Here is a 144179-nt window from a genome sequence, read left to right on the forward strand (position 1 = left end):
TCTCTCTCTCTCTCTCTTTCTCTCTCTCTCTCTCTCGAACCCGGGCCCTTAAGACTACGACCTCATAGTGCTGTCCACTCGGTTGCATGGACATGTATGTATGTATGTATGTATGTATGTATGTATGTATGTATGTATGTATGTATGTATGTATGTATGTATGTATGTATGTATGTATGTATGTATGTGTGCGTGCAACTGTCTCAAACAGGTCTCATAGATAATGTATGTGGGAGAACTAGGAATGTGAGCTACCCGTGTTTGGCAACAGAAAAAATTATTGTATCAGCCAGTAAGCTGAGGCTCTGGACCAGGACGGTCACAGTTAAACACCTGGAAGGCAATAAAGCACATGCTCCATGGGAATGTTCGGTGGATTTATGCCATGGAATTACGGTTCTTAACAACAGAGACGTAGAAACGCTTTTCCCGTAACACTGGTCACTTGTTTTTCTCGTTCTGTTTATTTACATTCCGTCTATAACCAGAAAACATGGGTGTCTACCGTGGAATTTCTCAACGCTCGCCAGATTCGAATGAAATCAATACAAGCAAACCAGAATAATTCACATAAGTGGCTTCAGTGTCTGTTTAAGGCAAGGCGGAGTTAGAGGGGAATTGTTTCAATTAATCACCCAAGGAAACAGGGAAGTTTGTGTTGGAACGACGCCTCAGATTTACTCTTGATCCGCCATGACACCATTTAAGAATTTCAGGGGCCTAGGCGCCGTGACGCCTGCTTGTTAAAAAGAGAAACTGACAATTTCCTTCTTCCCAAACAAACAGCTACATTCCCGAACTAGACCATTTACAACGGTCGCTGCCACTTAGTAAACAAGTACATTTAGTTCAAAACAGGTTTCTGGAAGGAAAAAAACTATTGGATGCAAATTTGGCGCCGTATAGGGAGACGGGCGGGGCGGGTAAGCCAGTATGGTGACGGTAAGTGTTATTGTTTTCCACGCTCGCCAAGCCAAGGGCGAAGCCGTACGCGAGTCACCCATTTAGTTAGTGGCTTGACCCATCGGTGCTTAACTACCGCGTACTGTGGGCGAGTGACAAGCACATTACCAACCGCACCCTTCATGGCAAATTTGTCCGGGTTTTACAGTTTTGCGGCTTAATAAATACATTTACGAAAAAGAGCAGCATTTATTTAAAATATTTTAAAAGACCGAAAGAATTATACGATGACATATACAACATTTGTTGTATACGAGAAATAACATTGTAAGAATGAGTAGACAACAGAATGTACATAAATATACATAATTCTTGTACAAAAGAATGTACAAGAATGTAAGAACTCTTGTACGAATGTAAGAACTCTTGTACGAATGTAAGAACTCTTGTACGAATGTAAGAACTCTTGTACGTATATATAAATAAATAAATAAAAATGAACATACACTGCAAGTAAACTTTATTCCTGGCCAATGTTAAGAACTAATGTGCACTTGCTGGTTGACAAGTAAGTTATTGATGTTGTCTTAATAGATTGATTGATAAAGATTAAGCTACCGAAGAGATGGCACGGGCATGAATAGCCCGTAAGTGGTGGCCCTTTTGAGCCATTACCAGTATCAATAGATGATACTGGAGATCTGCGGAGGTGCGACTGAACCCTGCGTGACGGGAGATGTCTCCCGTTGGTCTTAATAATAAGATAATATGTTATATATCGTTGTTTATGTAATTCTAAGAAGTTTGGGTAATTCTTCTGACGAACCCAATCAGTTCCAAGTGATGAAGCTCTACAAAAGAGAACACGAATGAAAAATATATAAAAGTAAAATGGAAAAAGCTTTTTGAAGTTTAAAAAAAATGAAAGCTCCCAGGAATTTTTTAAGCTGGAATGTAACCTGTCCCTATGCATACAAAAGCCATACGAGAACAGTCGCTCCCAGAAGAAAGCGAAATCGAGTTTACGCAGAAGAAAGGTAGGAAACAACTAGATGAGTTAGGTGTGATGAAAACCATTGATCAGATGCGATCTCACGTATTAAGAAGAGGCAGAAGATGAATGCTGCACACCCCTTGCCACATTATTCAACGCTTGATTAAAACGGAGAAGAACTACAACAGGTTTGGAAAACATCTAACGTGATCACACACAGAGATCACACTACCGTGATGCATCTAATGAACAAATCCACAAGGGCCGTGACGAGGATTCGAACCTGCCTGGTTTGTGCCTCGGAGAGGCTACGGGATCCAGTAAGTTCAGTAGAACTTCGGTTTCAACCCTTTTACCCTGTCGTAGCTCAGTCGATTAAGGCAGTGTCTGGGATGCTCCCGGGCACAGGTTCGAATCCTCGTCACGGCCCTTGTGGATTTGTTCATCTAACGTGATATTCATATATAAAAAGGAGGAACGCAAGAATCAACTACAATCCAGAATGGGTTAATAATGGCTATATAGCACTCGGGGGAACTAATAGTCGGTTTCTTGGTGATCTAGTCTCCAGATCCTGTCAAACTCCTTCCCAACAGACTTGGTCAAGTCTTCACTAACATCAGATTAATACATATAATTAATTCTTAAACTATAACTGCTTCTGTCTTGCAGATCAGAACACGACTCTTTCTGTAATGAATTTATAAGGGAAGAAAATGACGTCAGTCTTGCTTTAATCAAACGTCGAGTCCTGCTGAATTCTAAACTTAATTAAACATGATATACAAAAATAAAATCACTTCGCACACTGCACTCATTACCTCTGATATCTCTTCCCACTGAGACGTACGACCTCACTGTTGCATAAGCAACAGGGCTCCATTAAGGAACATATAATCTCTTCCCACAACCGAACCATCGCCAGAGAAATCCTAGTAAACAACACAGAAATCATCGATAGATACAGCGATAGCAGGCGGCTTGACGTCTGCGAGGCACTACACATCAAGAAGTCAACACCAGCAATCAACAGCCAATTAATGCACAACTATATTCTACCCACCTCAAGACTCCGCTCCAATATAGAAGCATCAAGAAATATGGACCAATAGGCTTTCTACAATCATTTCCATTCAATACCCATTGTTTCGTGTTCTGTCTTGTGTTTAGGAATTTAATACCCTATTAATACCACCTTACCCCATCCACCTCACTCAAATGTAGATATAAACAAATCGAAGATGTGTAAGTTCTATTCAGTTGTGTATGTGTAAACTAGAGTCTTTGAAAATGTAATAAGTTTTACGAAACGCGCTCAAGTGTCGCGTCAGACTAGAAATAAAAATGAATTTTGGAGAATTGATTTTTGAATTACCACCAACAGTGAAAAGAAACGTACGAAAGATCGAGAAAATTCGTGTTAGAATTATTAATCTTACTTTTGCGGTCATATTTAATAATATATGTCTACAGGAAAGACTGCTACCAAAATATATATATATATATATATATATATATATATATATATATATATATATATATATATATATATATATATATATATATATATATATACATACATATATATATATTCGAAGATGGGCTTTCTAGACATACACCTAAAAATATTTTTACATCCACCATAACCGTATAAAATTATTGCTCCATTATGACCTACATGACCAAGTGTTACACTGACCGTTGGTGAGAGAGGCAAGTTCTCCATTTATTGTTTTATAGATGATTTAAAGGTCCCGAGGCGACCACGGGAGCCCAGCCATCATGGGGCTGTGACGAGGGGGCCCAGGTTTACTGTGTATGTATTTTTTAAATGGATGGGCGTCGTGTTTTTTTTATGGTTGTCCCTTTAAAGCAGCAGTTTGCAGCCTCGTCGTAAAATTTTTGTGTTACAATCCTCTACGCTCGTTGGGGGCTGCCCAAGAATGGATGGCTGGGCCTTCAAGCGTAGTAATGTACAATGATAGAATTATGAGAATGCTTATGTGCTTATAATGGCGTCCATGAATGTGTGATCGTCTGTTTTGTTCTGGTAACTGGTCACAAATCTGAGTGTTTTGCATTATGTTTACACACACAACGGGACACCACGAGCGTAGCTCTCATCCTGTAACTACACTTAGGTAATTACACACACACACACACTTAAGTACCCAAATAAGCCACAACGACATTAGAGAGAATTACTTCAGTACTAGTGTGAACAAATGCAAGGTACTGAAAGTGAATGGTGGAGGAAGGCTCCATATTTAACTTCAAATGTTGATATGACAGGCACCAATATGTTCTGAAACCTGTACACCAATTGATTGAATGCTGAGAGACGGGGCCAAGGAGCCGAAACTCAACCCTCGCAAGCACAACTAGGTGAGTATTAATATATGTAGATAACTTGGGTGACCCGATAAATAATGAAATGCCTAACTACCAAACACCGTTACTGGGACACGAACCCCCGTCCAGCATGACAAGTGGTGAGTTAACATCCTTTTATCCACCCCACTATAGAGGCTGAAGACCAGTTAGTGTGGCTGATTGAACCTAACTACCCCAAATACATCCGGGTCTCACTTTGCAGTTACTTTACCGTATTCCATATTTGATGCAACACCACAGCTGTATCATACAGTTAAGAAATGTATGATACAACAAGAGGTCAACCGTCCATTCTTAAACGGTTGTGAGAACTTTACTACAACGTCTTTATGACTTTATAACGCTGCAAATTGTTTTAAAGGGACAGCCATAAACACACAAGGACGAAAATAAAACGCCCCAGAAATTTTTTACTGGGAGGAATAGGCTTTTTCCGTACTTCAGCCGTGGAAGACTTTGGTTGTCTATTTTTTAACTTCCTTCAGATTCTTACAGTGCACCAGCTGTCACATATGTGTTGTCTAGTTATAGTCTTGATATTGGATGCTAACAAAATCTTGGTGGTGTTTGTTTAAAAGAAGTATATTAGAAGCCGAAGGAAAAGGTGTGTGGGATGGTTTTGGCAGCGGAGCTAATGTATTGGTCATGTGAGCTGCTGGTCGGTTGGGCTCCTCTGTCACTACTGTGTCATTTTCTACTCTCCAAATAATAAACTAAAAATAACAGTGCATTGACATTGGACTTTTTGTATTATATGTAACTTTTATAGTAGTCTACATATAAGCATTTCCACACCACCAATGACGTGTAAAAAATAGGAACCTGTATGGTAGATGCACAGTACGAACCTGTAGGCATGTACCCAGTGGGAACCTGTAGGCATGTACCCAGTGGGAACCTGTAGGCATGTACCCAGTGGGAACCTGTAGGCATGTACCCAGTGGGAACCTGTAGGCATGTACCCAGTGGGAACCTGTAGGCATGTACCCAGTGGGAACCTGTAGGCATGTACCCAGTGGGAACCTGTAGGCATGTACCCAGTGGGAACCTGTAGGCATGTACCCAGTGGGAACCTGTAGTTGTGTACACAATAGGAACCTGTAGGCATGCACACGACAGGAACCTGTAAGCATGTACAGAGTAGGTATCCGTAGACATGTACATAGTGGAAATCTGTAGGCACGTGCACAATGGGAACCTGTTGACATGAACACAGTGGGAACCTGCAAGCATGTACGTGCTCAGTGGGCAGTCGTATAAAAGTAACATCAACTACTCTTCATGAATGGTGTAGCCTACTACACAAGCTCGACACCAAGAGGAGTGAGCTTGACCTTTGAAATCATTGTCGTTAGTACACCTTTACATAATGATAATCCTATAAACCCTATAGGTTCATATGCTTTTATTTGAGGGCTTGATTTCAGTAATTAGAATGTCTCTGATTGGTAATTTAGAGTACTAATTCGTTGGAGCCACACATGTTATTTATGTAACAGTGGGTGTTAGCGAGAGCCCCTATACAAACAATGGGATACGGGGTGGGGTGGAGACATCACACCCACAACAATATAAGCAGCTATTTAAATCCTCTGAAGAGTCGGGAGGGGGAGGACAATAAACACCATGGGTGGGTAGGGAGGGATAAAAGTCAACATTTGCCACCACTTTACCCCTATACATGAGCATTATACGTGCTCATGTATCGTGATAAATGTTCATGTAATGATATACAACATATTTTGTTTTTGCTTAACCCCCTAAATTGCATACCATTTAAAAGTACTAGATCGAGGTGCGCCTGACTAAAATAGTTAAAAAATCAAATAGAGAAAAATAGCATATGGCGATTGGAGCACCAGAGGAAGTTAATTAAATTATGAATTAATTAAATTAAATTATAAAATTAAAAAAAAAATATGTGATAAGAAAGACCGCTGTGATTATGAAATGGTTAGCTTTGATGTAACTTCTTTATTCACTAAAGTTCTAAGTGATGACTTACTAAAATTTTTATTTGGTAAACAGTTAAAATATTATTTGCCCCTTCCAGTTCCTACGTTAATAGAATTGATAAAACTGTGTGTTATTAACTCTAATTCTGTTTTTAATAATGAATTATATTGTCAAAAATTGGGAATGGCTATGGGTACCCCCTCTGAATCCTGTTTTAAGCAATCTTTATGTATGGAGTTCTTTGAAATAAAGACTATTAAGTAAAATGTTGCCTCTGATGTTACATGGTTCCGATATGTTGACGGTGAGTTTTACTTATGGTCTAAGATTAAATAATCTAGCCCCATCCATTAAGTTTACAATGGAAATGGAACAGTTCAACTCTTTACCATTCTTTGATGTGCTAATTTATAAATGTGCAAATAATATCAAGTTTTCTGTATATAGAAAACCAATGAATGTTGGGTGTAATGTCCACTTTAACTCATCTCATCTCATCGAAGAGCAAATCAAGCTGTATTTTCTTGTGTGTTCCTGAGATTTCTGAAGATATATAGCCTGAGTGTATAGATATTGAAATTAGTAATATATATATATATATATATATATATATATATATATATATATATATATATATATATATATATATATATATATATATATATATATATATATATATGTTTCAATTTAACATACCTTAAGTCATTGATTGACCAACCCAGTCAAATTGCTCATAACACTTTCTTTACTTTGAAAAAGAAAGAATAATTTAATATTAAGAATCCAATAATTCAGCCATTTCATGATAATTCCAATGAAATTCCTAAATTACTAAAATAATTTAATATCAATGTAGCGTTTAGGAATCTTTATATAAAAAACACTCACTAAAAATTCTCCTGATAGTTGCAATGGATGTGTGTAAAAAAATCCATGTAAAGATTGTAGTCTGTTCTATATTGGGCAAACAGATTACCGGAGAATAAAAGAGCATAAATATACGTAGTTTAAGAACTGGTCAGGAGCCCAATGCATTATTTGTTCACTTAAGAAATTGTAATCATTCAATTGACTGGACTAATTCATGCAAAATAGTGGAGTGCAAATTAGTTACTAAAAGAAATATTATTGAATTTATAAAAAGTAATGAATTAGATAGACTTACATCTATGAAGAAGACTTACATTAGATAATATTAATGCAAGTCCAGGATTATATAAATTAGATAACTTTATAATTGGTAAGATTTGTGATAGGTATAAAATTATGTAAACAATAAGTGTATGTGTAGTACATTCCAAGAATGAGGGAATACCCAGTACTATCCACTGAATACCCGGTTAAAATCCATTGAATACTCAGTTAAAATCCATTGAGTACCCAGTTAAAATCCACTGAATACCCAGTTAAAATCGATTGAATAACCAGTTAAAATCCATTGAGTACCCAGTTAAAATCCACTGAATACCCAGTTAAAATCCACTGAATACCCAGTTAAAATCCACTGAATACCATGTTAAAATCCACTGAATACCCAGTTAAAAACCACTTAATCATTTCACCTTCATTTCACTTCCATTAATCGATATTTTAACTTATAGATCTATATCTAGTCCGGTGTAGTTGGGTATATAATCCCAAACCCTTATATTCTCTGTATTTCCTTTATAATGTGTTGAAACAAAAACATTCGGAATTTTCGTTTCATTTTCTAAGTGGATACTTAGGCACACTTATACATATATTCGGTCTTTCCTTCACCGAAGTTTCTAATTCTATGAAGGAGACGGTTTAGAACAATCCTCTTAAAAGTTTTGTAAAGACAACTATAGTAGTAAGAGAAATGGGCACGGAAGACATTCTGCTGGTTGAAAATAGGAATTAAAATATATGTTAGTCCGTGAATTGGTGACTCCATTTTCTCCGGGAGATGTGGTTTTCCCTTTATATGCAGAGCTGAGTGCTATTCAAATTCTGTGAATAGCATGTTGCTGTAATCAGCCTTGTCGCGCATGAAATCAACGAGCCTTTCTCTATATCGTTGCATCTTGTATTTAGTTCGTTTTGTGGCTAGAGAAAGACTTTTAAAGACATAGAAGCATCAGCAAGCTCATTTATTTGGTGTAAAAGATGAGGATGTGTGATCTGCTCAATTTTTTCCCAGAATTTTTTTGTTCTAGCTAGACATGTCCGGCTTATCGGGGGTGTTAGAATTGAGACCATTAGCAATATGGTTTCACAATGTTTTTGCTTATGCTCTACAGCATCCATGCAAAGGAGATCCTGAAACTTTTGCACTGTACTGCATCTATTACATTATATAGAAATGCTATACTATATTGCAATACTGTATTCCTAATAATATCCATTTTACACCTTGGAGTTTCAAATTCTCGAAAAGCAGACTTTTGAATCAGAGAAAACTACCCATCCCCGTGTTTTATGAGTATATTAGAGGGCATAGGTGTAATGGAGCAAGACTTAAACACATGAATAATGAATGAATGAAAAGGTGGCGGTGGAGCGCATGCGTGGACCGTACGTCACACCCAGCCTGACAGCCACATCGATTGGTGCGTCCTGTCCGGGGTGTCTCCCTCTCCTCTACAATATTTGCAGTTTTTAGACGGTATATACATCAATTATATGTATTCTCTCGGTATAGATAGCTGGACATAAGTGCTTAGTGGTGTGTGATAACGCAAGAAGCGTATTGTAGTTGGAAATCATAAATTGTTGCATAAGGCGTTGAGCAAGTCTTGTAATGTTTGTTTAGGTGGTGGAGGAACTTCTATACGGGTGAGTGTGTTTTCCCTGTAGGTGCCTGTGGTGGCCTTAAGAGTGGCAGGTGGTGGACGAGGGGGGGGGCATGTGCAGCTGGCACTGAATGAGGGAAAACAAGAAAGTGTAGGGGCATGACACATTCTGCGAGGTCATTGTTATTAGATGATCCTTAGGGGTAATTTCTTATTTGTGTTTTTGAGTTACTGTAATAATTCATTGTGTCCGGGGGGACAGGCAGCCAGTTTATATATACAGTATTTGTTAGGCTTATTTTGAGGTCCCCTCCAAGGGTCGAATTACTAGCCTTCCTCAGGATGCAGCCCCATAACAAGCTGACTGACTCCTGGGGTACCTATTTACTGCCAGGTGAACAGGTGCATTAGGGGATAGGAAATGCACCCAACCAATTCTGACCCGCCTGGGATTCGAACCCGGAATTCTCGATAGAGTCGAGGACGAACCCCGACTGTACTACCAGGATGCAAACTATGTTTATATACAATATGTAAGTAACTCGTGATATTTATCGCTAGAAGACGACTTGCTGCAGGAATGACTAATGTTTCTGGGATACTAACCAAACCACAACAGACCCAACCTATGCTAATACTGTACAGACTAACCTAATGATATATACAGCATAGACACACACAACTCGTGCTGTGTCGATTTGCCTATGAATAATTTAACTATCACTAATCAGACATAAGCATTTTGACACAGCTACTTATTGTCAGAACCATATAAAGTATGGTATATTAAAGTAAAGTAAGACTTAAAGATAGATTTAATTTATGTATGTTTTAAAATTGACTGGTGAACTGTTTTGGGGGTTAAAGCGATTTGTCTATGATTTAACACTACACCTACAGTATAGTGGCAGAGCTTGTCATCTCTTGCTATGTTGGTAGTTGCCTGAGCTGACTTAGCCAAGGCAAAGTTGTTAAATTTGCAAAATATATTTTGTTGGATAGAATAAGTGCCAAGTATGATTTGTTACTTAAATGCAAAAGTGTGTGTGGGTTTCAGGATCAGGAAGATACTGTAAATTATCAGAGGGAAAGAAATGGATGTTGGTGACCTGTCGTGCAATAGTTAAAAGGTCTTGGGTTTGATTCCTGCAATACAATAGAGGTGTTTGGGAAAGATTCCTTTCACCTGCATAAATTAACAAAATTGCTACCTTTGTTTATCAGAAAATAGGTACTGTACTTTGGGAGTTAGGTAACTGTTGTGGAAAGCATCCCTTGGGAAGCTAGGAGATGGCCCAGGGGGAAAGAGGGGGGCCTCGATATGTTTGAGGTTTCCTGTCCCCAACCGCGGGTAACAGTAAATTATATAATAAATAAGCATACTTGCCAAAGAGTGATAAGTACCTGTATTTTATTTGCAAAATACAACGGTATTAACTGAACAAATCCACAAGGGCCGTGACGAGGATTCGAACCTGCATCCGGGAGCATCCCAGACACTGCCTTAATCAACTGAGCTACAACAGGGTTAAAAAGAGTTGAAACCGAAGTTCTACTGAACTTACTGTATCCCGCAGCCTCTCCGAGGCACAAACCAGGGTTTTACACAACTCCCCCCTGCACTCAAGCTATGTCAATAGGCCGTTCTCCCTCTTCGCCCTTATATCATTACACACACAAATCACACTAACGTGATGCATCAAATGAACAAATCCACAAGGGCCGTGACGAGGATTTGTTCATTTGATGCATCACGTTAGTGTGATTTCTGTGTGTAACAACAGTATTAATTATGCCCTTTGTTCAAAATATTGTTTTTTCTAATCTTTACTTGTACAGTATTCTTATTGTTAGAAATATTTTCATATATAATGTACTATTTATCACTATGTATTCAGTAGCACTCAATGCTGTGAGTTTTGAAAAAGAAAATGGTTTCCTGGCTTCCTGACCTTAATGGGGACAGGAAGCCAGTGGCTTGTCAAAGGTCTCCCTATTTTTTCCTGATTTTTTTCAAATGGATTATGAACAGCAGTCTTGGCATTTATGATTTTGGCAGGTTGTGGTTCCATGAATTTATAACCCTATGGGTAAAAAGCATTCATTTTCTATTATTGTCCATTGTGACTTGTTTAGCTTGAAGCTGTTGCCCCGTGTATGCGTTACATTCGACCTTTTAAAAAAGTAATCTGGATTAATATCTTTAAACTTATTCGGTGTTTAAAGGGTTTTGATGAGATCGGCCCTGTTATGTCTGGTTTGAAGTGTTAGTCCTGTAGCGATCAGTTTTCCTAGAATGAGTGTTGACCGAGTTCTGGGATGACTTTTGTTGCTCTGTGTTGTACTGCATTAGTTAGCACAGTCACCCCAGAACTGATTGGATCTAGGTGTGATTCCTGGACAGGGAGACACATTTAGGCATGTTTCTTACATCTAATTCAGTTTGCCTAAGATGCCTCAGTTTACCTAGCAGTTAATAGGTACCTGGAACTTGGTAGATTGCGAAATCATATCCCGAGGAGTGAACAGTCATTAGTTAAGGTTACTGCGATAAGACTAACAGGTTTCTTGTCCCTGACAATGGAAAGCCAATTATTTACTTGTCATTATGTACAAAAAATATACAGTACTGTATGTTGTCAAACTGTAAAATTAATTGGGGGGGTGGTTAAAGGTAGGTTATTATGCAATTAGGGTAAACTATAGTACAGGGTTCTATATGCCTCATTGTTCTCATGTTTTATCCAAACATGAGACATACAGTCTCCGTGGCGTAGTGGTAAGATGCTTGCCTGGCGTTCCGCAAGCGCTTTATCCTGGGTTCATATCCTGGCCGGGAAGGATTTACTGGGCGCAAATCCTTAACTGTAGCCTCTGTTTAACTTGACAGTAAAATGGGTACTTGGTTGTAAAAACGATTCTTCGTGAGGGTCGTATTCCAGGGAGCATTAGATTAAGAACTTGCCGGAAATGCTACGCATACTAGTGGCTGTAGAGGAATGTAACAACTCTTGTATATATAAAAGATTAAAAAAAAAAAAAAAAAACTTGAGCCCCAAGGCTGTGTTGCCTGTTTGTGGAATATTGTGCTTTACAGCAGGTAAACAGTTATGTTGATGCTTGATAACCAGTGATGTCTCCCATGAAGGCAAGTGCTGTACCCAATGTACACAGCACCAACTCAAAGACTACCTATAGACACCCAGTGACCCAGAAGTTAGAGGCATGAGGTGTCCTGTGAACTCTGGATCGCTAAATAAAGTTGGTCTATTGGGAAAAAAATAATGAAATCTTTGAAACTCTTAAACCCAGTCTGGCAAAAAATGCAGAATGGTCTAACAGGGACATGGCAGAGTAAAAGCCAGACCTCCACCATGCTTAACAGCACACCAGAAGCCATCCAAGACCTGCCAACGTCTGCCACCTTTGGCCAAGCTGGTGTAGAATATCTCCCTCCCTGAAGAACCAACTGGAAAAAAATAAATTGGAGGAAGTAGAGTGGAAATCGATAAACTTAACTGTGGCTCCAGGTGATACTGGCACCAGGTATTGCATGTAGCGGGCCGTTAAGGAATTCCAGATGGTGGTATGAGAACCTAAAGGGTAATCATCGCCATCCGTTGTCTAGCAGTTCTCAAGCAGATGGTTCAAGAGTCCTTAAAGGGAGTATTCTGGGCAGTGTTGTTCTTACTTGGGGCAAGGAATACTGTTAGGCTTATCAAGGTCCCTCAAGACATACTACTAATGACCTTCTCCAAGATGAAACCCACAAATTGTGGTGTAACGCCTTGATAACTATTTACTGCTTGAACAGAGGCATCAGGTGAAACATTGCCTGAATGTTTGACCTACTGTGGAAATTGAACCTGAAACTGTCAATTGGGACCTGACTACACTGATTGTAGCAATAGTTGTATGTATCCTTTCTAGGGGGCAGTGTGTATACATTTTAGCTTCTAAATATTGCATCTAAATGTCAAATATAATATTGCAACATATAGTATTTTTATTTTTCTGATAAAATTTAATTTTAGTGTTTAATTTTTCAAATAAATTAGTAGGTTGAACTTAGTTTTCATGACTAATTATGAAACTTTTTCATTTCAGATTGAACTACAATACTGTACTACAGTATACGTGTTGAATTTACCTTGACGGGGGCATTAAGCCAGTCCCCCCATTATTCCCGAAGACAAAATGGGGTCCTTATTTCGGAGTGAAGAGATGGCACTTTGCCAGCTCTTCTTGCAGAGTGAATCTGCATATACTTGTGTATCAGAACTGGGTGAACTAGGACTGGTACAGTTTAGAGATGTAAGTACAGTATAAGGAGAGGGATAAATTATGTTTTTAAATACAGCACAATATTCATATTTTACATGCTTTTGAAAAAGTAAGAGACGATATTAATGGGATTGTTTGCTGTGTTAATATTGTTTGCCAGAGTGGCTCTTGCACAGTTAGTGATGCTTAATTTTAAAATACGTATCGTAGTATACTGGATACAGACATATACCCACAGTCTGATTCCTGCAGACCATAGGCCAGTGCATTAAATTTTCATAGTTCTGTATTTTAATGTATGTTTAAAAGCTTTCTTGATACTGTGTTTTTATTGGCATGAATACTACAAGATATGATTATGGTTCAGCAATACAGTACTGTGTACGGTTGCCATTTTTCAAAATTATGTATGAAGTGAGTGGATGAAAATTATAAATGCTACTGGTGAAATTAGCTTGGTGAATAATTCACTTTAAAATCACTATTTTTCATTGGCCTCGAGTCACCTATTTCATACAATTTAATTGTGAAAATTCAGTAGAATGTTGGTCAATGGGTATAGAGCTTAACAGTGTGTAGGCAAGTGAACACAGTAGTGCTCCTTTTTTAGAAATAGTAAGAGTAACATTTTCTGAAGTATTAATACATATCATAACACTTGTACAGAAGTAGTAAAATGTTCCCTCATTGCTAGATTTTGTCAATTTTTTTTTTTTTTTTTTTGGCTAGGTTTGATCTATTTTTGTGCTAGGTTTTGTAAATTTTGGAAAATAATCATACATTCATGCGGAGCATCTATATTGCATTTCGTTTAAAGGGCTCTGTGGAGGAGGTATTACTGAATTTTGTTACCAGTTTAACTGTGGTCAGTGGAGAAAATGTGGCACTCTGTGTATTCCCTCAAGGTGAAGTGTAGGGAAATAGCAAAGTTAATGCTCTGCTACTTGCTAAGATTAGTTTTAAATATTGTAAAGGAATACAGAACTTAAGCTTATCTTAAGATGCATTTTTCTTGAATTTCTAGCTGAATCCTGAGGTGAATGCCTTCCAAAGGAAGTTCGTCAATGAGGTTCGTCGTTGCGATGAGATGGAAAGAAAGTTACGGTATTTGGAACGTGAGATTCGGAAAGATGGTATTCCTGTACTGGATACCGGAGAGAACCCTGAAGCCCCTATGCCAAGAGAGATGATAGATTTGGAGGTACAGTAAACCATTGCTTCTAATTAGGCATGTTGTTTTTGCTCTTGTAAGTAAAGACAGTGTAATTGCATTTCTGGACTTGGTACCTTCTTTTTATAATTACAGTACTTTTTAAAAAGTTGTTACATGTTCAGTAAATTATTTATTATACAGTACATGTATTACATTTATTCTTGGAAATTTAATGTGTTATGTAGATTAATCTCCCATCCATTGAAAATTTGTGGCACTGTAATTTTGCTTTGACGTACTAAATGTAAATCCGTTTCCATGAACCCTTTCACTGCAATAGTTAGTAACGTTTGACAAACAAAAAGTCGCCATTCTCTTATCCAGGTGCTAAGAGAGAGTTTCCTAATGTACCACATTCTTTCGCCTTCAAAACTAGTGCCTGGACCCAGTAAATGTTGCTGATGGCACCATTAAGAGCTATAATCAAAATTAAATATGAAAATATAATTTTTTGTTGTTAATTTAGATCAAATATGAATTGAAATTAAATACACAGTAAGGGGAATTTTTTTGCAGAGTTTTTGTTGTATCTTGGGTCTAAAATACATATTTTCTTTGAGTATGTTTGTTTTAATTGATATTTTATGCATTGTAATTTTTTTTTTTTGCTACACTGATCTTTCATATGGAATAGGTTAGCAGCACTTTGCTGTGTATACCCAAGCTTGTTAATTTTTAGCTTTATATATATAAATATTAGGGCACTGGAGTGAGTTAAATGAACATGTATTCTATATAATGCACTTAAATTTAATTTTTTTATTTCTAAAAATATTTAGTATTTCTTATGGTACAGTATACTATATAGAAAAAGTACTAAAACACAACTTCTTTTTATAAATCCCTTTCACCCAACCTCTTCAAAAACTTCAACTTTTGGAAGGTTTTGTTGTTTATAATGTTCTGCCTAGAGAATATTGATGGCCTGGTGTTGCATTACAATGAGCACTATTTCCATTAAAAATTAATACATTTTTTAAACTGTACAGAAGTGCATATATATTTTTTGAATGGCACAGCTGCAAAGATCAGTCACTTTCGGCTTGAGATGATTTAAAACACGAACAAATCCACAAGGGCCGTGACGAGGATTCGAACCTGCGTCCAGGAGCATCCCAGACACTGCCTTAATCGACTGAGCTACGACAGGGTTAAAAGGGTTGAAACCGAAGTTCTACTGAACTTACTGGATCCCGTAGAGCCCTTGTGGATTTGTTCATTTGATGCATCACATTAGTGTGTTCTGTGTGTGATTTAAAACACAATAAAATGTTAATTTCTAGTGCCATATTTTAACCAAGGTAGGAATAAGGCCAAAACTGTAGTTCCGCAATGAAAGAGTTAATGATGCACAAAATCGTGATTTGGGGGGATTATGTGGCTGTAGAAAGAATCATGATCATGTATGTAGTTTAATGTGCTGTGTATTAATGATATTCAGATTGCCAGGTAAATTGTTAAAATATACAGTATTGGTGATTCCAAGATCTATTTTTAAAAATGGATATTTCCAACAGGTTAAGTTTGAGAAACTGGAAAATGAGCTGAAAGAGGTCAATAGTAATGCAGAGGCACTGAAGCGAAACTATTTGGAACTGACGGAGTTAAAGCACATCCTGAAGAAAACCCAGGTGTTCTTTGACGAGGTATGGAATTCGTTATTTACAGTAGTTAATTTGTGAGGTTTGGTATTTGTCACCACCTCCCACCACCACATCCAATACCCTGTTTCCAACTTTCATGAGGTAGTGGTATCTGCTTGGAAGAAATAGTGTAAATAGAGATAAAAAGTGCACCAGATAGATTTGCCATACCTTCCACACTACATGCTGCTGTATCATGTAGAACTAGCCCAATCACCCTCCAGCAATACATCAACAGCAGCAGCACCACCACTGCTTCATACTACCAGAAATAAAGTGCTTCTCTCGAGTTTTCATTTAAAAACTTGTCAAAGTTTTCACTTTTAACAAACTAAATTTGTTTACTCTTAATTTCCTCTGATATCTTGCATGCCCTTAGGCATGCAAGGTTTCTGTCTTCTATCTACCTTCTATCCTTTATTGGATAGAATTTCTAGGGCTATCACATTTTATCCATATTTCAAACACCACTCTTTTTCTATCACCAACTGTACTCATACCCACATTCAAAATCACGAGTCTTCGTTTGTATATGGGAAAACATTCAACTAATCTATATACTGTGTTCCTATCATTATCAGCTAGAATAGGGTCCTGGTAGTTGTTCATTCTTGATACACGATTGGGAATGCTGGGTTCAAATACTGGGCGGGACAGAAATAGCTGGGTGTGGTTTCCCTTTGCCTAATGCCCATGTTTATCTAGCAATAAATAAGTACCCAGGAGTTAGTCAGCTTGTTAATTTGCCTATGTTCTACTTCCTGCAGAGATGCTCATGTCGGCATTTAATTACAAAAGTTTCCTATTTCATATATGCTCAGTACCCTAAAGATACGTTCTGCAGTCATCTTGCGTTTCTCTAAATTGGTAAATTTTATTCAGGTTATGCCTATTGTTTATGCAGTAATATGCTTTGTTGATTTGCTGCTTAGCTGCTTAACTGCAAATATCAAACCCCATGCAGTACTGTATTAGAGTAATTTTATTTTAACCTAACTGGCTTTCTTCACCAATGGGAAATCATAGTACAAGGGAAGTCAAAGGTAGCAAAAGAGATTAGAGGGAAGAGTTAAGAGGAATTATCAAGTCTGAAGACAATTAGAACGGGCTACAAAAGCCTTTGCAGAAGCTACCAGAATAGCAGCAGTAGGGGAGGTAATTATATCACTAAAGTCAGCTTTTAAGAACAAAGCTGGTAGGAAAATCCAACAGGCAGGAAGTGGAGAGAGAATCATTTACAAGCTGCTAGAGCCAACAGGTGAGACAAGACATGATAAGACAAGGATGACTGAAGTGAGCTAGCCTGCATCCTCCAAAGTTGGGGCAAATAATGCAGTTTGGGAAGTTGATAATTTTGTAGGATTGCACAGTTCCAGGGAAAAAACTCCATGACCAATGAATGGCATCTTTAAAACCAGCACCCCAGTGAATTACATACTGATATATGCTCCTAGGCCAGGATGTGTCAAAGGAAGAAAGAAAGGAAGCAAATAAAATTAAAGAATTAAGACTAGATGGAAAAAGAAAGGGTTGAAAGTAATAAAAGGAAGCAGGAGAGCTGAGTCAGGCAGAAGAGCTCCCACAACAGTTACGAACTCTGGACAGTACACACAGCAAGATGTCCCTTGGTGACATTGGGTCATGCATATTCTTGTCAAATGTCCCGACTTCCAGGATGTGTGTGCGTCTTGCTTCCTAGATGTCCCTCGCGGTCACCTGTCCCTCAATAGTATCCTTTGTAAATCAGATGCCTTTGATGTTCGCCTTATGTGTTTTTGTTCTCGTATTGGCATCCTTAGTGATATTTGGCGCCTTTTGAATATCCTGCACTTCTGACAGTGCTACATAAACTCCCTGGAGTCATAGATGCACCTGGCTTGGTGCCTTTTGATAATTTCTTTCTTATTGACATTGGGAAATGCAGCTACAGCTTGAACACCTCCCCGCTCTCATTTGCCCAAAGTCAAATGGCACTCGCATTATCCAGTCAAGGACAGTCACCCAGTAACAGTGGTATGAGGGTTACTGCTGTACATCCACTAATACAGACAGAATTTAAAATAAGGCAATAAAGCTGCAAGAATTAATACTACAATGAGTTCAAATTAATTCTATAGCAGAGATGAATGTAACTAATGCATCAGGGAACATGATCTTCCTAAGTGGATTCTAGATAACCAGGAAAAAAAAGAATGACCATGGGGAAAGAATTGGTGGGTATGTTATACTGGAGTTTTGAGGAAATTGCAGTGGTAGACAACCCAGTGGACTGCATAATGAGAATAACAACAGTGGAGAACAGTGATTGATTGCATAATAACAACAGTGGAGCAGTGGAGAACAAAAAATTGCAGTCATAAAACCCCCCTGCCCCAAACAGTTTCGCTCTGGCCAAGGGAAGACGTCAACGTAAGCAATGAAAACTGCCTACAAATCATGTATGAGGCAGCCACTGGTCAAAGAAATGTAGGCTTAGCACCTAATGCTTGGAGATTTTAATGGTCAAAATAAGTTGGAAATGTTTACATTCTCTTTGCCTATGTTGACCTGGTAGTAAATAAGTAAAATGGAATTAATAGATTGCTGTGGGTTGCTTCCTGGAGGATGATCAGTTGTTTGCTAGGATAGAGGGACATCGACAAGTCTAAGTCTTCCTGTCTCATCTTGAAAATCCGCATAGATTGTCTGTAGTTGAAAATCCGCATAGATTGTCTGTAGTTGAAAATCTGCATAGATATATTGAGTGGTATTTGTTATATGATTGAATGTATTGCAGGCGATGAGTCACAATAGCGTGGCTAAAGTAATTTGACCAGACCACACACTAGGTGAAGGGACGACGACGTTTTGGTCCGTCCTGGACCATTCTCAATCGATTTGAGAATGGTCCAGGACGGACCGAAACGTCGTCGTCCCTTCACCTTCTAGTGTGTGGTCTGATCAATTTGAATGTATTGTTACTATATTCAGTACTGTACTCCTATTTTTATTCTTGCCTGATGCCTTCACACCCCATGAAAGTGGAAAACAGGGTATATACAGTATAATCAGTGTGTGTGTGTGTGTGTGGCAAATTATAATTCCAATTTTCTTTCAGGTAATTAATTTTACTTTGTTTCCAGAGTTTAATATTTAGAAGCTACTCTAATTTTCCTTTTTAATTAATTTCTGAAAATGTATTCATTAATAGTAATTTCAGTATATTTTGCTCTATAAATTTTGTATTGCTATAAATAGGCAATTGGCTAATGCTTTACAAAAATACTGCTGCAGTATAAATATACAGTATTGTGTATTTATGTAAATGTACTAGTGTTAATTCTATATGAACTAGTAGTGTATATAATGTACAGTAAATAATAAGGATGTATGGGTTTAATGTGTAATATATAATTGAATGAATGACAATGAATGCAGAAAGAATTGGGTAAATGTTTACCTTCCAGGTAAGGGACTACTTCCGACAGTGAGCATGTTGACCCAAGCAGCCATCATCAGGTCCAGAAAAATAGGGGTTACGTCACGGGTCAAATAGGATATTCAGACACGTCATTAAATTTTGCTAAACACACAAGCTAACTAACTTTTAATGGAATGAGCCAAAATCCCACAAGTGTGTATTTTTGTAATGCATAGTACATCTAAATTCACTTTTGATCATGTGTCGATGATGTGTAGAATGTACGTCTCAAGAATAAAGCTTTAACAAAAATTTATAATCTTGCTAATCATTTGCACAGTTTGATGCTGCTGAATTATCTTCAATGCACAGTGTTTATTACTTCAAAAATGTGTAAATCAATTATGATCACTATCAAGGGAAGGAAGCACTATAAAATACAGTCATACTGTAGATATGGTATTTTGAGTATTTAATTTTATAAAAACTAGTGTGAAAATCATACATTAATCAGAAATGAATAACAATTGAATCGCATGACGTTTGGATGAACTGGTGTGGTGATTTCACTATAGTTCTTATTTTTCATTTAATTTAGATGACACTGATGATGGATGAATTTGCATCATATATAAAGGGAATGTTGATAACTTAGATTTTATCATCATTTGCTGGCCAGCTGCACCTGTACAATTAGTTGTACCATCTTTATTGGCATTAAGCCATACAAAATATTCTATCATAGTTAGAAATATAATACAGTAAATAATTGGTTTTCTAATGCCAGGAGCAATAAATAACAGGAGATTTGTATCATATAAAGTCGTCTCCGTGGTGTAGTGGTTAAGACACTCGCCTGGCGGTTCGCGAGCGCTTTGTCCTGGATTTGTATCCTGGCTGGGGAGGATTGACTGGGTGCCAATCCTTAATTGTAGCCTCTGTTTACCCATCAGTAAAATGGGTACCTGGTTATTAAACGATTTGGCAAGTCATATTCTGGGGTATATTAGGATTAAAGACCTGCCCGTAACGTTACGTGTGCTAGTGGCTGTACAAGAATGTAACAACTCTTGTATATATAAATAAATAAATAATAAAAAATAAAGGGAGTGTTGGAGGCTGCTGTACACATGACTGTAAAATGTTATCAACTAGATGATGTGTTCCTAATTCTCTGAACTTGAGTTGGTTTCTTTAGCTATCTCACTATAAAGTTAAATATGGGGGATATAGAATGTGTTTTTGCGAGAATGACATGTAAATGTTTCATAAATAGTGTCAATGATTTTTGGCAAGTTTTTGAGGACTTAACTGGTTGGCTAAAAGAATGGTGGCCATCCTGCATTGCCCAGCCACTCTCTCTGCCTCTCCATTGTTTTTACGTAATCATCCTACTCGCACAGTTTTAACATAATTACAAAAATAGTTTTCTAATGCCAGGAGCAGTATATAATAGCACATTTGCATCGTGCTTAATAGGTGAGGAAGTGTGTGGTGGCAATCACACCTTCAGGAAAGTGAAAGATTTCAGAAACAGAATGACTATTAGCATAAGAATTGATTAAGAAAACTTGGGAAAAGTTGAAAGTTGAACAGTGCTGGTGTGAAGAGCTTCCTGAAGCTACCTCATGGGTACCAGTTGGTCTGGATAATCAGGGTTGCATCTTTGACTGCGCCAAAAAAACAAATGCGTACGGCATTTTGGCCTGTCAATAACGTATTTGTTAACTTTAATGTTTGGTTAAGGTAGGTTATTTAATAAGGTGTCTGAACATGCTATCCAGCTTTTGACTTAAGCATAGATTTTCCCTGAACCTGATGTTGTATGCTGTCTTACACATGTGCTCATTCTGTCTGAAGGACACAAATGTTTAAAACTGTTTCTACTTTATGATCTGCTTCATAAAATAGCCAGTGGTTTGTTGTATTTGTGCATGTGTATATGTATGTACGATTCTGTTTCATAATAGCCAGAACTACACTTCTAGGTCTAGTTAGCAAGGGCCATTTTGCTTAACAGTGGTTTTTTTGTATACTCTTATTTTCAAATATCTTGAAATCTATAATTCTTGAAAATTTACCTAACCTAAACTCTGGTCATCTGAATTTGTCTGGATATGGTGAAGTTTTGCTATAAAAATTATCCGTATGCAATTTTGGCTGGATAACTCAAATATTTGGTTCAACAGGCTTCGGATAACTGAGCTCATACAGTATTATACAAACACTTGTTTTTGCATCTGTTTTCTAGAGAATTCATTTGTGAACATTTTAACACCAAATTTATAGCTATATCCCAACAGATATATGGAAAACGTAAGATAATGGTAAAGAAATTTCACATCGCTAGGTGCCCCCATTAGCAGCCTGGGGCATCCAGAATGTTTACCATTAGGAACGTGCAGAGGCCGGAGGGCCAGTGTTAAAATTGATTAATGTGCAGATGAAAAAAAAGCATTGGCTATTGGGCAAAATTGTATCTTGAATAGCAAGTCTAGTAGTGTGGTTCTGGCTATTATGAATGTGTAAATGCATAATTTATATATTGTGTATATATACTGTATACAGTACCATATATTTAGATAAATATCCAGCAGTTTCAAATGAGTGAAGAACAGTTGTAATTGATTTTATATTGTCTGTTGTATGCACAGAGTAGAATTGCCAATTTGAAGCAAGAAAATGCAAAATTTAGATGTTCCTGCTCAGTTCTTTGTTTCCTTAAATATTTTTTTAATTTGTGGAGTAGCCTAAGTGGTGTGAAAACAACTGAAATTAATTTGTCTTTACAGTATTTGTTAGTGACTTAAAGTAATTTGCATTCACTTAAGTAGATTTTTATGTGGTTCTAATTTTCCATTTATTAATGTGGTGCAAACTTGTCCTGTCTTAGAATTTTATACCAAGACTTTTGTGTCAATTGTAATATATTTATGGGCGTATTTATCTTTGCAGGATGACTTTATTATAAAACCATATTTGTTTAAGGCTTTAGTGAAATGTAGATTTTAGTGTGGACAATTACATTTTTGTCATTAGCATTAAACTAGCATTGTTGATGCTCTTCAACCATGTGATGGTGATGTAGGCCTCATGCTTTACATTTACAGTGTGACTTGTGTCCAGGTATAACCATAGATGTAGTACTCGCCTAGTTGTGCTTGCAGGGGTTGAGCTCTGGCTCTTTGGTCCCGCCTCTCAACCGTCAATATGCTCTTAGTTAAGCTTGGGTGAAGTTCTCATTACTTCCCCAAAAAGATTGTATGTTTAGTAACTTTAAGAATACATTTAAAAAATGGGAATGGTGGTGCCCATAATGTTTGTGTATTGTGCAGATATATTTTGGGCACCTTTTATAATTACCCCCTTGAGCCCTTTACAATACCCCCTTGAGCCCTTTACAATACATTAGTATCGTAAAGGGTTTAAGAGAAAAGACATAATCTCTTGTACATCTAGTACAGTACTGTACATAAATTGACTAGATTAGTTCTTAGATCGCATATATTATGCCTGGGATTGTTTATATTAGACCTAAGAGAAGTTACGTTGTATTTTTTTCCTTTTTTTTTTTATGTATATAATACTGTTCCTCTACTGTAGACACAGGAAAACAATCACTAACCCTCACAGTAGTACAAAACCTGGAATTTGTATTTGGTGCCACAGTCCAAGCAGTATTTTATCCGTTTGGGCTTGCAGTTTCTGTATTTATTGTACTAAAATTTTCTTAATATTGTAGAATTATTTAAATGTGTTGGAAGATTTACTCAAGTCTTATGTAATCCAGATATTTGCCTTTCAGATTACTAATTATTTTAAAATTCTATATATATAAAGAGGAAAACCTATTTGCTGGTATGTAACTTACTTTGCATTGGCCATAAATCTCTTGTGAACAGTGGTACTTTGTTCATGAATTGACGGATCGCTTGATGGGCATGTTGAGTCACTGTGGCGTCTGAGATCATTGCAGGCTATACAGTAATACAAAGTTAAGTTTGATAAGTGTATCTACAGTATTTAACGATCTCAATATAAATGAAGATAAAAAGTATATAATTAAAGAGGCATAAAGTATTAACTAAATATTGTATATGACTAATGTGTTGGCTAATTTAATTGTAAATTGTGCGTGTATTTGTGTACCTGAATACACACTTGCATTATGTTTGTGTGTTTTGTGAAGTACAGTATAACTAAATTCACTGATTAATTTTATTAACATTAACACCAATACAAAATACAAAAAAAAATTGATACAGTTCATTGTTATAATTGTGCCTTTAACTTATAATTGAAGATAATAAGTTTAACTTCATAAATCATAATTAGTTATGCTGCCAGGTACTCTACATGTAAATTTTTGACTGGGAGCAAACTTGGTTGTCTATCGCCACCTGTAACCACTACCAAGGGTTGGGGGGGGGGGGCCTTTCTTCTTTATTGCGCTCTCCTTTGGCTACACAGAGTAGCCGAAGCCTACTTGGTGGCTTGTCCATATCATCAACCTTTGTATCGCCCCGTGAATGTATACTGCAACCTCCAAAATCTTAACCTTTATTTTGTAACCTTAACCTTTTGGTTTTGTAAATGGAAAATGAGTGTTGTGTTCATCAATACCCCCAACATTCAATTGGTCTATCTGCAAATTATGGTTTGCATTAAAACATTAATTTAATAAACCTTACTCAAGTAATTTTTTCTTCAGTGATTTAGATAAATCTTTTTGTGTATTTTAGAATATAAACAAAATTATGAATGTAAGAATATAGGTAACAGCAAAAGGCCTTGTTGGCTCATGCAAGAAAGGACACCTTTTTAATTTTCACTCGAAACAATCCAGCAATCTTAGGCTGTCTCATGACCCTAAACAGCTCGATAAAAATAGAAGTGTGTGTTAATTTTTGCCAAGTCGACAGTGTTTATCCAGTTTTGTACCTAGTGCATGTTCTGAAAGACATTTCTATATCTTTTATTACCAAATCAGTGTTTTATCTCTGTTGATAGATTTACGAACAGAGGATGAGTATACCCTCTTAAGTTATTACGCAACGTTGAAGACGGTGGTGATCAAATGTAGTGGTTAACTTAGGAGGAGGGAGAAAGCACTACTGGAATGTGAAAGTGTTGTTTTGTTTTTGTATTTTATCACAGTTTTGCTGTCCAAATATTTCACTGCTTATTGCTGCAATGAATTTTAATATATTAGTCAAGTAATAAAATACCAGTAATACAATTTTTTCTAGTTTAACGAATTACTTTAGAGTGCTGTCACTAGCTTGTTTGATTTTCAGTTGTCCTTGGAATTTAGTTCCAGAGCATCAATTACAGAAGTCGTCTAGGGGCCTTGTGCGTTCTTAGTAAAAATAGTTTAAAATTTTATTCCTTTTAAAATTAATTTTTTTCTCGGCTAAATATTAGTAAAATACATCTGAAATTTATATTGCTTTTGGGATACTATTTTTATGAATAGTGTGTGGTGCATGCCTCTATTTTGAAGACCAGGTGGTAATGTTTTAATATGCATGTGGGGTAATGTTTTTGTAGAATTTCTTATTTAATATTTATTTTAGTAATCGTGAAATTGAGATATTAGGATTCCAGTACTGTGCATGTATTTCAATGATTGATGGCCTGGTATATAATGTTTTCAAATTTGATAATTAAAACTGTGTTCATGCTAATAAGGTAAATATTATACAAGTGTGTGAATAGTTTAAAATCTACCAGTAGTTAATAACAAGTAGTTTAATTTCCTGGTTTCAAATTGTGCAAATTTGGTGAACAAAAAATGTTTCATGAATTTGTTCATTGATTTTCTGTATATTCATTAGTTTGGATTGATTAATCGTGTTAGTTGACACTTTATGCATATACAGCACTCTCACTTTTACAAAGTGCTTTTAGTTCTGAGCTGATAAGTGCTCTACATTTGAACTGACTTTAAGAAATAAAATACAGAAAAACAGAACTCGTATTGTTTTGAAGCTTGTGATTTGCAACTTGATTGTTCATGTTCCGAGAATACAATCTGCCACGAACTGTACTCAGTAATGAGTAGAGCTTGTTATATTGACTTGGCCAATGTTAATTTTGTAGTGAAATAATTCTTGCATAATTCTTGCATAAATGCAGCAAATCTTTGAGAGTATTTAAAGCATAGTTCATATTTTTGTTTCAATACATTAGTGGAATGTTATCAATTGGTTGCCTCAAACTTTTGCACATAATTTAGCATGCATGTACTGTTTGGTTAAAACATTCAGTATAACACAGTACAGTACAGTACTTTATGCCGAGCAGTGGAATTGTGCAGAGATTTTAAGTTTGAGCAAATTTTGTTTACCTTTTATGCATTATTTTTTTATTTCTGTACGTGTTACATTTAGTGTCTACTGGTTATAAATTAAAAAATATTAATATGAGCAGCAGTGCAATTTTGTCGAAATCTTGTGGCCTGTTTTCTCACTCGAGCACTGACAATCACAAACACCACCACCACAGGCTATGTATCCCCCAAACCTTCCTTACGACCAAGAAGTGTATTTTGATGATGAGCGCGTAAATCTTCTGATGGATACGACGCTTCACCAACTCAGGCATATTGGGTAACTAGTGTGCTTCTGCTTCTGATTTGTTCTTTCCTAAATTTTTCTTCTAAATCTTCTGAAATCTCTCTCTCTTTTTTTTCGCTCTCTCTCGCTTCATATGGCAGTTGACACAATTTTTGCAAAATGAGTTGCACCCTGGCTCTTGGTCGATTTTATAGTTCAGAAGTTTTTTCAGATATGATTATCTTCGTAACAAGGTAAGGACATAATGTATTGAAACTATTTGTTACAAGACCTTGCTGACACTTTGCCAAACATGTAGCCAGAAATAAATCTTGTGCAAACTATGATCATATAAACTTTAATTTGTTTTAATTTTTGCATTATTTAATTGGGTATTTTTCTTCGTTTGATACAACACACTGAGCATTCATACAAAAATGTTACCATTTTAATCTACTGTATAAAGTTTGAGTGTCAGTGCTTAGCTCATTAGCTCCAGCTCAAAAGAATGGCATGCGTGTGTTTGCAACAGTTTTGTACTGTGTGTTAAGAGTACTATGGAATATAGGTACAGTATTATACTTACCATAAATTCTAGGTAACCATTTTGCAATATAGTTGGAGAAATTAATTTAGTGATACAAAAATCTAATTGAAGTATTAAACTCTTAATGGTGTTTCCCCGTTGAGTGTGATAGTGGGAGTAGGAGAGGGGTTGTGGTACGTGTGGTTACAAGAAATCTATACACATCCATCATTTTATGTATTCAGTCATCACAGTAAAAGTTTGAGGAAGTGTGGATTGTGAGTGGAAATTGCATTTGATGTGCTAAGAGACAAGGTTGAGAGGAAACAGTTTGATGGAGAGTGACTATATTCTTGTCCTGCATATATTTTGAGAAGCACTTCCAGTACACTTGTTAACAAAAAAAAATAAAAAAAAACAACATTCTGAGAGCTTGTGTCCTTCCATGTGATGAGAGTGGGGATGTGCACTGTAAGTAAAGGTTGGTATTAACACAGTACAAGCCTGTATAGTATTGGTCAATACTATGTCACTGTCATGCCTTGCCTTATGGTGGCCTCATTGGTACAGCAATTGTGTTGAAACTAACGGAGGGAGGCAGTGCCTTTATATGTCGTTAACTTTTTTGTTTTGGATATGGTTTTTAGTCTCAATGTTTTTAATTTGAGTGCTAGTTAGCCCCTTTGTTGGCAATCTGATTCTCTGGGTTCTAGAGATAGTGCTGTTTTGTCTGGCAAGAAGACAAACCAACCGTGGTCTTCCTGACATACTGTTGTACTTCAATTGCTATTAACCAGAACTCCTATTTGGGGAGGAGAGGAACTGAGCAAAACAATATTAGAGGTTACTTAAGAGGAATTGAGTGTGCATTTAATATAAATAGCTTGTACAGTAATTTTCAATCCATTTATTTTGTTTACCGAGAAAGATAAAATACTTGTATAGTACTGTACACACTTCTGCATACCGACACTTTTAAATGTATAAAAATAAATTGTAATGGAAAAGTATAAAACTGTTAATTATTTTGGTACTTTTGGTAGACTAAATTTTTATATTTAAACTGTCATTACAAGGTTTTGCAATGAAGACTTGCCAAAATTTACACCTACTTGAGCAATTTTTTCATTCTTTGAAACCAAAATTTGCTCTCTAAACCAATGAACTCTATTTTTTTTTATATATATTTCAGAAACACGGCTAGTGCCATCACATTCAGCCAACTTCCTCACTCCTTAGCCTTGATCACATTTCTACATCAGTTTAGCCTTTTTGCCCATGGTAACAACCTCTTCTTTCTCCTACCTAGTATAACCAGAGGACTTTTCCCTAAGAAACATAATTTACACGTACTGTACACGAGGAAGGAGGAGGGGGGTTACTGTGAAAAAGGGGGTAAAGTTTGAGCAAGAGTAGGGAACAAGTGAGCATACATATGCAAATAAATTTATCAGTACAGTGTAATAAATTAAGAAAACTGGCAAATTGTTTTTTTTAGCTAAACTGCCATTATTAGCACTGTTTGGAAAAGAAGCAAGGTTTTGCAATGAAGACAATGCATTATTACATTTTGTGTTTTTAATTGCACCACGTGACTAAGAATATTTTCGTTTAAAGATGTCATGAGGTAAGTGGAGTGCTGCCTGTTTTTTCCAACCTGATTTGTACACACCCTGGACTTATTTTCCATAATTCAGAGAGCAACATTCTGTATATCACCTTAGTGGGGGTTCTCTCTGTCTGCCTCACGTATTCATTTATATTTTTATGTAGTTCCACGACAAGGGTAGAGAGAAATTTTATTTAAATAATGCATGGGCTTTTCTACATTATTATTGTTTGAGGGCACAATAAGTTCTTTTCTTTAAACATTTTGGTGGTTTGCTAAAATACATTTTCAAAAGTGACACAAATGCTGTACCATTTTATAATGAATGAAAGTTAATTGGTAATTTTTTTTTGTCTGTTTTGAAATGATGTCCAACCATAATAAAGGTTTGTCAATGTGCTTTCTCCACAAACATGAGATGCTCTCATCAAGTCAGTCAAATATCAGAACAAAAGTTTTTAAAGCCCTTAATTTAATTACTTCGTATAATAGAGGACATGATCTTTCACGTAAATCAGTAAATGGCATTTTATAAGAAGTGTGGGTGATGGAGTTATGGACATTTGGTTGATAAATCAATTTATCATACTTTACTAATGCCAGTTTCACTTGATAAAAACTCAATATGTGCACTTGAGTCATAATTTGGGGGCCTGTTTTATTGTCTAAAGTGACCAATTCATTTCAAGCACTGAGTATGTAGAATGGTGTACAGTAATTTCCTGTTGGATACATAAAAAAAAATTAAATTATTGTTCTGGAGTAAAGCGAAAGGATAAAGTATTATGTGCATGAGGTGTCATGGCTACTGAAGCAATTTGGGGATAGTGATGCATTAATGTGTTAGTGGAACAACTGAATCAGATCGGCAAATGATGCATTCATGTGTGACCTGAATAAGTGTGTGTTAATGTTGAATATGTCACCTACTACACCTACTCGCCTAGGGGAGCCGGTCGGCCGAGCGGACAGCACGCTGGACTTGATCCTGTGGTCCTGGGTTCGATCTCAGGTGCCGGCGAGAAACAATGAGCAGAGTTTCTTTCACCCTATGCCCCTGTTACCTAGCAGTAAAATAGGTACCTGGGTGTTAGTCAGCTGTCACGGGCTGCTTCCTGGGGGGTGGAGGCCTGGTCGAGGACCGGGCCGCGGGGACACTAAAAAGCCCCGAAATCATCTCGAGATAACCTCTCAAGAAGATACTATGATTGGACATCTTTTCTCGCGTGTGTACACTTTATTTTTGCGTTTACGTATCAGTGATCTAGCTCTTCAAGCTTTGCCTCAGATTTTGTGTGTTATTACCTAAGTGTAATTACCTAAGTGTAGTTACAGGATGAGAGCTACGCTCGTGGTGTCCCGTCTTCCCAGCACTCTTTGTCATATAACGCTTTGAAACTACTGACGGTCTTGGCCTCCACCACCTTCTCACTTAACTTGTTCCAACCGTCTACCACTCTATTTGCGAAGGTGAATTTTCTTATATTTCTTCGGCATCTGTGTTTAGCTAGTTTAAATCTATGGCCTCTTGTTCTTGAAGTTCCAGGTCTCAGGAAGTCTTCCCTGTCGATTTTATCAATTCCTGTTACTATTTTGTACGTAGTGATCATATCACCTCTTTTTCTTCTGTCTTCTAGTTTTGGCATATTTAATGCTTCTAACCTCTCCTCGTAGCTCTTGCCCTTCAGTTCTGGGAGCCACTTAGTAGCATGTCTTTGCACCTTTTCCAGTTTGTTGATGTGCTTCTTAAGATATGGGCACCACACAACAGCTGCATATTCTAGCTTTGGCCTAACAAAAGTCATGAACAATTTCTTTAGTATATCGCCATCCATGTATTTAAATGCAATTCTGAAGTTAGAAAGCATTGCATAGGCTCCTTGCACAATATTCTTAATGTGGTCCTCAGGTGATAGTTTTCTATCTAGAACCACTCCTAGATCTCTTTCTTTATCAGAATTCTTTAAAGATTTCTCACATAATATATAGGTTGTGTGGGGTCTATGTTCTCCTATTCCACATTCCATAACATGACATTTATTAACATTAAATTCCATTTGCCAAGTGGTGCTCCATATACTTATTTTGTCCAGGTCTTCTTGAAGGGCATGACAATCATCTAAATTTCTTATCCTTCCTATTATCTTAGCATCATCAGCAAACATGTTCATATAATTCTGTATACCAACTGGTAGATCATTTATGTACACAATAAACATCACTGGTGCAAGAACTGAACCCTGTGGTACTCCACTTGTGACATTTCTCCATTCCGATACATTGCCTCTGATTACTGCCCTCATTTTTCTATCAGTCAGAAAATTTTTCATCCATGATAGAAGCTTACCTGTCACCCCTCCAATATTTTCCAGTTTCCAGAACAACCTCTTATGTGGAACTCTGTCGAAAGCCTTTTTTAGGTCCAGATAGATGCAGTCAACCCAACCATCTCTTTCCTGTAATATCTCTGTGGCTCGATCATAGAAACTGAGTAAATTCGATACACAGGATCTTCCAGATCGAAAACCATACTGTCTGTCTGATATTATATCATTTCTCTCTAGGTGTTCTACCCATTTAGTTTTGATTAGTTTTTCCAATACTTTCACTATTACACTTGTCAATGATACAGGTCTATAATTGAGGGGGTCTTCCCTGCTGCCACTTTTGTAGATTGGAACTATGTTAGCCTGTTTCCACCCGTCTGCTATGATTCCTGTACACAGGGATGCCTGAAAGATCAGGTGAAGTGGAATGCTGAGCTCAGATGCACATTCTCTCAGAACCCATGGTGAAACGCCATCTGGGCCAGCTGCTTTGTTCTTACCGAGCTCCTTGAGCATTTTTTCCACTTCGTCTCTAGACACCTCTATGTGTTCTATGTTGTTCTCTGGAATTCTTATTGTATCTGGTTCCCTAAAGATTTCATTTTGTACAAACACACTTTGGAACTTTTCGTTTAGTGTTTCACACATTTCCTTTTCATCTTCCGTGAATCTATTTCCCATTTTCAACCTCTGAATATTATCCTTTACCTGAAATTTGTTGTTTATGAATTTATAGAATAGACCTGGTTCTGTTTTACATTTGTCCGCAATCCCTTTTTCAAAATTTCTTTCTGCCTCTCTCCTCACTGCCGTGTAGTTGTTTCTCGCATCTTTGTATCGCTGGTATGTTTGGGGGTTCGGCCTCTTCCTGTATTGATTCCATTTTTGTGTCTTTCGGTCTCTAGCCCTCTCGCAATTTCTATTGAACCAATCCTGTTTCCTAGTTCTGCATCTCTGTTTTGGTATAAATTTTTTTGTGCCTTTATCATATATTTCACAAAACTTGCCATACATCTCATTCACTTCCTTGCCTAGCATCAAGTCTGTCCAATTATACTCACTAAAAAAATTTCTAAGGTCACCATAATGTCCTCTCCTGAAGTCTGGTTTTTCAACTGCTTCAACCTCCTTATTTTCTTCCAGCTTATAACGCATTGCATACTTTATTCCCAAAAAGACATGGTCACTTTTACCCAAGGGAGGAAGGTACTGAATGTCAAATATCTCTTCCTCCTTCCTGGTAAATATCAAATCTAGCATGGAGGGAACGTCCCCTTCCCTCATCCTCGTAGCTTGTTTAACATGTTGATACAAGAATGTTTCCAGGATGAGGTCTACAAATTTACAGGTCCAAAAATCTTCTGTTTTAGCTTCATATGCTTCCCAGTCTATGGATTTCAAGTTGAAGTCACCGACTATCAACAGTCGTGATCTATCGTTATCCGCTCTCGCTATAATCTCTCTCATTATTGTTATAAGACCTTCACGTTTACTATCTAGCTCCTCCTTTGACCATGTGCTGCTTGGCGGTGGACTATATGCATTTATCATCATTAGTTTATCATCCTCATAGCAGATCTCTAGTGCTATTATGTCAACTTCTTGTGGATTGGCAGTCATTATTTCCTTCACCTTTAGGTGTTCTTTTACCAGCACAGCAACGCCACCGCCTTTCCTAATTTTTCTGTCCCGTCTCCAAATTGAGTAGCCCCTTGGGAATATGACCTCATTTAAAATTACATCTTCAAGTTTTGTCTCCGTGAGTGCAACAATGTCTGGTGTCTGCAGCTGTATTACATCACTTAACTCCAGTATCTTCGATCTCACTCCATCTATGTTGGTGTATGCAATCTTCAGGAACTTGTTCCCCCTCTCCTTATTCTTCACTCCCCCTCTCTCTATTGATTTTGTTGGTTTGCCTTTATGTACCACTTTACTGGTTTGCCTACCCCTATCACTTTGTAGAAAAAAGAATTTATTTCTTCTTCATTCCTGCTCTCATTTAAATGTTTTGCCTCGGCGAGGTTCAGTTTCAGCTTCTCTCTATCTTCTTTTGAAAGATCTCGTCTTAACGACCACCCTTTCCCATCCTCATCCCTTTGCAATTTTCTAGCATTCCTTAGTACTTCTTCCATCTGTTTGGCACCGTTTAGGGTGATCCTCTGATAGGGTGATAGGGTGATAGGGTGGTGTGTGTGTGTGTGTGTGTGTGTGTGTGTGTGTGTGTGTGTGTATTATATGAACAATGTATATACGGTGCATTAAAATTTCTTATTACAGACTGGTATTGTCTGTTTTATTGGACAGACAGAATACTTGAAGCTGTGGTTGGAGGTGGCTTCTACTTTCATTGCATTCCTCTAATTAACTACCTCACTGTGTACAAGTGTTTTCTTGCTGCTTTCTGTTTAGCTTCATTTCCAAACAACACCAATGCTTTGCTCTATTTTCCTCAATTTGACAGGCTGTCCCTTGTTCACGTTCCGTGTTCCCACAGTATTTTGTACATAGGGACTACTATCTTAGTTGTTCCTCCATAAGTGGAACAATGATTCTATAACCTGTCTTCATAATGTTGATATCTTAGAATGGGCACCCACCTTATTTATGTACCTATGAGCTTCTTCAATCTTGTGTGTGTTTCTTACTGGGTGCAATTTCCAATTCTAGAATTGTTGTGATCTAGGCTATGTAAATTGTCCTGAATAAAAGTCTAGGTTTATGTTTTTGAATGCCATTTATATGTTTAGCAGTTGTCTCCATATACTGTTGCTTATCTATTTTCATCCACTTCATGTCAGTTCTGGAATTACGTTTAAGCCCAAGTTCGCTACAAGATCCTTAGCAGTGGCCTACTAAATGCTAGAGAAGCTAACATTATCAGCCTTTGCTGATATCATCTAATTCCATTGCTTTTATTATCTTATACCTTTAGATGTGTTTTTGCTTTATGTGGCAACAGTTCTGTTCTGATGTCACACTTCCCAAAGTATCCATGCCAATTGTTTTGTGTACCTCCTGGAAGATATCGAGATTTTTGTCATTGTTGACCAGACCACACACTAGAAATTGAAGGGACGACGACGTTTCGGTCCGTCCTGGACCATTCTCAAGTCGATTGTGAATGGTCACAATCGACTTGAGAATGGTCCAGGACGGACCGAAACGTCGTCGTCCCTTCAATTTCTAGTGTGTGGTCTGGTCAACATACTTCAGCCACGTTATTGTGACTCATCGCCTGCTTTTGTCATTGTTGCTATTTTTGTGAAGACGATCCCTTTTCTATGATGGATCGCATGATCGCTTACTATTATTTTCCTCTGTTGTAATCAACAGCTTTGCCTTGTCCATGTTTTTATGACTGTCATTGTCAAATGACAAGTGTATTCATTTCTGGTTCAGTCATTTCTGGCTCTTTAAGGCTCCACTGTTAACCTCTTGTGCTTTAGTTGTCAGTACTTTTTCCACACATTTTGGTTCTGTTTTTCATCTCTGGTCTGATTTGAATATCGTATTAACTTTACATGTCTTGTTGACATCTATCCAAAGTGGAATGAACTGGTCCATGGTACTTGCACATTTCCAGGTACACAGCATGAGTTCCATTATGGCAGCCGTCTCTGTTGCACAATGGTAAAACACTTGCCCAGCGCTTTGGCCTGTTTTTGTATCCTGGCCAGGGAGGATTGACTGGGTGCCAATCCTTAACTGCAGCCTCTGTTCACGCAGCAGTGAACAGTTGTTAACGATTTGGTGGGTCATATTCCTGGGATAAATTAGGATTATGGATCTGCCCAAAATGCGATGTGTGCTAGTGGCTTTTCAAGAATGTAAGAAATGTTGTATTATCTCATTTATTTGTATCCAGGTCATTCTCCCATTGGACATTGTGATAAGTTCTTGCTGTAGATCCCTTATCTGCAGTCGTGCACATTCCTCAATCTGTTGTTTGTTTAGAACTCCTTCCATCACTGTGTTTGAAAGTATAGTAATTTAAGAAGACTAAATCACACACCAAAGGATATGATGTTTTGGTCCGTCCTGGACCATTATCAAGTCGATTGTGATATAATTTAATTGTGATGTACAGTAATTTAACATAATGCAGTCGCCACTGGTGTCTTATGAGCATCTAATATTTTATCTTCTCGATGTTTGCCACATTTTGGTTTAAAATTGGGTTTAGTGATTCTGGCAAGTCCACTCTTCTTGCTGGTTGTGTGATAGATTGCCTCAAGAAGCGATTGTTCACTGACCCAATTTTGCTTTCCTTGTGTCGTCATCCTTGTGTAGTTTATTTCCTTCTTAGTTGTTTTCCCTTGTGATTAATATAGTACTGTACTTGTGGATTTCAAGTTTTTCCCTTACTCTCATTGCAAACGGAGCTGCCTTTTATACTATACTGTGTGTTCATTCAGTTTTCCTGTATTTTGTAATATTCTTCCCTGAACTTTTGCTATTTTTTGAGTGGGTTGTAGATGACCACTATCATTATTTGTCATGAATGCTGCCATGTCTAATGTGTAGTCCTATGGGTTACCTTTGAAAGTCCAGTGTAGCTCTTACAGCAGAGCTACACTATTTTAAACAAATTCTTCCCTACTGATGGTACAGTACTTGGTACTGTATTCTTAGTAATATTGTGTTTCCTTTTAAACATCAGTTTCATTTGTTATTGTGTTAAGAGCATAAGTCTGCCACTTTTTATTGTAGTTCTTGGCAAACTTTCATACTAATTGACTTCACTGGGTGCCTTTAGTGTCATGTCAGAGGTCAGGTAAGAATGATTGAGTGGTGTATATCGTGTGTACTGTAAAGGATTAAAGTTATTGAAGTACTGTATATGAAATCTGTTGCATGCTGATGTTAGCGCTTCTAGTAGCGAGAGATTGCAGTATGTAGACTAGTCGGAAATTGTTGCCAGGAAATACTGTTAATATATGTGAACAGAAAGGGTATGGTGAAAATGGAGAGAAGGAACTTGTTTGAAGTAAATGTGAAGGGATATATTGTACTAGAGAAAGATGATCAGTTTAAATACCTGGGATGTGTGCTGAGAGGAATTTGTAAAATAGAATTAGAGCAGTGTGTGTTAAGTAAGGAAAGTTGACCAAACCACACACTGGAAAGTGAAGGGACGACGGTGTTTCGATTCGTCCTGGACCATTCTCATTGTCGATTGACAATCGACTTGAGAGTGGTCCAGGACGGATCGAAACTTCGTCGTCCCTTCACTTTCTAGTGTGGTTTGGTCAACATATTTCAGCCACGTTATTGTGACTAATCGTCTGCAAGTAAGGAAAGTGGCTGGTGTGATGAATGACTTGGTAAGAAAATGTAGGTAATAATAGATTCAGCCAGAGAACTCTGTGAATAAGTTGTATACTGATCCTTACTGTCAACTTAGCGATGATAGTGTGGTATGAATGTGAAAAGTCTGAAGTGAGAGCATTAGGTATGGTTGATCTGAGGAGGATGTAGGAGACTAGGATATGGAATGAAGATGACAGAAAATTGGGGTTTGAAAAGCTTTAACTGCAACATTGAAGATTGTAACAATATAGTTTTAGCATTGTGAACATGGGTAAAATGATAGAATGGTGAATTGAAAATGTTTGGGAATTTGAAAGGGGGGAGAGGGAGGCCTGAAAGAAGGTGGGGGTAGACATGTAGAGGGAGTGTAATCACCCAATTGCGCCAGAGTTGAGCTTTAGTTGTTTGGTCCTGCCTGTCAATTTCAAGCAACTGGTTTATAGAATAAGAACCTCATTTGGATACTTCATTTCCACCTGTTTCCTTAGTCATGTACCACCCTTTCTAAATACTGCAGTTTGGCCTTGTCTCTTACCATAAGATTTTTGCACGTGGACTGCTATGTCTTTCATGTTCTTTTTTCTTCGTGATATGAGGTTTAATTTGTTTAGTCCTTCCCTGTAACATAATGTCTTGTCTGGTCTTATTTGTCACACATGGTATTCCTAATAGGAATTCTATCTTGTATTTTTCCCTTCAGTATACAAGCCTTCAGTATACAATACCTCCCTAAGCAGGTCATTCCTGATTCCAGCAGATACTCAAGTACTTTATTAGTTCACCGTACACTGTGCACTCGTGAGTGTGAATAACACGAAATGGTAAGGGTGAGGCCTGGGTGGAAACAGTTTGAGTTCAGAGTAAATTGGGGAAGGGATACTTAATAGAATAAGAAAGTGTGTGTGATAGTGACAGGAGAAACAGAAGAAATATGAAGCTGAAATATAGGGTAAGGGGGGAAGTTGGTGTAAACATTGCATGAAGCACTCTTTTAATTAAAGTGATCAGCTTCAGTTATATAGGGTGAGTTTATTTGCCCCCTCCCCCTTTTCCTGGAGTTGTTGTTAAAGCTCTCTATAGCTGTAGACGTGCCGGTCAGCTTCATCCATGCGCGGATGTTGTGTGAGTATTATTTCTGTTGCTAAGAACATTTGCGACTTCTCCATTACAAAGGCTGCTCTAAGTTTAGTCATATTTGTGGAATGTAGAATCTTCTTTAAAGTTATTTCTTTGTACTTTTAAATGCATGGCACTTTGTCATAAATCAACACACTTGTACTATTGTCTAAATTTTGAGTAAGAATTACCTCAAAATTGGGAAAGTATAGAATGTAAAACTTTATTATGGAAAACTTAGCCATATTTGTCTAGCTTTTCCAGCAATATATTTTTTTGTTACTAGTTCAAATACAGTAGTGCATTATTGCCTTTCATAAAACATCCAAGGAGATGGAGAAGCAGCCAATAACTTGCATGCTTCACAACTATAGCACGTTTCTTCCTGCCCCCCTCTTTCTCTCTTCTATCTCTCTTGCGCGCGACCTCTATTTGCTTATGTTATCTGTAAACCTTCGTGTAAACTTCCCTTTCCTCACACAGACTCGCCATCTTTATCTGCATTGCAGGTCAAGGGTAGGATGAAGCAGAACGTGGTATAGCCAGCTCAGCTGTTAGTGGGATTTTGGATAGTGAGTTTTGGACAATTTCGTAGGTAAAAACAGGACAAGTTTGCACCCTTACTTGGATATTAAATATATACTGTATACCAGAAAAAAAGCCCATGATGCTTGTCACTTTTTATTTAGATCATGTAATTAATGACTACAATAATACAAGGTTGTTGTTTTCCCCTCAATCTTGGCTCACTCTACCCTTGTCGGAACACCTCTGGACACTAATGGGCCTTCATTTGCGGCTGGTCGTTTGACCCCCATCGAATGATCGTAATTGATTGTTCAGCGAGAGGGTAGTCTGGAGTCTGGCGGGCAAACGAGTCTTACTCAAAACTTGCTTCCTGAAGACTCTAAAGGCCCAATCCAACTTGGGTATGTATGCGTTTTACTTTTATAAATGCTGTACTGTGTGTGTGTGTGTGTGTGTAATTATTTGTTGATGCATAATCTTCAGCTTTGATGATAGGTCTACGAATCTCTAGTAATGTATCATTTGCTTGTTAGAAAGTTATGTAATAAGCATGGTTTCCTTCCTTTTGTAGTTATATACTGTATATATAATACTATTTTAATTTAATTAAGCCCACATCATTATATCCAAGTTGAGAGTATAGTTTATTACAGTATATATACCTATCAAACTATAATATTTTTATACATCTCTCTCTGTTGTCTGTCAGTCTTTGTATGTTTTTTTCAATGTTAACATAGAGTATCATTCTGCTAAGGCATTTCTTTAACATAGGATATATTTGTAGTTTTTATGCACCTTTATTAAGTACAGTACTGTATGTGTTGGCACATTTAATTTTTCTCTTCTCTGTACTGAGATATTTTTACCCATAAAAAGTGGGTAACAGATTAATAATAATTACGAAGTTTATATTAGCAGTTAACATAAGCTACAATGTGTTATGTACTTAAAATGGAATTACAGAATGTCTTAAATGGTGTGCATATGCATAGGCATTATTTATTTTATATTTTTTGTAGTGTATTGGACAGTGTTTTTAGTGTTGCTCGGTTTGTTATGTAATAAAATATCGGGTGATGGACATACTTTACAAGGCATCTTAATATCTAAATGCTCTTGAAAAATTCAGGTATACAAATGCTTCACATTGTCATTTACGAAGTATGGTTAAATTTTCATCAAAATGATTTTGGTATAGGAATAATTAAAGTGGAGAAAAATGCTTAGAATAATTAACATTCTTTTGAGGTTTAGTATGTAGTGATAACACCTGCACCGATGGCAGCAGTATTAATATAAAGTTCAAAATGGGTTTATGTTTCCTATTTATTGAGACATGCAAATTTTTGTCCTAATGTTCTGAAGGTCACATGTCACTTCTACACAGATTTGTGGCTGGAGTTATCCTTAGAGAAAGAATCCCTGCATTTGAGAGAATGCTGTGGCGTGCTTGTCGGGGAAATGTTTTTCTTCGTCAAGCTGAAATTGACGATCCTTTGGAGGATCCAGCTTCCGTAAGTAGAGCATAAATTACTAATGTTATACATCACTGTACTATACAGTATTATGAGAGAAAATTTGAGATTATTCTTGTTTAGAATTTTGGGGATTACTTTTCTGACTCCCTAAAATAAAGATCTAACCACTAACATAACAGCAAACTTAGATGTCTATGGTGACAGTAGTTATATCCAGTGGCCGCTACAAAACTGTTTTTCTATGTATGGTAGGCGACTGTATCTATTGTGTTCCCTAGGTACTCACCTAGTTGTACTCGCCTAGTTGTGTTTGCGGGGGTTGAGCTCTGGCTCTTTGGTCCCGCCTCTCAACCGTCAATCAACAGGTGTAAAGATTCCTGAGCCTATCGGGCTCTGTCATATCTACACTTGAAACTGTGTATGGAGTCAGCCTCCACCACATCACCCCCTATGGTGGCTCAGTTTCAGTGTGACCCAGCAGGAATGGTGCTGCTTTCATTTACCTGTTGGATGAAAATTACCACTTGGTAAATTACCACTATTCTTGATACAGTAATAAGAATACAGTACAGTACTGTATATATAATGCAGCTAGCACTGATATGGTTATAAATTATTTTAGCCTATCCTTTAAATCTTGTATCTTGCCACATGAATTATATTATAAACAATGATAAGATTGGTAATTCTTTATTGATATGAATTTGCGTAAAACCATAGTAAAAGTATTACAAATGGAAAGAAAATATAATACAGTATATTCAGTGAGCAGTTATGACTTCATGCGAAACGTGTGGGGCTAGGACAAACTCTGTTAACTGGTTACGAGATTATTACACTCGCCAGAACTGCATAGTGGATTGTAATGGTGAATGAAAATGTAGCTAGTTACACGCAATGTATGTACAGTATAATAACAGCAATTTTTTTTTTCATAGAATATAATATGGTGTGCATGTTAGTGACACGAATATATTTGAGCAGTCCCATGTTTCACGCACTTTATTATACAGTATATATTCTCAAATGACACTATTCAATAATATTACTGTACAGCAAAAAATCAGAGAGAAAAATTCAGATATTGAAATACGTAGAAATTTCTTCATGTCAACACCCTCCCTATGCAGACCACTACGGAGTGATGGCTCCATGAACGCTCATGAATTGTGACATCATCTGACAATTTTCTTGCTTCTTCATGGCTAAAGTAAGCCACAGTTTTTTTTCACCATGATTAGGAAATGCATTTTAACAATATTAGAAGGGACAAAAATTTGTTGGAATTGTTTTTCCTTGTGCCCCAGGGTGTCGGCTATAAACAGAGATGCAGTGCAGGGGTTAACTCTGGGCAAAACTTTTAACTTGATTTTAGGTCAAAAGAGTATCACAACATCTAATCCTTGGAAACCTTTGGTGATTGCCTTCCCAACTGTTAATGCTTAACAGCACTTTAACCCTCCTGGCCAAGCTTATTGTAGCCTTCCTAAGACTTTCTACTAGTTCAGCTTCATGTTGCCGAATTTGGTGTTGTTCCCTGGTGTACTGTTAATCACTCAATTCCTGTATGCACTGTACATGCTAATTGGATTTTGGAAAAATGTTTTATTTTACTGATGCACGTGTCAATTAAATGTGGTGTAATGATATCTTGCTTTTACAGGGAGAGCAGGTCTACAAGTCTGTGTTCATCATCTTTTTCCAAGGTGATCATCTGAAAATGCGTGTCAAGAAGATCTGTGAAGGTTTCAGAGCCACCATGTACCCATGTCCCGAGGCTCCAGCTGACAGACGTGAAATGGCCATGGGAGTCAAAACGCGTCTAGATGATCTCAATACTGTAAGTAACTTGAATAAAAATGAAATGGGTATGGAAAATTGAGTAATATAGGTAAAGATGTTAATTAGATTATCATATGGGGAAACATTCATAGCGGCACCCCCATCATTTTTTACAACTATAGGTGTCGAGAGCTCTCCATGAATTGTGATTAAAAAATTATACTAAATTTTAAACTTGTTCCACGGACAGTAGTCATTTTCTCTACCATTTAATACTTTTGACCATTGTTGGTCAACCATTTGGTCACTTAACAAATCTCGATACTCTCTCCACTCTTATTTATTTGTACTGCACATTTTTCCATAACATTTTCAGTGATAATTCTGTATACAGTACTCTCACCACAAATATGTATATTAGGTTATCCATTTGTATTTTACTAATTCTTTAATTTTGTGTATTCAGTCTGTGCCGATCTCTCATCCTTACATTAGGATAGCCTCTACCACTCCTTTATGTGACCATCTAGCTGTCTCTTCCTATATTATTTTTCCTAACCAGTGTTTTCATTACATCAGCCAATTAAACACATGTTTACTATTCTCCAAAACACCCTTTTAGTTTCATCTGCATTTAAAAGGTCATAATCCTAACATTGTACATTTGAATCGTTGCAGGTGTTGAGTCAGACGCAAGACCACCGTCATCGAGTGTTGGTGTCAGCTGCACGAAATATCAGGGCGTGGATGATGAAGGTCTGGAAGATAAAAAGCATCTATCATACACTAAATATGTTTAACTTGGATGTGATTCAAAATGGCTTGATTGCTGAATGCTGGATTCCAGTTGCTAATCTAGAAGATGTGCAGTTAGCTCTTCGGCGAGGCACGGTGAGTAGCTACTTGTGTTTAGGTTGATAATGCATTACTGGATTATATTTTTCTTAGTTTTAAATTTTTAGGTATAATCTTCAGCTTTGTATACTCTTTATATACTTTGAATAATGGTATATTCATCATTAAATATTAGTTTTTTCATATCCTCAAAGCATCTTTGTCTTAATACTGCTAACAAAGGGTTGAAGAATGAATAAATTAAATATGGTTTGATATCATTCACAATCTTTTTAAGCTTTATTGGGAACAGTTTTTCTGCATTCTTTCCTTCTACAATTTCTTAAGTCTTTTGAAGTTTTCAATTATTAGCTTCAAAATATAGATCTGTTTCTGTATACTGTATTAGTGTTCATATAAAAAATTGTCATCAATTTCTTGCTTTTTACCGTATTCCTACTTGCATATCTAGTTTGCTTGAATTGCATTTTTACCACATTTGGAAGATTGGTTCATCTCAGAATTTTAAACCAGGCAAGCTCTATATATATATATGTATATTATATTATATTATATTGTATTATAATTTTTTTTTGTTAAAGGAAAAAAGTGGAAGCTTGCCTGCAATTCTAAATAGACTCAGCACTATAGAAGCACCACCGACATTTCACCGGACCAATAAATTCACCAAAGCATTCCAGGCTCTAATTGATTCGTATGGTGTGGCTACGTACCGAGAAATAAATCCAGGTTAGTAGTGCATTTTTAAGATTCTTTTAAATACAATGTACTGTATATAGAAGGATGCAAGAAAATAGAGAAGAGCAAAATAAATTTTGGAGAATGAGGTATGCAACCTGTTCTCTTGCTTAATGAGTCATGTTTGTATGTCAGAAAAATAGACTTGATCAGGTAATGTTTTTATACAATAATTATAAATAAAATTATACAATAAAACATTGCTAGTTCAACCCCTCTCATTTTGGCTTTTATAGCATGACAACATCCTGGTTGATTTGGAGCTATTCATTCATAATGTTTTTTCGAGTTATTTGGCTGTAGCAATCTTTCCTCTAGTGAAAAACATTTCTTGGACCACCTCTGCAAATTTAAAACCCTTATTGAACAATTTCTTCCAAAATAGATTCATTGCCCATGGCCCCAAAAATTTCTGTAGATAAAGATTTTCCATTACAACTAGCCATTTGATCTTTTTCTTCAACCCAGGCCCATTGACTTCCCATGACCAAAACATTTGGCTCAGGATATTCATTGACATACTGTTGAAACTAGTTTTAATTTGTTGTGGGGTCTCAATCATTTTCAGAATATCATTTCTGACATCTCCACCAATTGACATTTAAGCATTTAAATGTAAACATAGGCTACAGTGTGTTATATTTCATCAACACTTAATGTTAACAGTACACAGCACTGAATATACAATACACTGTAGAAGGTAGCGTGTCTACTTGATCATCTGCCAAGGAACCTCATTCTTCACTTCTTTCTCAGTTCCTGGAAAGCTTGTTTTGGGGCTTATCTTTTCTTATTACATTCAGATGCAAATATTACTCTATATCTACCATTAAAATTCTTTCAAATGTTTTTTTGTCAACAAAATTCAATAAGAATTTAAAGGCTTTGTATATTTTGAGGGTGTTTACATTCTCTGCACTGTATATCCATCCTTCTGTCCACCTGCCCGCCTGTCTGTAGCAACAGTTTGTTAAACCTTTTGACCCTCAAACATCCCACCCCCATCCCTCTCCCAGGAAATGTAGATGTTTATCTCTCAGAATGTTTGGTAATATGTTTATTGTTTGTGATGTGTGTATATGTATGTATTAATACGATGTACTGAACGGGGTGAGAATAGCTTGAGCTACCTCGTCCCTTTGTGTATTTTACCTCGATAAATTTATTTCAATTTCAAATCTCTCCCCCCTTCATTTGGGTGGAGATATCAAGTGAGCTACTGTGGTAAAGGTCCTATGAAGAATTGATCTTTGTGATTGGCATTATCAGTGCATCCCTATTTATTTGTATTTCAGTGCATCCCTATTTATTTGTATTTGTGTGCTTATTGGCAGAAGTGAAAAATGGTATATTTTAGGAAGTTTTAGGCTGATACTTCCCCCATCTTGTGTAATAGGTAGACAATTACGATGGATAAAAGCAGCCAGCTTATTACCCAAATCTAATTACTTGAACTAGAATGTATGCATATTTTATGCCGAATGGACATCAGAATATTAACTGGTGGCTTACAATAGCAGGCAAAAAGCACCGAGTGAGAAGATTATGCATGTGCTCACCTTGTGACGTTTTAGCTGCTAATGTAATTTGTTTGTCCACAGCACCCTACACCATCATAACCTTCCCATTCCTGTTTGCCATTATGTTTGGTGACCTTGGACACGGGATAATTATGGCACTGTTTGGAGGCTGGATGGTCTGGCGAGAGAAACCATTGTCGGCAAAGAAGACGGACAACGAGGTAATATATAACACTTCTTCAATAGATATACATATACGTTAATACTTTTTTTTACTTTAGATTTTAGTAATATTTAAGTGCATATATTTGCACAAGTAATTGCAATTTTGCCGATTCCTAATGGTAGTGCTGTATAACCATTTTCATGGACAATTTATTTACTAATATATATCCATGTCTTATGTGGGAAGTGAGAGATAAGGCCCTTAAAATTCATCCTTCTCTATGTTGGTACCCCTTTGTCTTGCCATTTCTTGATTTTCTAATTCTTTGTTATTGCTCTAGGAGGCGGCTTCCACCATCCTCTCATTTAAATGGTTTCAATCATCTACAACTTTTTACACCTTTAATTTATTAGCTTGAATCCATCTTCTCTTGTATTTAAAGTTGCAGGTCTAACAAAAATTTCCTCCATGACAACTTTGTTGATTGTCACAAGGGAGTATTCATATCTCCTGATTTCCTTCTATCTATTAACTTTTTGTACGTTTAAAGTTTCCATCTTCTCCTCCTCATAGTTCTAGTTTTTATTTCTGAAAGCCATTTGGTACCATGTCTTCATACCTTTTTGTTGCTGCTCGTGTGCTTCTTGTGATGTGAACATGTACAGTTGCTGGCTGTGTGTTAAAGAATGCACACACACACTCAACCTTGTATAACAATATACTCACCACAGTACAGTGTTATGTAAGGGTTGACTTTACCTATATATTTTGTTAAAAATCTCTCAAGGTATTTACAGATCAGATTGTGGTGTCATTTAATAAATAAATATCTTTTAAATAACATACGTTTTTTCATAAAACTGATGGTAATTTTTTCCACTTTAACCACTGTGATGCGCCAAGTTTATTGTGACATTTCCCTGTGCGCATAAAATCAAGTGTTCACAATTTTTTTTTCTTTGTAAAATGATAAATTCCCTTCCCTGAACACATACATGTAAAACATGTAAAAAATTTTTTAAAAATTTAACTTTGGCTGTGGGGATGTCGAGAAGGGGGCGTCACGAGCTCCCTGAGGCGGTTGCTCGCGCCATTCAAGCTCGCGCCGAGTTGCCACAGATATATTTTCAATTATTTGTTCTATGTAATTTCCAATGTGGTTTTATTTTGTTTGTTTTTTATCGTGTATGATGCATTTTTGTGTGTTTTACAATATGTATATAGTAAAACGTTCATAATGTTCCATGGAACTGTGATACATATCAGTAATGTGTCCATAATAAATATTTATTGTCACAATATTACTTGTTAAAAATTCACTAAAATTACAATGTACAGTGTCACACACTATTTACACAGTAACACACACAGTATTACACAGTACTTCGGAAGTGAGTGATAATCAACGAAGTAGTCCATGGTACACACCGCATCTTTGCTCTCATTGCACCAGGTACAAATAATTTTTTCGCTTCCTGTTTCTTTTATTCTGGGTACAAATAACGCACTCATGTACACCCTTGGCTTTAGTACCTGTAGGTGGTATGTAGCCAAGCTTTGAAGCGTAAGGTAGTCTTGAAAAGATTATAGAAAAAGGTCAATTTGTAAGGTAGCCTTGAAAAGATCACTTTGTAATGTCCCTCACTGGAAGAGATTGTCAACCAGGAAGAGATTCAGTCCATCTTTGATGTCTGGAACTTCTATCAAGATGAACATTGATAAATATATTTTACACAAGAATTTTGCAATACAAATACTACGGTAAAAATAAGTAAAAAGTTTTTATTTGGACATTCTCATTATAGATCTGGAACATCTTCTTTGGAGGACGGTATATTATTCTCTTGATGGGGCTCTTCTCCATGTACACCGGACTCATCTATAATGATGTCTTCTCCAAAGCAATCAACATCTTTGGATCCTCATGGCATGGAGCTTATAAGTAAGTTTTTCTTTTAAATAAATTTTTAATTTTTTTTTATACAAGTTGAATCTAATTCGTGCCTCATAACAGCAATTGATATGATGACAATTTCATGAAATATTAGATACAGTAGTACTCCTTTTGCCCCAAATGTATTCATAATCATACTGGCATTACAGTTCCTCCTCAAAATTTCCCTACTTCCCCCTCCAGCCTAAGGGTTGTATGCAGCGCATAAATTATTCAATGTGTATTGAATCTTGCAATGAATCAATATTGTTTTTCTTGTGGATTCATAGTGTTTACATAATTATGGTAAGCTCTCACAATTGCCTCTGAATAATTAATATTTGTGGTGATTTGGGTATTTGGCATACAAGATGTCTGTATACATTGCTTATGTATAATCCATCTGCTTCCTTCAGGCTCGTGTCCGTTAGTTTCTTCACATCAGTAATTATCGTATGTTCTTTGCAGTGCTTCTACCATTCATAGCAACAAAGAGCTAACATTAGATCCTGCCAATGTTGAACAGTATGACCAATACCCTTACCCATTTGGTCTGGACCCGATGTGGCAGTTGTCTACCAACAAGATCAACTTCTACAACTCGTACAAAATGAAGATCTCGATAATATTTGGAGTTATTCACATGATGTTTGGTGTTCTCCTTAGTGTCTGGAACCACAAGTAAGTCATGTTTCAAAATGCAATGATACATTTAATACAAAAATAGCAGAGAGCTTGTTCTATGTAAATTACACTCCTACAATTCCATGTTCTCTCTTTTCCCTTCAACAGGCTTGGATATAGAGTAACTTCTGTACTGCACACAGGTTTTTAAATGTACAGTATCATGATAAATGAATTGACAAAAGAAAAGAAAATTATAATACAGTACAATGCAGTAACAATAATATATATCTTGGGCTGCCTCGGCAACCTCATAGAGAGATGCAGCTCCGAATTACAAAATTACTCAAATTTATTATTCAATCTTGTTTTTTTATCATAAGATAATCATAGGACAAATAAGTCTAACATGTTTTAGCTATTGCTCCAGTTGCCCCACAATGGTTAGACTCTACTTAAACTTTATGGTGCTGATATTGCACAGCTTGAATTGTTTACAAACCATAGCAGACGTTTGATTACATAATCCTGAAAGCCCTAAGTTTTCCTGCTTGGTCATAGCAGTTGCTCAACGTGTTTGGTGCATCACTTTCTAGCCAATGTGACTGCATAGCTCAACCACACTAAAGGTCATTGATGCCATGCAAGATTGTTAGGATTTTGAAGGAGCCAAAGAGCTGTGTGGCGAAGATGAATATATTACAAGTGGCTAATATTACCCATAATATTATGAAGCGAGCTGTTCTAAAAGCAAGGGAAACAAAACTGAGTAGTGAGCTTGCATGGTGGTCTAAAGCACCCATTCTGTACTTTGAGTTGCTAACTGGAGCATAATTGATGCCACAATATCTGGTTCTGCTGAAAATATAATGGTGGTAATCTTGTTTATAGTAGTGGGGGGTGATGATGCTAATGGTGTGCTGCATGTTGATGTTTATAGTGCAAGATCTAGCTGTGCATCTGTGGTCATGATGGAGAGAATAGTTTCATATTAAATTAAGCAAATTTGATCCTGCAAGTTACTAAATCTAATGGACATGTTGGTATGGCAAGTTTTACCGATCAAATGCTAGTGGTGCGAGTGTTGTTCAGTGTGTAAGATGTTGATAAATATTTAACAATTTCTCAGAAGTTGTACTTTTGTATGTCGGGTGCTGCAACATTAGTGTCAAAATTAGTGTCATCTTTGAACTTGAATTTGGGTTGTGTAACTCTGCAGCTCGTACAATAACTAACATCATTTCTTTGTAAGTTTCTTTGTTAAATCTGTCATTAATTTTCCTTTCTTTTTCAGGTTCTTTGGCAATTCCAGAAATATTTACTGCGAGTTCATCCCCCAGCTACTATTTCTGACCTGCCTGTTTGTGTACCTGATACTACTAGTGTTCCATAAGTGGGTGTGGTATGGTGCCGGTGGGGATGTGTCCGTCAACCCTAATTGTGCACCTTCCATCCTCATTACTTTCATAAACATGGTAAGTTGCACAGTTAAAGTATAACTTAGCTTGCAGATAATAAAGCAAGGGTGTTTTGAACCATGCTCTAAACACCCTTTGTTTGGCGTTTGAAGCATGGTTCAAAATGCTTCAAATCCACTGCAAGGTATTAGATCAAATAATCAAGTACTGTATAGAATACCACATCTGGAGGCAAGAGAATTCACAACTGAGGAACATGGGTTCGGAGAGGGTGTGTGTGTGTGTGTGTGTGTGTGTGTGTGTGTGTGTGTGTGTGAGAGAGACTCAAGTTGCATGATAATGAATATGAAGGACTCGAGCATTGAAAAATGGTTTACTTCAATTTACTGCGTGTAAGAATTAGGCATTCCCAAGTGTGGCAAACCATACTGTCTAACAAACCATGCTTAGCTCAGCTTAGCTCAGTCGATTAAGGCAGTGTCTGGGATGCTCCTGGACGCAGGTTTGAATCCTCGTCACGGCCCTTGTGGATTTGTTCATGCTGTCTAAGCTCGTTGATCTGGACTATATGGGAAGGACCCCTCACTGGATAAGCCTGACATTTGGACAAGCATAATTCTTACCCAGGAAAATCTAAAAAGAGGACCATATTTGTAATTTTTTGTACCACAACCAACATTATTTGAATTTCCACACATACACTGTAAATAAAAAATATAATTAAAGAGAAGCTTCAGCTTGCCTTGTTGTAGTTTTTCTTTTTGATACTGTAGATCTTGAAATGTGTAGTTCTTGAAAATATGCGTAACCTGACTGGTTATCTGGATTTCTGTCCGGATATGGTGAAGTTTGGCAGGAAATTATCCGAACACGATTTTGCCTAGATAACCCAAATGTTTGACTTGGCAGAATTCAGATAAGAGAGTTCATACAGTATTTCATTGAATCTACCATATTAAAAAAAAAAATAATAATGAAACATCGTATGTGAAATAGTAAGTTGACATGATACTTTATATTTTTATTTTAAGCAAAGTAAATAACGAAATAAATTGTAATGATTGTTTTTCAGGTACTGGTGAAAGGTTATCAGGAGTCCAAAGAAGGTGAAGACTGCTCACCTTACATGTATGCTGGACAGTTTGGAATCCAGAGGTTCCTGCTTGTTGTTGCAATTATATGCGTTCCTTGGATGCTGTTTGCCAAGCCACTTCTTATGCACCGAATGAACAAGCGAAGACAGCTGGTATGAAATTCCTGTACTTTATTTTGTATTTAATGTTGTGTTTGTTGTGAAGTGGCTTTTAACCCTTAAATTGCTCGCCTCAACCAGAGTTGTTCTCTTGATGAAGCGTACGACCACAAAGGTTGGTTTAGGCTCATCACAAAATTTAAAACTGCCACACATACGTGGGGCTCACATTTGCTTTCTTGGACCTTCAGTAACCGTCCTCCCCCCCACCCCCCTATTTTGAAACAAAAATCCAGAGTCCCTCACTTTCCTGCTAGGGGATTTAGTAGTAAGATGAGGACCATGTCTGGTGCACTCAGACACTATCCAGTGTTTGAATGTGCAGGGTAGCCATACTAGGAGCCTAGTATGAGCATACCTCGGCCTACCTTGAGGTGCATGGTGGGATTGCCCACCGGGGCAGCGAAAGTGTTAAGCTTGGATGAGAAAAAGTGGTTTAATATATATTAAGTTTTAACTTTTGTCACTTGGAACTGTGCCTCAAAATTGTGGATAAAATGGGCTTCACTGCTATCTGTTTCACTGTAAACCTCAGTTTATGAACGCCCCTGTTTACTAACTTTTCCGGTTATGAACTCGATTTGTTCGGAAAAATTGAATTGGGATACGAACTTTACCTTGGGATGCGAGTTTGTTGATGCGCGTATGGCCGACCTAGCGCGTGGTGGCACGGCGATCGTGCCTCGGTTTACCAGTGTCTCGCGCCCAATGACTATCCCACCTGAATTCTTCGCAAGGATTTACAGTTTCTTTTTGGATTTTTGGCTATTTGACCATAAAAGTTATTATATATATCATCATGGGTCCCAAGAAAGCCAGTGGTAAGGTTCAAGGCAAGAAAACACGTGAGAATGACCATAGAGGAAAAACAAGAGATCATTCGTTAACATGAAAATGGTACACGTGTTGAACTAGCTTGGCAGTACAACAAATCTTGAGGGGGAAGGAGGAGGGGGCGGCAGTAGAGGATGTCCCTTCCTCATTAATTAAGAAAATGTGTGCAGTATGGGAAGAACTGCAAAGTTTTGCTGAAAAGAATCACCCAGAGAAAGCTGTAGTAGGCCGTTGCATTAATCTTTTTAATGACAATGTGATGCCTCACTACAGACAAGTGTTGCAAAGAAGGGAAAAATATCTTCAATGGAACGTTTCCTTGTGAGAAAATCAAGCCGTGAGCCACAACCAGACCCTAGTGGAATGCAGGCAAAACGCGCCAGAGAGTGCACTCCAGAGAAATCTTCACTGCCTGATGTTATAATGGAAGGGGACTCCCCTCCCAAACAGTATCACCTCTCCTCCTGACCATCTTCCATACGCCAACAGGAGTCATCAGCAAGGGTAAGTAATAATGTGAACATACTTTTGTAGTGAAGATTTGGGTGAATTAGGTATAAAATTTACTTTGTAGTGAAGTTTTTGGGGAGTCAGGAACGGATTAATCCATTTCCCACTATTTCTTATGGGGAAATTCGCTTCGGTTTACGAATTCTCGAGTTACGAACCGTCTCCAGAAACGGATTAAATTCTTAAACCGAGGTACCCCTGTATTTTCCAAAAATAAGAGTACAAGTGTGGAAAAATGGGTAAACGACTAAATTGGGGAAAAGAAATAAATGATGTCGAGTGAAAGGTAGAAATACAAAACCATAGATAGGGAAACTTGAAAAAAAAAAAACTTATCCAAATGGAGGCACTTAAAGATATTCACTAATAGAATAGTGTCAATCACAAAGAGAATAGGAAGGCTCAACCTTTCTGTTCTGAAAGGCTTTATAAATGAATTATAAAAAAAATAAATAAAAAAAAAGTTGTACACCCATGCTCTAATATGAATGTGCACTATTTTCTCTATCCCCTGACTTCATTAAAAAAAAATTTTCCACATTTTATAGCTACCCAAATACTGTAAATAGTTTTCTTTCACAGGTGATGCAGGCCAATGGGGGTGAGGGTATAGTGGAGGAAGGTGGTGGGGAGGCAACAGTAGCAGTGGCACCAGAGCATGACATGGGTGAAATATGTATTCACCAAGGCATCCACACCATTGAATACGTCTTGGGCTCGGTGTCACATACTGCCTCCTATCTTCGACTCTGGGCACTGTCTTTAGCTCATGCACGTAAGTGACTCTACTGCATGTAGCTTACAAACATTTTGCCCACGCATTTATTTTGGATAAAGTGTTATAACCTCTAAGCAAAAATGTACAGTTACCAGGTAATTGTAGAGCAAATTTGTCATTATTATTCTGGACAGGTTCTTTGAATCCTCAACACTACCCTCATCGCTTGTATTTCTGTAATTTCTTAGGCTAATTTTCATATTTAAAATTTTGATCTATTTTGTAAATTTTATGTGCTAATGTCGAATCATTAATAAATCAATCAATATTACAGAATTGAGTGAAGTACTGTGGGGAATGGTGCTGCGCAGTGGACTTACAGCTGGAGGAGATGGTGTGGGTGGAGGCATACTCACGTTTGTGATCTTTGCTTTTTGGGCAACACTGACTGTTGCCATTCTTGTACTGATGGAAGGTCTCTCTGCTTTCCTTCATACTCTTCGATTGCACTGGTACGTTGCTTCTTTCATCTGAATGTCTAAATTATTCTTGGTGTGATGCCAAGCTTGATGAAGGGATGTGGTGACCCTACTGTTTCACTATATGGCACAATCACTTTTGCATTTTCTATGTATTTAGGAGGGGAGATTAGGCTGGATACCCAGCTTCATCAAAATTTCCTCCTACAGAATACAAAATTAGCCTCAATATCAATAAAGATTGTGTTAATTTCTCATTTTTTCTCCATTGTACCTCCCCATCCCTCAATAGTGGGGAATGAGGTAATAATAATGAAAGTAATGGTGATCTCTGGAGGTTATATTCTTAACTACACGAGGGATTTCTAATAGAACTTTGCCGAAGTGGGATAAAAATCAACAGATTGATGCATCATTACCAAGTCAGTGTAGCAAGTACTAGTACTGGTAATAGATTACTTGAAGCAGTAAATTAGAAGGGGCTCATCAATAACAAGATTTTAATACAAGAAATAAAAGAAATTCAGCTTTGCAATGTAAAATTAAAAGTAATTGTAGTATGTAAATGTGATTTGCTTTGAGGCTTTGTGACTGACTAAGCTACCTGTCTAGCATTGTGAACATCTTTACCAGCATTGTGTTCACTGATATCTGAACCCCAATGTACAGAGTCTTTATCACACTCTTCTGTAATACTATCATCGCTAAATAATAGCAGTTACATATATATTTTGACATTTCAAGTAATGTTGTGGTCACAAGCTAAACAGCAGTGCTGTTAGCTCATGCTGCATTTGCCAGCCTTGGTTGCTCACTCGGTACTGAGACCTTCTTACCCGGGAATGGTATCATCTTATCTTGAGGTTATCTCGATGATTTCGGGGCTTAGCGTCCCCATGGCCCGGTCCTCGACCAGACTTCCTTTTTGTTACACACCCCCAGGAAGCAGCCTCTAGCTGCTGTCTTAATTCCCAGGTACCTATTTACTGCTAGGTGAACAGGGGCATCAGAGTGAAAGAAACTCTGCCCATTTGGTTCTACCTCCACCAGGGATCTAACCAGGAACCTCAGGACTATGAATCCGAAGCGCTGTCCAATCGACTGTCAGGCCCCTGGTACTCATGGTATCCCTGGTACTTTTAAATCTTACACAGTACTTTAAAACGTAAACACTGACCCCTCGGCTTATGAATGCCCCTCTTTACGAACTTTTCACGTTACGAGCCAAATTTCTTCATAAAATCCGAATTGGGTTACGAACTTTGCCTCGGGGAAATGGTTTATTGATGCGTATAACCGACCTAGCACATGGTGGTACAGCGACCGCGCCTCAGTTTACCAGTGCCTTCCGCCTAGTGAAAGTCACGCCTGAATTCTTTGTAAAGAATTTGTGTTTCTCGGACTTTTGGGTATTTGAACATAAGTTATTATTATATATCTCGCCATGGGTCCCAAGAAAGTCAGTGGTAAGATTCAATCATTAAATTGTGGCCTGAATGTTTTAGAACTAGACTTTCAGGGGTTTGAGCCTGAACCTGAAGTGCCTATTGTTGAGGAAATTGTTATTCTGGGCTGGAAATTGGGCTTGGAGTTGGATGGTGCTGATGTGGAGGAGTTCATGGAGGAACACAGCGAAGAACTCCTAGCCCTTCACAAGGAGCAGCAACAGAAGATAGCTGAGGAGAGGTCTTCAGGGGAGGAGGAAGCCGTACAGAATGTCCCTTCCTCAACAATTAGGAAGTGGTGTAGACTGTGGGAAGATATGTAAACTTTTGTTGAAATAACTCGCCCAGAGCAAGCTGTAGTATGCCATGACATTAACCTTTTATTGATAGTGATGCCTCGCTACAGACAAGTGTTACAATGAAGGGAAAACAATCCTCTATGGATAGATTTTTAGTGAAAAAATCAAGTAATGAGCCACAAGCAGATCCTAGTTGTATGCAGGCAAAACGTGCCAGTGTGTGTACCCCAGAGAAGTCATCACTGCCTGATGTTATAATGGAAGGGGACTCCCCTTTCAAAGACTAACCCCTCTTCTCCTCCCCCCCTCCTCACCGTCTTCCATACGCCAACAAGTCATCAGTAAAGGTCAGCAATAACTTGTACATACTTTAGTACTGAAGATTTGGGTGAATTAGGTATAAAATTAACTTGAAAGATAATTTTTTTGGGAGTGTGGAACGGATTAATTCAATTTACATTATTTCTTATGGGAAAATTGGCCTCGGTTTATGAATTTTCAGCTTACGAACCCTCTCTGGGAACGGATTAAATTCGTAAGCTGAGGTACCAGCGGGAGCCGGTCGGCCGAGCGGACAGCACGCTGGACTTGTGATCCTGTGGTCCCGGGTTCGATCCCGGGCGCTGGCGAGAAACGATGGGCAGAGTTTTTCACCCTATGCCCCTGTTACCTAGCAGTAAAATAGGTACCTGGGTGTTAGTCAGCTGTCACGGGCTGCTTCCTGGAGGTGGAGGCCTGGTCGAGGACCGGGCCACGGGGGCATTAAAGCCCCGAAATCATCTCAAAATAACCTCTCAAGATAACCACTGTATATACGATGTGCTTACTTCAGAGCCTACATAATGTCGTGTAGCCATAGCACACTGCTGTCTAATAATAATTCACCCACAAGACCATCATTCTTATTTTGCCATATGTTCGTGCTGCCTCGAGCAGGGCAATGCATACTTTTTTATTAGTACCGTACTGTATATATAATATTAATGTTACACTCGAGATGCGGAAATTCTTTGAATATGTGGTGCATGGAACTTTACAATACAATTATAGCCCTCTTAAGAGTTTGTTCCTGTGCCTTAACAAACTGAACTTAAAATATTACCAAGCCAGTACAGAAATCACACTTTTATTGATTTGTGCTAGAGTTACTGGTACTGTACGGTATTTTTGGCATGGCATCACCATGGTTTCCTTTCAAAGATGGTATCATGCACTTCAGGTATTACATTTTGGTACATCAAAAATTGTCTAAAAATATTTTATTTACAATATAAGTTTTGTATCAAGTCACTGAGTTCTCAAATTTTTGCAGGGTGGAGTTCCAGAGCAAGTTCTATGGAGGCATTGGTTATCCTTTTGTTCCATTCGCCTTTGAAACTATTCTTGATCAAGCTGAAAATGCTGTGGTTGAACAGTAAGGTGAGAAACTTTGTGGAAACTAAGCTACAGGGCTTAAATATTTGGTTAATATACCTTTTCAGAGGGTGTTAGAGTGCAGCCCATCACTTGAGTAAATGGGTTAATAACATATTTACCGTGTTCCTGTCAGCAAGCACTCCTAGATCTTTGTGGGGTGTTTTCATTATACCAGTGTTCGTTTCATGTTGATATTTATTAGGTACATTATACTGTAGCTGCTGTAACCAGATAAGGGTTATATATTGATGGGCTGCCAGTGATGAAAGTTGTTCTTAGACATGTCAAATATTGTAAAGTTTGAAAATTACCAAAATCATATTTGCATATTCATGTCTTCTTGTTGTGCAGTATTAGTTATATTCATTTCACTGTAAAAATATCTACCCGTAATTTCAATGATTTTTAAATGCAAGTTTAATGTCAAATATTTATCGGCAGATTAATAAATGTATGACGACTAAAAGGATGCAGAGAAAATTAGCAGAAGCTATGAATTTCAGGCACATTTTGAGCACTGAAATGCCAATTTAATTATTTTAAAATATAATATAGACTAAGTAATAAAAGGCTGCAGAAATACTTCAGACAAATAACATAGTAATTTGGAAGAGATAAATTCCATTTTACAAACTGGACAAAGTATAATACTTGAACATTTTTTTTTTTTTAAGTTTTGTTTTTTAGTAGCACTGGTTATTGTTTTCATGTATAATTCTTTGAAAAACTGGACTGTAGAATTTAAATTAGGATAAATATTTCCAATCTTTTGAAAACACCTTTTGTCAAGGGACACTTTTTGGAGCCTTCTTCAGAGATGCTCAAGTGACATTCGTAAGACATTTTGAATTCACAATAGACACTGATTTAAGGGCATGCCTAAAGAAAACCTAAAAGGCACACTTGTAGACGATGTTGTTACATGTTCCTCAAAATCTGATTGTTGTGCAGTATTTCTGTAAGTAGAATCGCAAGTAAATGTGTACTCTCTATATATCATACACGCTTATTTGTGCACACAGTATGTTTATACATTATGTACAATGTTTAGTTCTAAACTTGCTTGTGGCTTAATCCCTACACTTTGGCTTTTTATTTTAAATTTATTGAACAATTTATGGCACTTACTGGAAAAGTAAACATAAAATTCTAAGTGCTTGACAGAAATGGTGATTTACCTCCAGAGTGTCCTCCCCAAATATGCAAGTGAAAGAATTATAATAAGAAATAAATTTCTCCGTAAAAAAGTACAGTGCAGTATTTAGAAAATATCAATTGTTTTATAAATTTACTGGAAGAAAAAACAATTACTGTACTTGCTATTCTTTGGATATCTGAACATAAATAAATATTGCAGCTGCCAATCTGGCCCTGCTTCTCTACCACAATTCGTAAACTCTCTTGTTCTGTTTACCACCACCTCAAAATTGCTAAATCATTCACTATTTCTTAAATGATACAAAAATAGTGAAGGTCAATAAGTAATCAATGAATATCTTGTTTGAGTAGACTATGGGGTTGCCAGGCATTGACAGTGATACAGCAGCATAACATGCTCGCTCCAAACACTGTTGGCACGGAGGGCCGAAATTATTTTTCATAACATGGCCTCGTTCCCGGAGACTTATATTGTTGAGAGTATCTATGGTACTGTTGCTGAATTGTGGTCAAATTTTCCTGCATGCTAAACAACCAGGTATGGCAGCCATATACAGTGCATAATTGAAATAAACATCTCTGATGTGAACCAAAGCACAAGGTTTAATGAACTTTATTTTATGTTCTGTGCTCTATATTTATACTGTACTTAAAGATTTATGACTGCCAAAATTGTGCAAAGGAATTGTCTGCCCAAAGTAAAATCATCTCTGGATATCTTTGTAATTTTTAAGTATCTACAAGTTGCTTGTGCTTTTTGTATTGCTGTAGTCTTGTTAATAGTATTTGTCAAAAGAGTACAGTAGATGTACGTTGAATTAATAGTTTGTCTAGTTTTGCATTAATTTGATTAATAAATGTAGTCTAAATAGTTTCTTTTGAGTACTGCTCTGGTTTTACCACTTTGAAGTTGGTGATATTCCTTATAGTATTTGGTTTTTAGAATTTTGCATTTCAGTGCACTGTGTTGGTAAATTTTCCTGCCTGAAATTACGCCAGATACATTCTTAGTGTTACATAGGCCTTCCTGTGTGTTTTAAGGTTTTTTTATTATTTAATAATATTGATAAATGAATTGAAAACATGTTTTAATTTAAATAATACTAGAAAAGCATACTAAATGTTTGTTAAAGAAATTAAACAAATTTGAAGCACTATAACATGTGTGTATCTTGCAGTACAGTATTCTTTATTATACAGATGAACATGTAATTGAAATTGCTTGTATTATTTTTATATTTTCAAGAGTGAATGTTTTAATGAAAGTACAGTACAGTAGTTTTTAGTGTTGTGGTTGGTCTTTTTAACTAAGGCATCGCTCTAAAATAATCTGTATCGTAATAAATTCTTGACACAGGAGGTTTTTTTTTTATGCCAGTCTAAAATACTTCCACATAATGATATTAGTATTGCTTAATATGGAATAATTATAAGTTAGATCATGATTGCTTCACTCTATCCAGCATTAAATTGGGGTTTTCAGCTTTTAGAGATTAATGGTACTGTATTAAATTAATAATAATTTGCTTTGGGGAAAGTTGGACAAATTATTTGGTTCCCCACTAAGTGAAATTAAGAGATTAAATGTTTGATTCTCTAATGATTAGTGAGTGAATCACTTACTTTGTGATTAGCAAATGCATTGTTTGGGTCCCTGGATAGAGAAGTTTGTTTTTCTACCCAACGGTAAATGAATTGACACAAAATTTCCTCTTCTCATTGCAAGGCATTCATCGTTTTATTTCCATTTTCTCAAGTGTAATCCTAGAAGTTTCCTGGTGTTATCTGCAATCCTCATTATCCTGAACACTATTAACCTGTCCTGTTAACTTTCCTGGAAAACTGTTGTTTTCTTTGCTTAGTACAATATGTTGTGTAATGGTGGATTTTAGTATGTCTTTAGTCTAATAGCAAGATTATACGGCACTAATGATGGTCAGTATTCTCACCTATTATCCAGAAATGATGGCAACTATTGGTAGAACATGCAAACGTGGACCATTGTACCAGAAAATGAACCATGTTTTTGTACTATTGAGTTTTGTTGAGGTCATGAAAAGGCAACAACCAAACCTGAACATTACTAGGCCTAGAATACCACTATGCATGAACTAAATTAGGTCTTCAGATATTTGGTCCAGTTTCTTATTTTGGCCGGGACAGTTTACGTTTCATGGTTTATTTTGTAACTTTTTGAATGACATTAGGAGTACAGTATTACAAAAGTACAAAACGTGATGTGTTTTGGCATGCAACGGTTCATTTTTGTACATTTTGCCAATAGTTGCACATTTAGCCAATAGTTGTACATTTAGCCAATAGTTGCTATAAGTACTACTATCACTTTTGGAGGCTGGGTCGAAATATTCTGCGTGTACGTATCATTCTCTTCATGTAATTGCTGTAGTAGCTTCCTTACATTAAATTAACACCCACCACTTGGCTAGAATGTGACACACTGTAGTACAGTATATATGTTTGGTACATTTATAAAACAAAGTAAGCAAAAATCTATTTTTTTATTTCTTTCTGGGTATGAATATTAATATCGTTTCCTAACATGGCATGAAATTTTGAGAAGGGTGTCCTAGTCAAAGGCTCAGGGTAGCAGCAACACAAGTCTGTCGAACCAAAGCAAAAACCTTGACATCATAAACGCTAAATGAAATTTTTTTTTTTTATTGTTAATGTTTCCAAATGTAAAATTCAATTGTTATTATGAATGGAAGTACAGTACAAGATATTTTAGTGAATTGAATAATACAATTTAGCAAAGTAACTTCTAATTATACAATATAATCATTGAGTAAGCATGTGTTCATTAGTATTTTATTATTTATCAAGTAAGCTGTTCCTTATAAAATATAATTCAAACTTCAGACTTGTTAGATTATTCAAACATACATGTACCAACATATACACACTGTGCATGTTGGTACACAACTGTACACACACATTGTATGTACTGTGTGTGTATTATATATAATCACAGATAAATATATACATACATATATACACACACTACGCATGTGCACGCACGCGCACATACAAAATTGATTTGTGTGTAAAGTTGTTAGTTCCATATTATTCAAAGTAAAAATTTAGGAAAATAAGGAATACATATTGTAACCAAAGATACCCATATATGGTATGTCAGCCAATGTCTTAGAATAGTAACTTCTATCTCATGGTGAATATTTTCTTGGTGGGCTTCCATCATCAGCTTAAATTTTTCTTTTTGTCTCGAACTAGTTAAAATGATTGAAAATACACACCTAATGTTGTTCGTTAAAAAGTATTCATTTATATGATGCTGCGTTCCTGGTCTTAGTTGGGAGAAATTGCAGCATATTATGGCCATATATCATCTTGATTTAATTATTGAAATTTATAGATTTATCATTTCAACAATTTCCACTGTTTACCTAGTGTAAAGAATTTATTGATGTCGTGTATATTTAAAGCTATGAGACAAGGCAACATTTCAAGCTACACTGCTATTTATAACTTGCTTAAATATATAGAGATCGTAATATGCTGAAAGTAATCTCAACTGTGGCTTATTAGAGCAGAATGAATTATTATTGTATTCACTGATCTTGTTTATGGTATAATCTCTCATCATAGTATTGGCACTTGATAAACCTGGTTTTACTTGTATTTGAATAAATTTAGTTTGAAAAATAATGGTTAATTATTTTCCTTATGTATGGGTTTTGAGGTAGACACCATTAGAAGTACTCAATAATGTAGTAGTATATCTCTTACAGTAGGGGATTCCATGGGGTTTCATATAATTTCATAAAAGTTTTTCATTATCTTGAGCTCATCATATTGACATGAAACTAACATTTATGCATGATAAAATAGTTTTGTAATTTTTACATTGGGCCCAGACAAATTTAAAAATTTTATATTATGTAAGAAATCCTTTGTGCAAAATATGATTTTGTCTTTTTAGAAATGTATGGCCTGTAAAATATCTTTTCAAACTAAAGGGCAAGAATCTGACCAAGTGTGCCCTAATTCTTGTGTATGAACATTAAAGAAATTACACTACTCAAAGCAGTGAGGCTTTGGACTCTCATCCCAACAAGGCCTACTGCATAGCAAATGGTGGTATTGTTCTCTTTTAGAACAGTCCCAGAAAACACTGATACTTGGGGTGGCATACTGTTTTATATGCCTTCCTCCTGCCACCATAATAAGGGACATGAAAAAGTCTCTGCCTAAGTTACAAATTGGTCACTTAAATGAACTTACACCTGCACCTTACTGTCAGAGCTGCATTGTCTCACTAATACTTGCATACTTTGTTGAAAGTTCTGAAAATCATGAGCAGAAATCTTGCTTTCCCAATGTTTTATTGTTTCATAAAATCCTGAATGAATCTGACACCTTTGACATTGCTTGTCTTCTATATTTTAGATTACAAAAGATTTAAGAATTTTGTTAATATTCTGAAACAAACCATGTTAAATAGTTTTCCATTCTTGGTAACCTCTCTTTTGACAATCTGCTAATTGAAAATGAAGTTAGCACCACTGCCTGAGGCTCCTCAAGGGTTTTGCCTATGCCATGATAATGGGGCTCGCCTTTGACACCCTGGGGTTATGGGTTAGCAGGGGGGGGTGTCTTTGGCCCGTCTCCTGCCCTTTTTCCCTGCATTGTACGTGCAAAGAAATGTAAGGTACTTGTTAGGATCATTTGACCATCGGAGGCGGAATTGGATTTGAATGTCCATGCCGGGGGGAGAAAGGCCTCTGCATTGGTGTTGTAGAATGTTCAATCCACTAGGACTTGCCCTGTTGAAAAGGTGGAACACTGCTTGGGATGATGTGAGCTTTTTCCCGTAGTTGCATTGGTAGGTGGTATCCCTTGGCTCCAAGAACCAAATGTTGACAAACAGAATGCATATGCTAAATGAATTTGTTTCTCAAACTCAGGCTCGTGGGGCAGATGACCAGGCCCAAAGTCTGGTTGAGAATTGCTTTGTAGGGTTTAGACCTGGGTTCATCTTTGATTCATCCTATTGATCCTCTCCATTCCCAGCCTTATCAAGGATGACTCCAGGAATCACTCCTAGAGTGATTCAATCTTTGGTTGTTCATTTGCATTCTTTGCTGCGCTTGCCCTGACCTTTGTACTGGGAACCACAGCACCATTCTTTCTGTTGATCACATAAATTTCCCTTAACTGTTGAGTGCAATTATCTGTTTGGTCCCACTATGTGAACTAAATATTTTGATGTCTGTCATGATGATCTTACCCACCCTGATGATTTACACACACACACACACACACACACACACACACACACACACACACACACACACACACACACACACACACACACACACACACACACACACACACACACACACACACACACACACACACACACACACACACACACACACACACACACACACACACACACACACACACACACACACACACACACACACACACACACACACACACACACACACACACACACACACACACACACACACACACACACACACACACACACACACACACACACACACACACACACACACACACACACACACACACACACACACACACACACACACACACACACACACACACACACACACACACACACACACACACACACACACACACACACACACACACACACACACACACACACACACACACACACACACACACACACACACACACACACACACACACACACACACACACACACACACACACACACACACACACACACACACACACACACACACACACACACACACACACACACACACACACACACACACACACACACACACACACACACACACACACACACACCCACCCACCCACCCACCCCCCCCCCCCACCCCCCCCCCACCCCCCACCCACACACACACACACACACCCCCACCCACCCACCCCCACCCACCTTGTTGACTGTGGATACACATTACAGCACCTTTTTTTTCCACCTAAACTGGTACACACATTGAGACCTCTTCCAAGGAGATGGCTGACTGCCTAGCTGCCCTGTCCTGCAATTGAGAGAGCCCATTTTGGGGTCTCCAAAAATGTCTTAAATGTCATTATTGGCACCCCATGTTATGACTGGGGACCGGGAACTTAGATTGCCATGGACATTTAATATGCTTTCGATGCCCAAGGTTATCCTATCCTCCAGGTTGATGTGTTCACTCGGTCCTTCGTAATTGTCATTGTCAATACCTTTGAGTAAGGATTGATTTTTACTATTGGATCCTCCCATCTTCAGTAATTAATGGTGTTGGCAGACACACCATCCATAAATACATTTCATAAGGCCTCTGAAAATAGTTGCTGGAAATGTGGATATGGAACTTTGAAGAGTAGCAGTGATATCTGCTTGAAGGGGTTCTGGAAATTCTTCTTCTCCCCAAACCTGGCCCAAGGCCAAGCTTGACTTGAGAGCTTGGTCCACCAGGCTGTTGCTTGGAGCGGCCCGCAGGTCCACATACCCACCACAGCCTGGTTGGTCCAGCACTCCTTGGAGAAAACTATCTAGTTTTCTCTTGAAGATGTCCATGGTTGTTCCGGCAATATTTCTTATGCTCGCTGGGAGGATGTTGAACAACCAGGAACCTCTGATGTTTATACAGTTCTCTCCAATTGTGCCTATGGCACCTCTGCTCTTCACTGGTTCTATTCTGCATTTTCTTCCACATCGTTCACTCCAGTATGTTGTTATTTTACTGTGTAGATTTGGGACCTGGCCCTCCAGTATTTTCCATGTGTATATTTGATCTCTCTCTCGTCATCTTTCTAGCGAGTACATTTGGAGGGCTTTAAGACGATCCCAATAATTTATGTGCTTTATTGTGTCTATGCGTGCCATATATGTTCTCTGTACTCCCTGTGTTTCAGCAATCTCTTGCTCTGAAGGGGAAAGTGAGTACTGAGCAGTACTCAAGACGGGACAGCACAAGTGATTTGAAGAGTACAATCATTGTGATGGGATCCCCTGGATTTGAAAGTTCTCGTAATCAATCTTGTCATTTTTCTGGCTTTTGCAATATTTGCTTGGTTATGCTCTCTAACTGTTAGGTCGTCAGACATCATCATTCCCAAATCCTTAACATGATGCTTTCCTACTATGGGCAAATTTGATTGCATTTTGTATCCTGTATTATGTTTAAGGTTCTCATTTTTATTGTATCTAAGTACCTGGAATTTATCGCTGTTAAACATCGTGTTATTTTCTGGTGCCCAGTCAAAAACTTTATTAATACCTGCTTGTAAGTTTTTCAATGTCTTCAGCAGAGGTAATTTTCATGCTGATTTTTGTGTCGTCTGCAAAGGATGATACGAAGCTGTGCCTTGTATTTGAGTCTATATCTGATATGAGAATAAGGACAAGAATTTTGTATTCTTGTCGAACAGAACACAGAGTAAGTCAACCATATAAAATAGTCCAAGCGCAGTTAAAAGCTCTGTACCTCAGTGGTGCAAGGACTGTACATTGAGGTACAGAGCTTTTAACTGTGCTTGGACTCAATTTTATATGGTTGACTTACTCTTTGTGTTCTGTTCGACAGAAAACCGAGTATCCAGCGTCCTACTTTACCAGTTATTCCCATTGACCTCATTTTGTGTGCTATCACTCCATGGTCACATTTATCGAATGCCTTTGTGAAATCCATGTATACCACATCTGCATTCTGTTTTTCTTTTGATACCTCAGTGATTTTGTCGTAATGGCCAAGTAGCTGTGAGAGGCATGATCTTCAGGTCTAAATCCACGTTGGCCTGGATTGTGGAGGTCATTGGGTTTCCATGAAACTAGTGACCTGACTCCGGATCATTCTCTCAAATACTTTTATTATGTGGAACGTTAGCGCAACTGGTCTATAGTTCTTTGCCAATGCTTTGCTTCCTTCCTCATGTAGAGGGGCTATGTCTGCCAGATACCAAATGCTTTAAGCGGATCTGGTATCTCCCCCGTGTCCAAGTTCTTCCTCCACACTATACTGGTGCCTGTGCTACTGGCATTTTGCATTTCTTTATAAATATTGAATTCCATGAGTGCTGAGTGCATGGGCATGTTGCCAATTTCTCTTTCAAAATCTGCCACGCTCGTGTTGATATCAGTTACATTTACAGGGGTTTGGATATCACGCTTAAAGAAGTTGTCTGGATCTTCCACTTCCATGCTGTGTATCGGAGTGCTAAACATGTCCTCATACTGCATTTTTAGGATTTCACTTGTCATCCTCAGTGTATGAACCTTCACTAGTATGAATAGCACCATTACTGGCAATGGGTTTTGCTTTTGATTTAGCATGTGATGTTATGTGTCATTTTACCCCTTTGTGTTGTGATCCCAGTCATTCTAAGTCAGATTATTGTTCTTCTCATGCTCACTGCATCAACTGCAGTGATGCCCACCCTGGCTTTTCCCAATCTTGTATGTACTATAAATTTGAACAATCCATCCTCAACCTAAAACATTGAGATGGATATATCTAACTTGGAGGCAAAATGTCAGGTCTGATTTCTTTCTTCCTATTCTGGCATGACTTATGCTTGTGCATTGCATCACACACTACCCCTACCATTCTCCCCCTTCCTCAGTTCCACAAGCATTTCTGAACCTTAAGCATTTCCTGACACCACCTCCAGCTCCATTTATTTCGTTCCTCTGACCGGAAGACAAGGGTGCTCTTCTGGCTTCCTTCCCAGCCTTCCTCTGTTTACTGTTTTTGCATTCTTTCACTTCCTCACTCTTCTATATTCTATGTGAGCTCCTGCTACTATGTTCAGTCTTTTGGCCCTCCCTGGCCTATGACCTGGTTCATATCCACCCTCCTCCCAACTATCCTTGTTTTTTTCTGCTCTTGTTCTCACTCCCCATCTGAGATGGAGTTCCCCTCTGGTGACATGCTTGGTCCAGAGAATGCCACCATTTCTGTCTCTACTCAGCCTTACTTTCTTGACTGCTGCTCTGCACTGCATCCTTCACTGGATCCTGTCAATTCACCTACGCTAACTTACCACAACCATTTTGCCTCAAACTATCTCTGCTGAGTTTACTTATGCCTCCCCAATCCTGATTTCTCTGAACCTGTTCCCTAATCTTCCTTAGTACAGTACTGTCTTTTTCGTTGCCTTTATTATTTTTTATTATAGTTTTTTAACCATGTTACCCAATGGAATATACAGTATGTGGTTTTATGCCAATTTTAATTAACTAGATTTTTGATCTCAGGTTTTCACTGCTTTGTGTATGCCTCCAGGAATCGATGTTTGGTGTTGTCACGTTCCCCTTTTGCAACATTGCCAAAGGGACCCCAGTACAATCCCGGAGGACCGCCAAGCCTAGTGGAGTTGAGGGAAGAATCATATCCTTCTACCGACTTGGCTGTCACTTCAACTTCTTCCACAGGACACTTTCTGGCTCTACAATGTAGGCTACCAATTAATACAGTTTTAATGGTGTCACTGGAGTATGGGTACTTCACTTGACTTGCACTGCATGCCTCACTTTCTTGTGAAGGCACTTAAATTATAGTCAATGAGGAGACAGGTCTTCACACTGGTCTCTTTACCACACTTACAACCAATCCTTCAGTGACAAGGCCTCTCCTCATGATGGTCAAGTTATTAATAGGCTCACCGACGAGCATCACACTGCTGCACCACATTGTACTGGGAATCTCTGCACTGCCTGGATATAAAACAAGTGATCCCAGACCAGCCACATTCATAGTTGCACATGAATTCTTTACTAGGTAATCCAGCCCTAGCATGGTATGGCTCTCCAGTTGAAGCATTAACTTAGCTGTTCTGTATACTATCACAAGCCCTAGACATTGGTGTGCAACGTTAAATCATTCTTGATTTGGAAACTCCATGCTGTACGTCCTTTTATTTTATTTTAAGTACAGCACGGAGCTATTCTTGTCAGAAACTGAAACCTGGTTCCTCTCCCTCTCCCCAGTAGGTAAGAAGGCTTCAGTCCTGTCCCTGATTTCCCCTTCCGTTTTTGTTCCTGCCTCTCCTCCAGTGTCAGTAATGGAGTCGGGTGAGCTATGGAAATTTCTGTAGCTCTACTACTGGTACAGCCCCTAATGCAGTGAATGCTGCTGGTTGTGTTCTTCACCTACCCACCCACCCACCCTCAACTGACCCTCCCCGGTGCCTCCTCCCTCTCCAGACCCCATCAGTTTCCCTTCCAGCCACCTGTCTTGACTCGACCATCTTTGCTGGATTTACTATGCCAGTTTTTATAAACTCATAACTTCTGATATGACAGTTTTCTCTGATTTGTGTTCGTCTCCAGAAGCCAATGCTTTGTACTTGGTCACTTCCACGGTTATTCCTCACTTTCCTCCAATCCAACTTTTTCTAGGACACTTAAAAGATGCTCTCTTCATCCTGAATAATATTCCGTTTGTCCCACTCTTCTTTTCAGTCGAATGTTCATTACTTTGTCGTTCTTATCTTTATAGGTAAATGGTATACTGTTCCATTTATCTCTCAATTGCATGTTCCTCTTTCTCTTCCTGATCTTAGACTTTTTACTGGAGTCTGTGTTCCTTTTGAATGAATTTAAATGTTGACATGCCATTTGGGATGATGCTTTGACAAATACCTGAGGCCTTCTTCTGGAACCTTTTATCATATCTTCTCCATTGTCTCTCCTGAAATCCAGCAGGCCAACTAATGTTGACGCACGCTTTCCTGTATTGATTTTTCCCTCTGCTGCTCCTCCATTTATATAGACCTATCATGGAAGGTTCTCCAATGACTCCATAACAGTGACCATTTCCCCCATCCTCATAACACGCTTCTTTCCACCTCCCCTCTCAGTTCTTTCAGTGGTAGTTTGATAAAGTGGACTGGAATCTTTTTCTCGCTCTACATTCCAACCTATCCAATCTGCCCCTCCCTCGAGCCCCTCTCCTTTAATAACGCCACTAAACGCTGACCTTTGCTCTGTTTCTAGCAGTGCCTCCTGTGGTGCGAGAAAGTGCATTTCCTGGTGTGATTTGGACTGTTGCTGTAAGTCAACAGCCAACTGATTCATTTATTTTGTTTCTGAAGGCAAGTGCAGTGGCTCGTAGGCGGCCAATCTGTACGGTTAAAAGGGCAAGTTGGAAATCTGGCCTCCACTATTATGATTGACAGCCGTTTCCCTCAGATCTGGAAGAAAATCCGTAACATTGCTGGTAAATTTCTTTCAGACATAACACCTATCCTTCATCTGCATAGTTCTTTCATGACAGATTTGGTGGTGGTCACGAACGAATTGGGTTCGCATTTTTTAACTGTTAGCATCGGTATTCATTATCCTCCTCCTTTCCTTACTCCTAAGCCCCTCCTTGAAACTCGTTCCTTGGTCTTTCACACTAGCCTTCCCTATAACGATTTCTTCTCTTTTTAAAACTCCAGCTGCACTGTCTCTGCTGTTATATGGTGTTGATCTAAGACAGCATTCATTATGAGATGCTTCGTCATCTCCCTCAGTGTGCCATCATTATTTGCTGAATATCTATTATTGTATTTGGGTGACTTCGTCAGTCCCCGAAGGCTGGCTTGAGGTGGTGGTTTTTCCTATTTGGAAACCTGGTACTCAAGGTACTTTCCCTAAGGATTTTCACCCCATTGCCCTGACGAGTTGTCTGCAAGCTTTTCGAACGTATGATCAATGTCCATGTAATGCGGTACTTAGAATACACGCATCCTCTCTTCCTTCTCAATTTGGCTTTTGCAAGTGTCGCAGCACGACATATGTGCTCGCGAGAAGGCTTATGGCACCACCTGGAAACACAATATTTTATCCCAACAATTCTTTTGGTCTCCGTGATAATATCCCGCTCATCCTTTAAAACTCTATCTCTCATCGTTCAATTAAAGTGAGAATTTATACCACTTTGACACTTTTTCAATAATATGGAGGTGTTCCCCAGGATAGCGTTTGAAGAATTACTTATTTTCCCTTGTCCTTGATGGGTTTTCTTTCCTCCCTCCAGGTTTGGTGCCTTCTTTTGATAATTACTTACTTTCCTCCCTCCATCTCGCATTTTCTCTTCCCTTACGTTGAGGATCTCACTTTGTTGTTGCGGAATAACACTCCTATCCTCCAACTTGCGATTGATGTCATATGGAGCTGGCATCAATCTTGCCCATCTCCCCAGTGGAGCCATCTGTCCTCATTTCCTGTCCCTCCTCAGCTTGAAACCCTCGATTGCCCTCCCCGGTGTCTCCTTCCTTGCCTGACTATGTCGACTCAATTATGTTCTTTATAACATCTATATCGCCCCAACCTTCTCTGCAGGCTTTACCTGTACTCTTACAATCTTACAAAATTCTGTGCCCCGTGTGTTTTGTTCTTTCGTCATAGCGTCAGAGAAGGCTGCGAGCAGCCGCGTCCAACAGCCTGGTTGATCAGTCCGGCAACCAGGAGGCCTGGTCGACGACCGGGCCGCGGGGACGCTAAGCCCCGGAAGCACCTCAAGGTAACCTCAAGGTAGCTGTTCCATCACACTTTCAGTCGTACTCCTCTTTGAAGTATGCCCCGATTTTCGGGTTGATTGCATATCTTGCTTACCTTTTGTCCCCATTTTGTAGGGGTCATGTGTCCCAAGTTAGAATCCTTGGCGAGTTCAATAACTTTGCTCTCGCTCGCCATATGTCCTTTTGTGCTTGTTCTGGCATCTTGAGTGATATTTAGCGCCTTGTGCATATCCAGCGACGCAGTGCTACAGTGTCTTCACGGCTTGGTGCCTTGTTTTGATAATTTATTTTTATTCTACGTTGTTGCTTCGTGAACCCAAAGTTGTTGTTCCTTGTATGGGTTACATTTGATTTTTTAAACAAGTGGTCTGGATTAATATCCTCCAACTTCTTTAGTACTTTTAACGTTTAGAAGAGATCAGCCCTGTCATGTCTGGTTTGCAATGTTGTTAGGCCTGTGGTCCTCAACAGTTTCTGGTATGAGTCGACTTAGTTTTGTTAAGATTTTTGTCGCTCTGTTATACTTTCTCGAACGCAGATATGTCCTGGCCACCATGGTTACTGTAGTCCAGATGAGGGTGCACCAGAGATTTGTACAGTTGAATAACCACTTTCTTTTCCTTGAAGTCAAAGGTTCATTTGACTATTCTTAGGGTATTTTTTTTTTTTTTTACTGCCGTTCCCACTTGTACAAATTTCAATGACTGGTAGTTTCTGACTTCTAGGTCCTTTTCTTAATAAGTCTGTTGCATGGTAATGTTGACTTAACAGTTGTGATGTGCATTTGCCCTATATGCAAGGTCTTGAATTTTTCAATAATAATAAACATTTTCCAATCTTTCGACCATTTGAAGAGTTCATGCATATATATATCTGTAAGACCTCAGTATCATTTTCGCTTCCTACTTTACCAGAGATTTTAGCGTCATCTACAAATTTGATGGTATGTAATATTCTCATACATGTCACTGATGTATATGACAAGAGGTTACTCCTAATACGGAACCACATTCACTACACATCTCCGACTACTAGCACATTGAGTCACTTATACTTTCCATCTTACTCCTTAATAAATTAGTTTTTATCCAAATTTAGGGTAAAGAAACATAGGTTGATCAACTTAAATATATTTCTACATATAAATCCTTTATGTAAATGTATGCATTATTTATATGTACTTTGTGTGTGTGTGTGTGTGTGTGTGTGAGGGAAAGAAGGTGTATATATTTGCACTTCAAATTATCTAAGAATTGTATAATATAGAATTTTATAAACATTTCAAAATAATTTGTATAAATACATTTGTAGGTTGTAGTAGTTTAAATTCTGGTAATATCAGAGTACTCGCCATAATCTGACTACAACACGCTATTTAAAGCTATTCTGAGTATCTCATTCATGAGTTAAGTAAATCCCAACACAAGCGGGATGGAGTATTAATATGGTATGGTCATGTGGAGAATGAAGTGCCAGTTTACATGAATTTGGGACAAGGTTTAAACAAGGTTTAAACAGGGAGGAGGAGATAGGCAAGCTGGATGTTAAGATGGGAGAGGGACCAGGTGTGTGGACATACCACACACTTTCATCGTACTAGATAGATCAAGGTTGTATAGGCTCTATAAGCCACAATCTTTATCTACCCCCTGTTACTATTTTGTAATTTTCCTCAATCAGTTCGTAGTGAGATCTGCTGTCTGGACATGGAGCGAGTCGAGATACATGCGAGGCCTGCTGAACCCGGGTGATAGTACAGCTTGCCGAATGGCAGGGCAATTCACAACTGCATGATGCCGCCCTCTTAATTGGTCGAATGCGCAATTACGCCCATATCTGGTAAATATAGACAAATATTTTTAAGTACATATTATTCACAAAATACGAATGTCTGTATGACAAAGAACAATTGATCCATTCAAAGGTATTTTTCATAAAACTATCTAGTGGGGCTCTTTAGAGAGGCGACACAGCGCGTCATTAATATCAACTTTAATTCTTAGTATAATTACTGATAATGTGACAAGAGCAACTACTTTAGTCATGCACTCCAGCTACTGCATTAATGTAAATCTGACTGGAAACTAGTCAGGCCTAAACCTATCCACCGCTGCCCACTGGATGGGAGGCGGAGTGCAGGATAAATATATCAGTTGTGACACTAGCTCTCCACGTATGTCAGTTGCTTAATTTAGAAACTGTACTTGTGGTCGGTCTCGAACCCATTGTTGATGTGATGTTGTGCATTGAATTCTGTAACAAGCTCGTCAAGACTTTAACTTGCTTAGCTAAATGAACTATAGGGTTCAGTCCCAGAGCTCACCGTGTGCCTCTGTAACCATTTCCACTACCGCCCACAAGATGGGTATGGGGTACATAATAAATTAACTAAACTTTATACTAACTTTTATGTTACATTTTATTAGATTTAACATCCACCCTCAATAAGGATTTGAACATGACCTTCTCTACACTTTATAATTAAGATATTTAGAGGTGAAGTCGAACCGGGGTTCCACAAATAACCAAGTACAGTAATACAATTTTGAATCACATTGCTATAAATAAAAATAATAATAATTTAATATTCGTTTATTAGATTTTTGTTGTAAGTGAAAAGAGATAACTATAAATTTTGAGTATATATAATGTTGGGGTCCGAAGATTAAATTGTAGATCTGGGTGTCATGCAGACATCCTGATATATATACAGACATTCGTACCATATTGTTAATTTGAAATCTACCATAAAACTGACTACATTTATACACCACCACCTCAGAGTGATGAGGCTGAGACTAATTATTACCCTTAATGTGAAATCCCAGGAGCCCGTGGATATGGAGGTGCCGTCTGGGGACATCTTGAGACAAGAGACGCGGTTTTCGTGGCCATAGAGGATAGTGAGCCGGTGACACTTGAGGGTGTCCCAGACGTTGACAGTGTAGTCGTTGTAGCCGGCAAACAGCAGTCGTCCTGCAGCGACACACCACACCATCAGATAGTAAACTACCATCACCTCCCACACGTGAGTGAATGTGTGTGTGTGTAGAAGGGGAGGGAGAGAGAGGTGTGTGTAGAGGGGTGGAGAGGTGTTCCACGCTTCTTACCCCTCTACACACCTCCCACCCTTTCTACCCCCTCTATACACACACGCCCCTCTCCTCTCTCCCCCTTCCCCCTCACCTCCTTCCCACTCCTCCTCCCCGCCTCGTCCCCTCCTCTCCTCTCTCTTCCCCCTCTCGGACGAGAGGAGGAGGGTAGAGAGGTGTCCCCCCCTCCTCCCTCTCGGACGAGAGGAGGGGGGGGGTAGAGAGGTGTCCTCCCTCTCCTCCTCCTCCCTCTCCCTCTCCTCCTCCCTCTCCCTCTCCTCCTCCTCCTCCTCCTCCCCCCCCTCTCCTCCTCCCCCCCCTCTCCTCCTCCCCCACGGAGGAGTGGGGGAAGGAGAGAGAGAGGGGGGGGGGGGGGGGAAGGAGAGAGAGGTGGGGGAAGGAGAGAGAGAGGGGGGGGGAAGGAGGGGTGTGTAGAGAGGTGTCCCCCCCTCCCCTCCCTCCTCCTCCCCCTCTCCCTCCCCTCCCTCCTCCTCCTCCTCCCCCTCTCCCTCCCCCTCCCCCTCCCTCCTCCCCCTCCTCCTCCCCCTCTCCCTCCCCTCCCTCCTCCTCCCCCTCTCCCTCCCCTCCCTCCTCCTCCCCCTCCCCTCCCTCCTCCTCCCCCTCTCCCTCCCTCCTCCTCCCCCTCTCCCTCCCTCCTCCTCCCCCTCTCCCTCCCCTCCCCCCTCCCCTCCTCCTCCCTCCCCTCCCCCCTCCTCCCTCCCCTCCCCCCTCCTCCCTCCCCTCCCCCCTCCTCCCTCCCCTCCTCCCTCCCCTCCCCCCTCCTCCCTCCCCTCCTCCCTCCCCTCCCCCCTCCTCCCTCCCCTCCCCCCTCCTCCCCTCCTCCCTCCCCCCTCCCCTCCTCCCTCCCCCTCCTCCCCTCCTCCCTCCCCCCCCTCCTCCCCTCCTCCCTCCCCCCCCCCCTCCTCCCCTCCTCCCTCCCCCCCCCCTCCTCCCCTCCTCCCTCCTCCCCCCTCTCCTCACGGAGGAGGGGGGGGAGGGAGGGGAGGGGGGAGAGGAGGGGTAGAGAAGTGTCCCTCCCTCCTCCTCTCCCCTCCCCTCCTCACGGAGGAGAGGGTGAAGGACCTGGAGGGGAGGAGGAAGGGTGTGTAGAGAGGTGTCCCACCCCTCTCCTCCTCCTTCCCCCTTCACTTACCACTGACGGAGAAGTCGACGGAATTGACACCGAAAATTATGCTTTCCTTCGTGTAGACGGCGATCTCTCGGTCCGCCCGCAGGTCAAACAACCGACACTGTGGAGAGAGACAGCTGTTTTATGCTACTAAATATATGATCCATAAAGAATTTATTGTCTTATTAACTCCCTTTTTTATAAAAGTAATGCACAATTTATGGTTAGTAGGCCAAGATTTGATACAAATGTGAATTTTTCGTTTAAGTGAATTTTATCAATTCTTTCCAACATACGTGTTTGTAGTCAGTGCTATACTACAACACTTGAGAGCCTACATTTAAAATCTATATAAGCTCAAAATTTCTAAATAATTTGAAATGCAAGTTTAATTTCATCATGGCTAAATTGCTAGCACTATTAGGAACTCGTTATGTGAAATACTGAAGCTATTGTGTTCACGCCAGAGCGAGACGTTTGGGCGTTTGACTTATGGGTTGCCAGGGGTTATCTTGAGAGGATTTCGTTTTTTTAAGTGTAAGGGGTACTTGAATAAGCCCAACAGGCTTCCTATCACCAATAATAGTGAACCATGCGGACACTCACCGTGGCGTCATCTGAACCCGTGGCAATGGCGTCTCCCGACGGGTAGAACTTGACGGTGTTGATGTCAGATTCGTGACCTTCGAACGTCTGTACACACTGACCAGTTCTCATGTCCCAGATGAGTGCCATCTTGTCGCATCCCTGAGGACAAGGACACCTTACTCGACACCCACTCATCTCAGGAGACAAGTTCCGTTTGCAGGTCACTTTGGAAAACAGTGAAATTTAAATATGAAGACAGTTCGTGTCCTGAATTATTCAAGAATGGTTTAGCTTAAATATTTAAATACGTAAGCACCATTACAATCTACTTTTTTATAATGGAATGACCATTCACAAGTGACTTAAAATAAAGCAGATGGGGAAACAATAAACACTAAATGATTGGGTTACTGACACCGGAGACGAATGTGTTTCCTGTCTCTGAAGGGGCCAAGTCTAGGGCCATTACATCCCCCTGGTGGCCGTGGAAGCTCTGCAACATCATCCCGGATTCCACGTCCCACAGAGCACACGTAGAGTCCCCAGAGCCCGTCAGGATCTAGGGGTTCAGAAAACAATGAACGCGTCAGTAGCTGCAATTCTGTTTTCTTATTTATGAATTTATTTATATACAAGAAGGTACATTGGGTTAGAGAGAATATATAGCATAGTATTTACAATCTTGTAAAGCCACTAGGACGCTCAGCGTTTCGGGCAGGTCCTTAATCTAACAGATAATTTTAAGTACGTAAATTCTAGCAGAATGGACTCCTATTCACGTCTGTTATGGAACCTGATCGCTTTTCAACACTGGTGTAGGAGAATATGATTACAGATTAATGAACTTACAATTTGTTTCAAATATGACAGAACGGCGGAATAACAAATCTATTCAATTACTACCTGTCAATTGCAGATAAACTCTGTTAATTGTACCTTCTAATTTGAAACATGTTAACTATGTAATATATACGACAGGACGGAATGATTCCCGTTAGAGGTAGACTCACCTGCTGGTCGGAATAAGGGAAGGTGCAGCAGGACATGTAAGACGTGTGGGTGCCGACAGCCTTCTTCTTTTGAGTGACATCTTCGTCAAAACTGAGAGGGTAGACCGTGACCTTGTTGTCCAGGCCTCTGACAGTCCACCACAGCACGAAGAAATTTAAGATAAATTTAAAGAAATTTAAGATTTCCAAAGATAAAAGAATATTACATTGCATGCATTTTTATTTGATTTTATATATAAATCCAATCTAAATGACTAAATTATATAGATTTCCCAATATTTACTTAATTCTTGCGTTACGTAAAGTGATTTTAAAAGTTATTTTTAGCTGAATAAGCACGCTATGAACACAGGTGGTTGTCACTAGGGGAACACAGCAAGTTAGAATTGTATAACTGGTGTGACAGCAACGCTGGAGGAGGTAGAATGCATAGTAACCTACCCGCAAGCAACCATGGTTCCAGTAGGAGAGTATGCGCAGGCCATGACCCAGGTGGTGGGCATGGTGACCGCATGCTCTTTGTTGGTCGTGAACGCATCCCAGATTATCATTTTCCCGTCCTGAAACATAAGCAGCAAGATAGAGAGGGCACTGCAAAACATGAAAGAGGAATGAGTAGGTGAGAGCAAGAAGAGACAGAAAACCAATATGAAAATGCTTGGCATCCAAGGTAAAGAACCAACCCAAACTTGTGCATATCCACAACGGAAGAGAAATTTCAGTGAACGAACAGTTTATCAGACTAAAAAGAGAAGGTAGATATACATGAAATTACACGAAAGTTCGTGATTATATGAACTATTTCAGTATTTGTAAGAGATTCATTTCCCCAGCAGAACTGTAGAACAGGGCCTATCCAATAGTGAGCGAAATAGAGGCGAGGAGACAACTGGAGAAGATGGATAATATGTAGGGTGTGGAATTAGACTAGACGGACTCTCACCCTGGATACAGGACCGCAGTCTAGAGAATAACTAGCCTACTGTACGCACTACAGGAGAAACAAAACTCCATCTACACTTGATTCGCATTTATTAACCCTCCTCCCAAAAGTAACATTTCCTTACCACATCCTACGGTACGTTTAATCCCTGAACCCAAATTAGGCAGGGAACAAGGTGTACAATAGCAAGTGATAAAACTACTACTCCCTTAAGGAGGACAACTCTTGCCTTAATCTAATACACCACAAATATATCACTTGGTGAAATACCTGGATTCCAGGTAACAGGGAACCCAAACTCCAGCAAGCAAAAGTACAACATATCTCGACGTGAAATAAAAATGGTGGCTCTAATATTTGACACAAAGGATACACAAGATATATATTATAATGATGCAATAAATTACAGGATGACCTGCACACAATGAATGAATGGTCCAATAAGTACCTACTAGAGTTTAACTCAAGCACGCTCTATGTAAAAAGAATAACAAGAAAAATATTTGGTGCTGGGAAGAGGAAGCCGGACACAATTAAGAGAGGAAACCCTCGTTGAGTCTGCCAAAGGAAAGACTTGGGGGATTGATATCACATAATCACTCCCAACCAAGCCCAAATATAGCACAAGCATAAGGACTATTTTAAGCAATATGAAGTCATGACCCTTTATATTTTTTCTAACGATGTCAATAGAATGTAGCGGCACAATTGATTGATTGTTGCCGCCGAAGGCGGCTAGTTTATTGTGCACCCCATAGTCATCCTGTGAGCGGTAGCGCAAAAGCATTACAGAGGGCACAAAAGGTCTTTATCATACATCATCTTAGATTATTACAAACAATTTCATTTACCCTTCACACAAGCATCCAGCGTCTATCCCGTGTAACACAAAGCAGGGTAACGTTGCCGCCAAACTAGTCCTAAAACAGAGCTGTATTAGCTGCGAGTGGTTAAACTAAAGGAACTAAACCACACGTCATTTGAAGAGAAGAAAGAAGGGGGACATATTACCTCATACAAAAAAAATGACGACAAATATCAGACAAAGAGACCACTATGCTTGACATGAATTGAACACGAACGAGAGGCAGTAGGTAGAACCTAAGTACAGTGCTTGAATGAGTCAGACTAATAGATATAAAAGGCTTCAAAGCTTCAAATGTATCTGTCACCGAACCCAAAGGCCTCGGGAACCTGTACATTAATCGACTTAAGGTAGAGAAGAGACCCCCCAAGAGTTGAAAATGAGTCCCCACAGGTCTAACTAGGTATTGTACATCTAAACGAACACATGTAAGCACTTCTATGTTTCATCTACTTCTGTCCTTCAAGCAATTTACCTGAGAGGAGGAGACGAGATGACGCTTGTCATTACACCAGTCAGAGCAGAGCACCTTGCCTTGATGTCCCTTCAGTACCCTCCTGGGCTTGATGTTGAGAGGTGGCAGACTCTCCAGTCGGGCAGCCACCGTCGTCACTGTCCGGGCCCACAAGTATATCAGTAAACATAAACCAATCTGCCAGTCTTTGATTTCATGTATTCTATTAAATTGCAGCTTCATATTTTGTCAATCACACGCAACCTCGCATTGTTTCTATCCTGCCCGGGGACTGAACCCGAGTTCTTTTGGTGCAAGCCGAGGACGTAGACTACTGTGCGATAGTCCTATAAGTACGTGCACTAATTTGCAAAGGATCCTACACGACCGTTCTTCAGTTCGATAAAAACTCAAGAAGGGAGGGAGGGCATCCTTGAGAGACCATCTGTTTTGACCCGGGCATAATACCCCTCCACATTTACGGTCGCCACATGACCTTACTGATCAACCAGGAATTAGTAGTACAATCAAGTTCGATCTTAATTCACAATCGAGAATTCCGGGTTCGTATCCCGGGCGGGACAGAAATGGTATCGTACACCGACGACGGGTCAGAGGCATGGTGACAGTAGCGTAATAACTTAACAAGAGTTCAAGAAGTTGGTACCAAGGTGAGGGTGGCATATGGGTGGTGAACATGAAAGCAGGATGGAGGCTGTGTACTGTGGAGGGTACTCGCCTCCACCACCGCTGCTTCCCTCATTACGGAGAATTATATGTCACGAATAGATACTGTTGCTATTCACTCATTACATGAGAGAGAGAGATAGAGGGGGAAGGGGGCAGGGAGGTCAATGCATTTTTCGGGGGTTGTACCATACAGTATACTCACGGGGAACATCGTTGAGCTTCTGTCTCTCCTCCTCGAGCTTGACCTTGAGTCCCTCAGCCTCCCTGGACAGAGACTCTACACTCTCCACGGGCTGTTCCACCTTCAGTCCTCCGTCAGACATTGTCCAGCACGCGTTCCCAACAACGCTCCTCACCCGACACTACCTAGCTACGCCTGCTAGTATTTCAGTCTTATGGCTTGGGAAAGGGGCCTTCACTGGGTCAACCTGGGGTACTTTATGGGTGGGGGGAGGCCAGGAGTGCAACACAGTCAGGCGAGGAGTCAAGAGAGCGTCTCGCAGTGTGGCCAGCAAAGCCTGAGGGTGATGGTGCTGACCCAACACAAGCCTCTTCACGATGTCATCCTCGTATGGTATCTGTCGAGGAATGGATGTGCAATAAATGTTTCATATATAGTTATACTGACATGTTTAGAGCCTGTACATAGATACATAAAGCAATCCTATTATTGTTTCAGTTTTCACAACTTTCCCCCTATTTTAGGCATTCGTAACACGCCAAGACTGACCTTGGCAAGGATCAATAGGTTTTATCCCATGTCTATCACGTTCATTCGTCCCACGTCAATATCTAGGACTAATCATGCCTCAAGTCACTAAAAAAAAAAAAAAACTAGGCTGAACTTGTCTTTCGTGTACTCCTTTCATCTTCATCATGGCCTTGTTCACAAAGCCCATATCCGCCTCCCAGAGAGCATCACACAGCTGGCAATTCCAGCAATAGGCCAGGCAATAGCTGGAAAGCTGGCAATAGGCCAGCTTTCTTAATTATGCTGTGCAAAATATCATTCAGAAATCCGATTTACGCAAGTTTATCTTATACATCTCCGATCTGTTCACAATATCACCTATCTTCCTTCCTAATCACAATAATGCTTGGATAATCAGCATCAAGATGCATTTCAAGACATCATACCATGTCTTTTTTGGCATAATCCCAGGTAACATTATCACGTCCAAATGCGATGGGCAATGGAACATCAGGTCTGTCTGTTTTTCATTCCCTGTATATATTACGTCCTTAACTAATATGACCTGCAACTCTTCTGATAGAGGGCAAAAACCTTCTGGCATCCATAAATCAATACTGGCTCCATCCATCCACACACGGCAAGTTTCTGATGACCAAACCACACATCAGAAAAGGGAGAAATCGTGTGACTTTCATTAGACAGTTGCTACGGGCTGCTTCCTGTAACAAAAAGGAGGCCTGGTTGAGGACCGGGCCGCGGGGACGCTAAGCCCAGAAATCATCTCAAGATAACTTCAAGATAACCTAGTTGTATTCGCCTAGTTTTGTGGGGAATGAGCCAAGGCTCTTTGCGCCAACTTCTCTCTCAACCCTTAATGAACTGGTGTCTTACTTCCACAGCCTATTGGGCACTGTTATATCTACATTTCATTCCAGGAACTGTTGAGGGGCCACAGGACTAATCACACTGCAAATCAGACATAACATGGCTGATCACATCGAATCATAAAATACTGAACAATTTTGGGGTGACACTTTTAAATTGACCGCTTTCTTGACGTTAGGAAACCAATAGGACGACGGGCTGGCTTTTTCACTCATATGGCTATAAACGCATAGAATCGCCTACCCATCCAAGCCGTAAATACCAAAACACTGCTGCAAATTCAAGATTCAGCTCGATAAAATCATCAGGGCGAATGACGGGACATTTAACAAGCCGCCGGCTTCTTGTTCTCATCGAGGCGACTAGACAGTGGCCCTCAGGTAAATTCAGATAAATATAAAGCTGTGAACAGGTCACGGTCGTAAACTAAGGCGTGAAACATTGATAAAAAAAATATTACCAAAAGGTACTTCAAATGTAGCCTAGGCCAAAAAAAAAAAAAAGCACCACCAATTTTAAGGAAAAAAGAACTTTGTCGAGACTGTTTACAAAGACCATTTTGGTTCACTTGGGATCAGTGTCAATTGATCCAACAGAACGTCTCTGAAGCCTCTTGTCACCATTTTGATAAACCAAGTTTTTATTATTATGATTTTCTATCACAGACGTGACCACACATTTACAATGCTAAGCAGTATATATATACATTTTCTTCTGTCCTCCAGGGACAGGGTTAGAGATCTGTTAAACATATAGTTCAGTGATTTTTTGAACAATCAACCACAGAAGCTGATTAAGTGCTTTTATAATGCTTAACTTAACCTACATACATAAATAAATGGTCAGCGAGAGATATAAGCCACCCTGAAACTTTCCCTCCTCAGAGACTTGCGTTCACCACACTGACCAACACTTGTGTTCACTGCTGCTATACCGAATACTGTACTTCACCACTGTACACAATGAGCGGGAGAGTGTGGAGCAAGAGGCAGCGGGTGTGGTGTTATCGTTCCGATCCTTTCGTGTTTCCTGTCAGTCTTGGGGGGGGGCTGTTTAAATGTACTCACCTATTTGTGCTTGTGGGGTTTGAGCTTCGGCTCTTTGATCCCGCCTCTCAACCGTCAATCAACTGGTGTACTCAGCCTCCACCACATCACTCATAGATTACCTGTACTCACCTAATTGTGCTTGCGGGGGTTGAGCTCTGGCTCTTTAGTCCCATCTCTCGACTGTCAATCAACTGGTGTACAAATTCCTGAGCCACTCAACTTTCAATTTAATAACAACTTTTGGTCTATGCATGAAGTCTCACTCGACCACTTCCCATTTATTTACCCCCAAAGAATAAATTCTAACGTCTCTCTAGCTTAATTACTTCCCACCCATATACCCTTGTTAATGCCACATTTCAATAGCGTTTGGTAGCAACACGAACACTGCCGCGTAGCTCACCCCATACTGACCAAGGCAGCAGCAGTGTTGTGTACCCAAGCTAACACATCAACATGAATGCAAACTTACAATATTAATGACAACCCTATCTATCTGCACCGTGCCGCAGCCGTCTCCGGAACCCATTGCCTCACACTTTAAACTATTGATGCCTCTATAAATAATCTAAGGTCACATGAGCGTTATGTTTACACTAACGGCTCGGTTCAACCGTCAACAGGTCGTATTGCATCGGCATGTACGCGTTTCGTGTTTATGTAAACGCCATTTGTAAACAATCCATAGCCTAAACAACTGGCGCGCGGGCGCACACACACAACTAGCTCCACTACAATTAGCTACCTTACACCTAAACAAATAATTTCCGTGCCACTCTAGCTCCACATGTACTTAAAACCACCACTTGCAAGAGGAGGACCACCACAGTTAATTACATAATTAACTGTGCAGCACATATACAAGCATTTAAAATACCGTGAGTGGACGTTACCTCACTCCGGTATAATCGGCCAGTTACCCGGACACGGGTATGGAGTGTATAATAAATTACTGAACAGTTAAAGCTGTATGTAACAAACATTAAACTAAATTGATAGAGAGAGGGGGGGGGGGTAGAAATAGCCTAAGCTACTTAAGCCCTTTTGAGATGTATTTTATTGTCTCAATAAACGTATTTTAAGTAAATTAGATGATGGTGCCCATACCTTTATTGTTAAAATTATACTGCTATAAGAAAGATGTGTTAAGTTAAGAAATCTAAAACCCTACATCAACATTTAGGATTTGTTTACATCTGAAACGTACACATACGGGCCATTTAACACGGGTGGTACTGGAATAGACGGACTCCGAGCACCTGAATGATCTACACGAACTATACATTATAGTTGTATTATATTGTATTATGCTATACTAGTATAATACACATGAAGTAACAGCGAAAATTATCTCACATTACCTTAGACTTGGAGAATAAACACCAAATTGTATTTTCGGTTGTCTCAAAGCCATATCAACAACCCTATTTTGAAAAGCCGATTGCATTATACCTGTTTATTTGTATTTTAATATTATAAATATTTTACCTTATATTCTGCATTTTTTTTATAGTCCAAATTAATATTTTGTATATCTTTCAACAGTACCATCTGCGCGCGCGCACATTACCACAATATCAACAAACAGAAAATCAAGGTACCAAAGTCACTTTAAAACATTATGTTTCAGATCTTAAACATTCACTGTAGAGGCTGGTGGTGTGAAGGTGGGCCCAGGGCAGCCAGCCACACACACACACACACGTCGCAGGTAGGCGGCATCTCTTCAGTGAAGGAGCCAAGACACAACCAGCTCGCTGGTGGACGCACCTGTCCGCTCCACTACTAGCGGACCACGGCCACGAGAGCCTTCTGCCTAGCCTTCGGCGCCTGTCGTATATTTTAACGCTACGACTCGAGCGTTTCTTCCAGGCAGGGCAGTTACCCTAGGTACTCACAGGTCACGGAGAGCTGCAGGCGGGGAGTAAGGGAGGTGGTGGTGTGTATATTGTGTGGGGTGGTTGTGGCTCCCCTCCTGCGCTGGGCCGCCCCTCGCTACCCAAGGCAGCGCAGATCAATTCCCAGCTGCGCGCTGCCAACACCTCCGTCGTCCCCCCCCCCCCCACCCTTCTCTCCCACCTACCCATGCCTCTCAGCTTGCATCCCCACCCACTCCACCCGCCCAAGTTGCTGCCCTTCACTTTGCAACATTCAACTTGCCCCAACTGCTGTCCCTCAGTCTGACTTCGTCTGACTTCCAAGCATCTGCCTGCTGGCAGGAGCTTCATGTTTCCATTTATTATATTGAGTTGGAATTGGGATATATATTTTTTTATTTCCAATTTTCGCCCATGTGTTAAGAAAATAACTGATTCAAGTCTAAACTTCGATATTCAGGCGACATGATTAATCTTAAGCAACTGTAAAAGAGCGATAACTAATCACTATCAAGGTAAATGGGAACTTTCGACAAGCCGCAGGCTTCGTGTCCTCGTCGAGACCACTCAACCCGTCTTAAAATAATTTCACTTTTCGCTCGTATGTGCGCTATGGCCAAAAATGGATGTAATTTGAAATGAAATCGGCTCACGAAAGTGATATACTGTCCCATTTTCTGTTTGAGTCCTCCGGCTTACTCGGTTAGGAGAGAAAACTTTCAATTAAAGGTTTCATGACGTTTTGAAACCTTAGGTGGTGAGGGCAAGAAGTTCTCCTATTCGAAGACACTTATTAACTTGCTGTTTGGAAAAAAAAATTCAAAATTTATTTTCAATTATTTTTCCATTTTCAAATTACGTCCATTTTCGGCCATACAGGTAAACGGCCAAATTCAGACGTAATTTGTAAGAGGACAGGTTGATCGTTCCCCATTCATATTGTGCGAGTTGTAGTTGAAAATGTTTGTATAGACGTAACATTGTCAATTTCGTCACAACAGGCGTCTGTGTTCCAGAGCACTGTCCTTCACACAGACCTGTACAGGAGTATACCACAATTTGTTAAAGCATTAAGACCTTTGCATAGTTTAAGTAGGTAATTATCAAAAGAAGGCGTCAAGCCGGGGAGACTATGTAGAACTTGATTTGTTAAAATGCTTTATCTACTTAAAGCAAAATTTGCTTTGTCCACACATTTGACACAAGATCTAGATCCTAATATAACTGCAAGAAGTATATGCGTTATATTGAACTTTTATATGAATAATGGATTCGCCAACTGCCGTTTGTATTTTCAAATTCATCTGCCAGTTCTGGCCTGAAGATATTCACGACTTAACTTTACTGGCCAAAATTATCATGCTTTTGGACATGTGAAAATGAGGGGACCAGCAGCCTCTGGAAGACAAATCATGAATGATGGCATGAATCGCTAAGACTAAGACTAGCCAGCATATAGACGACCAACTGGACTGCAGCGTAGAGGGACAACCAGACAGCCTAGTGCAGCGTGGAGGGACAACCAGACAGCCTACTGCAGCGTGGAGGGACAACCAGACAGCCTACTGCAGCGTGGAGGGACAACCAGACAGCCTACTGCAGTGTAGAGAACTACCAAAACGTATTACTGCAGTGTGAAGGGCCAACAACAATACAGCGTGAATGTCCAAAAACAATAATTTAAGTAATATGACCAACAAAATTTACAGATAATGTAGTTCTAGACCAACACCACGATCTAATTCAGCATGAAAACAGGCATTACTCAAATGATCAAGAGAACACAAACCATGAGAGACTAGACCTCCTGCTATGGTGTTTACACCAACACCCTTATTATTTGCAACCCAAAAGGGGGGAGGCAAACTATAATGCTAAATTGAACACTGACAACCTATTATAATTAGATCCAATAGAACAATTGTTCGACTAGCCAAAAGTACCACCACCAAGCATAGTTACATCCACACTGTTGCATTATACATCTACTAATTTTTACTACAAATATACGAGTAGCAGCATAACTGGGTATTGTGAAGTTTTATCAAAAGACACCAAGCCGGGAAGACTTACTACCACCATATGTGTCGCGAGACATACAAAAGGTCCTAAATATTCACTCAGGACCTACAGGCACAAAGCTAGCGTCATCAAAGGTATCAAATTCAGTGAGGATTCTATTGATGTTCGAGTGGCCCAGAGGGGCCATTGGGATATTGTGAAGACAGATAGCATTAGCTAAGAGTTCAGTTAGGTAGCATGTTAGGAGAGCTGACAGCATGGTGGAAGGGACAGGTTGTCAGGCCAGGAAATGGACAAACTGGCTCCACAGGAAGTTAATTACAACCTCCTTAGCAGTTTGTATGGTGGTGTTCCAGAGTTCGCTATTGGAGCACTGTGTGTGTGTGTGTGTGTGTGTGTGTGTACGCATTCAAATAGAATTCAAATAGAACATGATAAAAAAATACCTAGGATTACACCAATTTCAACAAGCACCTACTTTACACACACAATTTTGTCACTCAGTCCACACTATACTCATTCCCTTCACTTAAACATCAACAAAAAGGCATCTGTGTATGGGGTTCTATGACGTTAATACATGATACTTGTAGTAACTCCCAATGACTTTCAGTAATAAGTACAGTAATGCACTCCAGCTATCGACACCATGAAGCACATTAACCCTTAACTGCGCACCTATTTCCATAATTAAAAAATAGTGTAACATCAAATTTAAAAAAAACCATATGCGAGGGGAACAATGTAAGGGTTAAACATGGTAAACCTAGAAGCAATACACATTGTTCTGTGTAGACTCACACCACAAGATAAAAAACAATCCCCAATCTTCCCATTGATTGACTCAAGACATGGAAAGTTAAAGGCAAATAATTTTTGAACAGACTCCTAATAAAAAAAGGTTTTATATGACCTTTCTTAAGATAGGACTTAAAATTATTGTAATTAGAATGTTTTGTCTACAGGTCAGTACACAATTATATTCTCATTAATTAAAACCTCTAGGCCCAGTATACAGTGCCGCATTAACAAACTATGATTCTTTTGCCAGATCAAGAATCTAATGTAGCTTCAAAAAACAACTAAACTAATATATACCAATATAAAATGTAACCCATATTAAATTCACTACAGTAAAAACGTTAAACTTGCATTGTCATGTTTAAAATGTCAGTACCCACATTTCAAATTAAATAATATAAATCCACACAATTGTGCTAGCTTAACAAGTTGCTATATATATAATACCCAAAATACTACTGGATGTAATTTGTCATTTGCACAAACATTCATACATACAGCGGGTTGGATTGAGGCTTAGGGCTCTAGGAGAACCATCTCTGGTGAAAGTATGTGTATTAGGTATACAGCTGGCCCCTCGCACAGCGCCAGATGCGCCTGGCAGCCAGCTGGCCTCTCGCACAGCGTCCAGATGCGCTGGCAGCCAGCTGGCCCCTCGCACAGCGTCAGATGCGCTGGCAGCCAGCTGGCCCCTCGCACAGCGCCAGATGCGTCGGCAGCCAACTGGCCCCTCGCACAGTGCCAGCTGACCCCTCGCACAGCGTCAGATGCGCTGGCAGCCAGCTGGCCCCTCGCACAGCGCCAGATGCGCTGGCAGCCAGCTGGCCCCTCGCACAGCGTCAGATGCGCTGGCAGCCAGCTGGCCCCTCGCACAGCGCCAGATGCGCTGGCAGCCAGCTGGCCCCTCGCACAGCGCCATTGACGCGTCCTGACGACCCTCCTGTACATAGGAGAGGGAGAACACCACAAACGCGATATGTGGAGCAACACAGGAATGGGCTAGAGACCTCTCTAAAAACTCTCCACCTTTTGGGGGGTTAAGGGCCGGCATCTAGTGGGGGTGGTAGTATCTTTCGATGAGGGGGGGGAGGGGGGGAGGGGGCAGCGGCATCATGGGGGAATGCCTATTGTCGAGAATGTTATTTGGCTCTAAACTATGACACTAGCGAGAGACGCGCCCCAACAGCGACAAAGTCAGTGACAAGTGCGTATCATTTTTTTTTGGCTGTACTGGTGTGTTTTACGCTTTTTAGGCGACGTTCGGTTCTTATTGGCATTAGGGTATGTTCTCTTAGTAAGCGTTCCTCTGCACAGTATATGCTTCCACCACCAGAGGGTGCACAGGACGCGTACCGTGCTGCCTCACCCTGCCAGCGTGTACCAGAGGATGTACCCATCACCTTTAGTATTGAAAACGCCACCGACGTTGTATCCAATACTAAAACAAAGATTGCCTTGTTTACTCTGTAGTCAGAGATTATCGATTTGCACGTGTCATGATGAACGTTTTTATTAAAGGAGGGTTCTGTGGCACAATAGTCTACGTCCCTGGCTCATAATCGAGGGACCAGAGTTCAGTCCCTGAGCAGGATAGAACAGTTCGAGTTACGTTTCCTTCCCCACTAATGCCTCTGTTAACCCAACAGTAAAAATAGGATACCCCGTGAGTTAAAGCAACTGGTGTGTTGCATCCTAGGGAATTGATTATTAAAAGCATCCTAGTGAAGTAGGTGGCCTAGGGAAACCTTTATAAGCACTAAAGAATGAAGTATGAGCATTTTAAGGGCATTAGAGGACTATGGAAGTAGACCTAGTCAATGAAGACTCGTATGAGGCAATTTAAGATTTAATATGAAATTAATGTTTGAAAGGGTAATAGGCTCGTGTGGTATGACGTACTTGTGTAGTGACCCCCAGGCGTCAAAGTTGTGGTCTGACCACCTTTCTTCGTACATTAAATGCCAAACAACGCAGGTCGGCGTTCGATCTCCGACTGTCCAAGTGATTGGGCACCGTTTTTTTCCCCCGTCCTACCCCAGGTCCTTATCCTTTTATCTTTTCCAAGTGCTATGTAGACATCCTGGATTACACAATTATCAGGAGAAAGCACCAATAGAGTTCATAGCTTCCCCCAGACCCATAATTATATCCCAAAGCAGAAACTTCTGATGAATAAAAGTCATAACCCAGGTAAACCATTGACCAAGCCAAACCGCTGCTTCGATTCACAACCACGTTCAGGAAGCTATGTGGCCTGTATGACAATCTCAGCCAAGCCAGCACAAGCATCACAATACCAGTGTCAGGCAAGCTGACTAGCTAAACAAGTCAGCCAATCAGTATAGAAGACCCCCAGATCCCTTCTGGAGGAAACTACCAGACAATCCAACATAAAGCACATGCAAGCAACAGTAGACGAATCATACTATTTAAAAAATATATACATATCCTAACAGCGTCCAAAAGTCGGAAATTCAACTCCCAACATTTAGAATGATCAGCCAGTGGACAACAGAAAACCTAGCGTACTTATAAAAGTATCCATACGATTGATCCCAGCAAATCTGAGAACCACTATCTCCTTGCCTGACACAGGCCAGAGTCCTTACGAGGACATACATAATAAAGAAGGGAGGGAGGGAGGAAAGGGGAAGCGGGAGGAAACAAAAATATCTAATCTAATCATAAATTTCTAGTTTTCCATTATCAGGACCTTAGGAATATACATTTAATGAGAATTCTCTCTCAATATAATCCCCTGTACATGTTTAACAGGGGTTACTATTAAAGATTTTGGAATTTCTCACATTTCACGAAAATCAGATTTTATTTTGTAAGCTTAAAACAAATCCCGAAATAGACACACAAGGCTCTTTACCTCTTGTCAACACCACAGGATTAATCAAATTAAACAAAATGTTAGGCAAAGTGGAATCAATTTATCACAAATCACGCAGATACAGGCAAGTGCGAAAGTACTTTTAATTATTCTATCATATGACTCCACTCAAAGATTTTAACTCTTTTTCTTAAAAATCTAGACATCATACTGTACTGTATACCCTACCGAGTTATCTTTTAAAAGTAGCACATCTTACCAGCTATTGTATAATGATATCTTACACACTGAAGAAAGGCTTTCCTCTGGTCCATAAAGTAGATCACACGGAGAATCAAAACCACAACTTCCTACAGCCCGTGAACAACCATATTATAACATACCACCATATTAATACACCTGGGTGCGCTACGGTCATACAGGGTAACCTAAAACGTTAGTTATTTAATGTGGCAAGAGCTGTGCAATCTATTGCTAAGAGGTGGGGGTGGTTATATGTACTAATACTTATATGACTAACTTGCTATGGAATGATAAGTGGTGATGGTAGCTGAAAAGGGCCAAATGCCTTAACAAGTGTAACAATTATTAAGAAGTATTAGTTACCTGCAACTTAAAAGTAAGACTAAGACACTGCCAAATCTGAAGTTTTATTGTAATTGTGTGCCTCAAGGCTTGTCTGTATATACCCAAATTTAAAAGATTGACAATGGGCTTAAATATATATCTATATTATACTGTATAACATACTGTAATATAGTCCGACAAATGTGAACTTCACCATTACTCTTGATATATATATAACTAAATGGCTTACTTTGTAGCACCGACAGGCTCGCACACCTAGAGTCAAAGAGACGCCTCAACATTCAAAAATGAACATTAATATACCTATATTACTTTTACCTTAAATTACTACAATCATTGTACTAGATAGTAAAGCCAATTTTTTTTTTTTTTTAAGGCATATCTATTTTTTTGGCTATACAGCATGTTAACCAGATGTAGCCAAATTTAGAAGTTAACAGGTTGAAAACAATTGGAATGCTAGATGATAAAAACTAAGAATTTAATATGAAGAATCCTTCAAATTTTTTTTTTTTGTTTTAACCTTAATTTGAATTCTTTCAAAATGAAATGTGTCACTGTTTATTACTACAGTACTACAGATTATTACTACAGTTCTACAGATTATTTTAGCCTGCAGATTACAAGTGATCTTATCAGACATTCTCCTCTATGCAGCAGGCTGGAACTGCTCCCTTTTCTTCTTGAATTCCTCTTGCCTCTTTTTCTTGTCTTCCTCCTCCTTTTTCTTATCTTCAAAGGCTCGGTAGGCAGCGTCTCCTACCTCAAGAATTCGAGCCTTGGCTTCGAAGAATCTCTTGGCTCCGCCAACACCTACATCATCGACGTTGACTTCCTCCTGCGCTGCCAACTTCACCACCAGCTGCAGAAACAACACCATCACTCACACACATATCAAGATTACACATGCACTGTTTAACTGCATAATAAAATTAACATCCGAACACTGCACGATCCGAATCATTGAGTCGATTCAATAACAGTTGTCAGTAGTTGCAGATTTTACAATATTAATACAATATTTTACAATATTCAATATTTTACAATATTTTTACAATATTGCCCGAAACGCTATGTGTATTAGTGGCTTTAGGTATTTTATGTACTAGCTCTATCTATAAATCCAAATTTATGTTTGCAAATCATCTATGTATGAACAGTACTTTTCCTGAATAAAATAATTGAATTTGAAATTTTGAATATTCCTTGATCCTGTCAATGAAAGGCATACGACTATTTAGGTTGGCACTAGTTAATACGAGCATTAATTACAAGTACAAATGATGGCATAAGACAAACATTAAAAAAATTTAACCACTAAAATTAGTCTAAGCCGATTTATTATTGAATGATCTTTTACACTAAAATATTCAAATAAATATTAAAATACATTTTAATATTCACATTTCCACAAGAGCAGAACACTCGTGTCGATGGATCTATGCGAATGAAAATGACGTCTTGATAAAGATGGATACTTTCAAGCGAAAATATCTTATGCAGAACATTGGGAGAACACTAGGGTAAGCCTGTGGATAATGTGCTATAACACTATGCAGCAACTGGAAGAACTTCGCTTCAGGACAGGATACCAGGACAGGATACCAGGACACGAGGGTTCAGAAAGAGTGACTAGTGATATGAAAATTTCAAGAAACAAGAACCGACCCACAAATGAAAAAATTGAGTCGGCCGGACAAAATCGACACACTTTCTTAGCCAATAGAATCCTGTCGAAGTTGTAAAACACATCCCCAAACCTAAGTGACAAACATAATGCCAAAACAGAGCACGAAGCTCACCTACCTGATTGCCTCTAGTCAGGACCGAAATATACAAAAGAGCCTTGAAAGACTATGCATTTACAAAAATTGAGACAGCTGTATCTTACCAATACTAAGAACCTAAAACCATATATCATGGGAGCAGATGGGCTCCAGATGGCACACAGGCAAAGACGTGTTAAAGAATGCCTTGATGACCAGACCACACATCAGTACATAAAGAAACGACAATGTTTCGGTCCGTCCGGGGCCATAATCAAGTCTTGTGTTGATAAGGGTACTTTATGTGGTCCAGGACGGATAATTCGGTCCAGCACGGACCGAAACGTCAGTCGTTTCTTCAGTCTTCTGATGTGTGGTTTGGTTATCATATCTTCAGCCACGTTATTATGACTCAGTCGTCTGCATAAAGAATGCCTTGTAAAGTTCCACAAAAGGAGAACTAGAGAACGCTCTGCCAAAGCCCAGAAGCAGCAGCTCTGTCAGAGCAGCCATATAGGAAGTGATGATATTGGACACTAGCTATCTTTCAATAAAAAAGTTAAGCAAGAAAAACAAGACTAGGAACAGATAGAGTAGAAGATTGCTTCCTCAATACCACAAATACCACCTGACCACCATTTTCTTACTGACAAGAGGCGTGCAGACGTTTATTAATGAGCACCATAACATGCTCCCTGTAAACATGTTGGTTGACGTGGCCTAGAAACTCCACACAAGATGATCAGCCCACACTAGTAGTGCTCTTGCAACACTAACGGTCACTGGCCTGCACGAGGAGACTGGTATGGTGGGGTGGGTGGCAGCCTGGGACACCTGGAAAGGACACCAAGGCCGAGGGCAGAACCGACAACACTAGAGCATGCAAAAATTACAATCAACAAAGCATCATCTACTGGTTTCAGTCAAGATGCAGAACAACCAAAGTAAAAACTGTGATAATGGAATGAAACCACATACCAGGATTTTGTGGTTCCCAAACTGATGTAAACAAACAGTTGTGGCATACCGAATGATACATATCCACAGGAAGGAGGCCCCCCCCCGTCCATTCCTTCCCATTGTGAAGATAAAGAGGCCATCTGCTATCATTTTAAAATTTGCAAATGTTGCCCCGCTGCGAAGACTAAAGCCAAAGCAGCAAAAAGACATGAAGGTTAGAGTCTAGTGCCACAAAGGAACAGATCCAGATTAGCCTTACTGCCATAACTAAGGTAATATCCACCGGAGTACTGATAGAGCGCAGACGGAGAGCCAGCCCCCGCAGGATAAATACACTTCGGTTAAGTTCATATAGTTTCAATCTCTCACAGCACCGAGCAAAATCCAGCCCAAAGGAGCATCTAAAAGTGGTGACACTTATCTCCAGCCAATCCCTGAAATGCAGACAGATGGACAAGCTAGGTGGCTTTGACATCTAGGGAAACTTATGACAATGTGAACCACAGACAAGGTTTTTTTTTTGGAAGGATGGACAATGATGTGTAGGCGACAATACACTGCTACTTGAAGTTCCTTTCAACATAGTGACAAAACAGGACTTCGACCCATAGTGATGGTGTCACTGTCAGCCTCTTTACTGAATTCCTACTTTTGGTAGATATTTAAGAGCATGCCAAGGGATGCCTTAGAAGTGGGTGACTTACGAGGGGTCCCAAGCCTAAGTGGGAGACACCAAGTCACCCACTTGCAAAAAAACAATTTATAAACCATCACCCATTAAGTGCTTAGAGAATGAGAGACCATTAATGCACCTATCAGTTTTTAATTCGAAGTGTACCCTTTATAGCTATCTAAGAATATATGAACTACTGAACAGAAAAAAAAACATTAAACTAAGGCATTTGCCATGTAAAAACACAACACGTGCACACAAACACACACACACACAAATGGGTAAATAATGCTTATAAAACTTACATCCAAGTTTATTTTGCCAGTCTTGGCAGTCAGCTCCTTGACGAGCTTCATGAACTCTTCGAGTGAGATTTTCCCATCCTTTGCGGCCTTATCGTAAGTTTCTTTTGCCACAAGGTGAGTCTGCGTCAGCTCGAGAGCCTCCAGTAACTTCTTGAAGCTGTCTAGGGAGATTGTGCCCTTTTTCGTGCTAGGCTCAGCATAGCGGCAGAAAAGTTGGTACAGCTTGCTCAGCTCGTCCTCGCTATACTCTGGGTGCTGAGGAGTAAACAGTATGATTAGCTTCTTATATATAATATACTATATAGACATGCTAACTTAAAATGTTCTCTTAATTACCTTCCTTTACCTTTGCAGATATTACACACACACACACACGCATACACGTGCTCCCACGATCCATTAGGCCGTGTACCATACCTTGCCTCCAAGTAATATGCAATAATAACTAATTTACCAATTTCGTCGGGGGACAGAGAGCCTGTGTCTATGTATACTTCAGGCTTGTATCGTGATCCCCCTCCAAGCTCTATTACTGGCCTTCCTCTAGGAATGCAACTCCATAACATTTGCCTAACCCCAGGTACCCATTTGTTGCTAGATGAACATCCCTCGCTTTATTCCCGGGCCGGATAAAAGTTGTTGGGCCCGGGAATAAAACAAGGGATCCCATTCAATTGCAAGTCGATCACGAAGCCAACTGTACTACAAGACCCCTCACCAGTATTGACCAGTTTGTTCCACCAGGCAACACAGTTTCTCGTTCGTCAAGCCACAAGGGAGAACAAACAGGACATATCTTATCTAAAGGTCAATAAACCAGTAACAACATTAACGGCGAAGGCCGTTAAAGGTCGGAGCGCGCTCCAGTTCAAAACACATTGAGTAAAACACTGCAGCAAGACTAGGTGTCCCTTCCAGGCCACCGGGACTTTAGAAACTATTCTTACGCAAGATAAAACAATTTCCCTGTACTGGGCATTTACAGTGCTATTTCAAAACGAATTTTCAATGCAACGTTCAAACCAGTACTATCGCCGACAATTGATCTATCCATTTTTTTTTATGCTGGCAGCGTGCATACATTTTGTTCACAAATTTTCAAAATTCAGTTAATTGTGAAAGCAAGTACAAGAAAAAAAAAAAAAATGTCACAAAGCTGTCCGCTTGTATATACCTGTATATCGAGACAATATGCTGCTACTGAAGTTATAAAAGTGACATTTTATAAAGGTTTCAAATTTATCACAGTTTGGTTGGCCAAGTAGGTGATAAACTCCCAAGGATCTCCCATACAAAGTTTCATTCTGAAGGCAAGAGTGTGGAAAATCGAGTTGAAATTTTTCCCATTCTGAAATTACCCCCCCCCCCACCCCCTCAATATAATTACACTGAGCAGCGTTTCATAAGCATATGCGAAATGTTTTAGTATAAATAATAGTATAAATAATTGTAATAAAATACACATTTTATTACAATTATTAATTAATTTCATACGTTGGCACCGATCAATTTAGATAAATGTCCCCCCCCCCCTCTGTAAGGTGGCCTTGTCCATCAGATATACCTAAGCATCTGACGAGACTAAACGTTATGCTAATGCAATACTTTAAATTTCACCAAAATTTAAAAAAAAAAAAAAAAAAAAAAAAAGGTCGCTCAGGAGCTGGACGGTAGAGCTACAGTAGAGCTTCATGCAGGTTGGCAATCAATCCCCGACCGTCTAAGTGGTTGGGCACCATTCCTTCCCTCCCATCCATCCCAAATCCTTATCCTGACTCCCTTCCAAGTGCTATATAGTTGTAATGGCTTGGCGCTTTTCCCTGAAAATTCCCTCAGGAGCTGAAATTGTCACAGTGTTGTCTGAGGGACAACACACAGACCAGACAGGAAAAAAACTTTCCAAGTCATACCTCCCCAAACACGGCTATTGCCACCAATGTTTGAATTGGGTTTGATTTTGTTAAACCTCCAAAATCGTTCACATTTCTTCCGTTACGGTACAAAAAGTTAAATTCGAACAAAACTTTAAATTTAAATGTACCCGCGAAACGCGGCTACATTTCGCGTAGCCGCGAAACTTACTGATTTGAGCCGCGAAATTTGTACCGATTCAGGTACAAAAATAGTTAAATTACGAAAAAATAACTTTAAATTTAAATGTAGCCGCGAAACGCCTACACAGGGCCAAGATAATTAACAAAAATGAACCCAGCCGACCAGCTAAATTGCCGGAACAGGTTTTAAATCTGGCTCCAACTCGCGACGATCTGATCCACGCACTAAATAATTCCTTATATCCCCCTTCCCATCACCCTGGACTCTAGCGAAAGCTTTCCATCATTCATTACACAACCAGTATACCAGACAAGCCATCGCCACCATGGGCGTCGAGGGGAGAATGTTACCATGGAAACGCCACACAGTCTAGCCAGATCTCTGCCGCCTGGCAACCTCGCCATCAGGGACTACTACACCTTATAAATGCGCTTCGTATTTTTAGCGTGCGAGGAAGCGAGCATTGAACATTAAATAAAAGTATGTGGAGCCAATTTGCTATAGGGGGAACGACTGTGTAACTGACATCGGGGATGCTCTTTTTTTTTTTTTTTTTTTTTTTACAGGAGCTAGTAAGGCGGTGAGCAGCTGTGGGGCCGATGATCCAGCCCGTCCTCGCCAGCATTCACAATGTCATATTAAACTCTGGTACAGAACTAAATTGCCAGAACCTAACCAAACCGAGGACCCACAAATAGAAAACTGGACATCGCGTCAATTTTGAGCTCTGCTGTCTTTTCCAGTACATCAGTTTTCAGCCTAAGGGGTCTTATGTCAAAAATGCGACGCACTATTGAAGAGGACGTGCTCACCATAACGAGAAGAGGAGGATAAAATGATCTATCAGAAACTGCTAAATATTCCCAGTTGCCAACTATGTAGTAAATGCGAGTAATTGTAATCTTTCTACCTTCGCCCATTGGATGAGGATGGGGCGGGGGGGTGCACAAGTCAAATTATGAAACTGGATCACCGCATATATAAAATTATGAATCTGGATCACCGCATATACAAGTAGCTTAGCATAAACTACACGTGGTCGATCTCTAACCCATTGTTGATAAAATAATTCATTAATCTTTGTAACTGGCTTAATTAACAAGATTAACTTGCTTAGCTAATTGTTAAGAGTTCAGTTCCTGAGCCCATTATGTGCCTCTAGTCTCTTTCACTACCGCCAACAGGATGGGCACGAGGTGCATAACAAATGAACTATAACAATGCTATTATTTTGAATACACAGTACTACATAATACAGTCAATGATTACAAATGCAAAGTTTAATCTTCGTAGTACTGCAATGTAAACTCTGCAACATAAATAATATCAAATCAACTAGTTTGCTATCTTGCTTTACCATATTAGTTTCCAGGTACTCTATAGCCGTTTGCCAGACCGTATACGAGCGCAGAGATTTCCATTAGTAAACAAATGGAACGTGGAGCGAGGTTCCCTTGCTTCAGTTTACCCAGACGAGGCTCCACGGTAAAAGACCACTGGTTAAAGAGGCTGCGAATGAGAGGTGAAAGTCAGATGTCAGAAGAGCTACATCAACGCCAAATTGCCACGCTAATGTGATACAGATGTTCTGTATTAAAACTGCAGAAGCGCCAGTAAAGAGATTGTCTTGTAATTAATACCTTTATGATACACCAACTGTCTACTGCTAATTTTGTTATATTTTTGTATATTACCCAATCATGTTACCTAAGAATCCGGAACAAAACGTAGTTATTCAATATATTAACTACTTTCGCGCAGTAGCGAGGATACTAACAATAAGAAACTGGTGAAACCTTCTAACATTTATGTAGGAAAAAGTGTTCGTCTATTTCATCAGCACATTAAGATTCATTTTGGGGCGATTAAACAGGACAAACACTAAGTGTTAAGCACTCGCTTGCTTAACCGTACAAAACCGGTAGATATTATTATTCACCGATTGTAGCATGGCCACACTTAGATATTCCAAGACATGCCGACAGCACCAAGGACATGGGCTTGGTCCTCCAGTCACGCGCCCTGACTGCTCACCAAGCCAAAGAAATTATAGTAAATTTCCCCGGCACCCAAAGTTTAATAGCAACATATAAACAAAAGTTCAACGAACCTTGTTTACATGTTGCCTTACATTACCTTACACTCATTTAGTTTTAATTCCCTTCCAACACACCATATTCCCAACAGCTTTCTTACCAATAAATTATATTCTAAACGAGAACTACGGTATCACACCGGCAATTATATCGTCTAATAATGGCAGAACCACATTCATGAGAGATTTTCTTTTGCGGTCGAGACCTTGCAGTGGGACAAGGGACAATCTGATGCATGAGGATGCATGCACTAACTGGGGGATCATGACGTGGCTTGACAAAAGCAGTAAAGTGAATTTAAGTGCGTGTGCACGCATAAGTGTGCAAGTGTAGTCAGTGCTTGCCTATCAGTCTACAACTCGACATGAACCCTCATCCAGCTCTTTGGACACTTTGATTTTTGTGCCAGGTGCTTTGTAAAATTCTTTGCTTTCAAGTTCCAGTTGTGCTCTTTAAGCTGTAAAACTCGCCAAGTTGAGCTTACGTGAGTAGTTTCAACCCCTTTGGTCCCACCTCTCAATCCTCTTATTAGAACGTTGTTACAACTTGCTATATTGGTTGTTATAACTGGTTAGGTGTTAAAACTTTGTTCGGACGTTGTACCAACGTCGTAGTTTCGGTGCGTGTTTGGAGGGATGGGCCAGGAGCCAAACACCAAAACCAACCAGCCAGACGTCTCTGTGGCTCCTCAACGGTGACTCACCACCACCAACAGTTACTCACCGATCAACGGTTACGCCCCCCCCCCCCCCTGTTACTCATCACCCACTTCTCTTCCGTGACCACACATGAATCTCTCTAATCAAGTACCCTTCGCTTAGATTTCAATCGCCTAAAGCAGGTGAATTACATATATACATCACAAAGTAATATTGGCAAATTAACAAATATAGGCTTCAATAGTCCTAAGCCTAAATCACGCTAGTTACGGATTGAGTTGGTCCACTCTACAACCTTTTATGTTTTTTTAAGAAACGTATTCCAAATCAAATCTCTGCGAATGATTGATTCTTCCAATAGTGTCAGCATTGTCATAATTCTCTAACGCTTCAATACTCGAACAAGGCAACCACCGGAGTGCCATCTTACTTTTTGAGGTTTCACACTAAATATACAAAATAAAAAGGATTGCGTTTTTTGTTTTTATTTTGCGAGAGCCAGAAAACATGTTGGGCTTGTATGACTACTAACCCTCCCCAGGGCACCACCCCACAATAGTTGCCCAACTCCAGGGTATTAATTTATTGCCAAGTGAACAGAGGAATCAGATTTAAAGAAGCGTGCCGAACCGTCTGACTGCGGTGCCTCTTTTAAAACACATGAAAATAAATAAAACGTAGATGTTTAATGTTTAAGTGACGCCTCTCTGATAAAAGGCGACTCGCCCTCTGCTTCCAGTGAAGTGAAACATTCAGTAATAGAATGCTGCAAATGCGATTATGAATTCTAGGAATAAACTTTAAACATTGTTCAAGCCAAGATTCAATTGTGGTGGTGGTGGTACTGCACAAGGCTGACTAGCATCTCCCACAGCAGATTATCGAGGGCTTACACTTTCGCACCAAGTATCTAGATTTCACAACTGTCTCCGGCATCATCAATTCATATCACGCCATCAGACATACGGATACAAGATGTTTCTGGCTAGTTCCTACAAACCTACATCTCAAAAGTCATTATTTCATATGAAGCTTTCGAAAAATTAATAATACAAAAAGACTTTTGGATCCAATGGCGTGTTGAGGTTTGTAATCTAAATGAGATTACAAAATATTATTCTTACGCCATGCAGTATATATTAAATTAGTAATGTCCTTCACGCTGCTTACGGTAGGTGACAAAGTAGGATCCTAACTTAAAAGAATCTAATTTACAGCCAACCTCGACAGGATCCTCCGACTTGCTCTTCGAGAACCACCTGATCAGCTTTTTTTTATATTAGTAAACTTTGATACGTTTGGGTAAATTTATACAGCTACCCTAGACTCTATAGCATGTCAAGAGCTAGCTATGCGATACTAAAAATCCCCATTTCATATGATGGTCTGTCATACAGGTCCATTTGATCAGAATAGGCTGCAATGACAAACTTTGGATGCACTGTGAGGATAATCACAAGAACAGGAAAGTGAATATGTTAATGATAAAAATCCCCATCTCTTAGGATGGGTCAGCCATACATCTGAGCAGACTTGGGAGCACAAAACACCAAATAGAGGAAACTACAGAGGACTGGCGGACACGTGCGAGAGCTTATCTATACGAAACCACTATGGGGGGAAATTGTTCAAGCATAGTCTGAACAAGCCCAATAAACTATAGGAATTATTTGTTCTAAGCATCTTCTATCCAAGTTTTTGGACCAATATGTACATTTGTTTTAGAATTATTTACACTTTGAACGTACAGTAACCTAATGGACTTGTACCATTAAAAAATATATGGAGTACATTGCTCCATTTTACATTTTTTTTTGTTGGCAACAACTTAAAGCGAGACTCAACTTTGGTAGAGAAAAGCTCTAATCCTGTGGGAATATATCGTTTTGAAGGGATACAAAGGCAGCGAAAAGAACGCTGTCCAATAACCGACTGGTTAGGATTTTGTAAATGAGTGACCACATCCGTGGCAGAGAAAATACAAAAGCCGAAAACCTGGACCGTCAGGGATCGAACGCCGACTCTGCAAGTAGAGAGGCCTCGACTGTACTGACTAGACCAAGAGGAAGTACACTTAGCGATAGTCAAGTTGCGTCGAGTAGTAGACAAGTTTATAGCGTCAACTTTATGCTATAAAATACAACTTAAAAGGTTATTGTTCGTTGACTAAGAATATAAACAGGCAACCCGTCCTCGACTCGAGTCCATTACATCCAGAGGTCGACCCCACAGACTCATTTAAAAATTTTTACATGCTGTTCATTCAAAACGGGAATTTTCCCAAATAGAAATTAATATATTAGCATATTGTGCATATATAGGCATAGGTTAGGTTAGGTGTTTAGGTTCTGTTGGCGATTATTTGTATTTGTAGTACGTGGGTGAAGCATTTACAGCATTGTGCTTCGAACAAAATTCATCAGTGAAGCACTTGTTCCGGAAGTGTTTGAACGAAATCAGTTGCGAGTCGTGTGTAAACCTTTTTTCATTCATAAACAGGGGGTTTGGCGGGTGCATGGAATCACTTTTGGGTCTGTTTAGAAAACGGGCTGAAACAAGATATCTATCTGCAATTGAGAGATACAAATTCGTTACTAGATCAATGCATAGATCATTCTCAAACCATGACCCAGCCCAAGAATTTCTAAATATAGAGGATGACATCCCTTCATATTTTTACTCCTCCTGGGGAGTAAAAAAAAATTATGACATTCCATGATTAATATCTTAAAAACAGCCTAGTAAAAGGTATTGAATCACTATTTTAATATGTCCTGCACTGTCAAAGTCACGGATGTTATTGACAAATTAATGTAATGGAGGCGACGATACCAATTGCACATTAGCTTCTGTATATTTATTGCCAAGGCAGTAAATCATTGGTGTACGTTAACAAGAGTGGTGCGGACGTTGATCCCGTGATCAATAACGTTCTGGAGTACTCGCAGCACTGAATGAAAGCAGGCGCCGTGTCTGTCTAGTCACTAACGCTAAAATCACTTCCCCACCCCCCAGTCTGTACAAACCCGCCACGTCTAGACTAACTCCAGCACTGCCCAAAACCGCTCCAACACAGGTACACACACATACAACACACACGCCTCTAAATGGTGATGTGTGTATACACACACGTCACCTCTAAATTGTGGGAAAATAGAACAAAAGGACGTAAACGTTCGCCGGAAACGCAAACTAATAGGGAAATGTACACTGGTACGAGTGGTCAACAAATGGAATGGATTTAAAGTAGTACTCAGTCATAGAATCCGCCGCTATGCACGACTTTAAAGGCCAGATTTGATAAAGGATTCAACAGACAGCCGTTACACGAAAACGCAACAGCTAAACCTCAATCCCCCAGTGCTAGGTTAACACCACCCTCCACTACCCACGACCATCAACTTTCGACAATCTCTTCCCTCCCCACAATCTTAAATACTAAACATGCACATTAGAACCAAAAGTAACATCACTGCCAATAACAAACATATTCGTTGTTAAAATTATGCCGCGATTCAAAAAATCTTAATTATTATTGCAGTTTATCAATATTATTAGGACTGATCGATAAAAGAAATGCATCAGAGTTGAGTAACAACTCTCCCCCAGCAAGTGGGGCAGATGGCTGGCTCAGAATATTAAGGTTGAGGGGAGGTAACTAGATATGAGCGGGCCAAGAAGCTGGCCACTCATGACCACAACGCCACCTGGAAGCTATTTCTAGCCTCTTATTTTTTTTGGGGGGAAGGGGGGGTTGCCACTAGGAGTTATATTAGGAACACGTCACTACTAGTATTTCGGATTGAATGGTCTTTACTGTCCAGGAAGGAAGGGGGAGGTCAATAGCAGGATTCAGATGTTGGAGATTTGAAGTCTTTCGATAGTATATGTTTTGGTGGGTAGTGGTTCGGGAGAGTGGGGAATTTTTTTAGGAAGTGATTAAGAAATGAATTTACTCTCAATCCACTGGAGTAGCATTATATCCTTCCCATGTGTGTGTAGTGGACACCTCCCACTTCCACTTGTTATAAACGCCTCCACATTGTTCCTTATTTTTTCACTGCCTGCCTGCTCACACCAGGCTAATACCAGTTGATACAAAATTACACCCACTTTCCACCTCTCTCCCGAGAGTACGTGCATAGTGAAAGTCCCAGTTAGAAGGGCTAGAGTGACCAGACAGGCACATGAATATCAATGACGGGACCAGGACAAGTGAATATCGAGTCAGAGTACCAAGGATTAACATTATCTAATGTGACTGAATAGTTTGGATCGTTCAATGCCAGTATAAGAGCATGTACTGATGATGCAACGACAATGGAACAAATAAATAAAAGGTCACAAACCCAGGGAGTACTGTATACAAGGTTGTGAGAACAATATATTCAAGAAATATTATCTGGAAGAAACTATAATTTAACACCACCTACCATATAAATTAAATTGCATCGAGCTCCAATGCAATTCTGGCCGACTTCGCTTTAGCATTCAATGAAAAGGATCTAAAAAATTTAAGTTTATTTGAAAACCTACAAAATCTATAATGCATTTCTTCAAGGGAGGGAACTGCATCAGTTAGGAGCACATGGGTTATGCTACTGAATAAGAACGAACTTTATAAACATTCTAAAGAACTTATAAAAAAAAAAACAGGATCTGAAACAACCAAGGCAAAGAAGGCATACAAAAGCAATCAGCTGCGTACACCTAAGATTGACCAGTTGACCTACTGTAGTGTTCTTTCCCCTCTCTGGGTAACTGGTTTAAAGTACAGTATATCTATAGAGATGAGAAGATTGATAAATTACATTATTAGTTTGAGGAAGTCTGAAGACCCTTACTCAAATCACAAGAAATATAATCCCAGAAGACAAATTAGAGTGTTACAGCCCCGCTCCTGTGACTGGTAAGTCCACTACGGGCTCACCATAACTCGTGCTACTTGGAACTTTTTGTTTGGAGTAGCCGAATCCGACAACGACAAATTAGAAAACTGTGCGGGACGAGGCCGAGGCCGTGTGAACACAACATAAGACTACTACAACGGCAGTATTGGCCTAACACGACCTAAGGCCAGTAGTAACAGTGATATTTCTTGTTGTTTTAAATTTAGCTACTCAAAACGAAATGTCCATGTAGCACGGGCTATAGTCGAGCTCTTAACTAACAGTGAGGGGATGTTTAGTCTTGTACTTGCGCTTTATGTGAACATTCCTGCTCTTCCACTTGTTGACCAGAATATATTTTCCTTACATTTCTTAGAGATTGACTTGCGCCTTTATCTTTGTTCTATCCAAGCAATTTAAAGAGTACTCTTTGCCACCTTGTCTATTTCCCCTCGGTAATTTTAATGTGATCATGCCTTTCTTCTACTCTAAGGTAGAGATTCAATTCCTTTAACCGTCTACACTTTTCCCCACATTTGCTTTTGTACGTCACGAGGTACGAGTTCTATGCAAGTGCTACAGTGTTTCAGTAACAGCCACTACAAAGGCTGTACAGTCTTGAAAGTATTTATTTATTTTAAAATTTCATTCCATTTCATTATTTGCCTAGATTTCCATATGATGCTGATGTTACCTCGTCTGCGCGCGTGGGTGCGAGTGTTGGAATTATATACACACTTTTTCCTCCCGATTTCTGTAGTTTTATCCCTTTATGGTATAGATGTCTTCTGATATCTGCCACCCTTTTCCATGCAGTAGTGAGACTATGATTACTGAGCCAGAATCCACTACTAAATATTTATGACAGAGAGGGGGGGGGGAGGGGTGACAGACTGGTAAATATGATGACAGACGAGGTGGGCAGGGTAGGAGGGGTGGGGAGGAAGCACCCACCACCCTCATACACACAGACAGAAAATGTAGGTGAATCAATATTGCAGTTCCCGCCCACCTGGGTTTTCCTGCAACAACCATTAACACCGGCGCGACGGGAGAACGAAGAAACGGACGAATATGCCAGAAAAGCAAACCCAAAACCTCCCTACGTACCAGTACATGGATGCGTTCGGCAGACAATGTGAGCGCGATATAATTGCTGACGGAAAGATTAGAGTACAGACAAGACTGGATGGTCCACGGTGTCCCTAACCAGGAAGTATGGGGGCGACTGCCCGAGGGAAGGGAAGGTAACCATCAGGATAAAGCGCCAAGCCATTGCGACTATACATCACTGGGAAGTGCTCAGGATAAGGATTTGGGATGGGACGGGGGGAAGGAATGTTTCCCAATCACTTGGATGATCGGAGGATTGAAAACCGAGAGAAATATTATTGTAACATAAGGTTGAACAGGATGCCAGACACTGGCGTTTTCACCAGTCCCGTACTTCCCAGCTACAAATTGTGTGTTTTGTACAAATTTGTATGGAAAGAGCCGCAAAATATTTTGCACATCAAATAATCAAAAGTTGACACTACTTTAAATTATCTTTGAATCTGCCATAATACACAACGCCTCCTCTCAACCCGTACTTACACTCGACTCATTTAATCTAGAAACTCTGAGCACCAGCCTTCAAATTTAGGTGGTTCAGTGTAATTAAAGAACCTCAATTCGGACGCCTTTATATAGCCACCACAGTCCTTGATTAAGATTTTAAACGCTCGACACTTGATCCACCACAATGTTTACCTTGGAGGAGCGGCTGGCGCGGCTCGGATGCTGGGACTGAAGAAGCCTATTGCATCACGGGATTTGTTAACCTGATTTTGATTTATCTTGGGCTAACTGATTTTTCAGAGTACAAAAAATGTAAACTGCAGGCATTACGCTGTAACGTTAATCTGCATTGCTCGCTATGTTGTTGGTTAGTGAACTTTTACTGTACAAGCGTAGATTTTAATATGCCTCAATGATATTTGGCCGTGGTAATTTGCTTAACATACTCTTAACAAAAAATACTCTAGGATACCTATAATTCAAAATTAGGCCGTAAGTCAAACACAGGCTAACAGCCATTCGCCGCTTCAATATCAGATTCACCGCTTTGATTCAGAAACTCAGACCAGTTATGTTCTAGTTAAGAAAAACCGTCATGGCAAGGATGAGCTAGATACCAGAGGCAACATGGCCCGAAAAGTTATTATAATGCACGACTCCACATGCCATGCATAACAAACTCGTATATTAGTCACTCACAAAACCATAAACCAGCGTGACAAGCGGTCACACTTCACCATAAAACGGCACGGCCAAGATACAGGTCATCCCATGTACAAGAGAAAGCAGGAGCGCCAAAATTATGTACATCACAAGACACCAGGCGTGAAGCTTTCCAGAGTGTCATTCACTCTTAGAAATCGTGGAAGCCAAACCCGCGTTTTTTTCTTTATTAAATAATATACAATATAAAGATAATATTTACATAAATTTGCAAGGAAAAATACTACAAGCCTGCTAGAGTCACCCGGCTCAAGAACCCGTCCTCTTACAAACTACGTCGCTTTTTGCTCGTATACACACTCAGGCTAAACATCGACGTAATTCAAAATGAAATCGGCTCACGAAAGTGACGTACTGTTCCGTTTTGGGTCCTTTGGCTTAGCTTGTTCGGTTAGGAGAGGAAACTTTCAATTAAATGTTTTCACTGATGTTTTGAAACCTTAGGAGAACTTCCTGCCCTCTTAACCTACCAGAGGACCCCCTTAAGTTGATGTTTTTGGAACAAAAAAATCCAAAATTGAATTGGAAAATAAATTTCCATTCCGAAGTTACGTCGCTATTTGACCGCAGCGCATACGACCGAAAAGCTACGTAATTTGTAAGTGGCGGGTTAATTCGTGGGCGTAATCTACCGGTGTCAAAAAAAATCGACCATTGGTGGAATTAAAAGCATAGTAATATTTATGCCTCTTCAGACTGACACAATGGTCTCAAATTAGGTGCATTGCCTAGGTTTGTAGGACTCTTGTTAGGCACAACTACTTCAACTCTTCTTGAGACTGGGCTGCGCGACTGACCAGATCTTTCCTGATACGAGATGAACCTGGCTGTCTGTGCTAGTTTTCACCAACTAGAATGTCGTTATGTTTTCTTTATTCATGTTTACATTTGGCCGAGAAATGAAATCCCAGAGTTGCAACAATCCAATGAACATAACGTGATTTTCTTGACAACTATTTCGTGCTCCAGTTACGGTGTCACATGTATATTATCCCAAAAAAATAACACCCACTGGATAACGAGTTTGGGTTGTTCCGCTTTTACCTGTAGAAAATTCGGGCGCGCGCACACACATGACATGGTCTACATTCTGTCAAAATTGAACCAAGCAGTTATAAATATGCTCTCGTTAACATCTGCAAGTCTGTGTCTCACGCGAAAGTTCCACGAGGCTGGCTCCTCGCGGGTTTACGACCATCCAGCACGTAACTGTGTACAGCCTACACTTTTGTCGAGAGATGGCGTAGAATATTCAGATTTCTCATCTACATGCTCCTTCGAGCTTGTAGCCATTAAACATCCGAGCCTCCCAATATGATATGCATTATATATAGCTACTATGGAAGGAATGTACAAGACATGAACCGTTACACAAAAATAAAGTCCACGCTTTATACTATTAGAATACCAACGGGCAGTAAATCTTTATTGCTATATTTAAAAGCAATAAACCAAACATGTCCTAGGCCTAAATCAATTCAAGGCTTAACGCAATCTTAGGTTTTGTATATATACAAAAATAGGCCTAAGAAAATACGAGTTTTATTGTTGCCTTCTTTCTTGGACCTCAAAAGTCAACCCATTCCAAAAATGATAATAGGTATAGCAACAATTTTGCTCAACGTACAAAAATGGACTGTTGCAGCCAACAATGTTCACTTGTTATTAATTTTGTAGAGGGCATGAAAACAGAGCCAAAAATGAATCTTAAAACATTCATAGGCTTAGATTGCCACATAATTACTATATTAGGCCTAGAAGTGCTACGTTATATTAGATCCATTAGTTACTTCTCTATTTAAATGCCATTTGGGGTAATTCAATAGTACAAAACTTGAGCTTTTTCCGTGTCCAACAGTACATTTGTGTATGTGATAAAATAGTTGCTACAAGTACTCCCATTTAAGAGGACTGGATGACAAAACTATATAAAACTTGCTTTATGGGAGAGCGGGGGATTGCAAGTCTTTATTATGTACATTCCAGCCACATTCGCTAGAGATACAATAATTTGTGAATGACGGATTGCATTTAAGACAGGTGCACATACTGCCTCCCCCGTTCATATATATGTAACATTTCACAAAGGATAGACCAAACATGTACCTGCGTATCCGACTATACAAATGTGAAATATTCATTAGGCTAATCCCGTACCCTAACTGTGCAAATAATTTTGGGAAATTCTTAAAAATACAAACACTTTTCCCCCTCCCGACAAGTTTCTGTACATGTATTACACAATTTGGTAATAAAGAATGGGTGAATCGTGTTTGTAGGCCGAGGATGCCTGAGGCTGGGAGAGGGAGGCACAGTCCTCCAAGTGAAGGGGGTGAAGCACAGTCATGTGTAAAGTGAGGAGGGGTGAAGCAGAGTCCTGTGTGCCACACAGGACTTAGTAAAGCAGTCCTGTGTGAAAAGTGAGGGGGGGAGTGAAACAGTCCTGAATGTCAAGTAGGGGGGGGGGGAAGTGAAGCACAGTCCCGTGTGCAAAGTGGGGGAGTTGAAGCACATTCCAGCGTGTCAAGTGGGAGGTGAAGCACAGCCAAGTGGGGGGGGGGGGTGAGGCACAATCCCGTGTGCCAAGTGGGGGAGGGGGATGAAGCCTAATCCCGTGTGCCAAGTGGGAGAAGGGGATGAAGCACAATCTTGTGTCAAGGGGGGGGGGGGTGAAGCAGTCCCGTTTATCAAGTGGGGGGGGGGGTAAAGCACAGTCCCATGTGTCAAGTGGGGGGGAGGTGAAGCAGTCCCGTGTACCAAGTAGGGGGGGGGGGTGAAGCACAGTCCCATGTGTCAAGGGGGGGGGGGGGGGAACGGGGTCGTGTGTGTGTGTGTGTCAGTAAGGGCGTGCCTGGGTGGTATAAAAGGTCCTACCTGGATAAAGACGCACAACTGAATTTAGTTTAGTATCACCATTTTAGTCTGTACCGAGACCTTTTAATAAATTTCCTTGGACGTTTACTTTTACATATTTTTACCACTTAATAAATATGCCTTGTAACATTTAAAATGCAATGTAATCTCTCGGAACGCAAGATACTAGTAGTCACTGCAATGTATATAATACACAGTTTATACAAGCGATTTAAATCAAATTCCAAAGAACTAGAGTAAATACGGCCTTCTGTCAGTTACAGTGTGTCCAAACAAATCTGGCCTTCCAATGATAGTATCTAAGGTCACTGCAACGTAAATGATATTAATGTTCTCTGCAAATACTCAACAACTATAATACCATTCTCCTTAATGCTAACGAGAGGCTAAAGGAATGAGAACACTAATCAGCTGCAGTCATTAGTGGATGGTGACCAAATCTCAGTCCAGTGAAGCACGTGAAGGCTGGAGATAGAAACAACTACATCAGTGGGGATACCTTACATGGTGGGGGAATTGGGAGGGGGGGGGGAGGAAGGATTTCCTCACACACACTAAGTGGTAAATCACGTGAGGACTGTGACGCCACACTATGCCTTGACAACCCAGGTGTTCAAGGGCGTTTTTGGGTATGGAGAGATCGGCTTTAAGGCAGCGTCAAGGCCAGCTTGTTTAACACTCACTTGGTCTACACATGTGGGTCACCATCGGGAGAACCAGTTTAAAACGATATCCAGGATTCTCAATTACTATAATTCGGCAATAATATAATTATGGTGTAATTTAATGGAATCGGTAAATGGCAACTTTTTACGTATATTATAAAACGAAACAGACAATCGTGTGCACAAAATATACCATGATTAACACATATGGTGTATATACTAAACTTATTAGTATGCTTTCCACGTACATTGAAAGAACGAGGCCAAGAACACAGCTAAACAGGATGGCGCGGTCAAAGGATTATTTACAGGTCACAGCGGTAATCCATGCAAGAGATGTCTAATCTAACCTCAGGTAAACCCCCCCCCCCTCCCCATTAACCCATACAAGGGATGTTCTCTAGCCTCAGGTCACCCCCTACCCCACCCACCCAACAATCCCGGCCAAGGGATGTCCACTATAGCCACACGGCCCCGGTAACCTCGTCAGATGATCCCTTCCACCTGTCTGGCCACGAGAGCATCAAAACTGAATAGTGTCCTTACCTTAGCAATGTCCAGCAAAGTGACGAGCTTGACATCTCCCATGGTGACGACTGTTTAATCACACAAGCACAATACAAAGTGTCCTTCAATGTTTAAGGGGGCCAGTAGTCTAGGTGACAGTGGACGTCGGTGAGGCTAGCTGATCACACACTGGGTGGGAGATAGAGAGTGTTAGAGAGTAGAGAGGCCAGACATGCGACACACACGAATCTTAATCCATCTATGGGGTTAAAATTCGCACCATTTCTAAAAAGCTTTAGAATGGGGGGTTCAAGGAGTCATGGGGAAGGCCATGGGTGGGGTCCCGGTCAGGGATGTGGTATAGTATCACCGGGGAGGAGTGTGTTACTGGCAGAGAAAGTTCAGAGGGTCCCTAGCCTTTATATCACAGGTTGCCTTGAGAGTGACTTTAACACTGGCAGCAGGCACATCTAGTCAAGGCGTGTCACATGGTGGGCTACTAATCTCTCGCCTCACCTGAATACTGGGAGACTCCCGCTCTCCTCCAGCTGACACATTGACCCGTCGATATCCCAGCAGCAGCAGCAGCAGCAGTCGCAGCTGCGGTCGATCTCTAGCACAGCGGCCTCTCACCACCACAAACCACCAGCAACTGACTGGCGCTCTCGCTACTCCCGCTCCCAGAGGCCGCGGTATCGCTTATCAGTGACCCTTCTGTAGTGTACCTGCGGTTGCCGGACGCTGCTCCCTCGCTGGACAAGTGATATGTGACTACTGACATATCCTGCCCGCTCTAGTACATGACGGGAAATACCCCCCTCCCCCCCACACCGGACACTTACTGCGCAGGCGTCTCCCTCCTGCCCCTGCCACTCTCACCCACAATATAACTGAATGAACTTAAACCTGCGATAGCCTCACTTTCCCCTTCAGTCCTAAGACTGTACTATATTTTTTGCACAGTCACGTCAACAAAATACTCCCCCCGTCTGCTTTACAATATGTCATGTGGATAATTTATCACAGTAAAGCCATACCAAGCCTAGTACTTGTATTTGGGAACCAGTGATCAACTAACCTGTAAACTAGTCGCTCAGCTTGGTCATCAGACTCAAGTTGCAGTATAAACAGTGTCAAATTCGGTAGTAATCTCATTAAACAACGTTATCAACGAAACTTGCTACCTATTTTCACATAAACTAATGGTTTTCACGTCAGGAGCGCTCAGTGGTTGGCTACACACCCATAAAAGTACCCAATGGCAACTACGCTCTTAGTGTGGGGTCGGCGGTGACGTCATAGCCCTGATGACCTTTAGCTTCCCCACTCCCTGTGGATTAGCATTATATATCTAACGCCAGGCAATTTTTATCTATACATTTTTTAGGATGGTTTGATATTTTAATGACGTAATATTTGAAACTGCATTTATATATACATATCATAACAGTTTACAAGGCCCTGTTCTATGCAAAATATCGCAGATACTCTACGATAATTGCATTAGTCATCATTAAAGGAGATGTTACTTTGAATATGTGAAGATTGTTAGTGTACATAATTGTTCCCTCGCACCGTAATGTTTACTGATAGCCTAATGTTGACACTATTATCGAATACCAACAATACTAGGCTACTTCATCCTAAATAACATTTGAAATTAATAAAAAAAATTAATTAATGTCACCATACTCGGACCCAGTTCAGTATTCAAGTCCCTTAATGGTCAATCCGGCCCATTATCACTTCCTTTTCCTTAAAACATCAAAACAACGCAGGTGATGAACTACCAGAAATCTTAAGCAAATATCGAGTGTTTGCTTACCTCAAGGTACCTTGGTAGTTCATACAGGTGACTAAACTCTCCACTCCGACCTACTGGACGGCAGTGTGGTGCATGATGGGTGAATATGTAATTGGTCGGCCACAGATGCAAACTGCTCGATTTAGAAACTATTCTAGTCCAGTTCTTGAACCAATTGTGCTGTGAAAGATTATTGATATACACTCATCATGATTGTAACTTGCTTAGCTAAATGAATTGTGGGGTTCAGTCCCTGAGCCCATTATGTGCCTTTGTAACCCTTTCCACTACCGCCCACAAGATGGGTATGGGGTGCATAATAAATGAACTAAACTAACGTATATACAAAAAAATTGTAATTACCTCATCATTATTATTATTTGCTTAACTAAATGAATTAATGAGTTCAGTGTCATCTCGGATAGTATATAACATTTTGACTTATAGATCCTCAACAGCCAAAATATGTTGTACTAGAAATCATAGTGGCTCGCTAAATTGACGGCCTCTCCCGTTTTCTATTCGTGGGTCCTCGGTCTAGGTTAGGTTTGGGCAATTTAACACATCATTTCTGTGACGTTGTTTGTGATGTGATGTTTGTGACGTTTCTGTGATGGCAACTGGAGAGGACGGGCTGCATTATGTGCTTCTGTAACCTTTTCCCACCACCGCTCACTAGATGGGTATGGGGTGCATAATAAATGACTAAAATCATCCTTTTAGCACAAATTATTTTCCAACTTGACGTAATGAACGCCCAAAGAAATGTAAACATGTTAATAACGGCGGACAACCAACAAGTTGTGTCTGTAGAGCGTACTGAGGCTACATGGTCTGTGCCATATGCTGGTGAGCGTTAAGTAACGAGGGTGTGGAACTAGGTTGAGATGACGGTGGTGGTTGTGTGGTGGCCGTGTGGTGGTGGTGGTGGTGGTGGTGGAGACGTGACCACCGCCCCGGGGTCTCTCTCCACTCTCAACCATAGCAACAGGCTTGCAGACCAGGACCTGCCCAATAGACACGCAATCACTGCTCATCTTCATATTATCTCTGTAAACATTTAATCATATCCAGGTTCAAGAGGAACGCTGGAAACGCCTTTTCATCATCTGTTTACGTTGCAGGAATCTGCTTATTACGCAAAATAGTGCTGATAAGGTTTTTCCGTGAAGCCAAGTTGCAAAATTATAAAATAAACCCAATAGTTTCTTACGGCACTTGTGACATCATTCAGTCAACCAATTCAATTTAATTAAAGGCTGTATTATAACAACTAATATCAACTCCTACAATTGCTTCGGTAGCAAGTTTTAAATAGAAATGTAAGTTGAAAGTTATGACTGACGTAAGGGATTATATTGATCAAGGAGCGGATACTGCGACCTCCTCCTCCTCCTGGCCGGGGTGATCGTGGGTTACATCGACTGGTGGAGCCGCCAGCTGGCATGCGGATGTGCGCCTCCTTCCTCCCGACGATCCTCTTCCCTAGTTCCTCCTGACGATCCTCCCTAGTTCCTCCTGACGATCCTCTTTCCCTAGTTCGTCCCGACGATCTTCCTCCCTAGTTCCTCCTGACGATCTTCCTCCCTAGTTCCTCCTGACGATCTTCCTCCCTAGTTCCTCCTGACGATCCTCCTTCCTAGTTCCTCCCGAGGATCTTCCTCCCTAGTTCCTCCTGACGATCCTCCGTCCTAGTTCGTCAAGACGATCTTCCTCCCTAGTTCCTCCGGACGATCTTCCTCCCTAGTTCCTCCTGACGATCCTCCTCCCTAGTTCGTCCCAACGATCCTCCTCCCTAGTTCGTCCCGATCTTCCTCCCTAGTTCCTCCGGACGATCTTCCTCCCTAGTTCTTCCCGACGATCTTCCTCCCTAGTTCCTCCCGACGATCCTTCGTGGTGCGAGTTATGATAACGGGCTGGCTGTTCGCCTTACTGACACGCTGTGTGTTATGTGTGTGTGTGTGTGTGTGTGTGTGTGTGTGTGTGTGTGTGTGTACTCACCTAATATTGGTGAGTACACACTCACCTAATATTGTACAATACAGTACACACTCACCTAATATTGTACAATACAGTACACACTCACCTAATATTGGTGAGCACACACTCACCTGTGTGTGTGTGTGTGTGTGTGTGTGTGTGTGTGTGTGTGTGTGTGTGTGTGTGTGTGTGTGTGTGTGTGTGTATACTCACGTATCTGTACTCACCTATTTGTGCCTGCAGGATCGAGCATTGACTCTTGAATCCCGCCTTTCGAGTCATCGGTTATTTACAGCAATGACTCCGGTCCTATTTCGTGGTGCGAGATAGGGCTGCACACACACACACACACACACACACACACACACACACACACACACACACACACACACACACACACACACACACACACACACACACACACACACACACACACACACACAAGCACACGCACATACACACCTGGTGTGTGTGGGTGTGGGAGCCATCATGTGCCTCTGGAACCCCTATCCACCATCGCCCAACGGGATGGGGTAAAGGGGGCATAATAAGGAAAGAAACTGAATCGTACACAAACTTGGAATTATTGTATTGTTGGACTGAAATTTGGCCTCGAGTAGATCCAAGCAGGCTTATGGTCCGCCAACCATGGGAGTGAGGCGTCTCTTATTGACAAAATATTATTTTAGTATTGGGGTTTCTCTAAAAATTCGGTCGTATTCCACACACCATAGAGGCTTGTTATTGTAGTAGTGATGGTCGGTTTATACTACAGCAGCAACTGTGTTCAGCCCGTGAATTGTCTGGTCATATGGCGGGGAGTGTTTTGCCGCTCTTAACTGCCTTGTTTGGGGCCACATGGCGGGTTTCTTCGAGGTATGTGGCTGTATTTGAAGGCATTCTGGATGTGGGGGAGAGCTTATACAAGAGCTTTTGTATAGGCTTGTGTGTGTGTTTGTGTCAAGGTTATGGAATATTCTTAGTGTGTAAAATGATATATTTGCTTTGTTCTGATCAATTGTTTGTAATTCTGATTCCTGTTCTCTTAATCTGAAGTTTCAGAATTCGGCTTAAATCGTCCCTAACCCATAGTTACAACCCCGCTCCTGTGCCAGGTAAAGTACACTACGGGCTCACCATAGCCCATACTTCTTGGAACTTTTTGTTCCCAGTAGCTGAATCTTAAACAACAACAACATCCCTAACCCTTGTGTCCTCCCAACCCACAGTCAGGGGCGCCCCCCCCCACCCCTTGCTCTGGTGTACCTCAGGGCCGGTCGTTTCACAACTGCAAGGTCCCGGGTTCGATGCTCGAGCAAAACGGAGACTGTTTTTGAAAGGGATATTACTGCGCAGGTCTTAATAAGGCTCTGGCTGGCCCTACTAATTGTTAATAGGATGGAGACGTATAGTCACGGTTCCTCTTCACCTGATGCCTCTGTTCACCTAGCAGTAAATAGGTACCTAACCTAGTTGGAGGCCGACACATAGAGAACGTCAAAATTACGGCGCTTTAATGCTCTTAATAAAACATCGCAGTTTTAACGGCCTGGCCGATTTTGTAAAAAAAAAAAAAAAAAAAAAAAAAAAAAAAAAAAAAAAAAAAAATTCCGAGGTATTAGGAAAGAGGTTCATGGACCGAGTGGCTATCGTGGCCGGTAGTTTGTTTGTCTCGTGATGGTCATTGGGTAGTTATCTCATACTTCCGATATCTTGCGGTCTGCTGTAGTTACAACTCGTTATCTCAACTCTAATTGATGGCTCTGCTATTTCTTCCTCAGCCACTTCTCCCACCCCTACCGCTGCCCTCTGACGTCATATGATAGCAGGCACAAACTCTGCGTTAGGCCCCCCCCCCCCTTGTGAGCTTCTACAGCCTCAGGTCAAGCAGGTTGTTGTTTTAGATTAAGCTACTCGGAACAAAACGTTCCAAAGTAGCATGGGCTATGGTGAGCCCGTAGTTGACTTCCCTGGCACAGGAGCTAGGCTGTAACTGGTCAAGCAGGTGATGATGATGATGAAGATTAAGCCACCCAAAAGGTGGCACGGGCATGAATAGCCCGTAAGTGGTGGCCCTTTTGAGCCATTACCAGTATCAATAGATGATACTGGAGATCTGTGGAGGTGCGACTGCACTCTGCGTGACGGGAGATGTCTCCCGTGGTCATGCAGGTAATCCGTGCTGGATTAATAACGACGATGCACTAGTAGCTCCATTACTGGGTGTTCTCCTTCCCATGCTCAACACTGCTCCAAGACACTCCCCCAATAACCGGATTATTGTGCATTCCCTCGCTCAAGGTAGCTCTAAGACACCCCCGTAACCGGATTACTCAGTGTGATCTCGTGCTCAACACAGCTCCAAAGATAACCGGATTACGGGGCGCGGACCGGTGCTCAACACCACTACAGAATACCAAGTTACGACAAGCCTACACTGCCGGACGAGGACTGCTTCTGGGGCGGAAACCGGAATTAGCGGAGTTGCCTCATGTTTCCTGCCCCTCACCCGTCAACATTTCCCATTAAACGTTTCAGTTGGCGTTTGTAAATCCTCAACGGAAGGGAAGTGAATTATCAGGGGAATGCGTCAAGCCGTTACGACTATATAGCACTTGGAAGGGTTCAGGATAAGGATTAGGGATGGGTTGATGGGGGGGGGGGGTGGGCGGAAAGCAGTAGCCTAACAAAAAGATAATACAAGCATCTTTACATCATACAAGTTGTATATGACTACGATACTCACGGAGACATACACCGCTTATACACACATCACCGGAGCCAGAGGAAGACAGGTAAGTGTTGTCAAGTGGAAATTCCCATTTAGAGAAAAAAACAAAAATTACATTCAAGCCTCGGGCCCGGAAACTGCGCGTCTGACTACTGCATCAACACTGCCGCTCCAAGAAACAAATTTCTTTTATTTCACTCTGTCGTGTCCCTCTGTCGTGTCCTTCCGTCGTGTCCCTCCGTCGTGTCACTCCAAGGGACACTGCCACTCCAAGAACAAGCAAAATAAATGTGCCACACATGCCAGAAAAGTTTATCTAGTGAAGGAACTCTACAACAAGTGATCCCCGGCCAGATCAGAAATAATTGGGGACGTGGGCACTAGACGGGATACTAGGTCCCTGTCTTTATGTTTGTATCTGTCTCAGTATGTCTATCCAATAGTCTGCCTCTATCTGTACCTGGGTCATGCAATCAGTGTGCATCTCTGTGGGCCTACACTCCCACAAGGGCACTGTGGGTCCCACACGGCCACATGGGCACTGTGGGCCCCACACTCCCACATACTGCATGTCACCTGAAGATGGGTGACAATAGCGTTAGAGAGCAAAGAGCCTTCGATTAGTCCCCTGGTGCCAGGCAAGATCTTCACCTTCAACACACATAATCACATATCATTACAAGTTTGAATATAATGATGTGCTTCGTATGGTTACCGTCATTATAAGCCGTCAGGAGGCGTGTACATATCTTAGCTGACTCACTTGCTGCAGTTGTTTGAGGACAGGAAGCCAATACTTAGGTTTATTCAGGTATCCCCCCCACCTAGGTGAACAGATGGGTTAGGTGAAAGGAAACGTACTCAACCATTTCTGTCCTGCCAAAGGGGGTTGATCCCGGGTACCTCGACTGTGAGTTGATGATGAACAATATTGTGTAAAAGTGGGGTTTCCAAGTGTAGGTATTGTGAGCGTCAGTAAGTAGCACACACGTGTTCCACTGATGTGTCAGGGGGTGTGTGTGTGTGTGTGTGTGTGTGTGTGTGTGTGTGTGTGTGTGTGTGTGTGTGTGTGTGTGTGTGTGTGTGTGTGTGTGTGTGTGTGTGTTTACTAGTTGTGTTTTTGCGGGGGTTGAGCTTTGCTCTTTCGGCCCGCCTCTCAACTGTCAATCAACTGTTTACTAACTACTTTTTTTTTTTCACCACACACACACACACCCCAGGAAGCAGCCCGTGACAGCTGACTAACTCCCAGGTACCTATTTACTGCTAGGTAACAGGGGCACTTAGGGTGAAAGAAACTTTGCCCATTTGTTTCTGCCTCGTGCGGGAATCGAACCCGCACCACAGAATTACGAGTCCTGCGCGCTATCCACCAGGCTACGAGGCCCCACCCCCTGTGTGTGTGTGTGTGTGTGTGTGTGTGTGTGTGTGTGTGTGTGTGTGTGTGTGTGTGTGTGTGTGTGTGTGTGTGTGTGTGTGTGGTAGGGAGGGCGTGGGGGGGGGGGAAGTTCTGTGCGTCTCTTTTTTTTTTGTACTGATATTAAACTGCTTTGATCCCAGCGCCGACCTCCCGGTCTTCACTCCAACTCTGTACCACACTCCTCTCTCTCACTCACTTCTATCTTCCCTCCCGTATCTCTCTCTACAAACTCTAAACTTCTTCCTCTCTTTCTGGATATACTCCCCCCTCCTCTCCACTCTCCTAGGGACAGAGGTCGGTGTGGATATTTTTAAACGGCAGTCTGCAGGCTGGGAGATGGGGCAGGCAGGGGTCCGGGTGAACACAGGATGGAAGAGGGTGGTAGGGGAGAGGGTTCAGCTGGGAGAGGGGAGAGGGGTTCATCTGGAGAAGGGGGGGGAGAAGGTTTCAGGTGGGAGGGGAAGAATGCTAGGTGGGATTTAGAAAGGGTGTCAGGTGAGGGAAGGAAGGCCGGGACTTGACAAGTGTCAAGGAACTGGGACATCCTGCCACCTGCCAGGTCCGTGTAGCCTGGCCGCTCCTGCGTGTAAACTGCGCTCATTTGCTAATTGATGGTTGTAATCGCGTTATGCATTTCTACTTGCGTTTGAATAGCTGTAATATGCTGCTTCGTTATATTAAAAGTTGGGGAGTCTAGTGTCAGGTAGACAGGATATTTCTGGGTAAAGGGCGAGAATGCCATGGTTCCTAACTAGTCACAGAGGATCCCGAAGGCTTAGTCAATGAGTATTGCCCAGCCAAAGTATCCTAGTATTCCATAAACAGTATCCCAGTCAAAGAGATACATCATGAGAGGAAGGGGCGGGGAAGCCGTCATCCCAGTCTCACTGAGTGACAGTGACTGACATACGAGTCAAGGTCGTCTTTCCCAAACATATTTAGCAACCAAGAGGAGTGTGACACCGGTGTCTCATCTGCGAAAGCTGTCGTGTGTTAAGTGTATCAAGCGACGTGTGACTCATTCAACTCCTATTCATCAAGAGGAAAAGGAACGGGTTGACGTGATGAATGCCTCTCAACACAAGAATCTCAAGTAGCAGCAGTCACCACATTTGTGGTTACCTGGTGATTGGCAGGAAAGCATTCTTACCCGGACAGAGGAGCAAAGGAAAGAAGGAACACAACACTAGAACGAAGACACAAGGTAAATTGATTTGTGGAATGTTGAATCGGCAAGGACATGGATGATTCAGATGCCTAGCTAGTGGTAACGACAAGGATAGACCCCACGTGTTGCCAGATGATCTGTCGAGAATATCTCTTTGTGAGTATTTAGGAGGCTATAGTCACTATAGCGACATTAGGTCATTAACTGATCAACTCTGTGCACATCGCTTGAGCCTGCAAGCAGCGCCTGAGTTAACATTAGTATTTAATCATTATTCAATGTGCAGAGTGGTGGTGGTGGTGGTGAGCGAGGGTGGGGTGCAGTTGTTGTTATTCAGTCTAGAGCCTAAACCCTCTTGAGCGTTTGTTAATGAATGAGGTGATTAACTCAGTGTTATGGGAGAGACTTATTCATTCAGTGTTATGGGAGAGACTTATTCACTCAGTGTTATGGGAGAGTTTTTTTTTTATCTCTGGGTTTAAGGTAAATTGATGATGCTAGGCTGTTTGGGCGTGACACCGTGAAGTTCCTTATAACTCAAGCACTTGAGATGAGGACCGGAGCCAGGCAAGACTGGCAACGTCAACTGTCTTATTGTCTCCAGTTACGTGTGACACCAGCTGCTGAGTACTATCTTACTCATTAATAATTATTTCATATGGATGTGTTTTATGAGTGTTACGTACTTGCGTACTTTACGTACTTGCGTACTTTACGTACTTGAGTACTTTACGTACTTGCGTACTTTACGTACTTGCGTACTTTACATACATGCGTACTTTATGTAATGTGCCAGATTATAGTCAAGAAAAGCCAACAGGCTTTATCAAATTTGTCCTCCGTATATCAATAGCTATTATTTGCATTATAAATAATTGTTGGTACAAGATTATAGAGAAATACTTTACAAAATAAGAACCACAAACAAATAAAGGAGAGGATTATAATGGGGGAAAAGACAGTCTGGATTGCGAGACAAAATGAGCAATAACAAACTATGTGGGGCGAGTGTATAGCTTTACATGTGGTAGAGAGCTCAGGTATCAGCCATGATGGAGAGGTGTGGCTGTGTTGACGGGCTGCGACGACTCCTCACCACCACACGCAAGTGGTCAACCACAAGACAAACAAACACAGCTCACAATACCAGCTTAGTGTTAAAGTATGGTGAAAAGCAGCCTAGTTACTGCCCGAAACGCTTTGCGTAATAGTGGCTTTAGGCATTGTATGTACTAGCCCTATCTATGTATCCATCAACTTTGTATTTCACCTTGTATGTATGTACTTTACCTGAATAAATATTTGTATTTGTACGAGTGAGAATAGCTTGAACTACTTCATCCCTTTGTGTGTATTTTACCTCAATTTCAATTTCAAGGGATAGAGTAGCTTAGGCTATTTCTACCCTCCTAGTGTGACATCTTAATCTAAATTAACCTCTCCATCATCCAGGGCAGCAACTGTACAGTGTTGGTGAGGTTATAAATAACATATCTGACCTACTGAAGCTGTGGTGAGCTTAGGGGAGGTCTTGGTGAGAAATAATGACAGCGATTACCACCGTTGTATGATTACCACGGTTGTATGATTACCACCATACAACCTCAGAGGGAGACGGCCATGTTGCAGCTTGGTCCTGCTCACGCTAAACAGTCAGTTGCCCTAAACTTTACATCCCATCCCCCCTTACCCTAGGCCTCTCTAAGGCCAACCACTGTTGCCAGCGGAAACTCTGATCCGCGTGAATCCTGGTGTATGGTCGAGGTGCTACTACGTGCAGAGGTTCCCTGTGGTCTGGCCTGACTCTGGGCGTTGTGTGTTCAAGTATGTTTATTGGGACAAGAAAATACATCTCAGAGGGATAGAAGTAGCTTAGGCTATTTCTACTCCCCCAGCGTTGTGTGTGAGGTCACAGGTAAGTTCATGAGGGGTCACCAACACGAAAAGTTAAAATGGGTCACATGTGGCGAGCGGTGGACGTGTCATGAGTGTCAGGTATGGGAAGGTTTTGCCAGGTATACGGAGAGATGTGTATAAGGGTGTCGGGTGGAATGGGAACGGTGCCAGGTGAAGGGGGAAGGGTGTCAGCTGGGAGGAACAAGGGTGAGAAGGGGTGCCCCCCTAGTCCGGCTTCAGGCGAGGGCCACGCCACTTTTCCTCTTAGTTTGTTTACCTTCATATTTATACCCCGGTCAATGTGTTTATCTGCTGCGCGCGTGCGCCCCCTGTGTGTGTATTCACCTAGTTGTGCTTGCGGGGGTTGAGCTCTGCTCTTTCGGCCCGCCTCTCAAATGTCAATCAACTGTTTACTAACTACTTTTTTTCCACATCACACCCACACACCCCAGGAAGCAGCCCGTGACAGCTGACTAACTCCCAGGTACCTATTTACTGCTAGGTAACAGAGGCATTCAGGGTGAAAGAAACTTTGCCCATTTGTTTCTGCCTGGTGCGGGAATCGAACCCGCGCCACAGAATTACGAGTCCTGCATGCTGTTCACCAGGCCCCATGTGTGTGTGTGTGTGTGTGTGTGTAAGAGGTTGGACGGGTATAGCTCTGTGTGGGAGGGATGGAGGAAAGCGTGCAGCTGTGTCAGCTGTGCACGGCTCCAGCAGGAGCCAGCCGGAGCCAGCAGGAGCCAGCAGGAGCCAGCAGGAGCCAGGGGGCAGCACCACACACGACAATGCCGCAGGAATGTCAACAACGATGCAGGGAGCTCACCCAACACTAATGACTACAAATGGGATTATTTTGTACAAAAATCACCAAGAGATGCAAATACAAACGACAAGCGGATTTTACGAGACTCTGGTAGCCTAAGAAGTTTTAGTTTAGATCATTTATCATGCAAATGAAGGTGTGGCAAAACTTAACGTAATTTGTCAGTTATCCGTCACGTTGTCTGGGATAAAATCTTTGTACCTAGGCTTCCTGATGTCCCTCACCCTCTTAACTCCTCCAAATACCAACTACTGACCTTATCCTAGAATTCAATACCCAACTTTCGCCTAACTTCCGTGTACCTATTTACTATTAAGTGAATAGAGGCACCAGGTAAAGGAACACGTGTACAACTGTTTTTTGTCCCACTCGGAGATTGAATCCGGATCTCTGGCATCTGAGGCGGGAACAAACACCACTGTGCTACAGGGAACACACGAATGGGGAGGTAAACTGATCAACAAACTATGAACGGTACTATACACTAGAGAGCAGGGGCTGTATGCCCCAATATGCCCCCACTCGCCCCCATACCCTCTTTACCACTGTTCAAGCTGTTACGTACTCCTAATAGATACGTAAGTAAATATATTAATATGTACATTTATAATTGTATGTAAATTACAAGCATGTATATTGATATACTTATATGTTTTATGCAAATGCACATTCATGTTACAGTGTTGGCGTTAGGCCCAACGTATCGTGGGAATGATTGTTTATTTCTTTGTGTGATCAGTTTTCCCACGGGAACTAATGATTTATATGTGATCATAAGTGGGTAACAGAGGTGAATAATAATTGAGTGAACTGTATCTGGCAAATTGTCGTGGGATCGTCCGTTGCTGGGCGTGCAAGCCATTATTCCCTTCTGTATGCATATTTTAATTACTATGTAAAGAAGTACTTACTTTATTTGTGTATATCAATATGTATTAATTATTCATTAAGTTAGTTTAAGATTACTCTTGTCACAATGTATTGCTCCATTGTTGAAATAAATAATATTGTAACTTTGGCAAATTGTTCGCGGGGCAAGGCAATGTTTTTTGACTCTCGCGTTTTGTTATTCAGTAGCTGATCGGGAACCAGAGAGATAACATCTCGGAGTTAAGTTATATATTTTGTTCTGTCATAGCCATACATATTATGATTTTAATTTAATGTCTGGAAGATACAGTGATATTTTTAATGTGATATATTGTGACCATATAATCATCTGTTTGCTATTGAGATTTATTTAATATATATGTGAATAAGATTGTGTATCTATTCTTCAGTCCTAATGAAGATTTATTATTGTGCTCATTACTTATCAAGGGGTTATACTGGTGATTCGCTATTGAGAACAGCAGTTGTCTCGTATCCCTAGACGTAATTAAAGTTTGGCTGCTGTAGGATCACGAGCCGTAACGTACGATAGGTAACACAAGCCACCTCCACCATCAGGCCTATTAAGTACCAGTCTGACTACAAAAGATATCATTAGCTTAGTTTTAATTTACATATGGAGAGCTAGGAACACAAAATCGCAAGATTTTTTATCATATTTATAGAAAAATGGCAAATCACAAACACAAAGGCTGGGTTCAACTAGTGAGATTCTTCTATTCCTTTTCTGCAAACACAACAGTTTCCAATAGATACGGGCTGGCTTCCCGCCTCTGGAAGCCATTCCGGCAGGGTTCGAGCCACGGACAAGGTCAACTGGGCACTAATCCTTAACAAGTCACCCCTGTTCACCCAGTAGGATTTGAAGATCTGGCTGTAAACCAATTGCTGGGTTATGTTGCAGGGGAAACTAGCAGGCCTAAGATAAAAAAAAATGAACAACTCTGTAGCTGCAAACAGGAGTCAAAAGTACTTTTGGATTAGTTTTGTCGCGGAAAGGCAGCCTCGTCTATATATAAATATATAATCTGGGTGGATGGCGGTGTAGAGAAAACATGGGTGTGTGGCGCGGCACAGAAAGTCTACCGCGATGCTCCTTTGTTCTCTTCTTTGTGCCTGGCGCTGTGGTGCCGATGTGAAGGTAATGATGATGGCTCCTCCATCTTGATGAATGGGAGACACCAGCCATGGTTAAGCCTTCATTACAGTCAAGGACATGTAGCCTTTATACAGTGTTGTGTGTGTGTGTGTGTGTGTGTGTGTGTGTGTGTGTGTGTGTGTGTGTGTGTGTGTGTACTCACCTAATTGTGCTTGCGGGGGTTGAGCTTTGGCTCTTTGGTCCCAAGGTTCTTTGGTTCCTTTGGTGTGTGTGTGTGTGTGTGTGTGTGTGTGTGTGTGTGTGTGTGTGTGTGTTCTTATATTGGTCGCTTTTGTATTGATCGTTTTCTGGTAAGACAATTTGGGTGATGTGAACCCCACTATATAATTTTCTTACATAATTCTATGGAGCTGCCTTCCCTTCAGACTCTACTAGAGCTGCCTTCCCTTCAGGCTGTACTGGAGCTGCCTTCACTTCAGGCTGTACTGGAGCTGCCTTCCCTTCAGACTGTACTGGAGCTGCCTTCCCTTCAGGCTGTACTGGAGCTGCCTTCCCTTCAGACTGTACTGGAGCTGCCTTCCCTTCAGGCTGTACTGGAGCTGCCTTCACTTCAGACTGTACTGGAGCTGCCTTCCCTTCAGGCTGTACTGGAGCTGTCTTCACTTCAGACTGTACTGGAGCTGCCTTCACTTCAGACTGTACTGGAGCTGTCTTCACTTCAGACTGTACTGGAGCTGCCTTCCCTTCAGGCTGTACTGGAGCTGACAGTGACGCAGGTAGTGATGGAAGGGGACGATACAATTTGCTGATGTAATTGGTGTCAGTGTTGGGAGGGCGGGGGTCCGTGGTGGGGTCAGTGGGGGGGTCAGTGGTAGTGGGGTCAGTGGTGGTATCAGTGGTGGGGTCAGCGGCGAGGAGGATAACTAGCAGTGCTGGAGAGAGTGCAACATTTATATTAAGGTACAAGAGCAGGTGGAGACCTGTGGTGGTCAGTGAAAAGGTTGTGGTGGGAAGTGAATGGGTTCTAGTGGGGAAGTGGGTGAGCTCTAGTGGGTGGCCTGTGATATGTTGTGGTGGGTACTGGATGGATGTGATGGGTAGTAGAGGGCTGTGGTAGGTAGTGGATGGTGTGTGGCCATTGTGGGTTGGTGAGGTGTGACGAGTACTGGATGGGTGTGGTGGGTAGTGTCCTACTGTGGTTAACGGCGTAGGTCAAGGTCTGTGTGTACTCACCTATTTGTGCTTGCGGGGGTTGAGCTTTGGCTCTTTGGTTTCGCCTCTCAACTGTCAATCAACTGGTGAGTGAGAGAGAGAGAGAGAGAGAGAGAGAGAGAGAGAGAGAGAGAGAGAGAGAGAGAGAGAGAGAGAGAGAGAGAGAGAGAGAGAGAGAGAGAGAGAGAGAGAGAGAGAGAGAGCGTGGGGGGGGGGGAGGTAAGGGCGACCAGGGTAGGGCTGACCTAGTCCCGGGTCTACCTATCTTGTAGTCCCTGATGGGATGTGTCCTGGGCCAGCTCCCCCTCCCCCTCCCAGCCCGTCACAGTCTACCAAGCATCGTTGAAGTAACGTTATTATTACGTTGTTTCCAACTAACAAATAAAAAAACGTTGTGGATTCGAAGTGTTTGTTGGGAGGACATTAGATTGTCTTATTAATTTGCACCACCCTTCCTTATCTTATCCAAGATTGCCCGGTCCCATAATTATTTATCCGGTTAATCCTGCCTCTCAGTTTATCGTGCAACCCGTCCTCTTAAAAATAACGTCGCTTTTCGCTCGTATGCGCGCTATGGCCAAAAGTGGACGTAATTTGAAATGAAATCGACTCACAAAATCCCAAATTTATTTTAATTTTTTTTTAATTTTCAAATTACGTCCACTTTCGGCCATACGGGCAAACGGCCAAAAGCTACGTTATTTTTAAGAGAACAGGTTACATATTTCATTTCATTTATTTTCTATTTATTACAATTTAAATGGTAGAACTGTTTGATGAAACTTTCAATATTGATTAACACAGAAAAGACTAAGTACTCGCCCGAATGTAGCAAAGTCACAACTGCTTAGTGTATCTTAGTAAATGAATGGAGGGAAGGAAGGAATGGAGGCAGACTCCATACACACGAGTTCAAATGTAGATATAACAGCACAAAGTACTCGGGAACCTATGTACACATGTTAAATGAAGGTTGAGAAATGAAGACCCAAAAGCTGAAGCTCAACCCCAGGACACACACACACACACCTTACCTCTCCAGTTGATAGGCGGGACCAAAGAGCATGAGCTCAACCCCCGCCAGCACAACTAGGTGAGTGCACACACATACACCGGATGTGGCTGAAGCCGTGACTAACATCAACATACAAAATAAAAGGATAAAAGTTTGCGTAATATTTCCAATAATACTTTATGGGGACAGGCGAGGCTATCAGTACCTTCCTGTTACTCACTGATCCGTGCCGCGCTCTGCCTGTGTAGTGAATATGTTCCGAACCCTAATATCCAAGTTTTCTCTGTTGTCTGTCTCCAGCAATCTATATTTGGTACTTGTCTATAGATATACCCTTTCAACATCACCTTTTCCTATTAATGATAATCCTTGCTTCACAGCTTTCTTAACCTTAAATGTTGTTTCCTTTCATCTTCTTACTTTTCTCTCAAATATCCATTCCACTTCCACTTGCCTTTTCATGTATAACTGGTACACAGTCTTCATTTTATCTTGTCTTCTGAGTGATTTTAAGTGAACCGACTCACATTTACTCTCACACTGGCACTTTTTTTCTGTACTGTATTGAACTTTCTCTGAACTTCTATTTACTGAACCTGGATTGGTGGGTCTGGTGATTTCCATGACAGGCAAACATTTTCAAAATTTATTATCCCTCAATTCGTTTTCTTTCCCTCCCCTGTTTACTTGATAGCATTTTGAAAGTCTCTACCACTTTTGGATTTAATCCGTTTACGCCTTCCTGTCTATCGATCCCTTCTCTTTCAACTACTGTTATCTTACTTGTTGCTGCCCTCTTCATCACATTGTATGCTTCCCACAACATGAGAAAGTTCATTCCTTGGGGAAACTCAGTCTGTACCTACTCTGTTAACTGTAATTGCTGTAACCATGCAGCTTGGAAGATGCAGCACTGACACTGACAAACAAAGGACATTTTTTTTTTTAAACAAAATTGGAATAAAAAGTACTATGATCTGCAGGGTCATTCTTTAGCTAAACAGGAGAAATGGAGATCACATGCTTTAATTGCCAACATTTACTAGCCCCTTGAGTAATTGTTAAATTGATAAGAGCCCTTAATAGGCAAAATGTAATTTACAATTAATGTTTACTTTCATCTTGGTGTTTCTTTACATTGTAGTCAATATTTTGTGGTACATGTATTCAATACCATTCTCTATTGTGAAGCTGTGACTTAAGGTAACTTCCATCACAACTTCAAGTTCATTCAACTTGTTTACCACCCTTAACGGCATACAAATATTTTCTTACATCTCTGGCTGATTTGTATTTTTAACTTCAACCCATGCTCCCTTGTCTTGTTTTCACTTCTAGGGTTAGTATCATTAGATTGGATTCTCTTAGCCCTGTTTATATATCTTATGGTAATAATTTCATAGCAGTTTTCTGAAATTTTCAAATTGTCTTTTTTTTTTTTTGCTTCTCTAGGTGATGTGCATACTCCAGAAGTAATTGAAAGGTAAAAGGTGATTATCGGAGGAAAGTACTAAGCCTTTATGACCATTGAGCACTTGGAAGGGGTGAGAATAAGGATTTGGTATAAGATGTAGGAAAGGAATGGTGTCTAACCACATGGACAGTCGGAGATTGAATACCAACCTGCAAGAGGCAAGACCGTCACTCTGCTGTCCAACCCAAGTGGTTGGAGAGGCAAAGAGTAAACTGACAAATGTGCCACTGCCAAATGCCAGTGTAAAGCCAAATGTGCAACTGCCATATTGGTTTCTTCAAGATGTTCCCTTCCATTGGTGCTTTCTCTGGAAATTGGGTCAGTTACCCTAATTTTTTTACAGCACTGTTGAATGTTGGATATATTTGGAAATTGTGGTAGCAGGTCATTTATGTATAGGCCATACTCGTGTGTGCAGAAACCTGCATGACTGCTCTAAGCTATAATGATTATAGTGCTTCCTTGAGTATGCAGCCCATCCTCCTGTTTTGGTAGTTATAACATTTTATTGACAAAAATTAATTACAGTTTTGTGTAATCTGAGGTAGTACAGTATTCACAGCGACGATGAGAACCATAGTACATATACTGACGTTCATTGCAATTAGAAAGTAGAAATTGGACATCTTGAATTTGGACAGACAGGAAAAGATTTTTTATTTATGTTGCAAAGACAAACTAAATTATCTTAACCTTCCTAGGCTTAATACACGCTATCCGAGGCCTAATATAGTACATGTGTGTGTGCTATACTAAGCTTAGGAATATTTGTTTGTTTTTTAGCTTCACTTTTTTCAGATTATAAAGTGAATAGTACAAAAATCTACTATCTAATTTTTTTAGTATGTCAATGTTTGTACTATGGTGCACAGTTATAAACAGTACTATCTAAACAGGAGGATGGGTTGGAGTATGTGGCACTTCTTGGTAGTGTCCAACATTGAAATTGAAATAAGTTTATTGAGGTAAAATCAATAAACAGTCTCCGTGGTGTAGTGGTAAGACACTCGCCTGGCGTTCCGCGAGCGCTATGTCATGGGTTCCCGGTATCCTGGCCGGGGAGGATTTACTGGGCGCAATTCCTTAACTGTAGCCTCTGTTTAACGCAACAGTAAAATGTGTACTTGGATGAAAAAACGATTCTTCGCGGCAGGGGATCGTATTCCAGGGACCATAGGATTAAGAACTTGCCCGAAACGCTACGCGTACTAGTGGCTGTACAAGAATGTAATAACTCTTGTATATATCTCAAAAAAAAAAAAAAAAAAAAAAAAAAAAAAAAAAATACACACAAAGGGATGAGGTAGCTCAAGCTATTCTCACCCTGTTCAGTACATCGTGTTAATACATACATATACACACAATGTCCTAACATTTGGGAAGTTAGACGGAACACCTCCACGAGTGTCAGCCTTCAAGGATACAACTTGTTATCTCTTATGCTGGGGCCTGGTCATTTTTTTCCCCCAGTGAAATTATTAAAACAAAACTAAATCATTTAATATTCAAATTACATTTGTCCTTAGCTTATTTTTATGCCCCTTATATTTTTAATTTCATTTGCATATATTTATGTATGCCATTGTATTTATTCAGTACCAATGACCTAGTTACCGTGTCATAAGCCATATTTTATTATTTTATCAACAGGAAAGACATGACCACCACATACAAGAGAATTGGCAAGGTAGATGTAAAGATTATTGTGCATCGCTGGTATAAAAACAATTACGGGACACGGTGTGGAAATTATGCACTCGAATGAACCATTAGACTAATGCTAAAAATATTGCTATTAGTCAGTGAACAGCTCAATGGATTTGTAATCAGGGTTTGATGATGCATATACACATTCCGCCTCTCAAGGTGGAATACGTATACGTTTTTACAAAGTCGGAACATATGATAAGCAGTAGAGCGGGTGTCATAAGAGTAAGGAACGCGTAAGGTTAGTTAGTTTAGTTCATTTATTATGCACCCCATACCCATCTTGTGGGCGGTAGTGGAAAGGGTTACAGAGGCACATAATGGGCTCAGGGACTGAACCCCACAATTTCATTTAGCTAAGCAAGTTACAATCTTGATGAGCTAGTTACAAAATTCAATATAAGTCGTCACATCAAGACCGTGATTCACCACCATACTGTCAGTAAGACCCCCGCATGGTCGCACCGGATCTGATGCACTTCCGTCTTGACCTCGCCACACCTCGCCGCCTGATGTGGATTACAATAAACATGACTGAGCTAAGATTATGTTCATTATTCTTTCTTTTATTATTGTTTTGTCATTGTAATGCTACGATGGTTAGTAATATAGTTGTTTTGCTACTTAGCTGAATTAAAAATCTAGTTTCTGACGTATAGTTCAGACACCATATTATAACCGTTATCCTTTTGCCATATACAGCAACAAAAATAGTTAAATGTGGTTTTGTTCTTCCAGATAAAGGGAACAATTAAAACTTAGTTTGTGTTTTAAGGAGCGACGCATCCTGGCGCTGGCTGCACTTACGGCGTCACACCAGCTGATAAGGTTAGAGGAGCGTCCGGTACACCCAAGAGCTAAGAAAACAAACATTCATCAACACCATCTTGGTCAAGGAGGCTGCCACATCCGCCACATATCTTTACAGCGCCGGAATCTGACTCCAGTTTAACTTCACAGAAAAAACGTTAATAGCAAGAAAGAGTGGGCAGGATAAAACCGCCAGTGGAATGGACACACATGTGCTCGCGATGAGTCACAATAACGTGGCTGAAGTATGTTGACCAGACCACACACTAGAAGTTGAAGGGACGACGACGTTTCGGTCCGTCCTGGACCATTCTAAAGTCGATTGAGAATGGTCCAGGACGGACCGAAACGTCGTCGTCCCTTCAACTTCTAGTGTGTGGTCTGGTCAACACACATGTGCTCATATGCGCTCCCCAATCAATATAACGTGGATAACGCAAGTGGGGTCCCACAAGGCTCAGACTTTGGTCACTGTTGTAACTATGTTGACCTACCAGTCAAAGTCGATTATTTCATGGTACTGTTTACAGATATACTTAGTTAATTAATGAGGCGGACAAAAATAGAAAGGAGGACATAATTAACAGGAAGATCAGACTAAGACTATAGAAAAGAAGAAAGATCTTGGCAAGAAAATCATATCGAATCTCACCGGCGAGCCGTTAAGAACATATGAATAAAGGTAAATGCAGAAGGCCTATTGGCCCATACGAGGCAGCTCCTATTTATTACCACCCAATCCCACTCAAATACATGTCCAACCCTACGTTTGAAACAATCAAGAGTTAGGGGGGGGGGGGTAAGATTACCATGGGTGCTGATGTATGGTGGAGGTAAACACCTGTTCTGTGAGCAAGATATTAACCTTATCTAATCTACGTTGTGTGTGTCATTCACCCAGATACTGTAGTCGTTTGTTATAAGTCTCAGATCTTGATGGCCTCTGGACTAATCATCGAATCAGCACAGGAAGTTTGAATTTTTGTCGCCCAATAGATTAGCAAAGTCGCTGTTGGAACTATTCAGATTGTATGTTTTGTTAATCAACAAAAAAAACTTTTCATATATAATCTTGATATATATAAATTTGCTTAGTCTTTTCAATCTCCAAAGCAAACCTGATGCATGTATTTGAAAGGGTTCAGAGTCTCGGTAGCGTATTGAGCAGCACAAAGTGCGTAAAGACCAATCAGCGAACATATACAACAGTTGAGCGGTCCACCCAGGCGGGGCCACTCAATAAACCCAGTCACACGTCACACCACCCATCCCCACCCCTCTCCATCTCTATCTCTATCCTCCACCATCCCCTCTCCATCCTCCACAACTCCTCTATACGATTATTCTCTACTACAGTCCTTCATAAGCCCTCCCAACCACCCCTCTCCACTAGGCTACCATATAACCCCTCCTTCACAACATAACCACGCGGACGCTGGCAGACCAGCACCTGGGCTGGTTATTTTATTGTAGTGCTTTACGGGTGATAAATTAAGTTAATATCACCAAGCTAGACGGGAACGTTTGTGAAGAGCGGTGTACGAAACTTCGGTGGATGGGCGCAGGAAGAGGCGATCCGCTGTGTTAGTGCAGGTAAGAGGACAATGACATTATGGTGCTGGGTGCAGGATGTTGGTGTTATATCTGCCCCGCCCGTCTAGATTCAACTGTAGCTTCGGCGAGCTCGGGACAGTAGCATTACATTTTGTGTTCCTGCCTAACGAATTTGCAAGGTCGTACTTCTGCTCCTGGGTCAAGCTTTCCAAACTGTCGGTCGTGTAGCGTAGTGAAGCTTGACCATTCGTTCCATGCCTTATTTGTTTTTAAAACTATGGATGTAGGTAACATCTATTGCTCCTCTTCTAGTTTATTGCACTTAATTACTGTCCATATACTAAACATTGCAGTGACTCGTGTGTGGGTTCCGACTCCCACATTTGTCGCCTCCTCCTGCTGTTATTGTTGTCAGCCTCAACATTGTGGTCGCTGACATACAGAGGTATGTGATAAGTAGTCTGCACTGACAGATTGGGTTCGTTATGAGGATATCATGAACACAAGAATGAATAAGGTAGCAGTGACTAACCATCCTGTGTGATGGGGATTTTTTAGTATCACGTAGCTAGCTTTTTGACACACTGTACTCCCCCTTCATATAGTCTAGGGTAGCTGCACAAATGCAGCTATACCTAATGTATTAATAAAAAAAAGTGGTCGCTCACACGCATGTTCCTGCTCGAAATTTTTCATAGTTGTGTTCCGGGGATCAAGCTTTGTACCTGTACTATCTAAAGCACCTGTGGGTTGAGCTTCAGTACTTGGGTCCCTGCCTTTTCAGTTGATCATCTGATGCGATGATTCCAACACTTCCTTTCGTTAATCACATAAATCTAAAAGATATAGTAACTATTGTTACTATGTATGGAGGTACAAAAGACTGTTGCACCAATAAATGTCCATGCTTTGTACTATTAATTTCATACAAGGCCCAAGAAAGAAGGCAACAAGGAAACCTAACTTTATTCAGACCTAGAACGATTAAGTTTGTGATTAGTCTATTCCAGTTTTTGTTATGTATCCCAATAGGGAAAAACGAACTTTTTGGGGACAAAACCATCTCTATTTTGTACATTCCACCCATATAGTAGGTATAGGTTCTATCAATTTGAGAGGATGGATTGACTATTAAAGCTGACTTAGACTCGACTATTTGTCCATCAAAATTTTTTACTTGGTTTACCACACTCAAAATGAAATGTTTCCTTGCATCCCTACGTCTCCTCGAGGCCTCTTGTCCAGCCATGGCCTCTCTCCCGTTGGTATCCCATCTTATTCCAACTCATCCTCAGGCTATGCTCGTAAACTAAATAATTTTTAATTTTTTTCCCCACACACACACACACACACCCAGGAAGCAGTTTACTGCCTAACTCCCAGGGTCGATCTTTTGGCCGAGCCTAAAGACGCATTCGTTAATTTTAACTTAGTGTTAAAAGACGATATATTTTAAATATTTAGCTACAGAGCAAATTAAAATGTGAATTATCGCTTCCTCTAACGCATTTCGGTCAATGCAGCAAAGCAATTTATTCCTTGGGTGGTGCTTGAGGAAGCGTAGTGAAAACACAACCCATCCTCCTGATAAGATAGTACTTTTGTAACTATGTGGATGATCGTACAAATATCGACGTGGTAGACAAATAGAAACTAGATTTTGGTACTATTCATTTTTATAGTCCCGAAAAAGACCTGAAAACCAAGCTTAAACATTCCTAGGCATAGTAAAACACATATATGTACTATATATATTTATGAAGGAAAGGACCTTAGTCAAAATCCATCACTCACTGAAAGTTGCACAGCAGGTAGAAACAGCAGTCAAAAAAGCTAATCAAACCCTTGGAATAATCAAGCGTACCTTTTGATTTTAAGGAAAGGAAGGTAGTGATTCAATTGTATAAATCTCTGGTGCGGCACTATTTTGATTACGGTATCCAAGCATGGAGACTCCATCCTCATTAGGACATAGCTGCTCTGGAGAAAGTGCAACTCATTTCAATATCAAACTGGAAAAGATTATCAAGGCAAATGAGGGACCTTCGACAAGCCGCCGGCTTTCTGGCCTCGTCGAGGCCACTAGTGGTAGTGGCCCTCAGGTAAATCAGATAAATATTAGGCCTTAGTGTATTATACCTAGGATGGTTAGGTTAGATTTCATTAGCAACATAAATATTAACTCAACGGTTTGTCCAAATTCAATAATACAAAAGTTTACTTTCTATTGGTCCGTTACGTCCACATTTGTACGATCGACCACATCGTTACTATAAGTACTTTAATTTTAGTAGGCTGGGCTGCTTAACCATGATAGTGGTGTGTCTGTTGGTTTTCTCTCTCGTGGCTGTCTGTCTGTCAGCCTATGCATATACTGCTGATCTTTGCTGTTATCTTGAGGTTATCTTGAGATTATTTCGGGGCTTTAGTGTCCCCGCGGCCCGGTCCTCGACCAGGCCTCCACCCCCAGGAAGCAGCCTGTGACAGCTGACTAACTCCCAGGTACCTATTTACTGCTAGGTAACAGGGGCATTCAGGGTGAAAGAAACTTTGCCCATTTGTTTCTGCCTCGTTTCTGCTGTCCTGCTTTCCCTTGAGGATATTATTGCACTGGAGGCATCTTACTTTAATATTTAGTAGTTTCAAGAGAGTACGTTAAGGTAATTTTTTTAGTCGAGGTATGACCGTTAAATAAATTTCTGCCGGTGTTCAGTATGAGTTAATGAGGGTGGCAATGAACAAATGTGTTGACCAAGGTTGCCTCCGCCAATTTAGTCCAATGAAGGTGTTCTCCCACTCATTTGGTGAGTTGTATTTTTGGATTAGGTCAACTCCCTTTGAGTTTCGTCAACATTGCTGAGATGTCACTCTTCAGCCCATTCTTACAAGCTGACACTCCTTAGAAATACAATTGTTTTGCCTGACCAACAGTGTCTGTGGTTTGTTGTGTATTGATGAATGCAGTTTTACAATATATATAATAATAATAATAATTTTTATTTAGGTAAAGGTACATACATAAAGAGATTTTACAAAGTTTGTTGGCTTTATAGATAGAGCTAGTACATACAATGCCTAAAGCCACTATTACGCAAAGCGTTTCGGGCACAAACAACTGTTGTGTCAAACGGTAATATCAGTGAACAGAATGGCGATCGTCAACATGTGTTGCCGATCCAATCAGGCCAAGATGAGGTCAAAAGATGAGCCAGGTCAAATGATGAGAAGCGCAATCACATCGTCGGATAAAATCCATAGCCTTGTGTCAAACTAATAAGGTAAAGTATAATTCAATTGATAAATATTATTTAATTACCTTAAAGCATCGATCTATGTATTGTGATGCAGCTGATGTGTTGGCTATGGAAATTTCCTGTAGCTTCCTCTATTAACTTAGCTTTCCATGTATTTGTGCCCCTGTTATTATCATTGTATTTTGAACACTGCAGGTCAGTTTGGGCAAAATATGACAAATCGCCGTTTTTACTAATTTTCATATTTTCGGTATAAAAAGTCGTAATTTAACACTCACAATATGTGCAATCACCCTGAATTCCACTAAAAAATAACGCTCAAGAGTCATATTTCAGCTTATCTCATTGTTGTTTGAAGTTACCCCAAGATTAAAAGTTTTTTTTTTGTGTGTGTGTACTCACCTCATCTAGTTGTACTCGCCTAGTTGTTCTTGCGGGGGTTGAGCTCTGGCTCTTTGGTCCCGCAAGCACAACTGTGTGTGTGTGTGAGTATTCTACAGCCGCCACTGTGTTAGCATCAGTTACTTTGCTGTTTCTGTTTTGCTTCTATTTGAACCTATTGTTGTTTTGAAATGATTATACATAGGTGCCACTTATGTTGGATCCTTTCGTTTTTATGGTGCCGGATGTGTAGCCACTGAACCTTTGTAGTGCATGTGTATATAAAAACTCTATGACCGCTGGTGGGTCATAGAGTTTTGGAATCATGGAGAGCTTTTACACAAATATCAATTGAAACCTAACCACTTCTCGAAATTCCCGATTCTGCACGAGGGCCGTCATAGCAGCATTGTATACCCGGCCGGAGCAATGCACTGGGGCCCTCTATCTAGATAGATGATGGCCACTGGGGTCCCCTACCCGATGATGGCCAGTGCTGCCCCTTACCCAGATGATGGTACTGGGGCTCCCTACCCAGATGATGGCTAGTGCTGCCCCTTACCCAGATAATGGCCACTGGGGACCCCCCTACCCAGATGATGGCCACTGCCCCCCCCCCCTTACCAAGATGATGGCCACTGGGGCCCCCTACCCAGATGCTGGACTCCGCCCGTCCGCTAAAGTACAGGTTTACTTACCATCAGATAGTTACGCACAAATTATTTATATTATATATACAAATTCAAATGGGAATGAATCTCAGGTCTTCCAGCCGAAGATCTACTAATTATCCACTCTGTAGAGATTCTCCTGAACAATATGGCAGCATAGGGCCCCCTTCCTTGGGCCCTGGACCGCCCAATATGCCCAAGGTGAAGCCGCATCACGTCAGCAGACTTTTATGCTAAAATTTCCAATAGTTGAAATATTGCATCGGCTTTTGCGAAGACAGACATAAACTATTATATTCATCAACCTAGGAAAAAATAAGTTATACAAAATCTAGGGTAAAACACGCCTTTTTCGAATGCGTCTGTGGTTACAACGATGTAGGCTTAAATGTGAATGTCACAAAACTTGCAGCTAAATGATAAATAAACTGGTATGGCATAAACTCGAGAACTTGTAAGTGGAAAAGTGCCGGCTAAGTTTGTGAAGTATATTAAAAACACATAATTGCAACATTAGATGTTGTGATATATTTATTCGAACCCCAGTTGGAAACAGACCCAACTATAGGATGGGTTAACCCAAGTATCGCGCTTCCAAAAGGGTCGCCCAAGTTGGAAAAGACGAACGCTGAAAGAATATTGTTGAAAACATCTTGATAACTGATTAAACCAAAATTATTTATTAGTCAGAAGAAAGACAGAAACGCGATCTATATGTAAAACCTCTACCAGACAAATATTTTAAGTAAAACCGAAGATATTTGTAGTTGTAATAAAAGTGGCAGTTTTCATGGGCCAATATGGGCCAATAGGCCTTCTGCAGTTGCCTTTGTTCTTATGTTCTTCTTACGTTCATCGCTCGTCAAACTCGAAAACCGCAGCATTCATCTCAGAACCATGCCTATTTCACGCAGATTCCTTAATAAACGTAAGAGTTTTATATGTCACAAGAAAGACAGATATATAAGCTTCGTTCTAAATACCTTACCATGGGCATATTTAAATTTAAAGCGAAGATACGTGTACTTTTATAATAGCCGAGCTCCGACTCCGGACAGATCGATCGACGGAGCAACTCTCTCTCAGAACAATGCTTATTTCACGTAAATTTGTAAATAATCGTAAATTTTTTATATGCCTCAAGAAAGATAGGAATATAAGGCTCATTTTAAACACTTTATCATAGACATAATTAAAGTTCTAATGAAGATTCATGTATTTTAATAATCGCCGAGCTCCGATCCCCGCATAGACTGAGCGACAGAGCAACTCTCTCAGAAGAATGTTTATTTTACGTAAATTCGTTAATAAACACAAATGTTTTACACGTCTTAAGAAAGATAGAAATATAGATCCTCCCTAATGAATTGATTAACGTGCCTCCTACTCCCTTATATAACGTAGATGATTTTGTTCAAGTGAAGCGTAGACAGATGCAATTAGTATTCAAGAAAATACGAGAACAACTGTCCAAAGCTACAGCCGAGTTCACTCTAGCAAGAAATGCACGAACTAAACCCAGTAAAATAACTATTGGATCTGTAGTAATGATACTTAACCAACACAGGTCTGGTCCTATGTACAAGTTAACTAAGAAATTTTTGGGTCCATATAAGGTAATCGAGCTTATTAAAGGTAACAAATACAGACTTAAGAACTTGTTAACAGGAGAGTATATAAATGAACATTTAGACCATATGAAGTTAGCTAAAATGACTGTTGCCGAGACTGATGAGGAAGATGACAATGAACTTACCCAGACAGATACTCCTACTCGGACACCACCTTCTGTGGTTGACAGACCACTTGATGTTCAGCAACCCCATACTAGCAATTATAATCTTAGATCTAGACCTCTCGTTTCAACCGTGCACTCACCACATGTCCATTGGCTAGATGTTAACGAGGATATCTCTCAAGATGATAGTTTGTCACATGAAGTTTCATCTGTTCCGAACCTTCAGTCAGAGCCAGAGTTGTATAGTGCTCTGGATGAGCTAGGTGTAGATATCCGCAGAATTTATAATTGAATGCACTCTGCAGTTATTCTGTTTGTTTTGAAAAAAAAAAAAACTCATTTGCAGTATTTCTACCACATGTGTCTTATTATTACCATTATATATAATGTATAGTTTTTCTCAACTTTATTTTGTTATGAATTAGATGCCATTGTTAAGTCTACTACCATTTGTATTTTTACAGTGCTTGTCATAAGAGTTATTATTGTTCTAGCAACCACATTGTGGCCAGTGAATCCTGACTGCTATCACGCAGATGTTAGTCTTCTTGTTCCAGGTTTTGTATATAGCTTGTAAATATATGGCACATTAAATATATTGTACATTGGTCTTGTAAATATATTGTATATTTCAGAGAAAAAAAAAAAAAATGAGAAAAAAAAGAAAAATCATTATCTATCTTGAAATTCAATTGTGGTTGTTAGGTCAGAACTTTGTTCTATTAATGTAATAATTGTTTAATTTTGTATGGTTTTCAAGCACATGCCATTGACACATGTTAATAATTTTGTTTAGGCAATACCTTGAGTTGTATTGTTCATATCTGATCAGTAGACATCCACATGTTCTTAATACTCTGGTTTAATCAAAGCATTGTTACCATGATTTTCACCTATTATGATGAATTTTTTTTTGGTGCATATATGCCGAGTTGTTAGTATTACGCACACCTGATCTTCTTTCAATGTTTTATTATGCAAATTTCACATGTAAGCCATTATTGAATGCCACCGAGGTCCTTTCAGTATCATTGTAACTATATAGCTAGCCAGAGCTTGTCGACAAGGGACGTCGACTTGGTAGCGTGTCCGAGCGGTGTTATACTCAAATTCTGTCAGTTGAAATGTAACCAATCACAGGCGAGTAGGCCTCTGACGTCATGCCAGACAGAGGAGCATCAAGCATGTTCCCAGCAGCCTCAGTTATCCTCACAGACTCAGAGTAGAAGGACCTCGGCTAGGCAGATATATACCTTGCTATCTCAGTCAATAAATATATACAGAAGCGACTACTTTGTCTACCTTCTACCCGAACAAGGCAAACGAATATATGCAGTTTTCGCTAGCGGCGAAAATTGCCCCATTTTTGGCCGCTAGCGGCGAAAATACCCCTTTTTTGGCCGCTAGCGGCGAAAATCGGTCGATTTTTGGTAGGTAGCGGCGAAATTCGCGCGATTTTTGCCCGCCAGCTGCAAAAATCGCATGGTTTCTGGCCGCTAGCGTCGAAAATAGCGCGGTTTTTGGCCGTTAGCGGCAAGAATCGTCCGATTTTTGGCCGCTAGCGGCGAAAATCACACGGTTTTTGGCCGTAAGCGGCTAAAATCGCGCTATTTTTGGCCGGTAGCGGCGAAAATCGCGCTATTTTTGGCCGGTAGCAGCGAAAATCGCGCGGTTTTTGGCCGGTAGCGGCGAAAATCGCGCTATTTTTGGCCGCTAGCGGCGAAATTCGCATGATTTTTGGCCGCTAGCGTCGAAATTTGCACGATTTTTGGCCGCTAGCCGCGAAAATCACCCCATTTTTGGCCGCTAGCGGCGAAAATAGCCCCTTCTTTGGCCGCTAGCGGCGAAAATCGCGCTATTTTTGCCCGCCAGCTGCAAAAATCGCAAAGTTTCTGGCCGCTAGCGGCGAAAATCGCACGATTTTTGGCCGCTAGCGGCGAAAATCTCCCCATTTTTGGCCGCTAGCGGTGAAAATAGCAGCTTTTTTGGCCGCTAGCGGCGAAAATCGGTCGATTTTTGGCAGGTAGCGGCGAAATTCGCGCGATTTTTGCCTACCAGCTGCAAAAATCGCATGGTTCCTGGCCGCTAGCGTCGAAAATAGCGCGGTTTTCGGCCTTTAGCGGCAAAAATCCCCCGATTTTTGGCCGCTAGCGGCGATGCCCGAAACGCTTTGCGTAATAGTGGCTTTAGGCATTGTATGTACTAGCTATACCTATAAGTTAAACAATCCTTGTAAATATTTATTGTATGTATGTACCTTACCTAAATAAAATTGTATTGTATTGTATTGTACTGAAAACCGCACGGTTTTTGGCCGCAAGCGGCGAAAATCGCGCTATTTTTGGCCGGTAGCGGCGAAAATCGCGATTTTTGCCCGCCAGCTGCGAAAATCGCATGTTTTTGGCCGCTAGCGGCAAAAATCGCGCGGTTTTTGGCCGCTAGCGGCGAAAATTGCGCTATTTTTGCCCGCCAGCTGCAAAAATCGCATAGTTTCTGGCCGCTAGCGGCGAAAATCGCGCGATTTTTGGCCGCTAGCGGCGAAATTCGCACGATTTTTGGCCGCTAGCGTCGAAATTTGCACGATTTTTGGCCGCTAGCGGCGAAAATCGCGCTATTTTTGGCCGGTAGCGGCGAAAATCGCGCGGTTTTTGGCCGGTAGCGGCGAAAATCGCGCTATTTTTGGCCGCTAGCGGTGAAATTCGCACGATTTTTGGCCGCTAGCGTCGAAATTTGCACGATTTTTGGCCGCTAGCCGCGAAAATCACCACATTTTTGGCCGCTAGCGGCGGAAATAGCCCCTTTTTTGGCCGCTAGCGGCGAAAATCGGTCGATTTTTGGCAGGTAGCGGCGAAATTCGCGCGATTTTTGCCCGCCAGCTGCAAAAATCGCATGGTTTCTGGCCGCTAGCGTCGAAAATAGCGCAGTTTTCGGCCGTTAGCCGCAAAAACCGCCCGATTTTTGGCCGCTAGCGGCAAAAATCGGTCGATTTTTGGCCGCTAGCGGCGAAAATCGCGCTATTTTTGGCCGGTAGCGGCGAAAATCGCGCTATTTTTGGCCGGTAGCGGCGAAAATCGCGATTTTTGCCCGCCAGCTTCGAAAATCGCATGTTTTTGGCCGCTAGCGTCGAAAATGGTGCGATTTTTGGCTGGTAGCGGCGAAAATCGCGCTATTTTTGCCCGCCAGCTGCAAAAATCGCAAAGTTTCTGGACGCTAGCGGCGAAAATCGCACGAATTTTGGCCGCTAGCGGCGAAAATCGCCCCATTTTTGGCCGGTAGCGGCGAAAATAGCGTTTTTTTGGCCGCTAGCGGCGAAAATAGCCCCTTTTTTGGCCACTAGCGGCGAAAATAGCCCCTTTTTTGGCCGCTAGCGGCGAAAATCGGTCGATTTTTGGCAGGTAGCGGCGAAATTCACGCGATTTTTGCCCGCCAGCTGCAAAAATTGCATGGTTCCTTGCCGCTAGCGTCGAAAATAGCGCGGTTTTCGGCCGTTAGCGGCAAAAATCGCCCGATTTTTGGCCGCTAGCGGCGAAAACCGCACGGTTTTTGGCCGCAAGCGGCGAAAATCGCGCTATTTTTGGCCGGTAGCGGCGAAAATCGCGATTTTTGCACGCCAGCTGCGAAAATCGCATGGTTTTTGGCCGCAAGCGGCGAAAATCGCGCTGTTTTTGGCCGGTAGCGGCGAAAATCGCGCTATTTTTGGCCGGTAGCGGCGAAAATCGCGCTATTTTTGGCCGGTAGCGGCGAAAATCGCGATTTTTGCCCGCCAGCTTCGAAAATCGCATGTTTTTGGCCGCTAGCGTCGAAAATGGTGCGTTTTTGGCTGGTAGCGGCGAAAATCGCGCTATTTTTGCCCGCCAGCTGCAAAAATCGCAAAGTTTCTGGACGCTAGCTGCGAAAATCGCACGAATTTTGGCCGCTAGCGGCGAAAATCGCCCCATTTTTGGCCGGTAGCGGCGAAAATAGCGTTTTTTTGGCCGCTAGCGGCGAAAATAGCCCCTTTTTTGGCCACTAGCGGCAAAAATAGCCCCTTTTTTGGCCGCTAGCGGCGAAAATCGGTCGATTTTTGGCAGGTAGCGGCGAAATTCACGCGATTTTTGCCCGCCAGCTGCAAAAATTGCATGGTTCCTGGCCGCTAGCGTCGAAAATAGCGCGGTTTTCGGCCGTTAGCGGCAAAAATCGCCCGATTTTTGGCCGCTAGCGGCGAAAACCGTACGGTTTTTGGCCGCAAGCGGCGAAAATCGCGCTATTCTTGGCCGGTAGCGGCGAAAATCGCGATTTTTGCACGCCAGCTGCGAAAATCGCATGGTTTTTGGCCGCAAGCGGCGAAAATCGCGCAGTTTTTGGCCGGTAGCGGCGAAAATCGCGCTATTTTTTGCCGGTAGCGTCGAAAATGGTGCGTTTTTGGCTGGTAGCGGCGAAAATCGCGCTATTTTTGCCCGCCAGCTGCAAAAATCGCAAAGTTTCTGGACGCTAGCGGCGAAAATCGCACGAATTTTGGCCGCTAGCGGCGAAAATCGCCCCATTTTTGGCCGGTAGCGGCGAAAATAGCGTTTTTTTGGCCGCTAGCGGCGAAAATAGCCCCTTTTTTGGCCACTAGCGGCAAAAATAGCCCCTTTTTTGGCCGCTAGCGGCGAAAATCGCGCTATTTTTGGCCGGTAGCGGCGAAAATCGCGCTATTTTTGGCCGGTAGCGGCGAAAATCGCGATTTTTGCCCGCCAGCTTCGAAAATCGCATGTTTTTGGCCGCTAGCGTCGAAAATGGTGCGATTTTTGGCTGGTAGCGGCGAAAATCGCGCTATTTTTGCCCGCCAGCTGCAAAAATCGCAAAGTTTCTGGACGCTAGCGGCGAAAATCGCACGAATTTTGGCCGCTAGCGGCGAAAATCGCCCCATTTTTGGCCGGTAGCGGCGAAAATAGCGTTTTTTTGGCCGCTAGCGGCGAAAATAGCCCCTTTTTTGGCCACTAGCGGCGAAAATAGCCCCTTTTTTGGCCGCTAGCGGCGAAAATCGGTCGATTTTTGGCAGGTAGCGGCGAAATTCACGCGATTTTTGCCCGCCAGCTGCAAAAATTGCATGGTTCCTTGCCGCTAGCGTCGAAAATAGCGCGGTTTTCGGCCGTTAGCGGCAAAAATCGCCCGATTTTTGGCCGCTAGCGGCGAAAACCGCACGGTTTTTGGCCGCAAGCGGCGAAAATCGCGCTATTTTTGGCCGGTAGCGGCGAAAATCGCGATTTTTGCACGCCAGCTGCGAAAATCGCATGGTTTTTGGCCGCAAGCGGCGAAAATCGCGCTGTTTTTGGCCGGTAGCGGCGAAAATCGCGCTATTTTTGGCCGGTAGCGGCGAAAATCGCGCTATTTTTGGCCGGTAGCGGCGAAAATCGCGATTTTTGCCCGCCAGCTTCGAAAATCGCATGTTTTTGGCCGCTAGCGTCGAAAATGGTGCGTTTTTGGCTGGTAGCGGCGAAAATCGCGCTATTTTTGCCCGCCAGCTGCAAAAATCGCAAAGTTTCTTTACGCTAGCTGCGAAAATCGCACGAATTTTGGCCGCTAGCGGCGAAAATCGCCCCATTTTTGGCCGGTAGCGGCGAAAATAGCGTTTTTTTGGCCGCTAGCGGCGAAAATAGCCCCTTTTTTGGCCACTAGCGGCAAAAATAGCCCCTTTTTTGGCCGCTAGCGGCGAAAATCGGTCGATTTTTGGCAGGTAGCGGCGAAATTCACGCGATTTTTGCCCGCCAGCTGCAAAAATTGCATGGTTCCTGGCCGCTAGCGTCGAAAATAGCGCGGTTTTCGGCCGTTAGCGGCAAAAATCGCCCGATTTTTGGCCGCTAGCGGCGAAAACCGTACGGTTTTTGGCCGCAAGCGGCGAAAATCGCGCTATTTTTGGCCGGTAGCGGCGAAAATCGCGATTTTTGCACGCCAGCTGCGAAAATCGCATGGTTTTTGGCCGCAAGCGGCGAAAATCGCGCAGTTTTTGGCCGGTAGCGGCGAAAATCGCGCTATTTTTTGCCGGTAGCGGCGAAAATCGCGCTATTTTTGGCCGGTAGCGGCGAAAATCGCGATTTTTGCCCGCCAGCTTCGAAAATCGCATGTTTTTGGCCGCTAGCGTCGAAAATGGTGCGTTTTTGGCTGGTAGCGGCGAAAATCGCGCTATTTTTGCCCGCCAGCTGCAAAAATCGCAAAGTTTCTGGACGCTAGCGGCGAAAATCGCACGAATTTTGGCCGCTAGCGGCGAAAATCGCCCCATTTTTGGCCGGTAGCGGCGAAAATAGCGTTTTTTTGGCCGCTAGCGGCGAAAATAGCCCCTTTTTTGGCCACTAGCGGCAAAAATAGCCCCTTTTTTGGCCGGTAGCGGCGAAAATCGCGCTATTTTTGGCCGGTAGCGGCGAAAATCGCGATTTTTGCCCGCCAGCTTCGAAAATCGCATGTTTTTGGCCGCTAGCGTCGAAAATGGTGCGATTTTTGGCTGGTAGCGGCGAAAATCGCGCTATTTTTGCCCGCCAGCTGCAAAAATCGCAAAGTTTCTGGACGCTAGCGGCGAAAATCGCACGAATTTTGGCCGCTAGCGGCGAAAATCGCCCCATTTTTGGCCGGTAGCGGCGAAAATAGCGTTTTTTTGGCCGCTAGCGGCGAAAATAGCCCCTTTTTTGGCCACTAGCGGCGAAAATAGCCCCTTTTTTGGCCGCTAGCGGCGAAAATCGGTCGATTTTTGGCAGGTAGCGGCGAAATTCACGCGATTTTTGCCCGCCAGCTGCAAAAATTGCATGGTTCCTTGCCGCTAGCGTCGAAAATAGCGCGGTTTTCGGCCGTTAGCGGCAAAAATCGCCCGATTTTTGGCCGCTAGCGGCGAAAACCGCACGGTTTTTGGCCGCAAGCGGCGAAAATCGCGCTATTTTTGGCCGGTAGCGGCGAAAATCGCGATTTTTGCACGCCAGCTGCGAAAATCGCATGGTTTTTGGCCGCAAGCGGCGAAAATCGCGCTGTTTTTGGCCGGTAGCGGCGAAAATCGCGCTATTTTTGGCCGGTAGCGGCGAAAATCGCGCTATTTTTGGCCGGTAGCGGCGAAAATCGCGATTTTTGCCCGCCAGCTTCGAAAATCGCATGTTTTTGGCCGCTAGCGTCGAAAATGGTGCGTTTTTGGCTGGTAGCGGCGAAAATCGCGCTATTTTTGCCCGCCAGCTGCAAAAATCGCAAAGTTCCTGGACGCTAGCTGCGAAAATCGCACGAATTTTGGCCGCTAGCGGCGAAAATCGCCCCATTTTTGGCCGGTAGCGGCGAAAATAGCGTTTTTTTGGCCGCTAGCGGCGAAAATAGCCCCTTTTTTGGCCACTAGCGGCAAAAATAGCCCCTTTTTTGGCCGCTAGCGGCGAAAATCGGTCGATTTTTGGCAGGTAGCGGCGAAATTCACGCGATTTTTGCCCGCCAGCTGCAAAAATTGCATGGTTCCTGGCCGCTAGCGTTGAAAATAGCGCGGTTTTCGGCCGGTTAGCGGCAAAAATCGCCCGATTTTTGGCCGCTAGCGGCGAAAACCGTACGGTTTTTGGCCGCAAGCGGCGAAAATCGCGCTATTTTTGGCCGGTAGCGGCGAAAATCGCGATTTTTGCACGCCAGCTGCGAAAATCGCATGGTTTTTGGCCGCAAGCGGCGAAAATCGCGCAGTTTTTGGCCGGTAGCGGCGAAAATCGCGCTATTTTTTGCCGGTAGCGGCGAAAATCGCGCTATTTTTGGCCGGTAGCGGCGAAAATCGCGATTTTTGCCCGCCAGCTTCGAAAATCGCATGTTTTTGGCCGCTAGCGTCGAAAATGGTGCGTTTTTGGCTGGTAGCGGCGAAAATCGCGCTATTTTTGCCCGCCAGCTGCAAAAATCGCAAAGTTTCTGGACGCTAGCGGCGAAAATCGCACGAATTTTGGCCGCTAGCGGCGAAAATCGCCCCATTTTTGGCCGGTAGCGGCGAAAATAGCGTTTTTTTGGCCGCTAGCGGCAAAAATAGCCCCTTTTTTGGCCACTAGCGGCAAAAATAGCCCCTTTTTTGGCCGCTAGCGGCGAAAATCGGTCGATTTTTGGCAGGTAGCGGCGAAATTCACGCGATTTTTGCCCGCCAGCTGCAAAAATTGCATGGTTCCTGGCCGCTAGCGTCGAAAATAGCGCGGTTTTCGGCCGTTAGCGGCAAAAATCGCCCGATTTTTGGCCGCTAGCGGCGAAAACCGTACGGTTTTTGGCCGCAAGCGGCGAAAATCGCGCTATTTTTGGCCGGTAGCGGCGAAAATCGCGATTTTTGCACGCCAGCTGCGAAAATCGCATGGTTGTTGGCCGCAAGCGGCGAAAATCGCGCTGTTTTTGGCCGGTAGCGGCGAAAATCGCGCTATATTTTCCCGCCAGCTGCAAAAATCGCATAGTTTCTGGCCGCTAGCAGCGAAAATCGCGCGATTTTTGGCCGCTAGCGGAGAAATTCGCACGATTTTTGGCCGCTAGCGTCAAAATTTGCACGATTTTTGGCCGCTAGCGGCGAAAATTGCCCCATTTTTGGCCGCTAGCGGCGAAAATACCCCTTTTTTGGCCGCTAGCGGCGAAAATCGGTCGATTTTTGGCAGGTAGCGGCGAAATTCGCGCGATTTTTGCCCGCCAGCTTCAAAAATCGCATGGTT

General features: G+C 40.9%; 3 protein-coding genes and 1 long non-coding RNA gene across 16 annotated transcripts; 2 read left to right on the top strand and 2 right to left on the bottom strand.

The window, feature by feature from the left end:
• The first annotated feature begins 8770 nt into the window (after nt 1–8770).
• Nucleotides 8771–70470, top strand: LOC123755042 (V-type proton ATPase 116 kDa subunit a 1). 5 transcript variants are annotated; one of them, XR_011229852.1, is made up of 19 exons: nt 8771–8876; nt 13111–13317; nt 14312–14488; nt 16018–16146; nt 26051–26154; nt 38910–39036; nt 40664–40840; nt 41461–41673; nt 42219–42366; nt 43977–44116; nt 45867–46003; nt 46463–46675; nt 47913–48093; nt 49109–49282; nt 51215–51407; nt 51685–51862; nt 54886–54992; nt 65429–65598; nt 70332–70470. XR_011229852.1 is itself a non-coding variant. In XM_069332815.1 (18 exons), the coding sequence occupies exons 2-17, from the start codon at nt 13201–13203 to the stop codon at nt 54989–54991; spliced, it is 2514 nt and encodes an 837-aa protein (XP_069188916.1). In that variant the 5' UTR covers nt 8771–8876; nt 13111–13200; the 3' UTR covers nt 54992; nt 70332–70465. The 5 variants fall into 5 exon arrangements, 4 of the variants coding, with proteins under 4 accessions (XP_069188916.1, XP_045593445.1, XP_045593447.1 ...); XM_069332815.1 differs by lacking the exon at nt 65429–65598 and having other exon boundaries at nt 70332–70465; XM_045737489.2 differs by lacking the exons at nt 65429–65598; nt 70332–70470 and having other exon boundaries at nt 54886–59834.
• Nucleotides 69766–82105, bottom strand: Gbeta5 (guanine nucleotide-binding protein subunit beta-5). Of its 5 annotated transcripts, none has more exons than XM_045737493.2 (10): nt 81949–82105; nt 77625–78000; nt 76754–76890; nt 74912–75030; nt 74471–74597; nt 73876–74019; nt 73479–73619; nt 72897–72993; nt 71461–71627; nt 69766–70487 (listed from the first exon to the last, which is right to left on the bottom strand). In XM_045737493.2, the coding sequence occupies exons 2-10, from the start codon at nt 77743–77745 to the stop codon at nt 70476–70478; spliced, it is 1065 nt and encodes a 354-aa protein (XP_045593449.1). In that variant the 5' UTR covers nt 77746–78000; nt 81949–82105; the 3' UTR covers nt 69766–70475. The 5 variants fall into 5 exon arrangements, with proteins under 5 accessions (XP_045593449.1, XP_069188918.1, XP_045593450.1 ...); XM_069332817.1 differs by lacking the exon at nt 81949–82105 and adding an exon at nt 81652–81777; XM_045737494.2 differs by lacking the exon at nt 81949–82105 and adding an exon at nt 81539–81685.
• Nucleotides 82106–87669: 5564 nt separating this feature from the next.
• Nucleotides 87670–109151, bottom strand: Swip-1 (EF-hand domain-containing protein D2 homolog Swip-1). Of its 4 annotated transcripts, none has more exons than XM_045737497.2 (4): nt 108988–109151; nt 107949–108098; nt 91882–92136; nt 87670–89039 (listed from the first exon to the last, which is right to left on the bottom strand). In XM_045737497.2, exons 2-4 carry the CDS (start codon nt 107988–107990, stop codon nt 88827–88829), a joined length of 510 nt encoding a protein of 169 aa, XP_045593453.1. In that variant the 5' UTR covers nt 107991–108098; nt 108988–109151; the 3' UTR covers nt 87670–88826. The 4 variants fall into 4 exon arrangements, with proteins under 4 accessions (XP_045593453.1, XP_045593452.1, XP_045593454.1 ...); XM_045737496.2 differs by lacking the exon at nt 108988–109151 and adding an exon at nt 108426–108698; XM_045737498.2 differs by lacking the exon at nt 108988–109151 and adding an exon at nt 108635–108680.
• Nucleotides 109152–114364: 5213 nt separating this feature from the next.
• Nucleotides 114365–128212, top strand: LOC123755045 (uncharacterized). 2 transcript variants are annotated; one of them, XR_011229853.1, is made up of 4 exons: nt 114365–114488; nt 122177–122500; nt 125404–125743; nt 127871–128212. It is a non-coding gene; the product is annotated as an uncharacterized lncRNA (long non-coding RNA). The 2 variants fall into 2 exon arrangements; XR_006772464.2 differs by lacking the exon at nt 127871–128212 and adding an exon at nt 127076–127427.
• The last annotated feature ends 15967 nt before the right edge of the window (nt 128213–144179 follow it).

This window comes from Procambarus clarkii, chromosome 28 (assembly GCF_040958095.1).
Source record: "Procambarus clarkii isolate CNS0578487 chromosome 28, FALCON_Pclarkii_2.0, whole genome shotgun sequence".
In the NCBI taxonomy this organism is placed as follows: Eukaryota; Metazoa; Arthropoda; class Malacostraca; order Decapoda; family Cambaridae; genus Procambarus; species Procambarus clarkii.

Bases quoted from the DNA above. Each gene is read 5' to 3' on its own strand.
- LOC123755042 (XM_069332815.1), top strand. From the start codon at position 13,201: ATGGGGTCCTTATTTCGGAGTGAAGAGATGGCACTTTGCCAGCTCTTC. The intron at 46,004-46,462 runs GTAAGTTTTTCT...TGTTCTTTGCAG, and splicing joins TCATGGCATGGAGCTTATAA to TGCTTCTACCATTCATAGCA. The intron at 49,283-51,214 runs GTATGAAATTCC...TTTCTTTCACAG, and splicing joins TGAACAAGCGAAGACAGCTG to GTGATGCAGGCCAATGGGGG.
- Gbeta5 (XM_045737493.2), bottom strand. From the start codon at position 77,745: ATGTCTGACGGAGGACTGAAGGTGGAACAGCCCGTGGAGAGTGTAGAG. The intron at 72,994-73,478 runs GTGAGTGTCCGC...CTCTCTCCACAG, and splicing joins CGGGTTCAGATGACGCCACG to TGTCGGTTGTTTGACCTGCG. The intron at 71,628-72,896 runs GTAAGTGAAGGG...GTGTCGCTGCAG, and splicing joins CGTCGACTTCTCCGTCAGTG to GACGACTGCTGTTTGCCGGC.
- Swip-1 (XM_045737497.2), bottom strand. From the start codon at position 107,990: ATGGGAGATGTCAAGCTCGTCACTTTGCTGGACATTGCTAAG. The intron at 92,137-107,948 runs GTAAGGACACTA...TTTACTCCTCAG, and splicing joins CTTTGCTGGACATTGCTAAG to CACCCAGAGTATAGCGAGGA. The intron at 89,040-91,881 runs GTAAGTTTTATA...TTGTTTCTGCAG, and splicing joins CTGGCAAAATAAACTTGGAT to CTGGTGGTGAAGTTGGCAGC.